This window comes from Eulemur rufifrons, chromosome 1 (assembly GCF_041146395.1).
Source record: "Eulemur rufifrons isolate Redbay chromosome 1, OSU_ERuf_1, whole genome shotgun sequence".
Classification (NCBI taxonomy): domain Eukaryota; kingdom Metazoa; phylum Chordata; class Mammalia; order Primates; family Lemuridae; genus Eulemur; species Eulemur rufifrons.
The window spans coordinates 19,400,924-19,541,718 of NC_090983.1; the positions used below are offsets into that span (position 1 = coordinate 19,400,924).

A 140,795-nucleotide genomic window follows, 5' to 3' on the forward strand; every position below is an offset into this window, starting at 1 on the left:
TATACACAGAGTTAAGCCCTCGACACAGATTTTCCTTATTTCATCCTGAAGACTCCCTGTGAATAGGTGTCATCATTGTCTCCGTATTATAGGTGAGGAAACGGAGGCTTTGCGAGGTTCCTATGGTCCCAGAGCTAGAACTGGGATTTGAATCTTTGTGTCTGAGGCTGCACTCTCGGCCACAGGACTCACCTCCTTTCCTCTGCCTCTGAGTGAGGTGATGCTCTGATAGCAACTTGCAGAAAGTGCCCGTTTGCCAAGGGACAGGTCTGGACACCATCTTCCCCAACAAATCCTGCCATGTAAATGTCTGTTAAGTCTGTAGAACCAGAGGGTTGAGCCAGATACCCTGAAACCTCTCTTCAACATCTTAAAATCCTCTGGTTTATAAAACTGAGCCATGGGCCTGGCACCAAGGACAATGCACAGGAAAACGAGTGGTCCCTCTGAGCCCAGGATTCAGAGTGCCTTTTCCTACCCAGGGTCCTCTGGTTCCAGACACCTGGAGAGACAGGGTAAATTCACTTAGGTGAGAAGGTCACGTCTAATTCACCCCTGTGTTCCCAGAGCCTCATGTTGATGTCTGAGAGAAGGCACCTGAAATCACAGTGGCCTGAGCTGAGGGCCCAGTCCTTTGAGACCCTCAAACCATTTCTGAGAGCGTCCAAGAGTGCTGCTGCACACGTGTCCAGGAGCAAGTTCAGGAGGGTGTTTTCCTCCGCCTCATCCCCAAACTGCTGCTCCTCCAATGACTGTCTTGATAGTCCTGCTGGGGATGGCTGCCCTGTGACTGCCACTGATCAGCCTGCTCTCGCCTCCAGGGAGAGGACGCTCGCTACCCGCCAGCTCCCCACCCTCGCTCTGCTGCTGGGTCCTGAGTGGGCATCAGTCCCTCCCCAGCCACTGCAGCCTCACTGAGACCAGGCTGTAAATCTGAGGGAGATTTTCTCTAAGTCTGGGATTAATGGGAAGAAGTTATAAAAACTGAGAATTATTAATACCAAAAACTCTAGCCCCATATCAGGTTCATCCTAGGATCTGTTTCCCTGCCCCGCTCCTGGCCTGCCTACACTTGCCAGAGGGTGGCCCTCCTCCTTCCCAACATGCACATGCACTGAGGACATCTCAGGCCTCTCCTGGCCTTGGGGCGCCAGCTGAAGAAATACTAGCTCTGGGGAAATGAATACTTTCTTTTTCTTTCCAATATAAGTCCCTCCTCTTTATATCCTTACAGCCAGCATCAAATCAAATCCTTGCCAGGAAGATTAAAGATGAGAGTATCGGTTTGCTTCAAGGGCAAGCCCTCTACACACCCGCCAGGGCGTGTCTGGCCCAGATAAGACAATCACAGAATGGTCTGACATTAATCAGTTCCTTCTCTTGGGTTCTCCAGTCTTATCTGCATGCACCTCGCTGATGAAGGAACAAATGATCTGACCACAATCGAGGTACCCACTCTGATTTCAAGCTATACCAAGCATCTTCTTAAGTATTCGGACAGCTTCCTCTTCACATCAGAGCTTATAAATTCTTAGCACGACTCCCAGACTGATCAACGCTATCCTCCTCTCCTCTGGCCATTGTCTGCTCCCCAAACCCAAGATCATTAATCACTCTGGCCCCACTAGGCCTTTTCTGTCATCTGCTCTACCCTCTGACCTGCCCCAGCCTCTGAGCGAGCAAAGCCAAGGCTCACACCTGTCGGAAGGGGGTGGGCAAAACCAACCTCAGGACTGTGACTCTCCCCCACTCCCCACGCTGCTCCCGCCATTGCATCCCTCTACTTCTCAGCAGCATGTCATGACCTGACACGTTGGGATTTTTAGTTGCATCTGGGATTGACCAAGGGAACATGGTGGCCAGAGGAAGTTGGGAAGAGCTTAGGGAGATGCAACAACAACAACAACAACAACAATTGGAGGGTCTTGCAGAGCTTTGGCTGCCCCATGCACATGGAAAAGTTTTCCAGTTTGGACTAAAGGTCCTATGGGGGGAAAAGCCAAACCTAAATGGGACTGCCAAGGGCAGGCAGAATGTGGTGCTTTATTTGTACGCCCACTGACTTTTTCTTTAAAGTCAGCTGCCTAATTTCTTCAGGGCCCTGGTCATATGAGCATGAATGAATTGAGTGATTGGTGTCTCAGCAGGAGGCAAAATTGTAAAGTGGGGCCCCTCCTGCCTTTTCTGAGCTTCTGGCGATTTTAGCTCTTTGCGCTAAAAGGAGCAAACTCAAGAGCCTCCCTTCCACTCCCAGGAAACCTGCTTTAATGGTGACCTGCTGGGAAAAATGCCCCATCCTTTGTCATCTAAAACCTCAGCAACTCTAATGGTAGGACTTGCAGGCTCCATGAGAAGGAGGGTGTCCTAGGCAGGTGGGTAGAGGAGATATTTTTAGGCAGGCAGAGCCTCAGAGAACCCATCAAATCACAGAGGCTCGCCCACTCCACCTGTGTGTCAGCCTTAAATTTGGATTGAATTTTTGGTGGCACAAAAGATTCTGTGCCTCCTGCCCTTGCTAGGGCCCATTCTCCCACACTGCTGTCTCTGCTGTCTCTGGTTATTTCTTCCCGCCCCCACCCCCCCAGCACCCAGCTGGCTCAATTCCGCCTGAAGGAGAGCAGGCTGCTGGACCAGCCTCTCTAGACTGGCCATCTGTCCCCGCAGAGCGTGGCAGGCTTGCCCATCCCATAGCCTCCCCGGGCTGCTGACACAGCTACTCCAGGAAGAAGATTTTAAAGCATGTGTTCATAGGGAGCCACTAACAGACAAGAGTTGGGTTCTGAGATGGTGACTTCTAGCACTTCAGGAAAACCAGGTCAATCCCTCAATCTCTGCATGGACCATTTCAGAAAGCGGGACCCACCATCAGCTAAAGGAGGTGACTGAGAACAGCCCAGGGCAGGACAGTCAAGGGATGTGGCTTCTGGTGCTGGCTCTGCCACTCAGTAACTGGGTGACCTTGGTAATCACTTCTCTCTGGGCCCCACTTTCCTCCTCTATAAAATGAGAAAGTTGGATAGGATGTGACTCTTTCCATTTAACTCTTCCCTCTTATGGATCCAATGTGATGAATATCTGTACAGAACATCTAGGCAATGCCTACAGTGATTCAGTGCAGTTTGAAATTGTGACAAGTGTCCAAACTTGAGCCCATGCTTTCCTTAATTTTATGATATTTTAAGCGCAAGTATTTTGTTATATTTAGGAAAGGTGGGGTGGGGGTGGTTGGGTAGTGAGTGCTTCCTCCTACTTTATTTGCTGGTATAGACAGAGCCGGAGGGTTCGGGTTAGTTTGAGTGCACTGGCACCCGAAGTACTTATATCTCTTGTCTGCTCCGAGGTGACTTCCTGATGCTGAGGGTCTATTCTTACTCCATCTGTATCACTTAGGTCACTTTTTGTTGCAAGGGACAGAGAACCCAACTCTAATGGACTAAAGCCAGGCAAAGAAAACATATCGTATCATGTATCTGAACCATTGTCACCAAGGTCCTCCTCTTCTCCTGAGCTCTGCATTCTCTGTGTTTTCTCAAGTCTTAAATCATATCTTTCTTTATGATTAGAAAAGAACTTCCAGAAACTCCCAGGGCTACATACATTCTTATTGAAGTCTATGTCAGTTAGGATAACTTGAGCTGCAAACAACAGAAAATCTGACTCAAAGTAGCTTAGATAATAAGGAAATTTTTCACTTCACACAACAAAAAAATCCCTAAATGTAGTGAGATCCAGGATGGTTCATTAAGGGCCTCAACACTGTCATAGAAGTGCCAAGTTTTTTCCACCCTTCATTTTCAGCGCCAATTCTTCTCTTGGTGGCTGAGTGCGGTGGCTCACGCCTGTAATCCTAGGACTCTGGGAGCCCGAGCCGGGAGGATCACTTGAGGTCAGGAGTTCGAGACAAGCCTGAGCAGGAGTGAGACTCTGTCTCTACCAAAAAAAAAAAATAGTTAGGCAGGCATAGTGCTGCTCTTGTGTCTCCCTAGCTACTTGGGAGGCTGAGGCAGGAGGATCGCTTGAGTGCAGGAGTTTGAGGTTTTAGTGAACTATGATGATGCCACTGCACTCTAGCCTGGGTGACAGAGCAAGACCCTGTCTCAAAAAAAAAAATTCTTTTGTTTGGATAGCTTTTTTCATGATCACACAATGGCTGTTGAAATTCCAAGTGTAATGTCCAGACACTACAATGTACCAGGAAAAAAAAAAAGAAAAAGAAAAAGAAACTACCTCTTCCTTTTGCTTTTCTTCAGAAGAAGGAAATGTTTCTCAGAATCTCCTGGAAGACCACTCACATCTTACAGGACAGAACTGCTTCACATTCCCATTTCTCAACCAACCACTGACAAATGGGATAAAATTTGCATGGTTAGCTTAGACCAATAGTTCTCAGTCAGGGGAGATGCTGCCCCATTGGGGCCATTTGACAATATCCAGAGTCATTTTTGGTTGAATGACTGTAGAGGCGGGTGGAGGACACAGATGCTGCTAAACATCCCATAATGCATAGGACGGCCTTCCCACAGCAAGAGCTATCTCGTCCAAAATGTGAACAGTGCTGAGATTGAGAAACTCTGGCATAGACAGTCACCTAGAGTGCAATGCCCACTGGGGAGGCAACAAGCCACAGTGTCTTCTGCAGTGTCTGACCTGGGGAAACGGTCTTGTACCAGCAGTTCTAGAAAAATCCCAGTAAACTTTATTGTCTCTGACTGCATCACATGTCTACCCCAGGACCAATGACTGTGTACAGGAAAATGGGATGCAATGATTGGCTTAAGCCTAGGTCACATCTTCCCCCTCTGAGCTAGGCTTGAGTTAACTCTGTCTGAAGCACATGAGCTGAGAGTAGGGGAAGAAAGGGTGATGCCCCAGAGAAAACAAAGAAAAGTAATCAAGATAAAGTGAATAGACATTGGGCAGCAAAACCCCAGTCCTCTCACTGAGAGCTATGGGCAAGAATTGTGCTTGCACTTGGGCTCAAAATAGCAGCAGCAGCAGGAGGTCAGTGGGACTGTCTAGGAATGCTCTGGGCTGGAGCCATGAATTGCTCATTCCACATGGAGAGTAGAAGTGGCTTTAATTAGCTCTATCTGGCAGCACTTTTCACCTAAAGAGATGCTCAGTCAACCTAGAAAAGTAAAACCAGGAGAAGCAGACAAGGAGGAGGGCCGAGAGGAGGTGGCAGCTAAGGAGTGCAGAGAGAGGGAGAGCATCTTGAGTGCTTGGCAAAGAGAGGAAGTGGTGTTATGGAGGACTGCACAGATATACTGTTTGTCCCTAACCCCTGATGACTTCTCTGTCCTGGAAGCTGATTGCTATGACCCAGAGACACAGGACCTCTTTATCTTGTGGCTTTCAGTTGTGTTCAGCCCATGGGTGCATCATCAGGGCATGAAAGGGAGGGAGGAAAGAGAGACTGGGATGTTTATTTCTCCTGCCTCCTCCCAGATTTGTCATAGTCTAACGGGGGCTGCAACCCATTATGACTAGCATGTCTGTTGAGCAGCTCCCCATAACACCACTTCCTCTCTTTGCTTCTTTAGGTCTAAAGGTGGCATTAACTCCCTGATGATACCTTCTTGGATGACTCAGTACTGTCCATTGGTTTTCTTAATTCCATATACACATTTGTAAGTAGTACCTTCATTAGAAAGTCGCTGGGGTAGGGCGTGGTGGCTCACACCTGTAATCCTAACACTCTGGGAGGCCGAGATGGGAGGGTCACTTGAGGTCAGGAGTTTGAGACCAGCCTCAGCAAGAACAAGACCCTGTCTCTACTAAAAATAGAAAGGGTATGGTGGTACTCACCTGTAGTCCCAGCTACTGGGGAGGCTGAGGCAGGAGGATCACTTGAGCCCAGGAGTTTGAGGTTGTTGTGAGCTAAGCTGACACCACGGCACTCTAGCCTAGGCAACACAACAGAAAAGACTCTGTCTCAAAAAAAAAAAAAAGAAAAGAAAAGAAAAGAAAATGTCTGAGTGTGTTGTCTGGTTCCTATAAGGATCCTGACTTATGCCACAGACAGGTGGCAGACACAAGAGTCTCTTGTGCCAACCTGTCAATGCTTGTGTACCACATGCCTTGATCATATCCAATGCCCCATGAGCCCAAAGAGTGTCTACTCACACCGGTTTTTAGGCCCTATCCTTGTTGGGAAGCCTAATAGTTAAAATGATGGATTTGAGGGTTATTCTTCCTTTTTCCTACCAAACTCTGCCAAACTGTTCTCCCTATTGTCTAAGCAAGTAGACAATATATTAACCATGGTGCATTTCATAATGATGCCTACCATTTCTTGGACACTTGTAATGGGCCAGACAGTGTGCCAAGCACTTAAGATGTTTTATCTCATTTAATCTTCAGAACAAACTTATATGTTTGATACTGTTGTTTCTCCCTTTTTATGGATGAGGGAACTGAGGCTCAGAGAATTAAGTAACTTACCCAAGATCAAACAGCTGGTAAGTGGCTATGGTAGCTAATACCAGTGGTCACCAGTGTTTTTTATTTTCTTCCCCTCCCTAGATACATGGAAAACTGTATTTCCCATCTCTCTTTACAGTTGAGTAGGGTCTTGTGACAACCCATGTGTTGTGACTTCAAGTGATACGGTATTTCTGGGCTGACACATTGCAGAGCTGGCATGTGATTTTTGATGCTTTATTCCTCTGCCATGGCACTTGTGTGTTACAATGGAGGTGCCACACGATTCAAGCAACCTGGGTGGCTGAACCACTCCATGACAGCAGCTGCCCTGCAGAGTCACCTGGGCCTGTACTAACTTGGTGTAAAGACAAAATAAACTTTTATTGTGTCAAGAAACTGAAAATTTGGTGCTATTTGTTACTTCAGCATAACCTAACCTATATTTACTGAAACAAAGGATGAGTTGGGATCAAGACCAAGTTCTTCCAAACCAAACGTTAGTGTCCTTAACCACCAGGCAATACTGCTTCTCTCTGTATCTTTATCCAAGGAGACATCTGGGAAGTTGTGGCCTTGGAAGGATGAAAGAAAGGGACAAAAGAAAGGCAAGGGATACTTATGAGGACTATTGTGAGAGGAAGAAAAGAGTTAGGAAAGGGACTAGTAAAAAATTGTGCCTGTTTTTCTTTGTTCCCCATATCAATAAAAATTTTTTAAAAAATAGGGGAATCTTTAGAAAAATGTTTATAGATAGGGCCTCCAGGAATTTTGCTCTTAGACAGGGAATTAGTTGTGGTGCTCCACACTTTTGCAGTCCATCCCTAGGGAAGTATAAACAGGAATGCATCTACTTTGAAAGAGAAGCTGCAAGCTACAGCCCTTCTGCCTGGAGGCTGGACAGCACCTCTATTCCAGGTCATTGTCTCCCTGTATGGTTTATCTCTTTCTTGGTTCAATAAAGACTTTTGTTGGTCAAAGACTTCATTAATCTTAACCATATCCTTTCAGCCCTCCATCACCTACTACTTTCAAATCCCAGGGATCGACAGGCCATGTCTTTGTATCTAAGTTTGGAAAGAACCCAGGTAATGAGGCCAGTGTCCATGGTTCCAAAGTCACTTTGTGTAATAAATCACAGTCCCCCAGAGCTACTAGAAAACCTGAATTTAAAGGGATTACATAGAAAGACAAGATGCTGAAATGACCTCTTTTTTTTGAGTGAAGAAGATAATACTTTCTATTGAAAAATAAATTTGACAGAAGAGGTGGTACCGATTGCCCCCACATTGATATACCTGTGAATGAGAACACAGAGTGCCTGATGTTATCCATACTCCTGAGCATGTGTACATGGGTTCCCAAACTGGAAACAGCTATGAGAAGATTTGTTAATTAGCATAATGTTTACACATTTATTGTCAACTATAATTACTTGTTTATTAGAACAGAGGCTTCCCTGTTTATTACAGTCATTACAGTCTGTCTGTAAGACATAATGTGGTTGAATTTCACAAGTATGTGTAAATTGCACAAATCTTGCCAGCCCTAGGGAGGAGCAACTCTCAATGATGCTGCTCAGAGAAGATAATTCTCAAAGAGGCTGCAGGATTCTACTTTGGCTAATAAGGTGTAAAACTGCAAATCTTCTCCTAACTGAGGAATTTACAGCAAATTTCTTCTTATTTAGCACCGGCTCATGTTCCTCTACAGTAGTGTTAATGACAAGCATTGTGCTAGGCACTTGCTTGGTATGTGCATTCTTGTTCCATTCTCCCAGCAACCCTTCAGTGTGAAAATGAATGGTCTCATTTTCTAGATAAGGAAACTAAGGCTCCTAGAGGTCAAGAGAGTGCTGACTGGGCCAGTTTTTCCCGTGTACACAACTGCAGGGGTGTCTATGAAGGGGAGTGGCTGGGACGAACAGGACCAGGAGGTAGAGTCTCCAGGTTAGGAAAGGCGAGCAGAGGCTGGTAACATGCTACAGTGGGGGAGCTGGTGGTGGGATGAGGTTGTGCTGTTCGCTGAGGCAGTTAGAAAACACGATGCCTCGCTGAGGAGCTGGAAGACCAAACTATTTTTTTGGCTGTTGTGGATGGAGTCGGACAATCAGGACACTAAAAATCACTAGTTAGGTCTCTGCTTACAAGTAATTCCTTTTGCTTTTACAGATGTTTGGGGGAGCAGAGTGTGTGTACCGTCCATGGTGCTGTGCACCGAGTGGCTCCCGGCTCTGCCAGCTCGAGGAGTTAGGCCTTCGTGATCCTCATAGACACAGCCCACTGTTGCTTACATCATAGAGTGCTTTACACTAATTTTCTCATTTAATCTTTATACAGCTGTATGAAGTTGGTTCTATTTGTTTTCAGATAGGAAGCAAGCACCGAGAGGTTAAGTAACATGGCCAAAGTAACAGAACCATGAATTATCAGAATCCAGACTCAGCACCCCACCCTTTCTGGACTAACAGAGTTTTGAGATATGCCCCATATACCAAGTACAGGATGATCCCGGAGATACTGCAATGAAACAAATATCACAACATAGGGAGTCACACAGAGTTTTTGCTTTCCCAGTGCACATAAAAGTTGCATTTACACTATATTGTAGTCTATTAAGTGTGCGAGAGCATTCTGTCTAAAACACAATGTACATACCTTAATTAAAACACACTTTATTGCCAAAAATGCTAATGATCATCTGAGCCTTCGGTGAGTTGTAATCTTTTTGTTAGCAGAGGGTCTTGCCTCAGTGTTGCTGACTGACCAGGGTGGTGGTTGCTGAAGGTTGGAGTGGCTGTTTCTTAAAATAAGGCAACAATGAAGTTTGTCTCATCAGTTGATTCTGTCTTTTATATGAAAGATTTCTCTGTAGCATGAGATGCTGTTTGATAGCATTTTATCCACAGAACTTCTTTCAAAATTGGAGTCAATCCTCTCAAACCCTGCTGCTGCTCTATTAACTAAGTGTATTTAATATTCTAAATCCTTTGTTGTCATTTTAACAATGTTCACAGCATCTTCACCAGCAGTAGATCCTGTCTCAAGAAACCACTTTCTTTACTCATCCATAAAAAACAACTTCTTATCCATTAAGGCTTGATCATGAGATTGCAGCAATTCAGTCACACCTTTAGGCTCCACTTCTAATTCTACTTCTCTTGTTATTTCCACCATATCTGCAGTGACTTCCACCTCTGAAATCCTGAATCCCTTACAGTCGTCCATGAGTGTTAGAATCAACTTCTTCCAAACTCCTGTTAATGTTGCTGTTTCAACCTCCTCCCATCAATCACAAATTCTCTTAATGGCATCTAGACTTATGAATCCTTTCCAGAAGGTGTTCAATTTACTGTGCCCAGATCCATCAGAGGAATCACTATGGCAGCTACAGTCTTACAAATGTATTTCTCAAATAATAAGACTTGAAAGTCAAAATTACTCTTTGATCCATGGGCTGCAGAATGGGTGTGGCGTTAGCAGGCATGAAACAACATTCACCTTTTTGTACATCTTCATCGGAGCTCTTGGGTGGCCAGGTGCATTGTCCACTAGCAGTAATATTTTGAAAGGAATCTTTTTTTTCTGAACACTAGGTCTCAACGTTGGTCTTAAAATATTTAGTAAACTGTGCTGTAAACAGATGTGTTGTCATCTAGGCTTTGTTGTTCCATTTATAGAGCACAGGTAAAGTAGATTTAGCATAATTCTTAAGGGCCCTAAGATTTTTGAAATGGTAAATGAGCATTGGTTTCAGCTGAAAATCACCAGAAGCATTAGCCCCTAAGAAGAGTCAACTTGTCCTTTGAAGCTTTGATGCCAAGCATTGACTTCTCCTCTCTAGCTATCAAAGTCCTAGATGGCATCCTCTCCCAATAGAAGGCTGTTTCATCTGCATTGAAATCTAGCTGAACCCAATGGCTCACACCTGTAATCCTAGCACTTTGGGAAGTCAGAGGATTACTTGAGGCCAGAAGTTCAAGACGAGCTTGGGCAACAGAGTGAGACCCCATCTCTAAAAAAAAAATTTGAAAAAAAAGTCAGCTAGGCATGATGGTGCATACCTGTAGTCTTAGCTACTTGGGAGACTGACCCAGGAGGATCACTCGAGCCCAGGAGTTTGAGGTTACAGGGAGCTATGATCATGCCATTGCACTCTAGCCTAGGTGACAGAGACATATCCTGTCTCAAAAAGAAAAAAGAAAAAGAAAATCTGTTGTTCAGTGTAGCCATCTTTATCAATTACCTTAGCTAGATCTTCTAGATAACTTGCTGCCACTTCTACGCCAGCACTTGCTGCTTCACCTTGCACTTTAATGTCTTTGTTTCATTTTTAACGCTCGTAAACCAATCTCTGCTAGATTCAAGCTTTTCTTCTGCAGCTTTCTCATCTCTCTCAGTCTTTATAAAATTGAAGAGAGTTAGGGCCTTGCTCTGAGCTAGGTAGGGTCCAGCATCAGGGAATGCCGTGGCTGGTTTGATCTTCTCTCCAGACCACTAAAACGTCCTCCATATTAACAATAAAGCTGTTTCTCTTTCTTGTCATTTGTGTGCTCACTAGAATAATTTAATTTCCTTCAAGAACTTTTCCTTTGCATTCACAACTTGGCTGCCCATTTGGCACGAAAGGCCTAGCTTTCAGCCCATCTCAGCTTTCAACATGCCTTCCTCACTAAGCTTAATCATTTCTAGCTTTTAATTTAAAGTGAGAGACATGCAACTCTTTCACTTGAACACTTAGAAGTCATTGTAGGATTATTAATTGGGCTAATTTCAATACTGTTGTGTCTCAGGGAATAGGGAGGCTCGAGAAGATGGAGAGAGATGGGAGAATGGCCAGTCAGTGGAGCCATCAGAACACATACGACATTTATCAATTAAATTTGCTGCCTTAAATGGGCACAGTTCATGGCACCCCAAAACAATTACAATAATAACATCACAGATCACTGATCACAGAGCACCATAACAGATACAATACTAATGAAAAAGTTTGGAAATCTGTGAGAATTACCAAAATGTGACACAGAGACACAAAATGAGCATATGCTGTTGGAAAAATGGCTCCAATAGACTTGTTCCACGTATATTATCAATTTGTAAAAAACGCAATGCCTGTGAAGCACAGAAACATGAGGTATCCCTGTACAGTTTATTATCCTGGCCCCAGTTTATGGGACTGCATCCCGGATTCCAAGAGGCAACTTTGTTTTTTCTTACCTTTTTACATTGAGATATTTACTTACATACCGTACATTGCATGAATCTTAATGGATTTTTACCCAATTACATACTCATGAACAGTGCTCTATTTCAATAACTACATCTAATCTGAAAAGGTAGAAATACTAAATGTTGCAGAAAATGCACTTATACAATTTTTTAATCTCCAGGTAATGTTATGTAGAACACAGCCATATAGCATGCACATGCATGGTATTACACACACATTCTTATTATAATTTATAGAATCCGGATCTCCCTTGTTTTGGATGGTGGGTAAATTCAGAAGCTCAGAGTGTATGAGGTGCATAAACCAAAATGTCATAGGACTTTCTTTGTGTTTGTGTTAATTCTGCTTCATATCTCATGCATAGATAAACTTTTGGGCTCTTCATATAGCGGAGATGTGATATATTCTGTGAATTCCCCAGGAGAAGGAGGTTGTATAAATTCAAGGTTTTATTATTGCTATGTATGTATCTAAAAATCAATATTTCTATCTGTCTGGCTATCGATCTACATGTGCACATTGAGTAGCCATTTAAAACAGGCTCTTTTTTTTTTTTTTTGAGACAGATTCTTGTTCTGTCGCCCCGGGTAGATTACAGTGGCATCATTGTAGCTCACTGCAACCTCAAACTCCTGGGCTCCAGTGATCCCCTGGCCTCAGCCTTCCAAGTAGCTGGGACTACAGGCACATGCCACAATGCCCAGCTAATTTAAAACAGGCTCTTTTTAAAAGCAACATTGCATTAAATGGACCCTCTGTTAAGATAGCTTATGTGTACATGGCTAAAGTTTGCAGGATGTGGATATGATTGTACACATGTGAGCTGGGAGAGTTTGAGATAAATACGGATTACTTTTCTATTTGGGCTATGTATTTATATGTACGTGTATATCTTAGATATCTATAATTCCATGCATTGTCACATGTCACTCGAACAAGATGCTATGTCACCAAGAGGGATGGTCTGTGGAGGGCTTTGTCCCCATGAAGGACAAAAGCCCTCATGTCTGGTATCACAAGTGGGATAGATAAATCAGAGAGCCCTGGAAACCACTGGCTAAGGCCACTCCTCCTTCATCCCAGCCTGATTCTGAGTAGGCAGCTGCCCTATCAGCACAATCGAGAAGCAGGTTCCGTCTATCATGTCCACTGCCTCTTTGCAGGCTTATTGAATATTTAATGATGCCATTTGCCTTCCCAGAAAAAGAGCTCAAAGAAGTCTGCATGGTTGTGGATGTAGGAGGTGGGCAGTAGGGCTGGTGCTGACACGGAGCAGGCTGGCCGGTCATTTCTTTGCAGGAACATCCCTGAGCTGGAAGCCCCTGCAGATGCTGTGGGCTGGGAGGAGACAGGAGAAGAGATCGTCTGTGTGGTCTCAGTCAGGAGCCTTGGAGAGGAAAAGCAAGTGCCTGCGCTGGTATCAAGTGACCATGGCATGCGGTGAGATGGAAACCAGAGACTTATTTTCCACTAACATATAAGAGCTTGGCTCCAATTCAGGCTACCACAGTGTATTTATGGAATGGTGAAGCTAGGAGGAATCATATTGCCCTTTTGATCCCAAGCAAACATTTTACTGATTGGGAAACTGAGGCCTCGATTGTATTCTATCTCTGGAGTCATACAGCTGATTAGTGGCCAAGCTGTCTCCACTCTTGCCTAATCCAGTCCACTCCTTACTCAGCAGCCAAAGTGATCTAGAGATCCATTATTTAAAACCTTTCAGTGGCTTCCCAGCTGGCTTAGAATTAAATGCAATCTCTTTCCTCATCATTACAGGAGTCTACATAATATGACTCTCACCCTCCTGTCTCATTTCATCTTCCACTACCCCTCCCCTCATTCCCTTGCCTCCAGCTGGCCTTCCTTCTGTTCCCTCACCATGCCACATCATTCTCACCTCGGGCTCTGTGCTTGCTGACTTCTCTGATCGGAACACTGTGCCTCAGACCTCTGCATCATTAGTTCCTTCTCCCCTTTGAGGTCTAAATTCAGGGAAGCCTTCCCCGCCCTCACCATCTATTTTCCTCCTGTCAGCAGTCATGCTAATGGGTCATTCCCTATCACATTACCTTGTTAAGTCTTCTTATAGCACTTATCATCATAGAAAATTAACTTATTTTATTTATTTGCTTGCTTATATCTGTTTTTTGCACTAGGCTGTGACCTTTGTGAGGGCAAGGACTTCATCGGTCTTACTGTGTACCTGTCACTGGGAATGGTCTAGGGCTCCAGTGGAGAAGTAATGAATCTCTGTTTGGCACATTTTTCCATTTCACTATGTTGCCTCTTTTTGATACTGATTTGGAAATTGCTCTTTCCTCATCCATGTCTAGAGAGTAATATTAACTTATGGCAGGGGAGTGCCTAGCCCCGCTCTTGTGTTGGCCGATAACTTGAGGGTGGTGTGCTGGCTCTGAGCTTTATCTTCTAAGTTGGTGTTCTCCACAATGGAGCCCAAGTATTAGAATTGCCCAAGGAACTAGTCAAAAGTGCATATCCTAAGTCCTACTTTAGACATACTAAATCAGAGTCTACCAAGGAGTCTGCTCTTTTAACAAGTGCCACAGGTGATCCTTAAGACAATCCTAGGTCATGAGTTCAAGTCAATCAATTAAGTAAACCAAAATACTTTTTCCCCTGGTGTGGTCTCACATTTATACTTACATTGCTTTAGGAATGATCAAACTCTTTGTGTGAGGTCAGGGTAGACTATCTTGAGATACAGAGAACATGAGCACAGTGGTTGGTGTTCTGAAGGCCTCCGTGTGTGAGTTATCAATCGCTGTGAACAAATTACACCAAAACTTAGTGGGCTCCTCTCATTTAGGGGCATTCTTATGCTACTAGAAACTCCTTGAGAAGGATGGGGTAGAGTGACATGAGCCAGGAGTAGAAATAGGAGAGGAAATTAAAACCCATTTCAAATGACCCCTTCTCAGTGGTTTAATGAAAGGCTTGGATAAGGAGGGGGCGGGGATACTGATTAACATGAGGCTGTAATATTGCTCTAGATTCTTATGACCCACATGTCACAGAGGACTAGGCTTGTAGTAATGGTGGGCCTAATCCATGCAAAAAATACTTATTGAGCACCTAGTATGTCCTATCACTGACACAGGCACATGGGATCAAAATAGATTCCCCCCCCCCCAAAAATACCTGTCCCATGGAGTTTAAATTCTAGAAGAGGAAATGCAAGAAAATGGTGCTAGCATTCACCTTCCCTATTTGGAGCCTTTCCTTCTGTATTCTTAGTCATGAGGGACTTAGTCTATACCATGTCCCCAAGATCAATGAGGGATTCCCAAAACTTTCTCTTTTCCAAGGCTTCTAGGCTGATATCTACTGAAAATGCTTTCATGCAGGGAAATGGACTCTGGTTGAGAGGTTGTTATGTCTGTATGTGTGCTTTGTAGGTGGGGGCTGTGATCATGTACAGAGGGTTTAGAACTACATTTATCTAATAGTTTCTGTAGTTCAAAAATTTAGGCACAGCTTGGCCAGGTCCCCTGGCTCAGGTGCTTTCATGAGGCTGCAATTAAGATGTCAGCCAAGGGTGCAGTCATCTGAAGGCTCGACCAGAGAAGGATCCACTTCCTCCTCGTGGGCTGTTGGACTAAAGGCCTTCAATCCTTGCTGGATATTGGCTAGAGTCTGTCCTCAGTTCCTCGCCCCATGGGCCTCTTTGTAGGACAGCTCAAATCATGGCGGCTGGTTTCCATCAGAGTGAGCAAGTGAGAAGAGCCAGACAGAAAGAGTGCAAAGAAGGCAAAGTCATGGCCTTTTGTACCCTGATCTCTGAAGTGACATCTCATCACTTTTGCTGTATTCTATTTATTAGAAACAAATCAGTAGGTCCAGTCACACCAAAGAGAAGGGTATTATACAATAGCATGAATTCTAGGAGGCAGGGATCATTGAGAGCCATTTTAGAAGTTCCCTACCATATCTTAGCCTGAATTTTGACCTATCTTTTGACATGACTATCTTTTGGGACACAGTGTGGCTGACAGATAACTATGTGGGGATTCCATGTAGCACCTGAAGATTTAATTAAAAGGCAGCATTGCATGGTAAGAAGAGCACAGACTTCAGGTTCAGAGAGGCCTCTGTTAGAATCTCAGCTTTGGTATTTGCCAACTGCATGAGCTTAGACATAGTTTCTACAAGACTTAATTTTCTTATCAGAAAATTGTGAAAAATAACATATACCACCTAAGGAGTTTTAAGGATCAAAAATTCGCTTGTGCACTTTGGCAAGACACTTGTCAAAATGTGGATTCCCAGGTTGCTCCCCAAGAAATTCTTATCCAGTAGACTTGGGGTGGCAACTAAGAATTTCTATTTTTAGTATGTACCCAGGTGTTTGTAGGTACATATGAAAAGTATCAGTATGTGGTAGCTGTCAATTTGCAAATTAACAGCAATTCTGCAATTATTCTTGAGGAGCTGTATGTTTGACAGGGTCAACTGTGGTATAGTGGAAAGCAAACTGTACTGAGGATCAGTAGATATATGATTTCCAGCCCTTGTCTGACACTTACTTTGCTATGGGATCTTAGGCACAGGGCTGTCCAATTTTTCTAGGCCTCTTTTTCTAAGATCCCCTCTAGCCTTGGTACTCCCTGGTTATGTAAAGAAGAAATAATGACAGCTAGGATGGGATCCTCTTAGAACTCCCTTGGTTGGAGAAACAAGTGCAAGAGCCTCCACAATGAATCTCTTCTGAATCTCTGGGTTTCCTAATATTTCTTCCTGAAGACTATTCGTTGGAGCCTCTCATTCCTCTACTCTTCATCTAATTCGTATGACCTCAGCATCTCTGTATATAATGAAATATATCTGAAAACAACCTCATTTAAAGGAATAAATCTATTAAGGAGCTAAGAACTTTCTGGCGTGAAATGAAAAATATTGATTGCTTCCCACCTGTTAGCAACGAAATCCCATTCAGTTAATTAACCTGCTCAGAGATAAAGTTTATTTTTGCCCTTCACTTTCAGCTCCAAATCTTTAAAACCATTAAAACAAGTACCTGGTTAATGAATAAATCTTCTCCCAGAGTGGCATTCAGGGCCTTCTGTACTCTGGCTCCAGCCTACCTTTTTGACTTTATTTCGTGCTACTTACCTTCAAGCACCTTCCACCCCAGCCAAATGGAAAAGCTAAAGTATTCAGTGCTCTCACTGCTGGGAATATGCTTCCCTCCTCTAAATTCTGCATATTTTAACTCAGTTCAAATACCACTTCTGGAAAAAGGCTTTCCCAGAGCCCTGGCATTTCTCTCTACCTCCCCCCACCTCTTCCCACCTCTCCTAATTGCTGCCAACCTATGAGCATTATCTCCCCACTCTGAGCACTCCCAAACTTTCATACCTTTGTAGTATTTATTATTTTATGACTTATATTATGATTGTGTACATATTTATACTGCTAGACCTTTAAGGATGCAAATCCAACCAATTTATTTTTGTGCTCCACACACCTTTCCACGTAATGCCTTACCTATGAATGGTGTTCAGTAAATATTTTTTGAATGTTTAAATGGAGATCATTGGTCTAACATGTTCTTTATGGTTGTTTTTACTCTTGGGACTCATGATTCAACACCAACATAAGAAGAATCTAATTAAATGAGGTGGTTTTCCAGATTTACATTATATTCAAAGCAGCCCTCTAAGGCCTCTCAGTCTTTGTGAAGACAATCTGTTGCTGCTTCCCGTCCTTAGCAGCTTTCTCTTTCTAGAGATCTTTTCACTTTCAGAGGAAGGGTTGGAAAAGACAGTCTTGTTATGAATATCACTCATTTCTATGACTCTGAATACAGGCTTCATATGACTTTCCTATCTCCTTCCCCATTTTACCCGTGTGACACACTTGGAACTAGCATTTTATAAGCACAAAACCCTAAAACTTAACTTAGGTAAAGCAGGTATTCAGTCTTGTATGAGAGCACTCACAGGTTTGTGTCTAGGCTGAAGGGGAGAAATATGACAGAGTCACTGAAACAAAAAGGGCATTTATTTATTTAGAGTCCATTTTCTTGATCACCTACTGAACTTCAAGTGCTGTGTTATGTGCTAATGATACAAACATAAATACCGATTCCTGCCTTCAAGGAGCTCTGACTCATATGAAGGGAGATAACTGTATGATGAGATAATTATTATAGAGTGTGATTTATGCAGTGCCAGAGGTAGATAACTGGGTGATATGGAGCACAGATTTTCTCTGAGGGGAAATGGAATTGTTTAAATGAAGAGGTTCTCTTTTGCCACATGGTGTTCATGCTGACATCAATAAATAAGTATTATTTTGTAGTTATTAAAAGCATCAGCATTACCTTCAAACCAATCACCTTGGGCCAGGTCTCAGCATCCACAGTGGGTGCTGGGACATGATTCAGACAAGCAGCCACACTGGGTTAACCAAGACAGAGACATAGGTCCTCACTCCTTAGAGCTTGTAGGAATGGATCATTCATAGAGATGACAGCAAAGTGGTAGTTTTCTTATGATTCATTGGGCTGAACTTCATGCCAATGATATTTTGGTGCAGAGATTTTGCATGCTATTGTGTCTATGCCTCCAATATTTCTAAAGGCATTACCACAGCTGCTTAGATGACTCATTGGAATGTTTTTTCCAAGTCTATGACCCTAGGAGTGTGTATATGTATATGTGTGTGCATGGGAGAGAAAGAGAAAGAGGGGTTATAAGGAAAGGCAAAAAAAAAAAAAAAAAAAAAAAAATCCTAAATTTTAAATGACCAATGTTACAGCTGCAAATACTGAGTTTTTATGCGGATCACTTTAAGTTTCCTTCTTTTTCTTGCCCTTTATATTTAGGGACCCTTTTCTGCTCACTAGAAACTCCTTGAGAAGGATAAGGTAGGGTGACATGAATCAGAAGCAGAAATAGGAGAGGAAATTAAAATCCATTTCAAATGAAGGCTTGGATAGGGAGGAAGCTGGAGATACTGGTTCAGATGAGGCTGTAATATCGCTGTGGATTTATATGATTCTCAATTGAAAGAGGAGTCTGGCTTGTGGTAATGATGACCATATATAGAGGTGATGGTGGCCACAAGCTATTAACCAAATATGGATTGAACACTTGCTACATGCCATCACTGACTTAGGCACACTGGCTCAAAATGGATTAAAAAAAATCCCTGCCCACTGGAGCTTAAGTTCCAGAAGAAGAGACTGACAAAAATGGTGCTGGCATCTTCCTCCCTGTTTGAAAGTTTGGAGCATTTTCTTCTCATGAGGTCTTAGTCATGAGGCACTTAATCTCCGTCAAGTCCCAGCTTCCTTGTGGAAGTCACAAAACTTTATCTCTTCCAAAGCTCGCAAACTGTCACCTACGGAGAAATGTTTCTATGAGCAGGCAAACGGACTCGGGTTGAGAGGTGGGTGTCTCTGTGAAGGTGCGTTGAGGGGGCCATGAGAGTGTGCAGCGGGCAGACGCTACAACGTACCGTCCACACTGACACTTTCCAGCTGGGGGGAAGGCACGAGTTCGTGCCTCTGCCAGTCGCCTTTCTCCCTCTTTCTCTTACTCTTCACTCTGCTCCCTCCTTCCTCCCTTCCTAAATCCCTCCCTCTCCGCGTTACCTCCCTTTCCCTCGGTCCCTCCCCATCTCCTTCCCTCGCACACATCTCCTCTCCTCCCTGGCTGCCTCTCCCTCTAGCCTCTTTTCCTCGCATCCCCTTTCCCTCCTCCATCCCTCCGCGCGTCTGCGTCAGGCCCCACCGGCGTGACGCGCGGTCTGGGTGGGAGCTGTCCACTCGCTCGGGTGCTGAATGCAGCAGCGGCGGCGGCGACGATCGCTGAGAGCCTCCTCTGCTCCAGGAACCTTGTTTCCAGTCCTCGGACGGTCAGCTCACCGCCCCGCCACCTCCCTTGCAGCACCACCCCTCTGGGAACTGAGCCGGGGGACAGCAGTCGCGGCGGCGGGTGCTGAGCAACGGCGGAAGACGAGACAACACCTGGCAGCAGCCTGGAATCTGATTTGCCTCCTCTCGGCTTTTATAAGAGATATATTTATATACGGTTTTGGGGAGTCGCGAGGACCAAGCTGGAGCCAAGTGCCGGCTGCCTCCCACCTCGACCACGCTGCTTCGCCCCCAACTCCCCACCTTCAGCTGGCACTGCAAACAAGCCTTACCTCGTTGCATCTGCCAGGAGAGGTAGCAACGGCGGCGAGCCCAGCCAGCTAGCCAGAGACAGCGGCGAGGAGGGAGGGGCGGGGTGGGGTGGGGGTGCAGAGAGTGGGCCGAGGCCGCCCTTGGTGGGGGTGGCGGGGGCAGAGCTGCGGAGAAGACCCGGCAGCCGCCCTTTTCCGCTCTCACCCTCCAGAAGCACTCTTTCCTGATTATTTGAGAACCCAATTATTCCACTAGTATTATTGCATTTTTTATTACCCCCCGTCAATCCCCAGCCGCCCCCACCCGCACGCCTGCCTCGCCTTTGGTTGCATGGCAGCGCTGCCCCGGCGCGGGGGCTCAGGACTGGCCCCCCGGGAAGGAGGAGGAGGAGGAGGAGGATCATGAAGCCGGGAGTCGCGACCGCGCCGGACGGCGGGCAGCAGCCAGAGGACGAGCCGGAGCAGCCCCCGCCCCGGAGACACCCGGACACCGACCAGCAGTCGCCTCCGCCGCCACAGCAGCCGAGGCGGGCGCGGGCAGACTCGGAGCCGGAGGAGGAGGGCGACAACGACCCAGAGAAGGAAGAAGAGGAGAAGGCGAGGCCACCGGGCCGCCAGGACCTGCCCTTCTCTCGGCTCTTGCCCCTGGCCCCAAGGGACCTTTGATGGAACCAAGGGGAGGGGGCCACGGATTTACCGACTGCAGCAGGGCTGGGCTGGGGGCTGAGATAATGTAACTACTCCTTTCTCCTGTCCCCTCCCACAGGCCCCTCTTCTCTACCCCTTTCTCTGTTCCACCGTCCTCTCACCCCCATACACACCCTTCCTCTAGCCAGGATCTTAATGCTCAGGAAGAAGGCGGCTCTGCAAGGGTTAAAAGATCTTTTCTTTCTCTTCTTTCCTTTCCCCTCCCTAACCCTTCGTTTTCCCACCTCCATTCTAATTGGCTTTCCCCTCTTCGGTGTAGCCCTTTGGCTGCAGAGGCAAAGCACAAACCCCTTGCCCAATTTCACCTGCAACCCCCCTCCCCACCCTCCACACACCCAACTGCTCTTTCAAAGGCAACTCTGGTGCTTCTGGGGGTTCATTGCCCCAGTTTTCTGCCGAAGAGAATTAAAACTTCTCCCAACCTCCTCTCCTCCCCCACTTTGACCCCCCCCCACTTGAGAATTTCCTGCTACCTGAGAAAAACTATCTTTTTTCTCTCACACATGCAGTCCTCAATTCTGCATTGAGCTAGTTTTCCCTGAGCCCAGCTCAATCCACTCTAACTTTGATTTATGGTAGTCCCCACCCTTTTATACAAAAGAAAGAGATTTCCTACTGCCTAGGAATTTGAGAAGAACCCAACAATCCTTTTCTGGGGAACTTTTTCACAATTAGACATTGATCTTAAGGCTCTAGTGACTATTCACAGCACTTTTTCTATCCTCTTGCTCCTACCAGTGTCCCCAGGTCAACGGCAGAAAGGAGACACCCTGAGAGCAGTCTGAGATTGGGGTGGGGAGGGGCACAAGGCCAAGAAAAACTTTTTCATTGTTGAGCTTTCCAGGTAGAGTTCAGAATCAATGACTCACAGTTCTCAGTCCTAGGAGCAATTATTTGCTACTTGGAGGGGTTGTGAGAAGAGCCAGTGAGAAAGCAGACACCCTCCATAACACAGATACACTGTGGACCCCCCAAACCCATCCTATCCTCCTCTTCAAAGACTCAGCTGTCCCTCTCGGGCTCTCTGCTTCCACTGGGCACATGCTGATGCCCCTGTGTGGGCTGCTCTGGTGCTGCTGCTGCTGTGGCTGGTACTGCTGTGGACTGTGCGCCCCAGCTCCCCAGATGTTGCGCCACCAGGGTCTCCTCAAGTGCCGCTGCCGCATGCTCTTCAATGACCTGAAGGTTTTCTTACTGCGGCGCCCTCCTCCAGTGCCCCTGCCCATGCACGGCGACCCCCAGCCCCCAGGTTTGGCGGCCAACAACAACACCCTTCCGGCTCTGGGCGCCGGGGGGTGGGCAGGCTGGAGGGGCCCTCGAGAGGTGATGGGCAGGGAGATCCCTCCTGTGCCACCTCCACCACCTTTGCCACCTTCCTCTGTGGAAGATGACTGGGGTGGCCCAGCCATAGAGCCACCTGCCTTGCTGCTCAGCAGTGCCTCCTCCGATGACTTCTGCAAGGAGAAGGCCGAGGACTGCTACTCACTGGGCAGCAGCCTGGACAGTGGTATGAGGACCCCACTCTGCCGCATCTGCTTCCAGGGGCCAGAACAGGTGAGTCCCCTTTTCCCTTCTCCTACATCCTGTGGTTTCTCCAGGTCTTGCAGATTGCTGCTGGCCTGCTTGCCCTGGGGAGCCATTATGCTGTCTCCAGTGTGAGGACTATATGTTTTAAGAGCTCCTCATTGATGTTTCCTGTGGTTAAGTTTGCCCAATTGGTGTCTGGTTCCTGATGGAGCCTGTTTGGTGGCTCAATTTTACTCTAGTTTTTGCATTTTCCTTCCAATGCTAGTGTCTTCAATTCCATACAAAAATTCCACAAACATCCTCAGAATAGAAGATGCAGAAGCAATGAAATGAAGGGAGTTGGTGGTGCATTCATGCTGGTTGCCAAGCTGTCCTTTTATCTGATCTGTGTCAGTAGCATTTTCTTCAGCCCATCTTCAGTCCCAGATTCAAATTTCTTCCTTCTCTGAAAGTGTGCTGAGATGTTGTTCTCTTTCCCTGTTCCCATAGGTTGAAATCCAGCAAGACTGTTCGTTCACTTTGAGACCGCCTTCTCCCATGGTACATTGACATTCTCAGCAATATGTTCTAGCCACTGAGGAGGAAATGGAGAGGGATTCTAGGTCACAGACTATATGGTTTGCTAAGATGCTTCTTGGCAGACTTAAGTTTTTCTGTGTTGAAAGCTGGAAGGTAAATGGGGGTGAGAGAGAATTTAAGGGAGATGACAAAGCGGGTAGGGAATCTTGTCATATCTATGCCCCTACTCAGGCCTGAACCACATTGACTTAGAATGTCTGGTAAACCCTCCCCATCCAGGATAGGGGTTGCCAAGAATCTCATGGGCCAGACTTCTCTCGAGTCTGTTGGTTTCTTCCTATCCTACCCATTCAGATTTTCACAGACACCTCTTTTTACTGCACTTGCAATCTAGCATCTGCAATTCTGGACAGCATGTGTACACTCTTCAACAGCTACAATTGGTGAACATTTTTCAAAGAATCCCAGATAGAAAAGCTCACCTGAAATCTGATCTAGTTAGTGATGCTGGAGACAGGACATTCAATTGCAACGTCGGCAATGTCATGTGTTCACATCAGCCACTTCTTCAGTAGTTTCCCATAGTGGAGGGGAGACTTCTGGGTGCTCCTCGAACAGGTGGTTGTGCAATAGGATGTAGGTTGTGCAGTAGCACCATGCTGGTGCTCCTGACTGGCTCTGGTTCTTGCTGAGGGCTTGCTCTGTGAGATGCAGGCTTAGCTGACATTTTCATTCATTTTTTTCTCTTTACTCTGAATGGACGAAGCACTTTAGGGACCAGTGACGCCCGGGGCCACAGCCCGGGCATTATGGGGAAAAGTGATAGAGCTCTCAGTATGAATAAATGTCCCTGAGAGGCTGAGGGCTGGATTCCTCCTTCTTGCTACTAGAATTACCTGAAGTACCAAAAAAAGTGTTGCTCAGAGTTGAAAACTCCTGTTAGGCGAGAAGGTCCAGGATGCCTTTTTGTCAGCCCTTCTCTCCACTTCCAGCGAGAGGCTCTGGCAGAGCTACCGGCTGAGTGTCTTGGCTAAGAGCAAGAGGGGTGCCTCATTTTGGGGTGCTCTGGGTCAGGATCTTGCCCCAATCAGGAGTCCCATCTTTTCCAAAAGAAAGAATTATTTAGCTTCCTAACCTCCTAAGCTATTTCTTTCTTCTCTCACATGGGCTGGCTCTGGTCTGCCTGTCACAGGGGCTGCTGGGAGTGTGGCTTCTGGCAAGAGTACTTGTTTGACTTGTCTCTGGAAAACAGTAGGACTTGGAGGTGTCCTGGGATAATATTTTACCTGCTGCGTGAACTTCTCCAAATAGCATTTCACCTCTGGGTCCCTTTTCTAACTTCTATGACTTAGAGATATCTTTTTCTCTCCCCCTCCTTTTTTTAGAGGTGTGTTGGGAGGATCAAGGAGACAATGAGTGTGAAAATATCTTGGAAGGGATTAATATATAACGAACATATATTTTGATAATGGAAAGGCTGTATTTTATTGCAAAAAGAAAAAGAAAAGGATCATTGGCAATATTGTGAAATGCCCTCATGTGATACAAGGTCTGGTGGGAGGTTAGGAGCTTTCCTTTCTTGTTCATTATTTTTATGATGTGTCATGAATAGAGCATGGAATAAAAAGGCTAACACCAATAAAGGAATGGGCTCCATTATGTGGGAGGACTAGGGGGCTATGTCTGCATTAAGATTGGATCAAATCGAGCCCTTCCTGCACATGATTATTGTGTTTTGGAGGTTTACTTTATCTGTGCAGGAGCTAAGAGGTTTTAATGAGATTGTGTTATAGCAGTAATAACAGTAATGTGAGTACTGCATTAGATATGGAGAACACAGTTTCCCACTTTCTTCTCATTTTTTTCCCACAGAATTTCAATGAGGAAGGGAGACAAAGGAGAGGAGATAGGGGAAACTGTAGAGAAGGAAGAGAAAGAGATAGAGACAGAGATAGAGAGGGGAAAGCAGAGGAGTGGGGAGGGAGAGCCGGAGAGAGGGAGACAGGGATAGGAAGACAGGGAAGCTGAGATTTTTGCATTTTAGTTTCTGTTAGCGGAGAGCTGTCCAGCAATTGTCTACACATGGCCCTGGAGGGAGTGTGGTCTGCAATCTTAGTAGCTGAGTGTCTTGGTCTTATCCCTGCCTAAACAAAGAAACTAAACAGCCCCCCCTGCCCCCCAACACCACATACACACTCATCACCCCAGCCATTTGCTACTGCTCTAGGGACTAAAAGGCTGCCCCAAATGAAGATTTGATCTCTTCCTGCTAAGGGCTTGCAATATATGTGGTGAGGGGCAACAGGAGGCTCCAGCTAGTTCCACCTTTGCACATACCTACAGAGGACTTTGCATCCATCTATTCATGCATGCATTTATTAAACAAATGTTTACTGGGCACCTACAGTGTGCCAGATGCTGTTCCAGGCACTGAATGTTCAGTAGTGAACAAAACAGATGAGATTTCTGCTCTCCTGAAGCTGACATTCTAGTGGAGACACAGAAATAGACAAGTTAACTAGTAGAAAAATAAGGTAATTCCAGATAGCCTTAAGTGCCATGATGAAATTTAAAAAGGAACGTGAGTTAGACAGGAATGAAAGGGAGGGGGCGGGAAAGATCCAGACACATTAGATAGGGTGATCAGGAAAAGGCTTCCAAAGACTGTGCCATCTAAGCTGACACCTAAATGGTGAGAAGGGCCCAGTGTTGCATAGGTCTAGGAGGAGAGCATTCCAGATGGAGGAAACAGCAAGTTCAAAAGCCTGAATGTGAACAAGCTTAGCATGTTTAAAAAACAAAAATGACAGGAGGAGAAGCAGGGGTAGACTGTGAACAAATGATTTGAGCACCTACTTGGCTCTTGCTGGAAGGCTGCTGAGTAGCCACCCTTTTTCTCTCAGCCGTTCGTTCATGTGGGATGGGGGCAGGACCTGTGGACATTGCCGGAGAGGAGCCCAGCTTGCGACCCCTCGCTCCCCATCTTTGGTTGGAGCTGTACTAGTCTACTTCGAGTGTGCCATGTGCTGTGTTTGGTAAGCTGAGGTGTCCGAAGCCAGATGGCCCCTGTTGGAGGCCTGAACAAGTTACACAGCGTCTTTGTGCCTTGGATTCCTCATTTGTAAAACTGGGGTAATAGTGACAGTTCCACTTCTTGAAATTATTCTGAGCATCCAATCAGTCATACCGTTACAGCAGTGCTGTGATAGTGTTCTGTTATTGTTGTTATTACTATCTAAGATGCAAAAGGGTGCCACCCCTGCCTCATTTAAAAGGAACAGTGTGCCCCAGCTCACAGGCTGGCAGGAAAGCTGCTATGATTGTGGTCTGGCTGTGCTAGTGGATTGCTTCTTGTAGACTCACAACGCTCTAGGCATTCAGTGCTGCTCATCTGTTTCCATCATCAAAGTCTTTATTAAGCACCTACCTATGCCTGTGTTCTGCTGAACAGGGTCCAGAGACACAGGATAGAAGTGGCCCTGCCCTCTGGGAGGGCTACAATCGAACCCAGACATCACAGGGGCAGATAGAGATCAAGAACACGCAGACAGTGAGCCTGAGTGAATTACAGTAATATCAGGTACAAGAAAGAGATGCATGTTTAAAAGCAGCCAGTGGGTGGGGTGCCTATTCAAAGAGATAAGTGGGGGAATTTGCTACCTTGTCCCCAATTAGTCAGGGAAGGCTTCTCTATTGCTGCTGAGGACCAAGTGAGAAAAAGAGGTTTCGGCTTCAAGGCTGAGGTTAGACTGATGGAAGCAGAATAGACGTGCCACCCCCTGAATGCCGTGGTGGATTTTGTCTTTGTACCACCTCCAGGTGCTCCACACATGGATACCTCGACAAAGGTGAACCGCCTCCCAGCTGGGCAGGTGTGGAGTGCCTGGAGGTGGGTCTGAGGATGAAATCCACCATGGTAGTCAGGAGTGGGGTGGGAGGCACCTGTTCTGGATGTAAAGGAAAGCAGGAAACCCGTCCGGAAGAGTTTAACAGGCTTGGTCGGCCTTTTTATTCTTTGTGGGGCTGGCTTCCCTTCCCCTTCTCTGTGTTCAGAAGGGGTGAGAATAGTCTGGAATGTTTTAGTCAGTGTTTTGGGTCATTGGGGAATAAGATAAGGGCTTTTCAGGGCTCAGGGGAACCTGGAGATCCTAAGATGCAATGAGAACCCTGAGAATGGAGATCCAGTGGAACGTTTTAGAAGCGACCCAAACAGTGCACTTATTCTTGTTAGCATTGTGGTTCCATTTTGCGTTTCTTTTTGTGATTATTTAATATCTGTCTGCACAAGCAATAGACCCACCCTTAGCATTTATGGGCCCTAGGGGGAGAGTACGAATGGCGGTTCACATACCATAGGTCAACATATTTAAAAGTAAAAACCCAGCTAATAAACTGTTAAACAAAATATATTCTACCCTCCTATCCTGACAAATACACCTTCAAAACAGATTGGGAGACAGGATGGAGTTTAGAACTTTTAGATTTTTCTGAATTCTGTGCCAGCTAAATGGGGGCATCTGGCCCGTGGTCGACAGGCCACTCTGATTCTCTTTTCAACACTGACTCCATCCTGCACCAAGGAGCCTTGGGCACACACGTATGGACACTCCAGCTGGCTTGCGGGAGTTCTGTCCATACCGTCCCCCAAAGAACAGCTCCCTGCCCCATTGCCTGCCCTGGGGCCTGGGAGGGAACAGTTTATGGATCTGAAGGAGGGAACCCTGCAGATCCTGGGAGCAGGCTCATGGCTGTCTGGGTAGGAATCCCAGGGTCCTACGTAATTTGAGCATGTTCCAGAAGAGGAGGGAGGCTCCTTGATCCTGCAGACTCCTCACCCTGTGAGGAGAGGTGTGGCCAAACAGGGGCCAGAGTGGGGTCCTTTAAAGCTAAGGGTGCTCTTGCCTGGGTCTAAGGGAGGCATTGCAAAGGGACTGTAAGACTCTTGAAGTGAGTGCCTACGTGTGTTTGTTCCTTGTCGGACCATCAGCTCTCAACCCAGTGCCTGGCACCTACTTCAGCTTGGTAATTATTTACTGAATGATCCTGCCCCTGGTGCATATCCAGTGGGCAGCTGCCACACTCAGGGAAACTGAGGAAAAGAGAACATGCAGTAGAAAAATATTCACTAGCGTCAAATGCTGACAGTGTGCTCTGCAGAAGAAGGGGCTCAAAGGCAGTGCCTTGGCTGGTGATGAAGTCTCCAGGGAAGTGAACTGGGGTTTTGATATTACAAAGCCCTTCCCATCAAAGCTGTTCCAGGATGGTATAGGCTGCCTCAGAAGGGAAATCATGTGGGTGGCGGGGCCCTCAAGATCCCTTCTGAGCTTGAGAGTTGGAATCATAGATGAGATTGTTTTGGGGGCCAGAGGGATTTTTAATCTAAGCTAAAAGAGATGACCCCTCATCCCTCTCCAATTCAAGGGGTCAGCTCATCCCAGGACATCTAGGCCTCATATACACAGTACATCACAATACATGGCAGGTGTGTTTTCAGCAAAGATTGCAAAGAACAGTCTGTCCCGTGTTCATAGAAATCCTAAATTGTTGGCAGTCATGTGATTGCTGCAATTGTGAATCTTCACCATGCACACACCATGATAGGCGACAAAGCCCTTCATGGCCAACAGGCAACAGGCACCATCGTGGCCCCAAGGATGCAGAGCCATTCCAGAAAAGGGGAGCCCAGTTACCCCCAAGACTCGTGAGTTTTTCCACTGTAGCCTTTCAGTTTCTACTTCTGCCCATCCTGGTCCTACTTAAATTGGAAGCTCTAAGGACCCTTTCTTCACTCAAGGCTCTTATCAATGCTCTAATTCTTTATTGGGAGATGAGGTAAGGATGTTCAAACCCCACCTTGGGTCCCTGGATATCTCACAGATTTGGCTGTCTATTACTTACATGCACATACTTGCACACACAGACACACAAAGGAAACACCCACTGCAGCTGTCTCCCTTTCACAGACAGAACTAGGGCTGGGATGAGGGGAAACATGTGGTGTCTTGACAGTTGTAGAGTTCTCAGATCAGTTGTCGGCAGATCCTCAACATGGTGAGCACTTTGGAGTGGTCCTTCACTTGCAGCCTGTGGCAGCTTGGGGTGGGCCGGCTGATGTATCGGGTGTGGCTTCTAGCTGAGCCCCCCATACAGAGAATCACTTAATAAAGCTGATAGGGCAGGAGGTTGTGTTATGTGGATTTCAAAAGAGCCTGGAAGAGGAAAGCAGAGATACTGAGAAAATCTCTCTCCCTGCCATCCCACCTTTCTGCACTCTTTTCCAGCTGGTATGTTGGGAAAGCCCAGCTGTGGCCTGAGAGTTGGGGGAAGAAGAGTAGGTTGGAGGGGAGGAGATACTCAAAGGAGTGTGGGAATGAGTGAGCTGCTGCTTGTTTGCTGGGAAGGAGGCCAAGTTGGCCGGGAGCCCGGATGTAAAGGAGCTGGCGGGCACACACTGTATGGCCCAAGCCACATACCACCCCCCTCCCAAGATGTATCATATGTAAGCTAGAGTTTACGTGTACATGTTACTTATAGTACACATTTGATACCACCCTCTGTATATGTTAAAAGCAAAAATGGGGTGCACCCAGGCCTGACTGCCTCATGACAAAATACCAAACTTAAATAAGTTGCAATTTGAGCTCCAGATAGATGTGAACTGTCAGGAAAAAAAAGGAGAGTTTGCAAATATAGGTTCTGTCCAACCTCATGATCCAAGGAATAACCTCCTGCCCCACAAGAGGAACACAAAGGTCCCAGTCTTGGACCCAGTAGATTGCGTTCGTGAGGATTTCTCCAAGGCCTGTCCACAGAGTTGTTGAGAAGGACGGATCAAATTATTTTCTTCCTTTATGGGAAGGATATGGTTGAAGAGAATCAACACAATGTCTCTAGAAGAACCCTCTTGAAGCCACCCTAGTGGCTAGCACAGGGCTCTGCATACAGTAGGGACTCACTATTTGTTAACCCTTTCCCCTCCCTCCCAGCACATGTTCATTCCAGAGTCCCAGTGCTATCTTTGGTCCCCAGCATATGCACAGTGGAGTGCGTATACATGCGTGCACGCACACATGTGTATAAATTAAAATGCCACACAAGGGGGCTATGGATGATCCCTGGCGATCCCGTCCGACCTCATTTTCTGATTCAATAATGACAAATAGTGATTCTTGTCCTAGTAATCATAATGATCATAATCCTGGCTCGAGACCACTTGGCCAGCATACATTTCCTCACTCTATTACAGAATGATGGGAAGAACACCGGCTTTGAAGCCACAAACACATGGATTTCATTCCCATTTTGGCCTCTTCCCAGCTGGGTGATCTGGGGCTAATTATTTAACCTCCCTGGACCTAGATTTCATTGTTTATAAAACAGGGACAAAATACTGAGCGTGAACACTTGTAAGGAGTTAACATGGTGCATTAAAGATCTAGGCACACAACAGCTGTTCATTAAATGGAAATGATATGTACCCTATCCCACCTGGAGAGTGGCCCTCAGATCACACTGCTCTTTTTCCTACTACCCTCTCTTACTGGAGCTTGAAAACATCAGACGTTCTAAGCCTGGCTATGCTTCCCCCACAGTAACCCCCCAGCTGGTTTGTGCCTGACAATCAGGGATGCATGTTTAGACTCAGTGTCTCAGTTCAGCAAATTTTCTGCCTCTGTATTGCCTGACTCAGCTGAACTCTGTCCTCTTCTCCTTGGATCCTTCACTCCCAACATAGTTGTCTCTATCCATCTCCATCATCACCATGTCCCTGCAAGATCTTTATTAAGCAGCACTCTCTGCTTGGCAGGAACTGTGCGGAAAGGTACTTCCCTGGACTCTGAGTCCCCAGAGGCCAGGAGCAGACCATGCATGCCGGGGAGCATGTAGAGGAAGTGGCAGAGGAAATACTTGGCAAGTGTGTGACGGCAAGTGGGTTTGCATTGAGGTCTTTCCCACACTAGTGTTTCTGAAACCCTGGGATGGAATGGACACCCTCAGACAGACATGATGCTGAGCAATGTTGATCCACAAGTGACAACGTTGTTCCCTTTTCAGTTTGCTCTCATGCCTCATGCTTATGTCCAGGAGAAAATCTCTCTGTAGTGATGATACATCTTTAACACCTTTCTAACGGTGTCAGTCTCCTTTGTAAACAAAGAGAAAAGGCATCAGATTCAGAGCCTTGGACGTATACTTATATCTAGCTAAAATTTATCTCATTTTGTTTATATTTATGCATATCTATTATTTTTGTGTGTGTGTGAATGGGCTTTATTTTTAAGAACAGTTTAAGTTTCCTAGCAAAATGGAACAGAAAGTACAAAGACTTCCCATGTACCCCCTTCTGTCCCACCATCAACATCCCCCACCAGAGTGATATTTGTTATAATTGATGAACCTAGGTTGACTCATCATTATCATCCAAAGTCCATAGTTTACATGAGGGTTCACTCTTGGTGTTGCATATTCCAAGGGTTTTGACAAATGTCTAGTGACACATATCCACCACTATAGTATGACACAGAATAGTTTCACTGCCCTCAAAATCCCAGGTGCTCCATCCACCTATGTATCCCCCACTTCCACCCCTGAACTCCTGGCAATATAGTTTGGCCTTTTCCAGAATGTCATATAGGTGGAATCATATGGTGTGTAGCCTTTTGGGATTGGCTTTGCACTTAGTAATGTGCATTTAAACTTCCTCTATGTCTTTGTGTTGCTTGATAGCACATTTCTTTTTAGTATTGAATAATAGTCTATTGCATGAACGTCCCACAGTTTGTCTATCCTTTTTATGGCAAATGATACCAGTATTTCATTTATGGTAATGACAAAAAGTCTCATTTAGAAATAAATTTATTGAAGTAAAAATGTGAGGCATTTAAAGACGAATGTGAAGCTTGAAGAAAATAATAGTGTAGATGGTGTGTGACTACATCAAAGAATATGAGTGGTTGAAGTTATTCTGACCTGGCTATGCAAATTTCAAATCATTATGAAATATTCATGGACACCAAGAAGTGCTTCAGGAAGCACATGAAATGCAGAGTCCCAGGCTATGGTCCCAGGCTAGTGCCCTGGTATCTGCATTTTCAACCACTGGCTTTGGCAATTCCTAAGTAGGTGATTGCTTCAGGAATACTGTGTATTAGGAGGCAGTCAAATGGGAGGAAGAAATGTGTCCATCGGACTTGAGGATTTCAGACATACAAAGAACATGGGTGTGGGCCCTGGAGGAGGAGGAGGAGTTGGGAGGGCACAGGACCATGTGACTAGGAAGGAAGTGCCATGGGTCACCCAGGGCAGAGACAGGAAGGGATGCCGCTTGCAGCTCTCTCTCTCCAGTCCCGTTGTTGCTGGGCAGTAGATGTGTGCCCTTGGGCAAGTCACTTACAGACTCAGAATCTTAATTCCCTTCACTGTAGAATGGCAACAGTAATCATAGTGCCTGTCCCAGAGGTTGTTGTGAGGCTAAATGATATAATACATGCAGAACTCTTAGCATTGCATGGGATGTAAACATACAATAAAATCTCAAACATGCCATAAACATTAGCTCTTGAATTAGCTCACCAGCTCTCTGTTGTCTTCTTCAAACTTTCTTTGAAGATTTCTGCCTTGGACTGTGTATGAATGTGGGCTATTGACCTCAGGAGGAGCTGCCAAGTGTCATAGGCGTGGATAGAACTAAATATACCCAAGCAGTGCCTGTAGACAATAAAAATTATCTCACAGATACACATGCTGTTTTTTGAATGTATATGGAAGCCATTGTGATCAACAAAATCAAAAGCATCCTTTAATTTAGTATGGCCTCTTGTCAGTAAGTATAGTCTGAATTAACAGACTCTTAAAGTACAACTACACTCATGTGAAACTTTTTTAATATTAAAAAGGGTCCAATTTAGAGACATTCTATAAAATAACTGGCTGTACTTTCCAAAGTCTCAAGGTCATTGAAGTGGAAGCATGATGGGAGAACTGCCTCAGATTGCAGGAATGTAAGGAGATACAACAACTAAATACAATGTGTATCTGGTTTGGATTCTGGACCAGATGAAGGACATTAGTGGGACAGTTCACGGAATTTGCATAAGGTGCATACATAAATTAATAGTCTTGTATCAATGTCAAGTTCCTGGTTAGGGTCATTGTACTATGGTTATATAAGATGTTAACCTTCGGGGAAGTTGGCTGACGGGTATATGAGGACTCTACAATTTTTATAAATTTTTTGTATTTGAAATTATTTCAAAATGAAAAGTTAAAAAATGAAAATAATTTAAAACGAGAGTGGTTTCTCAGACTTGGAATATTGGGAATTACTAGTATAGCAAAAAGAGCATTAGTTTGGTGATTAGAAAAACCTTGGTTGGAATCCAGGCTCTAGCCTTTACCAGCCGTGTGGGTTTGAGCAAATGAAATGAATCCTCTGAACTTCAGTGTCCTCTATACAGGGAGCTAATAAAAATAAATACTTCATAGAACTGTTTTAGAGTTTAAGAACACAGCACTTAGCACAGTGCATGAAGGAGGAGGGGTTCCGAGAAATGTTAGTTCTCTTTCTGGTCTCTCCTTCCTCCTCTTGTCCAAAGTGGATAATCAAAGTGCTTCACCCACTTCCCCACGTATAAGAACTACATGCTAAGTGCTTTGAGACTGAGGGGGGTGACACCTGAGCAGTGAAAAGTGTTGCGTGGGCAGGAAAGTTTTCCCAATATAGGATCTTAAGCATATAAACAGAGCTAATAACCATCAGCCTAAACAGCACTGGCCATTATGCAGTGTCCTTTAACATTTCTCAACCTGATACCCCAAAAGGAACTCACTGGCATGTCAAGTGAGCGTAGGTTGTATATTTTGATTCATCCTGTGGCGATCCCTCCAGGAGCCAAAGACTTAAGCCTCAGTGGGGCTAGAAAAGCTTTCTAGTCCTGGGGCTCTCAATTCCCCAACATGTTTGGAAAACAACTGCCAAAACCAGGCAGCCGCAGGTGAATGAGAGCAGGCAGCGAGTGGGTGTGCAGGGGTGTCGCTTCTATTGTGTGCGTGCTTGTGGGCGGGAGCACGTGAGCAGCTTGCGGTGGGTGGGGAGTGGGCTGAGTCTAGGCGAGGAGCACCGCTCTTTAATGCAGAAGAGAAGGGCGCTTGAGGGGGTTGGTGCATTTGGCTGCTTCTGCCTTTTGAGTGTCTTTGTTCCGGGGAGAACCCAGAGGGTCTGGTCTTTGCAAACTCAATCCTGACGCTCTGTGCATCACTTGCTCTCTTGTTTCTGGCTTCTGACACCCATTCCTTGTTTGCCTGCAAATTAATAATAATAATAAATTTGGGGCTTTGAAGGAGTATGTGATGTGATTTCAAGAGTATCCCACTCCCTACCCAAAATAAACCCACTTATTGGGAAGTGACCCTAGAGAGAGGTTCCTCGTGATTTAAATTGATTTTCATTCTTCCTATGAATGTAATTCAAGTCAAAAAGTGTGTATTTGATATGATGGCTGGAATTCGCTTCAGAATAATCCAGTGACTATAGACAAAAGAAGACTGGCCATGTGTGCCATTGCTGGAGCTGGATTATGGGTACATGGCAGGTTCATTCTGCTTTTCTCTCCATTTTTATATGTATTTGAAATTTTCCGTAATAAAAAAGGTGTGGTCTATTGTTTGGTTAATAAACTATTGTAAAAAGACAATTCTTAAACAGGTCTTACAAAGCTAGCTGAGGGCAGACAAGATAACCCTGGGCACAAATGTGCTAAGGACCAGAGTCAAAGGCAGACAGGACCTGAGCGAGTCCCACAGGTATTCCATCAGTTTTACTAAATGAGGTGAATAAATTCGATGACCTCTTAAGAGATCCTCCATCCCCAAAGGTCATGATTTAAAGATGAAAATGTCCTGTTGTCCATTTCCTTTCTGATCCACCTGGTCTGGTGGCAGCAAAAAGATCAGTGTGACGGTTCACTCTGCAGACACGGAGCGGACACAACTGGGTGCCAGGCCCCGGGAACACGAGATCAGATGGGGAGCTCAGAGTCCAGTGCAAGAGGCTGGTGTGCTCAGAAGCAGCCTCGAGTCAACGCGATGGGCGCCTCGGATCAGGGTTGCACGCGTGGTGCTGAAGGACCACGCAGGAGGGTGACTAATGATGTCTGGGGGAGCTGTAGCAGGGGCCCAGGGGGGCTAAGCGTTGCGTGGTTGTGCAGGGACAAGTAGGTGGAGCTAAGGGAATTCTCCAGGTGGAAGTGTGTGTCAAGGTATGGCGAGAAGATATGACAGGGAGGAAAGAGTGGACATTATTTTCCTGGTCTTTGGAAGTGAGAAACCAGGACCCAGAGAGGTGAGGTGGCATGCTCGAGATGGAACGCAAATCTCTGAGCTGGCATTTCCTGTTCTCAGGATGGAAAATATTAATATCAGCGAATACAGCTGCACCTTATAGGAGGAAGAAATTCTTCCTTCTTTCGCCCCTTTTCCAGCCTGAGAACTATTCATCCATTCACTTCCTAAGGCATTAATATATTGTAGTAAAGCGTTAATTTTCCAGAATGTTTAGCGAACAGAAGAGATCAGGAAGAATGGGTGAGAATTTATGGTTAATTTGATTTTCTAGTGAATTTGGGGCTAACCCAATAACTTTTATGTCAATGTTTATTACTGAAAATCTTTATAAAATGTGACTCATCACCCCAAATTCCTTTGATGTGGAAGGCTTGTTGTGTAAAGTTAGGCTTTAGAGAAGGCACAGGAAATGAAGCTCCAACTTCACAGACCACAGGATGTCTGGTAGAAGCTGGTGGGCGGGTTTTATTTAAACAGTGATATCAACTTGTTTTATCGTCCTCCCACACAAGGAGAATAAAATTTCTAGTTTGTTCACTTGGCAAATATCTATCGAGCGGCTACTGTGTGCCAGAACCGTGCTGAGGCTGTTGGATACCGTGGTGAACACGGCTCCTGTCCTCTTGGAGCACTGCCAGTCTTGTGATCGGGTGGGGCAATAAGATACAGTCAGGTAAGGACTAAGGCCCGTGCCAAGTGCTCTGGGAGTGCAGGCCTGAGGACTAGGGAGGGCTTCTCACAAGAGGGGATCTCTATGGGGCACCTGAAGTTGGCCAGGATAAGAGAGCAGAGGGCACTCCAGGCAGAAGGAGGAGCTCTTCCAAAAGCGCGGAGGGAGGAAAGGATGCTGCCCCTAGGAGGAGTGGAAAGGCCCACCTTGATTCCATACAAGAGCACTTGCTCATTCTCCTTTCTCTGCACACTCCGGTTGGTAGAGTTGTGTCCGCCTCCCTGGAGCCTCAGCTGCAGCAGCTGTGAGTGTCCCTTAACTTGGGGCTTCATCTGTGCGTCCCCTGGCCTGGCCCAGCCCGACTTCCACCAGGAGGCTGCCTGACTCAGCCCACTTGAGGAAGGGGGGCACAGGGATCCCTCCACTTGGGACGATCACTATGGTAACAACCAGCTCAGGTTGCTGGGGGATGCAATAGGGTGACAAAGAAGCCCCCAAACTGTACACATGCCAAAATGCCTCCAGTGTGGTTGGTAAACTGTGTCTCCTTCAAGACCCAGGTACACTTTTATTTCAGGTCTCTTACTTAGAGGCCATTTTCTGGATAGAGAGCCAAAAAAAAAAAAAATGCCAGAAATGTGGCACATGCCGCATAGTTTTCCCAGACCTTTGGCTCATCCAGCTCTCCTCATCTCTCTGAACTTGCTCATACCTGTGGAGATGTGGTAGATACAGAACCAAAGTATCCCGTTTGCCTTTTTTTCCTTTTTAAATTCTCATTCTCCAGTTGTCATTGGCATTATTACCACCTACTCTCATGCTAGAAAGTGTTAACAGGTTTTGTTACTGATAGAAGAGAAAGGGACCTTCCTTCATTTTTGAGATAAGGGAATTAAGGCCCAAAGCCAGTGAGTGATGTGTCCACGTGACTGTCACGCACAGATACTGGCCTAGCCACAGGCTATATAGTCATAAAAACAGACAAGGCCTCCGCTCTCATGGAGCTTGCAGTCTAGAAGTGAAGTCTGGCAGGATTATGGGTCCTTAGGTCACGACAGTGGTCCTAGCAGCCTTGGCCCCCACGGTGAACTGCTCCAGGGTCTTGGCACAGTTCGGCTTGTAGCTCTTGCTATCCCTCTGCTGACAGGCCTTCATCCTCTTGAATAATGTTGAAATTTCTCAGTCAACTTTCAAGTCCTTTCTCCACTGCAATTCTGTTTCAAATATTCAAATACACCCTTTTCGTTGCACTTGGTGATGCCCGGCATGCAGCGGAACTCCCGGAGGTGGTAATGTCTGCTCTGTGTGTGCTGCTACTCAATAAACTGTACTGACTCTGAATAAATAATTACGGGTGGGGTAAGTGCAATGGGCAGCCGTACAGCTACAATGCTTCAGGAATGTGATAGCGTCTGTCGGGACAGAACTATGGAATGGAGATTACCATCCCTTACCCTGCATATGGATAAGAGGCAGACTTGGGAAAGTCAGGGAACTTGTTTGTCAGTTGTAGGGTTGGGGTTTGGATCCTGGTCTCCTGGCTCCAAGTCAAATGCTCTTTCTACTATTTAATTAAACATAATTCAATTCAGCAGCTTCTTTCAGGTTCAAAGGAGACATGCTCTCTTTTGCCCCAGCCTGTGGACCCCCATTCCCTCTGTTTAGAAGCTCTCTGTCCCCCAGATATGCCCTTTGCCCCTCACATGGTTAATTTCTCCCATCCTTCGGAAGTTCCCAGCCCCTGTGTATGGGCTGGGTGCTCCTCCTACGAACTCCTGCAGATTCCTACACTCGTTCCACGGGTCACAATTCTCACCTCACTGCATGTCATCATCTCTGTACTCCTCTCCAGACTACAATCCCCATGAGGACAGGTGTTGTGTCTACTTTGGTACTGCACAGAGGCTGGTACGCCGAGGACACTCAATGAATTTTTGTTGAATAAATGAACCAACATTTGAAAGCATTAACTAGATGCACAAAAACACCAATGTTTTTAGATATGTGTGTTCATGAGAGCGTGGTGGGTTCCAAAGAAACAGATCTTACCTTGGATGGGGTGTGCTTGTGTTTGCACGTGCGTGTGCAGGGGTGCACATGCATGAGGGGGTGTGGGAGGGGCTTAAAATCAGTTCACAATGTTACTTGACACAGAGTGAACAAGTATTCCAATTTGCCCCAGACTGACAAATTCCCCAACATGTGGGACTTACAGTGCTAAAACCGGGACAGTCCCAGAAAACCTGGATGGTAGGTTACTCTACAAGAACGCTCCAACTACACTGTAGACTGTTAAACTCAAGAGACAACACTCAGATACTGTGTGTCTGCTTGCCCATATGTCAAGAAGCACTTGTTGTTGATTGGTTGATAGGTGCCTGTTTTCACACCCTAGGGGAAAGCAGGCATCGGCTCTTTGCCAGGCTGCTTAGAGCTAGGAGGTGTGATCTCTGAGACTCTCCTGTTTGATCTTACAAGGGGTAGGAGGATTGAAGGGGTTAGATCTCTAGCATAGAGCTTCTCAGACCTCAATGTGCATATAAATTGCCTGGAGTCCTTGTTGAACTGCAGATTCTAATGTCCCAGATCTGGAGCAGAGCCTGAAATTCTGCATTTTTATAAGGACCTAGGTCCATGCAGGTACTTCTAATTCACAGATCACACTTTGAGCAGCAAAGGGGCCAGTGGCATCCTTAGCTGGCATATTAGAATTATCTGGGGGAATTTTTACCAATGCCTAGCCACAAAACCAGATCAGTTAAGTCCATCTCTAGGGTGGGACCAGACATCAGTATTTTTAACTTTCCCCAGGCGATTCCAATGTGCAGACAGGGTTGCAAATCCCAGGAAGGGGAAGTGGAGAAAAATAACGCTTGATGATAAAGGCTGATTGATTGGTCCAGATGGGCTAGGCTGTGCTGTCAAGAGATTTATTGGAAGTAGAATCAGAAATCTAAAAGAAGAAGCTTATTTTGGAAAGCCTAGAGGCAAGATTCTTTAAAAAACAAAAATCAGGGTATAATAGTTTGTGTTCCTTGGCCTTTTAGCAGGGAATCAACAACATTAACATTCCCTGAGCCCTTTGATGATGGAGCCTGATGTGCAACCTTGGAGAAAGGTGGGGTAGTGCTTGACAGTGTCTAGTGGGAGAGCACAGAGGCCCTCCAAGCCCAGCGAACCACAGGCTCCACAGGCCAAGGCATCCACACTGGTCCTCGACCAGTCGGCATTTCTTTTATTTCCTTGCTTGTTGGTGCTTCCTAGCAGTTGTTCCAAACATTTCTCATTCATATCAGCTTGCCAACCTTGTTCTCAGCAGATGACCTTGCCTCCTACTTTACTGAGAAAACTGGGGTCAACTGTTCATGTTCCATCATCTCCCCTCTTCTGCTTGTCATCATTCCCTCTTCACTTCTGCCAAGGTCTGTCTTTTCCTAATCTGTCCCCTTCCCTATCTGAAAAGAAGCAGCACCTGCCTCCTTCCAAAATGCTCTTTGTCCCGGCTCATTGCAGGATTTTCCATCTCCATGTGGACTTGGCTCCATCTGTCACCAGCCCCTCCTCCACCCACACACCTTGCTTTCCAGCACCTGGTATCCCTTCCTCTTTGCTGGCTCCCTCCCCTCTGCACACAGGCATGTCTTTAGTACCCCCCTCTTTAATCTCTCCATGCCCACTCCAGTCTGGTTTCCACCTCCACCACTGATGGAGGGTCCCTGATGACCTAATTGTAAAAATAAGTGGCCTTGTAGAAGCCCTGCCCTCCTTGGTTCCTGTGCACATTAGGTAGGATGGGTTTCCCCTTCTTGCCAATGTGAATCCCTCTCTTGGTTCTGTCTTTCATAACGCCCATGTGCAGTGACTACCAAGACTGGCTGTTCCACTCCACCCTGCTTCTGGTGAAGTCTTGTCCAAATTTTGGGCCATTCCCCATTTGTGGGTCATGAAATCAATTGCATGATTGAATCACAACCAGCATTCTCCTTCTTCTCCCTCCAACCTACCAGGAATAGGTAGAATAGGATAGGAAAAATAAGAATACATCACATGTAGGAAGGGTAAGTATTGCTAAATGTATGATTTTTGCTGTGGATGAGTTAGGAAGTTGGGGAGTTTCTGTTCTAGTTTGCTTTTCTGTATTGCCAAGCTGGGAAGTAAAAATGACACTTTCCATTCCTCTGTAACCAACACAACATTTCTAAAATCACAGTCAGACTATCTCTTCTGAGAACTGAGCCTGCTCCCAAATTCCCCATATTGCTGATGGTTTCACCAGGGTTCCCAGCCTCCTGGGTCCCTGTGACTTCTCACTCTGGTGCCGTCCACACCGGATCACTAGGTCCCACTCCAAGGACTCTAATATCCATTCCCTCTCTCATTTCTCCTGCTTCAATTGCAGTTACAGATATTACTATTTGTACCCAGATAATACTTCTAGCTACTCTTGCAACTTCTAGTTTCATAAAGTCTTTCTGACTTCAGTTACAGTCCTGAACCCTCATTTTACAGCTGGTATATGACCTCAGGAATATTGCTGGACATTTCTGAGCCTCGGTGTCCTTACACACAAAGTGAAAATATTTAATACTTCTTTCATAGGGCTGTTCTCAGAATTAGAGATATATGAAGAGGTATAAAGAGCATATAGATGGATATATAGACAGATAGAGAATACATAAAGATGCTGGCACAGGTTAGGAACTCAGATACTAGCTTCCAGGCAGGGCGCAGTGGCTCACGCCTGTAATCTCAGCAATCTGGGGGAGGCTGAGGTGGGAGGATCGCTTGAGGCCAAGAGTTGGAAACCAGCCTGAGCAACAAAATGATATTAGTTTCCAGCCTCATAATTCATCAGTTATGGACTGAACATTTGTGCATACCCCACACTCCATTCCTGTGTTGAAATCCTGACCTCCAGCATGGTGGTACTAGGAGAGGGGGTCTTCGAGCGGCAATTGGGTTTAGATGAGGTCGTGAGGGTGGAGCCTCTATGATGGGATTAGTGTCCTTATAAGAAGAGGAGCTCTCACTAGAGCTCTCTCTCTCAGCGGTATAAGAATACAGCAAGAAGGCTGCTATCTGCAAGCCAGGAAGAGAGGCCTTACCAGAACCCGACCTTGCTGGCACCCTGATCTTGGATTTCTCAGCCTCCAGAACTGTGAGAAATAAATGTCTGTTGTTTAAGCCATCAGTCTATGATACTTTGCTATAGCAGCCCGAACTAAGACAGACACCCTAGTGCCAAACCTTCTGTGGCTCTGTATTGCCTACTGAGTAAAACATCTCAGCTCTGGTCCTAGTCCATGAAGGGTCCTTCAACTTGGCCGCAGCCTTCCATTTAAGCCCTCACTTTCTACTAATCCCTGTCCTTCTGGACAGTGGGCAATTTGCCCTTCCTCCCACAGATTTGTACATTCCCATCTCCAAGCTTTTCTCCCTGCCCGTCAGTTCTTTTTGCCTTCCCTGCCCTGCCCTCGGCCCCACCTCTCTCCTAAAATGGCCATTACAGTGTGGTCTTGCGGAGGTGAAGAGCCCACCTACCAGCTGGTGGCCCCACCAGGAACCTGGCAGGAAACTGGGCTGGAACTCAGGCCCAACAAACATCTTGAGAGGGAGGGTGTACTGCCACATTGGTAATCGGCTTCCCGGAGCCAGTGTAGGGAAGACGTGGCACGTGGACCTTCCCCTACAGGAGTGTGGAAAACAAACCTCAGCCCGGCTTCTCATTCTCTTAAGGGGTCCCTGACTCCTCCACCATGAGCCAAGTTCACACATTCCTCTGGCTGGAATAAACTCCAGGATCTCACTAGCACACCTGCCTCATTCCCACTTCAGCATACAGATTTATACCCCCATTCCCGTATCTATCCTGGGCCAGCTGCAGCCACACCCAGCAACCTTGCCAGTCCCTCTGCAGCTCTGCCCTCTGCCCAGCCCATCCTTCAACAGGACAGGTGCCGATTGGAGCACAGGAGCATATTTGCACCCAAGAGGGTTCTTTCTCCTCTTTGGAGACAGGTAGATTTGGGTTCAACCAGTTGCCTTCTCTTGTACCACATGGATACCCTTGTGGGCTCCCATCATCCCAAAGAAAACTGATTCTTGGTTTTCTCACCTTTTAAGTGGAGAGAATAACCTGAGAGGTGGTTGTAGGGATGATGGCAGTTATACCCTGCAAAGTTCAGCACAAATCCTGGTATCCTAAGGCCAGAGGGCTCAAACTGGGGGCTCTCAGGGGGAGTGTGGGCAAAGATACATTTTCTTTGGCCTAGGCTGGGTATGTACATTTTTTAAAAAACCAAAAGTTCTTATACACACACACACACTCCAGATGTGACTCCTTTTGAAAAATTGGAAGATCTGGAATCAATGGGTCTCTTCTGCTCATGGAATGATTATGGGCTGTTGCTGAGTAGTGGGTGCCCCTAACTGTGAGCAGTTTGCCTTAGTCATTCCATCCCCCTATCTGACCTGCTATGTGCATGGCTGGTATTTGCTTTTGCTGTATGTTGCAATTCTTCCATGCTGGTTGGTGAGCAGCTGCTGTCTGGGGCTCCCCCATCCTGGCTGCCCCCGGCCCCTCTCTGAGCTTGCCAGGATCCAGCAGCTAAAGGGTTAGTGCCAGCCCCAGTAGGGGCCTCTGGGACCTTGCTCAGGGCTGGTGTGTCTGTGCAGGTCCAGGTGTTAAATATTTTGAGGAACACTCCTGCCCAGATGTACTGGAGTTGCCTACCTGTGGTCACGGCTGGGCCCCCAGCTCTGGGAGCAGGCCTACTGTGGCTTTGACTATTGGCTGGCTGACTGAGTCCCGTCTCATGCCCTGAACAATGTTGGATTCCTCTCCTTCGCCTGGTCCTGCCCTTCCACTGAAGCTAACCAAAGGCAACGTACCCAGATTCTACCCTTCCCAGCTCTCCCTCTCTCCAGGCTCAGTCTACACCCAGCAGCTGGAGTAGGGCAGGGCGGGGCTGGGTCCCTGCTGGTGCAGTCCCTCAGCTGGGCTCAAGGTCCTCTGTAGGCGGCAAGCAGGCCTCTTCCAGAAGCCGGTGACTGAGGGCTGCAGATGGTGCCTTCTGCCTGTGGGTAGCCGAAGTACAGTCATTCACGAGAGACCGTGGGTGTAATCAAAACCATTTTATTTCTCAGACAATGGAAACAAACAGAACAGCCATCTCAGTGAGGACGCGGAAGGACCAGCGGGGAGCAGGCAGATCGGAGGAGCTGCGAAATGGTATAAAGTGATGGAAATGGTTCCCCTGTCTCACGCCTGCCTGCCCCCTCGGAACGGTGCAAGCTACTGCTTCCTGGGGCCAGCACTCAGGGAGGGCAAAGGCTTGAGGATCAGCAGAGTGAGGGGGAGGGGGAGGAACAGACTGACAACGGGGAGTAGTCCACAACCTGGACATTGAATCGTGAAGCCAGGAGGCTTCCGTGTGAGTTCTGTGCTGCCTCCCCCCCGCCTCCCACCCCCGCCGCAGTGTGACCTTGGCCACGGCGCCCCACCTCTCTGGGCCTCAGTTTTCATATCACTGAGTACACTGGGCTGGTGGAGCCTCCCAGTCCCGGCCAGCCCGGGTGCTCCGTGGCCCCCACAAACTCCTTCATACACGGCACTTCCCTCCTCCCCTTCCCCAACACTTTCTTTCCCCCCTTGAAACATTTGGCTTGTAAGTCGCTCCTCCTCAAGGGCAAGGGTCACTTCCTTTCCCTTTTTGTCCTTGAGGTCCTAGGGCAGGGAAGATGCTGGGTCCGCCCTGGAATGCTGGCCAGAGGGACGGCCGAGGGGCGTGGCTAAGCGGTGCAGGGGACAGCCCCGTGGGGCTATGTTCAAAGGAAGGGCGAAGGCAGGGGAATTAGTCGAAATCGCTGGCTGGACCGGATTGGGCGGGTTCATTATGTTCACGCCCAGACTCCAGCCGAGAAGACTCCAGGGCCTCTGCCCCTCCCGCCTCCAAAGGTAGACGCGGGTGAAGGCTGCCAGGGGACAAGCCCGGGCAAGTTCAGGTTGACACTGAACTGCCAGCCCTTCGAAATCATCTTGGGGTTTATATTCACCTGTCACCCTAAATTAAACAAACAACAACAATTAACAACTCAGATGGGAAAACTCCCCTCTAGCCCACTCGGAGGTCCCTCATTTCCCCGGAGAGAGCTAAGCGTGTCCCTAGAGCGCAGGCTGCGCCACCAGCCAGGCCACAGGCGCGGGGGACAGGCCCCAGGCATTGCCTGGTCTCAGCCACCGGCTTCCTCCCGACTTCCGGTTTCTTTTGTTAGGCGCGAGGTCGGGAGCGAGGCTGCAGAGGTTTGGGAAGGAGCGAGGCAGCTCGGGCTGCAATTCCCGGTCCCCACCCCGGCAGCCTCCCTGGGAAAGGGGGCGGTGCTGGGGAGGGAGCCCAGCGGGGAGGCGAGCCAGCAGCTGCGAGATTTAAGGAGTTGTTTTCGAATCACCCCAGCAGGAGGCCCGGGGAGATGGTGGAAATTAAGTGTTTAACTCCCCTGAGGCCCCGTGGTACCCTGTTACCCTGGCTGAGTCGTGGGTGATAATGGGGTTTCCTGCAGGGTCTCTCTGGGACCCCTGGCGCTGCCAGCCTTCTACTTCAGAGACCCCAATAAAACCCAAAGCCCTAAATCAGTGCCTGCCCCATAGCGCGCAAATGAATGAAGGGAGGAACAGATGGATGAATGACCAGGAGGGCAGATGAGGATTTGAAAAGGATTGTAACACTGCCAGGCTCCCTGCGTTAATGCCACTTTCACTCTCGCTGAAGAAAAACATTTCTCGGCTGAGCAGCCAGGAGAGAAAATCGTGTTTTACAAGAGGAGGGGAAGGGTAGGGGAGAGGAAAGAATGAATGGATTTTGTGTTTTGACATATTTACTAAGAAATGAGGAAACTGCTTAGCACCTGCTAATTAGAGTCAGAGCAACCTGCATTCCCTGCGATGTGCAAATGCCAAGGGAGCTGTCGTCTGAAGGATGGGTGGGTTTTCCAGAGGGGATTATGGGCTTTTCCCAGTTGAGGATGGAGGACCCTGGGAAGCGGGAGGGTGGACATGAGGGAGGAGCTGAGAAAGGTAGGGCCATTGAACGCTGCACCTTAGGTTTCTTGGCATCTTTTCTTCTGTCGGAGAGCAAGCACTTTCTTCTCTCACAGAGACCCAGCATGATGGGATAGCTGCTGGGGGCACCAGGAGGGGGTGGGGGTTGGCGACCAGTTCTGTCCTCTCAAACTGATAGGTCAGGAACTGCAATACTGAGGTCAAAGGACTGACTGGTCCAAGTCCCCCCCTTGTGTGTTTTCCTAACTCTCACCTCTCCTATGAATCTCTCCCACCTCCCTGCTCCCTCCTGTCCAACCTGGGGACAGCTGGGTGGTTAGAAACACAGGCCCGGATACAGCCTGCCTGGGTCCACCTCTTCCTTCCCCCACTTGCTTACTGTGTCTTTTGTGAAAGTTTCTGGGCCTTCGTGTCTTCTCTTGTAAATAGGAGATGATAACAGCACTCACTTCATAGGGCTGTTGTGAGAATTGAATGAGAGGATGCATTTGAAGACCTTGGCACTTAGTAAGTGTTCGTGAGTGTAGGTATCATCTTTGAAGACTTTGGAGTCCAAGAGCTGTGAGTATCTTAGCTCAGGCAATGACAGCTGTGTGCCTATATGGGTCAGGGTCTGTGCATGAAAACAGGCCATGCTAGATAGTTCATGGAGGGATTTTAATACAGGGAACAAAGGTATTGGTGGATCACTAAGTCCAAACAGGAAATGTTGAGGCAGAGCAGAGATGCAATGTAGGAAGGCGGTACTGTGCCTAAGCTGGAGGGACAAAAAGGAGGAGGTAGGTTACTAGAGCCTGGGAATCCAGGCTTCCTGGTGGAAGCTGGGACCACTGAGCTGGGACTGTCAAGGTTTGGGGTGCTGGAACCAAGGAGGCAAACAGCCACAGCTGAAGCTGCTACTGCAGGTGGGAGAAACTACTCCCATCCTCCACCTGGCAATGGCGTCTAGGAAGTGTAGATTTCAAGAGTCCATGCCTTGGCATAGACAGCAGAAGAGGGCAAGACAAAGAGTGACTGCACAGAACCTAGGCAAATTACTTACCCTCTTGTGCTTTAGTGTTCTAAACTGCTTAAGAAAAAGTAGGGAAAGGGAGCGGATGCCTGGTATGATTGTTGAGAGGATTATATAAGGCACAAAGTCCACAGCACAGTCCCCGGTCATGGTCAATAACTGCAAGCCCACCATGTTCCTCTTTCCAGGATCCAACTCCAACGTTACCTCTTCGAGAAGTCACCACTGACCTCTGTGACCTTGTACCACTTTGCTCATTCGTTTATGGGACTGTTTCTCACATTGCAGTGCCATTTCTGATCAAGTATCTGTCTCTTCCACTGGAGTACAAGCTCCCAGGAGTGTCTTGCTCCTCTTGGTATCCCTTGCTCCTTGAGCGTCTGCCACTCATAGTTACCGATGCAAGACCTGTATGTCAGCATCCAACAAAACAGTCTGCACGCAATGCTGAGGTTTGTGGGATATAGATTTCTAGAAGTAGTGAGTCACTACCAGAATTTTAAAAGAGGGAAGGGAAAGACCAGGGAAGAGGTGTGAGGTTCAAGGAAGATGAGAAATAGGAAGGCTTGGAGAGAGGCATAGGGGCTAAGGTCACGTACATTGGGAAGGTCTCCTGGCTTCTACGCTAACAGGTGATTAAAAGCTTTTTTTTCCTCTTTATAAAGGATAACACATATTCAGTGTAGAAATTTTAGAAAATTCAGGTAAACAAAAAGAAGAAAATAAGAATTACCTTTAATGCCAACCTCAAAATAACAGTGAATATTTTGAAATTTATCCACTCAGTCATACACATATGGCATTTTTTTTCTTACTAAAGTAGTATCAGTTTGTTTCACAGCCTGTTTTTTTTTGAAGAAAACAACAATGCTTGAACAACTTTCTAAGACATTAAATATTCTTTCACAGCACCAATTTTAAAGCTTCATAACAGTCCTCTGTACAGTGCCACTTGGTTTATTTAATTAACCCCGTTATTGAAATTTTAACTTGTCTTTAATATTTTACTGTATTAGATAATTCCATTGAGAAATCTATATAGCCTAATCTTTCTGCACATTGTCATTATTTCTTTAGGATAATTTCCTAAAAGTGGAATTGTTGGTCAGTGAACATGCACATTTGTATAGCTTCCAGCAAAGATTGCAAAATTGCCTTCCAGAAAGCTTTTTTTTTAATTTTTTTTTTTTTTTTTTAACTATTTGCCTTTCCCATTTGCATGGAGGAAATGGGGAAATGGTGGTTCTGGGTAAATTTACCAACATTGAATTAATCTAAAGCCATTTTGCCAAAAATCAATTCCTCAAATAACGAATTCACAAAATAGCCCATTAAGAAGACAGACAGACAGACAGACAGAGCAAGCCAAAGCCAGTTCATTAAATAACCACTTAATAGAATAAATAATTTAACAAGTGTACTGATTAACATAGTTGTAAAGCAATTTCCATTGTGTAGGAAGGTTTTCATGTGGCCTTTGGGGATTGCCATCAAGCTCAAGTGGACTGGTTTTCCTCGTGTTCTTAGAGCAGCAGTTTAAGGATTGCTCAGTTTGTTGAAATGATGGGGTTTCATGGGTATCTTTAAAATTCCAAAGTGCATTTCCTCATTAGAAACCAGGATGTTGTCCTTTTAAATGGGAATCTTTCGGTTTTTACTGATTTCTTTTCAATTCTCTCTTACGTTATTTCCTATTGCCACATTTATAATTTTCAAATTTTCGGCTAATTTCTCAATAGTTTCTCAGTTTCTTTCTAACAATTGGTAAACAAAATTTAATATGAGAGATGGGTGCGACTGTCACTTCTTAGTTCCCCTCTTAGCTCACCAGTTGTCCAGCACTGTAAGGGTCAGTAACAAACTTACTTGCTCTCTTTCCTCAATACTTTTCTATTGACGATTAACATCCATCGTATTTGAGGCACTCATCCTACTCTTCATTATAATTATCTCTTCTGGCTTCCTGTGCTGCTTTTCTGCTGCCCAGAACAGCTTACTCATTCATGTCAACTTTTCTACAAACTGCTACTAAGTCCTCATATCCTAATTACTCCTTGCTAGACACCAAAATGTCAGAATTTCATATAAGATGGGACTGTTTCTTCCCATTTCTTTAGCATGCTGGTGAATGTCTTTTAAATTTTTTCAATTATGTGCATTTTGAGCACTCATTTGCTAATTCTTCAAATTGCATATCGGCCTTAATGCATTCCTAGCAATTCCTTTTTTAAATTTTAGCATTTCCCCAGTAAAGGAATTGTCTCAGGTACTCCTGCATGCCATTTTCTATTATTCTAACCTTTAGTCATTTAGGGCATTCTTTCATCAGCTCCTCAAATGGCATATCAGCTTTCATTTGAGCTTCTGGAATTAAATTCATGTGGTTGTTTCTGCCTTTTTCTTGCTTAGCCCACCTTCTGGTGTTTGTAAGATATGGGGCCAATTAACATTCAGCTCCTTTCTCAAGTATTTCATATTTATGGTGAACCTATATTCAAATTTGGTGATTCTGTTTTGTCACTGATGCATTCTTTTCAATGTTTTGACCAGTTTTTTTTTGTTTTGTTTTTTGGGTTTTCTTTTTTTTTCTTTTTTTTTTTGAGATGGAGTCTTGCTCTGTCGCCCTGGCTACAGTGTGGTGGCGTGATCATAGCTCATCACAACCTTGAACTCCTGGGCTCAAGTGATTCTCTTGCCTTAGCCTCCCGAGTAGCTGGGATTACAGGCATGCACCACCGAGCCCAGCTAATGTTTTCTAGTTTTAGTAGAGACGGGGTCTCACTCTTGCTCAGGCTGGTCTCGAACTCCTGAGCTCAAGCAATCCTCCCATCTTGGCTTCCCAGAGTGCTAGGATTACAGGTGTAAGCCACCATGCCCAGTCTCTGTTTTGACCCAGTTTTGTTCTGAATTGTGAGCTATAGATTTTCTGGAAATTGCTGCCAAGTTGATATTGTCGTCTTTTGTTTTTGTTTTTTGAGACAGGATCTTGCTCTGTTACCCTGGATAGAGTGCAGTGGTGTTATTATAACTCATTACAACTCCAAACTTCTGGACTGAAGCCATCCTCCTACCTCAGCTTCCCAAGTAGCTGAGACTAGAGGATTGCTTGTGCCCACTGTAAGATGTTTTAAATCTCTTCAACTTTGGCTGCCTAAAAATAGTCTACTGGATATTGGCAAAGATGTTGAGAGAGAGACATTCTCAACAAACTTCCTAGAAATCATATTGATAATATATATCAAAAACTTTTAAAATGTCATATGGTTTGAAACTCTAATTCTGCTCTCAGGAATTTATCCTATGGAAATAATTATCAGCGTGCACAAAGATTCAGGAACAAAGATAATCACTGCCATATTGTAAAAAGTGAACAACAAAATCAGAAGAAATCTAACAATAAGGAATTCCTTAAATAAATTACGATATATTCACATAGTGTAATTCTATGCAGCCATTAAAAATGAGGAAAATATGTTTCTTGACATAGGAAAATTTTTACAATGTATCATTAAGGGAAAGTTATGTAGTGTGATTCCATTCTTGCAAGAAAAACATATGTTTACGTAGGAAACAACCTTGGTGCCAGACATGTCATTTCTTCCTCTACTCAGAGCCACTTGAAAGTGCAAATCTATTGACTACAGACATTCCCAACTTATGATGGTTTCACTTACGACTTTTTGACTTTATGATGGTGGGAAACCGTTTTCACTTTCAGTACAGGATTCAATAAATTGCATGAAATATGCACCACTTTATTATAAAACAGGTTTTGTGTTAGATGATTTTGCCCAACTGTAGGCTAATGCAAGTGTTCTGAGCACGTTTAAGGCAGGCTAGGCTAAGCTACGATGTTTGGTACTTTAGGTGTATCAAATGCATTTTCGATTTATAACATTTTCAACTTACTATGGGTTTATCAGGACATAACCTCATCGTAAGATAAGGAGCATGTGCATTTCAATGTGACTGTCATGAGGTGAACTGTGTCCCCCAAAGGATGGTGGAGTCCTAGTGGCCAGTTCCTGTGAACGTGACCCATTTGGAAATAGAGTCTTTGCAGATGCTTAAGTTAAGAAGAGGTCATTAGGGTGGGCCCTAATCCGATCTGACTGGTGTCCTTATAAAAGGGGGATATTTGGAAACAAAGACAAGGGGAATGTCCTGTGAAGATGAGGGCAGAGGTTGGGGCAGAGATTGCAGCAACCCCCCAGGAGCTTGAAGGGAGGCAGGGAACAGATTCTCCGTCCCAGCCCTCAGGAGGAACAAACCCACCAACACCTTGATCTCAGCTTTCCGACTCCAGAACCGGCAGATAATAAATTCCTATCGCTTGAGCCACTCAGTGTGTGGCACCTTATTACGACGGCCCTGGCACATTAACACTGATTTATGACGCTGTCCACGAGCCGAGGATGCCTGGCCCAAGATGGTGTCATCAGAGTGTTCTTGGAACTTGGAACTGGGACAATGAGAGACCGGGCCAGCAGGACTGAAAGATCACGGAGGTCCCAGGGCAGACAGGAGGACCACACGTGCACTAACGAGTGAGCAGACTGGAGCAGGCGAAGAGGGGAAGCAGAGATGCCACAGGAGGGAGGGCCGGGGCGCCACCAGCCAGAGAGCAGCCTCAGCATCAGTTGGAGTTTTAGTTCCCTCAACCCCTAGGGGCCCTTTGTGCCTTGTCCCTTTCCCTGGAGTCCACTGCAGCCTTTGACAACCAGTCCTTTATCTGGGTCAGCCAGAGAGGACGTCCACTCCTTGCAATTCAAAGGGCACGGATGAGAGCAGGCAGGAAGAATATAGAGAAAAACGACAGTATTGGATATTTCCAGACAGCGGTTCTTATTTCATTCCTAAGGCTTATTATAATTTCTAAGTTTCCTACAAGGAACCCATATAATGTGTTTAATTTTTTAAGCTAACTAGACTAATTCATTTATTCATTCACTTACCAAATAACTATTGAAAGCTTCCTGTGTGCGAGGCACTGTCCTGGACCCTGAGGAGGCCATGAACAAAACCCACACACGTCCGTGCCCTCGTGGCACTAATGATAATGAAGATGGACAAGTGAACTATACATTGGCTCAGTGGTGATCGGGTAATGGAGAGAACAAAGCAGGGGGAGGATTTTCACTGTAAATGTGGTGACCAGGGAGGGCTTCATTTAGGAGATGAGATTTGAACCAGGACTTGAAGGAGGTGAGGGGTGCACGTCATTTGGCATCTGAGAGAGAGCAGTTTGGGCAGAGAGACCCCAGATGCAGTGTGTGAGGCAGACGTGTGCCTGGCAAGTTCTAAGGAGGCGGGTGACCAGTGTGTCTGAAGCAGAATGGAAGAGAGAGAAGACCAGGAGATGAGTCAAAGACAGAGGGCAGACGACCAGGGACATAGGACACCCAGTGGTTGCTTTAGCACCGTGTTATATAAAGGCTTTCCCCACAATCCCAGGCAAGAGTGGCTCCAGGATGTAGTCTGTTCTATGGGTGTTGAGGAGATGTGTCCTAGAGACAGGGGGCTCTCAGGGGGCTGCTGAAATAGGAGAATGGAAACTGCCATCATGACCTTGAGGGAGAACAGGTGAGAGGAAACCTGGAGGATTTTAGAGCAAATGGGATCAAGAGAAGTTATTTTAGAGCAGAGAGACACAAATAAGCAGGAGCAAGCGAGAGCTGGTGTTATGGTGCACGTACCCGGCAACTGGGACATGAGGTGCATGTTCGGCATCAGTGGAGCCTGCCAAACAGGTGTCCGTACTTGTCGTGCCAACTTACACTCGCGCCACATGAAGATGCTCCACAGCTTCCGCGGCACTGGGCATTTTACATTGTTTTAATTTTAGCCAATCTGGTGGGGTTACATGGTATCTCATTATAGTTTTAAATTCATTTTCTTTTCTTTCTTTTTTTTTTTTGAGACAGGCAGGGTCTTGCTCTGTCGCCTGGGCTAGAGTGCAGTGGTGTCATCATAGGTCACTGCACCTTGGCCTTGTGGGCTCAAACCATCCTCCTGCCTCAGCCTCCTGAGTAGCTGGAACTACATGTGTGTGCCACCACGCCCACCTAATTTTTAATTTTTTTGTAGAGATGGGGCCCAGGATGGTCTTAAACTCCTGGTCTGAAGCAATCCTCCCACCTCCACCTCCAAAAGTGCTGGAATTACAGGCATGAGCCACTGCACCTGGCCCTTAAATTCATTTTCTTGATGACCAATAAAGCTCAGCTCAATAAAATTCATAAAATTTTTGGCCCTTGGGCCATCTTCTTTTGTGAAGTACCTGTTCAAGCCTTTTGCCTGTGTTCTAGCAGGGTTATCAATGCCTTTCTTTTTGGTTTGTAAGATTCTTTGTATGTTCTGAATTTCAGTTCTTTGTCATATATGTGTTTTGCAAGTATCTTCTATTCTAAGGTTTGCCACTTTACTCTCTAAATTAAATATTTGAATGAACTAAAGTTCTTAATTTTACGAAATTTTTTCCCCTATAGAATATATATATAGAAAATGAAAATATTCTTCTTTGTTTTCTTCTAGAAGCTTTACAGATTTTCCTTTCACATTTAATTCATCTAGAATTGATTTCTGTGTGGGGGACAAGGTGGGTTCAAGGTTTAATTTTTTTATATGGGTGCACAATTGACACAGCACTGTTTATCGAGAAGACTAGCTTTTTCCCACTGCCCTACAATTTCATATTTGTCAGAAATCAAGTAATTGTGTATCCACGTGTGTGGCTCTGTGTCCGGACACTACTCTGTTCTATTAATCTCTTTCAGTTCAATGCACTACCACACTGACTTAATTACAATGGCTTTATCTTGATATCTGGTAGTGCAATAACTTTGTTCTTCTTTTTCAAAATTGTGTTGGTTATTCTTGTCCCTTTGCATGTCCACATAAATTTTAGAATCAATATGTCAATTTCCACAGGAAAGATGGGATTTTGATTAGGATTGTATTGAATTCACAGATGCATTTGGGGGAAATGAACAGCTTTATATTTTGTTAAATTTCTGTTAGTAAAGTTTTGTAGTATTTCAGTATAAAGGTCTTGAACATCTTTTATAAGACTTATTTTTAAGTATTTGAAATTTTTTTTTTTTTGAGACAGAGTCTCACTCTGTTGCCCGGGCTAGAGTGAGTGCCGTGGCGTCAGCCTAGCTCACAGCAACCTCAAACTCCTGGGCTTAAGCGATCCTACTGCCTCAGCCTCCCGAGTAGCTGGGACTACAGGCATGAGCCACCATGCCCGGCTAATTTTTTTGTATATATATATTTTAGTTGTCCATATAATTTCTTTCTATTTTTTAGTAGAGACGGGGTCTCACTCTTGCTCAGGCTGGTCTCGAACTCCTGACCTCGAGCGATCCACCCGCCTCGGCCTCCCAGAGTGCTAGGATTACAGGCGTGAGCCACCGCGCCCGGCCAAGTATTTGAAATTTTTGATACTATCATAAATGAAATCATTTTAAAAATTTTACCTTCTATTTGCCACTGATAAAATAGATTTTTATATTGGACTTAAAATCAAGAAATTTTGCCAGATTCACTTTTTAACCACAATTTAGAGATTATTTTGGTTTTTTTCTATGTACACAACATATTGATTACAAATAATGTAAGTTTTATTCCTTTCTTTCCAATTCTTATAGCAATTTACATCTGTATTTTTATTGTTTTATTGAGGTGGCTAAGATTTCTAGTGTAGTATGAATAGAAATGGTGATAGTGAACAACTTTGTCTCATTTCTGATTTCAGGGGGAATATTTCACTATTTCTCAAGTATTATTTTTGTTTTGGGACTTTTGTAGATATTCTTTAAAAGATTTAGAAATTCTCTTTTACTTCTAGTTCATTAAGAACTTTTATCATGAATGGGTGTTAAATCATTAAATCTATTGAGATGGTCATATGATCCTTTATTCTGCTTATGACATGAACTACAGTGATGAGTTTTCATCTGTTAATCCCTGCATATCTGAACAAACCCTCTTGGTCCTGATGTATTGTCTGTTTTATGTATCACTGGATTGAATTTACTAATATTTTGTTTGGGATTTTTGTGTCACATTCTTTGAAAAGATTTGCCAGAAATTTTCTTTTACTGTTCATGTCAGGTTTTGATGTCAAAGTTATACTGGCTATATAGCATGTAATACTCTCTACTTTTCCAAGTTTGCATAATATTGATAAAATTTTTTCATAAATATTTGGGATAAATCACCAGTGAAGCCACTTGAGCCTGGAGTTTTCTTTATGTGGAGATTATTAATTACAGATTTAATTTATCTTATAGATACAAAGATATTTGGATTTTTATTTCTTTTTTATTGTTTTTTTTATAAGTTGTGTTCTTCTAGAAATTTGTCCATTTGCCTAAATTTTCTGAAACTTTTGGCATAAGGATTTAGATATTATCTATTATTAACTTTTTAATGTCTGAAGTGGTGTGGTGAACTTAATTTTTGAGATAGGTTAATTTTTTCTTTTTCTCTTTTTGTCTTGGCAAGTCTTGCTAGAGATCTATTCATTTTTATTAGTCTTTTCAAAGACCCAACTTTTGGTTTTATTGCTTTTTTTCTAATATGAATTTTTCTATTTTATTAATTTCTGATCTTATTTTAATGATTTACTTCCTTCTACTTACTTTGGGTTTAATTTCCTGTTCTTTTTAAAAATTATTCAATGAATACTTAGATTCTTGAGTTTCAGTCTTTTTTCTTTTCTAATATAAATGTATAAAGATATAAGTAAAGCTTTAACTGTATCACACATTTTTGATACATCATATTTTTATTAAGGATAGCAGTTTCCACTGTGATTTCTTCTTTGACCCATGGATTATTTAGTTCATTACTTAATCTCCAAATATTTGGTGATATGCTAGTCATTGTTTTGTTATTGATTTCTAGTGTAATTTGACATGGTCAGAGAAAATTCTGACTGATTTCAGTTCTTGGAGTTTTCTTAGAACTTTCTTTCTGGCACAATATATGTCCAAATCTGGGAAATGTTTCATGTGCACTTGGAAAGAATGAACATTTTATCATCATTATGTACAGGGTTTTATTTTGTTTTGTTTTATAGAGATGGGGTCTTGCTATGTTGCCCAGGCTGGAGTGCAGCGGCACAGTCATAGCTCACTGCAATCTCCAATGTCTGGGCTCAGGTGATCCTCCTGCCTCAGCCTCCCACATAGCTGGGGCTACACGTGCTCACCACTACACCCGGCTAATTTTTAAAAATATTTTGTACAGATGGGGGTCTCCTTATGTTGCCCAAGCTGGCCTCTAACTCTTGGCCTCAAGCGATCCTCCCGCCTCAGCCTGCCAAAGTGCTGGGATTACAGGCATGAGCCCCTGTGCCAGACGACAGACTGTGTTTATATATATGTCTGGAGGTCAAGTTGGTTTGTCAATTTTGTTTTTCAGATCTCTCCTGTCCTTCCTGGCTTGTTTTGTCTGATTATTCTATCAGTTATCAAGGGAGATGTGTTGAAGTTTCCCTCTGTGATTGTGGCTTTGTCTATTTCTTCTTTTAGTTCTGTCAATCTTTGCTTTATATATTTTTAATTATATGAAAGTTATAAATAAATTAGAATAGTCATATTTTCCTGATATAGTGACCATATTATCATTATAAAACCATTATCAATGAAAAAATTGGTCATACTATCATTATAAAATGAATGACCATATTGAGTCATTACAGCATGAATCTCTAGCAGTGCTTCATGCTGTAAATCTACTTCGTCTGGTATCAGTATAGTGACATAGTGTTCTTTTGGTTAGTGTTTCCAAGGCATATCTTTTTTCATCCTTTACTTTCAATCTTTGTGTCCTTATACTTAAGGAACATACAACTGGGTGTTGTTTTTTTTAATCTAATCTAATCATATTTACATTTTAATTGAAGTAGTCCATTTACATTTAATGTAATTACTGATATAGTTGGGTTTATATTCACTATCTTTCTATTTGTTTTCTGGGTTTTTTAATTTGTCCTACCTGTTTTATATTTTTCCCCCTCTCCTTTCTTGCTTTCTTTTGTATTAATTCAGTATTTTTCCACTGTATTAGCTTTTTATTTACATATTCTTTTATTCTTCTTCTAGTGGCCACCCTCGCTTACTACAGTCTAACATAAGTTGGTGCTTTTCCTATTTCTGAAACAATACAAAGACCTTAGAACGTTTAAATCTGTCAGATACCTCCGGCAGTTATTATTAGTATCATATATTTTAATTCTGCAAATATTTAAAAGCTCATGAGATGTCATTGTTATTGTTTTGTGCAGTCAATATTTGGTTGTATTTATCCACATATTTACTCTTTGAGTTGCTCCTCATTTCCTTCTACATCATCCATAAACAACAGATAAACTCCGGTGGTGTCCCCATTCACAGAGAAATGAACCAGGGCTCTAAGGGCCCCTGCAGGGCCAAGCTGGAACGTATTATGACAGGGGCCACGGTGAGACAGAACCGTAAGGCCTGGGCTCTCCAGCCGTGCAGCTTGAACACTAATGCCTCAGTTCCTTCATCTGTTAAAATCAGGATCGTACACCTGCTTGCCTTATCTGTCTTACATATACAGTCAAGATTAAATGAGATAATAGATGTGGAAACACTGTATAAACCACAGCAGGGATTAGAAACCAACCCATGAGCTGCATGCAGGTAGCATATGTGTTTTTTTGACCTACAGAGCTTTCTTTTTTGTAACCAAGCCAATGTTAAAAAATCATATTTCACATAAAAATACAGATTCATGCCTTTCCCCCTGGGAAAAAAATTGACAATCTAGTGCCTGTAGACCTGGCTTCTCACCTGTGACCAATGGGCTGGAGCTGAATAGCGCTCACCCTTGGCCTGGGCACAATCTCAAAGTCCACCCTTCTCAAACGCACACACATATGCACTCGTGGCCAGGTTTACTCTGCTCTGCCTGCCTTGTCTCAGTTCATGGCTCTTGTTTTCTGGAGCATTATATCAATATTAGCTGTTATTACTCATTTAAAAGCCAGGGACACACAGGGACAGAGCTTTCTAGTGTTAAGTGTTGCTAAGCGCTGAAACAGGTGACTGAGAGAGGTTGTAGAGACGCTTTCCCTGGAGACCTAAACATAAAATAGATTTATCCACAACCTCTCCAGGAAGCAGGGGAAGGGCAAGATGACTGTGCCAAGTTCTTTCCAGGTTTTAAATTGGGCTGGGAGTGGGGAGGAGCTATTTTAGAATCTGTTTGCTGGAGGGAGAAAGAGTGGAGATTTTTCATAGGTAGATTATGTATTGTAATATAATTCAGCATTTGGAAAACAAAAAAGTTTCAGAATATAAATAACAGAAAAGGCATGAGGCTTTCATCAAAAAGAGGCATGGGTTTGTCAAAACTTATTGAAATGTCTACTTAAAATCTGTGAATTTCACTATATGTAAATTATAACTCAATTTTTAAAAAGCACAAAATTTGAAAAGGGAGGTACGGAGTAAATTATCGTTTTAACCTGTATCAGGCACTAACTATATGCTAAATCCCTTATATGGACTAATTGGATTATTTTATCCTCTCCATACCTTACAAGGTAGATACTATTATTGTCCCCATTTTACCAGGTGTTGAAACTAAAGTTCAGGGTGATGAAATAATATACCAGTATCTTCAGCTGGTGACCGGAAGAGCCAAGTCTTGAACTCTAAATTGAAGGACTCTAGTGCCAGGAGTCTCACTCACTCATTTGGATGATTGCAAAGAAGGAGAAAATTAATAATTATGAGCTTGAGGAGGGAGAGATAATGTAAATGCAACTTACAGAAATATCAGTTTGAATGTTTACTGACAAACACACTTTGCTTATTCAATATTAGGCACACTCATTCGGAAGACCCAAGCCACTCAAAGAGTTACCACTGGGTTCTCATGGGCAGGGTGATCAAACACCACACAAGAGAGAAAAAGTTCTTCTGAGGCAGTGGTGGCTCCTTTTCAAGGCAAGTTGCAACTTCCTTGGCCTTAACAGTAAATAGTTTTGTTTTCCTGTCATGAGACAGGACATCTCATGACAAGATGTCTCCATCTTCTCAGAATGCACTGTTACCCACCCAGCCAGGTCATCTGTGTACCTTGAGACCAGTTCTTAATTTGAGAATCTTATGACTGCTAAGAACCTTCCCACAGAAGTATGCATGTACACATACGTGCAAAATAATACTACAGCTTCAGGAGGTTTGGAGATCACCTGAAGGTCATTGATGGACTCCAAGTTAAAAACCTTTGCTCTAAACCAGAATTAGACTAGATTCCTGGGACCCCCAGCCAGCCTTCATATTCCTGACTATACCAGGCACCTCATCACCAGGCCAGTCAGCTTGTTTTAGTTTTCTTCTCTCCTAATGGCTTGATGTCCACCTCTTGCTTTCTCCTTGTGTCCTGGAAAGTTGAACCCGGTAAACACATTTCACGAGACACTGGCTTTGCTGGTTCTCATTCTTGTTATTTACCTTGGACTTCTCTAGCTATCTTTGGCAATTCACATTTATTCACGAGGACACACACACACGTATGTTCACATCATTGTGCACAATGCTTGTGGTCAGCCTAGTCCTAATTTCACAGCCCTCTTAGTCACAGAGACTAATCCAACAGAGGTCTATTCACAGTTCCACCATGTACGGATGTGCAGGTTGTTCACTGAACAAGAATAGCTGGTTTGGGTTGGGGGAGCTAGTCACTGGGGTAGGAATCGAGCCTATGCTTTCCTCCTCCATCTGGTGTCCTGGCCCAAAGCTGGTTCTTCCTGGAGGAATAGGCATCTTTTTCTGACTCATACAAACGCAGCATGTGGAATGGTGACATCCTGCCTAGATAACAGTGTCATCAAGGAGTCCAGAAAAGTGACATATCACAGGATAAAATGCTAATGCCCCTCTTCTGGTTTTGTATCACCAGTCATCAGTCTCTTGTTTCTCCTCAATGAATAAAACCTTCAGTGTTCCCAAGGCTATGTTTGCTTGGATGAATGAGACCTAAATGATCCATTGCCTGTACTTCCCCATGTCCATTCCACAGGATTTAGGTTTCTGCTATGGCGAGCTGAGAGGGAGAGAGGCTGGCTGGATAATTCTACTAGCATTTTCTCTCCCCTCTTTGCCTACTTAATTTCTAGCCATCATGCGTATCTCAGCTCAAGTGTCACCTCTTCAAGGACAGACCAATCCCCTTTTACATGCTCTTATACCACCATATTTCTCTCTCTCGTTAGACTTAACGACTATTGCAACTTAACATTTAATTTGGATATATTGTATGCATATATCAACTACATGTATATATATACACATACACATATATGTCTCCCTATACCCCAAACCATAAGCTTCATGAGAGTGGAGACCATTCAATTTGTATTTACCATTGAGTCCCTATCACTTGGCTCTTGGTACATATTTAACTAAATATTTGTTTGAATGAATGAATGGATGGGAGGTAATTAGTCCAGATTGTGGGAAGTCTTAGAGTTTTGACTGAGGGGTTAAGGCCTCCTACGTACAGTAGGAAGCCCATTTCCTATGCTAAATGAACTTCTTGTCTCACTTCAATGTTCTAATTTTGAACTGCTTATTACAACTCTGACATTTCAACATTATCATTCCTCTTCACTCTTACCTAACTTCAGAGAAGTTTTCCAAAATCTTACTGAAAGGGAAGGAGGCTGCTACTATGCATCCTTACCTGCCCTGAGAGGCTGGATAACGCGGTGGCTTAAAACATGAGCTCTGGAATCAGACAGACCTGTGTTGCCCACTTACTGGCTGAGCGATTTTAAGCAAATGTTTGTCTCTAAGTCTCAGTTGCTTCAATCTGTAGAATGGATGTAATAATACCTTCCTGACAAGATTGAATGAGTTAAGCTACGTGAAATGCTTATCAGAGAAACTGATCCATAGTAATTGCTTGATCAGTAGAAGTTTTTATTATCAACTAAATTGGTTTTTATTATCAACTAAATTGGATCCTTATAAGACAGGTGGAAAACTAAAGAACCCATAGGAACTGGGCCAAAAAGAGAGAATGTGTGACATCCCCCTTTCTTCTTTGTTTCCTGGAAAATATGGAAGGAAGAGCACCTACACAGCTGATATAACATACAGGTTTGTTGCATACGGAGTCCTTTGTGTTCCCTGGAAGTATCTTTGCATCTTACAGTGGTCCCAGTTCTTGAGCAGATTTTTCACCCTCCCTTTGACACTGCCCAGCACACTGGCAAGAGGAAGAAAACCTTAACCGAGGCATTGACTGATGAGAGGAAGAAAACCTTAACCGAGGTGTTGACTGATGATGCGTCTTACGAACTCATGGGGCTTCCCGACTGGAGGAGTGTGCCAAGGCCCAGCCAGGCAGCAAGCACAGGCGCTGGTGGGGAATGTGCCTCTCTAGGTGACAACGGCGAGTGGTGTTTGTGAGGTTAGGCCAAGCAGTTCGGGGTATTGGTTCCATGACCCTGCGAGAGGTGAGCCTGGGAGGGCTGGTGTCTCAGTCCCCGGGGAAGGAGGCGGTGCGAAGAGCTGGGGAGTTAAATCCCAGCATCTAGGGGAGCTTTCCTAATCCAGTTCTGGTTCTCCCATTATCAGCCTAAGCAGAAAGTCCAGCAGCCTAAGGCATGGAGGAGGCTTGTTGTGTTTCCCAAAAGGCCAATAAAAGGTCTCTGCTCAAAATCATAGTGTTTTCCTAATCATAAAACTCTCTACAGGGTATGGATAATTTAAAAATCACAGAACTCTGAGGATGAGGTGTATCCACCTGCTTCAGGTGGAGCCCGGAGAGTTCCTTACTCTTCTGCTCCAGGCAGAGAGGGTGAGCTGTCTCCAGAGGTGCACCCCGCTGACCCCGTGAGCATGTACGGGTGTCTGCCGTGCGCTGGGTACAGCTCCAGGCATGGGGATACACGAGCACTCACCTTGCCTCTGTGCTGGTGCCTTTGTTTGAAGATATATATATTTCACATTCTACAAGCATTGTAGCAATGACAAATCCATATTTTGAAAAAAGGAAAATAAATTCTGTAATCCCATCTCCCCAGCATAGGAGGCAGGGTTTGTTTTTGTGTGTCCCTTTGCTGACGTTTTTGTCTTTAAAAATCCCTAAAGAAGTAGTTTTGATGATTTTCCTTAGTTATATCATTAAAGTTTAGGGGAGAAAAATCCCTTAAGCTGTAAATGCTTCCCATTGGCTAATCCAAAGTTCCCCATGACTAACAAGGCTCCGGGCGGTGGAGCCCCTGGCTTCTCTCTGATGTCATTTCCTGCCATTCTCCTGGCAGCCTTAGGAGGTTCTTTGCTCCCAGCACCTGCTGCTACCTCAGGGCCTGTGAACCTGCGCTCCTCTGTCTCGGGCCACCTCCGCCTGGCATTCACACAGCTCACTCCCTCGCTGCCAGTTTCTGCTCAAATGTCATCTCCTCACAGAGGCTTTCTCTGATACCCCATCCCATCTTCTATTGTTCTCCTTCCTTTATCCAGATTTAATTATCTCCATAGCACCTATGACCCCCTGACATATATAATTTGAAATACTTGTTTATGAAAGTCTACCTCCTCCCGCTGGGATGAGTTGCCCCAGAGCAAGGGCTCCGTGTGATTTGTTCGGTGCTGTAGCCCATCCCCTAGGGCCGTGGCTGCCCAGGGGCGGCACTCACCTGCCCGCTGAAGGATGCTTTCTGCTTCGGCTCCCTCGCCCTTACATTTTGCTCAACCGAGGCGGCGTCGAGGAACTGCCTGCCTCCCTGGTGTAACATTCATTCAGGGAAGTGCTGTGCCAAGGGGAGGCCAGACGTAGGCACTGACTCGCACAGCTTTGAGGGTAAAGGCAGGAGGCCACTCTTCTTTTTGCAGGTGAGCTTCCTGCTGCAAGAAGGGAAGATTCCCCAATGAGCAACACGCTATCATTTCCGAAGCTTTCATCTAAGATCACCTGGGAAGGGCTGGTAGCATTTGCTCGGCAGAATCCTTCTTTTTCCTAGTAATCCTAACAGGTACTCCCTTTGCCTGCTCCGTGTCAGACAACTGACTCAGGGGCTGAGATCTTTTTGCTGTTTACCATCAGCACAAACTGCCCTGGAATTGCAGAATTCTCTGGATAGTGGCTGTGTCCATTGTTTATCATCCATTCATATCCCTTGCACCATCACGTGATTTGGTTATATCCTTCTCTGCTTTACCTGCTTATGGCCAAGTGTAAAAAGAGTTTGCTCTAAAAGGAACAGGAATCTGGTGTTGCACATGGGCACCTAAATTGGCTCCTCGTGGGTGGGGAGGGTGTTTAGTGACTACAAAACGTGGATTTGATGTTTTAGAGCCCTACCTCCCTGTTGCACTTCCCTGATAAGACATCAAAGCCAAACAAAATATTCCCATTACCCTAGAAACTTCTTTGATGTTAGGAAAATAATACAAGAGTTATAGGGTAACTGTCCAGCCAATGCATCACTGGAGAGCAGGTCCTCTGTAAAGACATCAATGAAAGATTATTGCTTGGGGTGGGGGGCGCTCACATCAGCCTTGCACTCGACAGGCTCGCATGCCCCTTCCGTGCCAGCCTGGGCTCAAGAAGCTAGAAGGTTGGAAGCTATCATCGCTTCCCTCCTTTTCAGAGGTTCTCCTCTCCCACATCAGCACACCATGGTCACTCTGTGATCCGTTGGGTGTTCCTAGCCACCTCTGTTGAGCAAAATATAAGGGATTCCCACTTGGATTCCTCTGATGTGCCTAGCCACTAGTCTCGCCTCATCCCTTAGGCTGGGATTCCCAAAGAAGGGTGCACAGATCACCTGGGTGCTTTTTTAAAATGCAGATTTCTGGAAAGCACCGCTGACCTGCAGAATGAGAATTTTTGGGGATGATAGTAGGAGCACATAGCGATTTGAGAGTCTCTGTCTCCAGAGTCTGTACTTAGCCGCACGACACACTGCTCTTAGTCCCTTGCTCCATCCACCATATGGTTTTGGAATTTGGGGCTGCGCCTATTCTCTTTGCCTGTTCTTCTGACCTCGACCTCCCTCCACTGTGTGCATATTTCTTGTTTCCAAGGATGCAGTTTCCTTCTCCTACCATGCCATACCCATTCCTAGAAATTCACCTTTCACTTCTTTTTTGAATCAGAGAGCTGCCCCATTTTTGCAAGATTTTGCAATGCTTGGCATTTTTTCCTCCATGTTCAGGAATTCACAAAGGACTAGGAGGGAGATGGGGCCACGATTAAATAAGGGAGTGAGCAGGCAGGGATCCCACCACAGGAAGAACAATTAAGAGTGTTCCCAGCAGGAAGGCTGCTCTCCGGGAAGCACAGAGAGCTGTCAGGACAAGTGACCTTTCTAATCACGCCTGACATTTCACGGCCTCGAAGGCTGAAGGACTGCCCTTATTCCAGAGGCACGGTGTCACGCTGTGTCACCCCAGACACCTGCGTCTGAGGCTGTGGTGACTCGGCCTCCAGCCGTGTGATGAATCAGAGCACGCAAAGGGCCTTGTTTCCCAGGAAAAGGGAAAATATTGAGCAGGGGGATTATATGGATGGTGACTGTGTCTAAAACAGAGACGACAAGGCCCTGGAGGAGGATGTGGCCTCCCCGGGGATTAGCCCTGCTCCCGTGATGCGGATCAAACAGCCCTGATCCCAGGAAGCGAAACAGACGGGATCATCTTCCAGTCCATTCTGACCTAAGGGGACCGTGATGACTCACATTTTCCCATCTCAGTAGGAAAACTGCTTTTTTTAAAAAAATATAAAAAGTAATGCATGTCCATTCTAAAAAGGTCATACAACATATAAAGATATAAAGAAGAAAGTAAAAATTACATGTAATCCCATCACTTAGAGATAACCATTGTTAACATTGTAAGGACATTACTTTGCATATATGCAATATTTTAAAACAAAATACAATTCTATTAAAAGTACTGTTTTGTAAGCTGCATTTTCTGTTTGTTTAGAGACAGGATCTTGCTCTGTCACCAGTATGCAATGGTGAGATCATAGATCACTGTAACCTTGAACTCCTGAGCTCAAGCCATTACTCCTGCCTCAGCCTCCCCAGTAGCTAGTACTACAGGCACCTGTCACCACACCTGGCTAATTTTTAAAAGAGTGTTTGTAAAGACAGGGTCTCGCTATGTTGCCCAGCCTGGTCTCAAACTCCTCGGCTCAAGCAATCCTCCTGCCTTGGCTTTCCTAGTCACTGGGATTATATGCGTGCAACATTATGCCCAGCTAGACTGCATTTTTTACCTCAACATCTTGAGCACATTTCCTTGTCAATAAAATATAAATTTAACAAAATTATTCTTAATGATTTCCCTGTATTCCACTGTATGAATATAGCCTCCTGAGGTTGTCTCTGAATTTAATCATGATAGAATATACCATAATGCACATAATTAAATCTTCATGGTTAAATCTTTCTGCAGAACTGAGAATACTTCCTTATGACAGATTCCTAGTAGTGAATTTGCTGAGTTGAAGAATGTGTATATTTTTAAGGCATTTGCTGTCTGTCCTCCAGAAAGGTTATGCCAGCATCCATTCCCACCAGCAGGGAGTAGAGTAACTGCTTCTATATATTCTTCTCGATGCTGGGAATTACCACTCTTTAAATCTTTGCCCATCTCAGAAGTACAAACTAATATATCATAGTTGATTAAATGTGCATTTCTCTATTTATTACAGTTAAGAAATTCTTCCTCTATTTATTAACCATTTGTGTTTCTTGTTTTGTGAATTCACTTGGCCTTCTCTCCTCTCTTTGGGAGTGTTAACCTTTCTGACATTTAGTTTTAAGTACTTTCTATGTAGTAAGGATAATTTGTAGTCACTCAAGTTATAATCATTTTGCCTAGTTTATCATTCGTGTTTAGCTTTGTTTATGTGGTTTCTGCCATGAATAAGTTAACGATTCTGATGTCGCCTGATTTCTGTGGTTTCAGATATGGAATCACATTTAGAAAGCCCTCCTCTATTCCATGGTTATAAAACTATTTATCTGTGTTTTCTTTCTAGCTCTCTCAACTTCCATGGTCTTTCGACCGCTGTTCCCTGTTCCTCTGCCTAGCATGATCTTCCTTCACTCTTCAGCTGGGTGATTCTTTCTCATTCCTTGTCTCGGATTCAATTCCATCTTCTCAGAGAAATCTTTCCTGGTTATATAACCTAAAGAAGGTTCCCCCAACCCCTGGTCTTCTTTCCCTTGGCACCATATTGTTTTCTTTCATAAACTGTACCAGGAATTGTAGTTATGTAATTCACTTGTCTACTTATTCAATATCTGCATCCCCGCTGGACTGCAAACTCTAGGCGGGGCAGAAACCATACCTGTTTCTCATTCCAAACACCTACCCCAGCATCAGGCACATAGTAGGTATACAGGACATTTGTTAAAAATCATTGAATGTTAAATCCATCTAGAATTTATTTTGGTATAAGGTGTGAGCTGGAGATCTAATTTAAACATTTCCCAGTAGTATCTTGCGATTGCAACACACCACTGCAGTGCAGACGAGTTCTCTCACAATCCCCATTTCACCTGGCACGGAGAAATGAAGCCCAGGATGTGGGAGGGGGTCGGATCGATGGCTCTTGCTATTGCTGGTCTCCAGCCTCGTAGTCTCCTCTCTCTGCAGCGACTTTCCTCTCTCCGTTATTGCCTTAGCTCTAAGTGCTTCCCATAATGCTTATTTCAGAGCTTAGCCTAGAGTGGGTCCTTAATTAATGGTATTTACTGGCTGATTCAAATCACTTAAATGACAAGGGAATCAGATATCTTTGATGTGTTTCATACAATATGCACATCAGCCTTTGGAAGCCCTGAAAAAAATCTATGCTCCCTCCACAGCCCTGAGAAACTGGATTTCTCGGCACCTTTTCCTCATCTAGGAATCACGTCTAGAATCAAGGATGAACAAGGATGAAAGAGATGGAGGCAGAAGGAGGATGGTGACACTTGCTTACATGTGATTTTACAGTTTCAAGTGCCACCTCATGTCCCATGCCATTTGCGCATGAAGTAGCTGTGGGAACGTCACGATCAGGCCAATGGAGGCCATAACTTTTAGTCTGTGGCCGGGCGTGGTGGCTCACGCCTGTAATCCTAGCACTCTGGGAGGCCGAGGCGGGTGGATCGCTCGAGGTCAGGAGTTCGAGACCAGCCTGAGCAAGAGCGAGACCCCGTCTCTACTAAAAATAGAAAGAAATTATACGGCCAACTAAAAATCTATATAGAAAAAATTAGCCGGGAATGGTGGCGCATGCCTGTAGTCCCAGCTACTCAGGAGGCTGAGGCAGTAGGATCGCTTAAGCCCAGGAGTCTGAGGTTGCTGTGAGCTGAGCTGATGCCACGGCACTCACTCTAGCCAGGGCAACAAAGCGACACTCTGTCTCAACAAAAAAAAAACAAACAAACAAAAAAAAAACTTTTAGTCTGTAAAATTTAATACCAATAATTTTTTTCCATTTATGAAAGAAATACACTAGGCATAAAATAATGGAAGAAGTCACAAAAGAATCGATGTTACTCCATTTCAACACTGTTTTAATGAATCTAGAAATGTTCAGCTTTACTAAGAATAAAAAAAAATGCAACTGAAAAGAAATTAGATTCTATTTACCTCTAAAAACTACTTGGAGGTCACAAAAGAGGAACCAATTTTACTCTATTTAAAAATTGTTTTATCAAGCCTAAAAAAATTCAATTTCACAAGTAATCAATGGATACAACTTAAAACAGCAAATAGAGACCATTTGCTCCTAATAAATTCATTACAATATAAGAAGTTATTCCTCTTTCCTGTTGGCTGCCGACATGCCATCCAGACTGGGGAAGATCTGGAAGCTTCAGGGCATGTGAGCCACGGCCACGGCCTCATCGGCAAGCACCGGAGGTACCCAGGAGGCCGGGTGATGCTGGTGGCGTGCATCACCTGTGGTGACAGGATCGACTTTGACAAATACCACTCAGGTTACTTGGGGGAAGTTGGTATGAGGCATTACCACTTAAAGAAGAACCAGAGATTTTGCCCAACTGTCAACCTGGGTAAATTGTGAACATTGGTCAGAGAGCAGAAATGAGCAAATGCCGCCAAAAACAAGGCTGGAGCTGCTTCTGTCACTGATGTGTTGTGGTCGGGCTACTGCAAAGTTCTGGAAATCTATAAGTGTCCAGAATTTGATTCTAAATTTTATTTTTAAATTATATTTATATTTTCATAGAGAAAAGATTAGAAGGGAGATAATAAAGTGTTAACCATGTTCATCTCTAGCTGGTAGGACTTGGTAATATTTGGTTTCCTTAACATTTTCCAAATTCTTTATAATCCAATATATTACTTTTTATTTAGAAAATCCTCGCCCCTCTCCTCCCTTCCCATCCTTTGGTGATGTAAATGTGTTCCTGGGCAATATTCACTGAAGTATGGAATCCAGCAAAGGGAGGTAAGAGACCTCCTCTACGCCTCTCTTGTTAGTCTAACACCTGACATGAGCAGGATGAAGCCCTTACGGGCATGTAACTCCATTTTATTTTAATAAAATGGAGACCAAACATGTGACATGAAGAGTAGTTGGAATACACAGGCAGGACCAGGAAGCCAGATTGGCTGCACACAAATACTTGAAGGTTATCAAGAAGCAGAGAGCACACTTACTCCGTGTAACCCCAGAAGACAGGACCAATGGCTGGAAGTAACAGACAACTAGATTTTGGTTCAGTATAAGGCAGAACTGCCTAATAATTGGAACTGCCTCAAAGGGAAGGGGCAGCCTCAGCGAGGAGTGATGCTCGTCACTGAGGCCAAGGCCGCATGACCACTGGGTGGCCGAGTCGAGAGGGGCCATTTGAATGGTCGGACTGGGCAGGTGCCCTCTGGGGTCTCACCTAGGCCAGTGGTTCTGTGCTTTCCCTGTCATAAAACGGGGAGGAGAGTCCTGGAGACAGCACTTCCTCATTTTCTCCTCTTCCTGCCAGCTCCTCCGCTTTGAGCAGGAAGGTGCCAAAGCCATCGGAGACAGGTGGTGTGTGTTTGGGGATGGGATGAGATGGGGCTTTGGGATTGGGGAAATGGAGCTATATCAGCTAGAGCTCTTTGGCTTGCAAGTGACAGAAAGCCAACTGAAACTATATCATGCAAAACAAAAAGTGAATTAGCCAAAACCAGGGAGCTGAAGTGAAGGGAACTGGGTGCGGCATGGTTAGAGCCAAAGGCTCTGTTTCTACCCCCCACCCCCTGGTTTGTGCAGCTGAGTCTGGCTCCATCGGGAGACAGGCCTCTTCCTGCGGAAGCAAGACAGGCTCTGAGTTTGTGTTGTATTTACAGCTCATGAACTCAGCTCAGACTAGGATGGTGTCTTCCAATAAAGCTTAACTAAAATCCTTGGAAAGACTGCCTTAGATGGAGGTCATGTGACCCATTCCTAAACTCACCGCTGTGTTCCAGGTTAGGCGTCATGGATTAGTTAGGCTGGGCTATTGTACAGCTTGGAACCTGGGTATGGTGGGGGCAAGTTAGCCTCAAGTGGACCACATGGGTTGAGAAAGGTACGGAAAGGAAAGTGTCCTATGTCCATTATAGGGAGATCTTGCCTGCGTTAAGATGTTTGGAAAAAGAGATGTACCAACTGCCATAGTAATCTATTTCATGTCCAAACCATCTGGCAATTCTACCTCTCTTCTAGCTTGAATTTCTCTTGCTATGACTCCACCCATCTTATTCTGTTCCATCTTCAAGGTAGATTTGGATCAAAACCTTCCCTCGTAGACACACTGTGAGGATTAATTAGGTTTTTTAGAAACCATCTGTAAAGTGCCATGGGATCTTCAGAACCAGATGCTTTGTAAAGACGTGTTGCCATTGGAATCAACTCTTCATTTTGTATTCTTATTGCAGATGAGGAGGTGAGGATGGGTCAAAAGACAAGAAGATGGAAATCTATACGGGGTCCCACAACTTCATTTTGACCCTGATAACCACTCCCTTCTCTCCTAGTGCTTGGCCTCTGCCACGCAGGAGGAACAACCGTGAAAACCATGGATGGGTTTCACTGTCCTCACCCTTCTCCGAAAGGAACAGGAAAAGTTGGGAACAGGAGTCAGGAGTGGCTACACAGGCTGTATAACAGGGACTAAACCAGGATCAGCCCTGGGGAATTAGCAGCTAGTGATGCTGGGCAGCTTGCTTTTTTTAGCTCAAGTTAATGAGCTATGAATGTTGTATGACTGTCTGGGCGGTGTGCGAACGTCACAGTCTGGGTTCCTCTGCTGGCCAGCGAGATCCCTTTCTGGGGACTGTCAGGACAGATGCTGGGAAACACAGTGGGTTAGTGGAAGGGTTACAGCTCAGGGTTCAGGAAGCAAAGCGCAGGCCAGGCTCACAAGCCACTTCTAGGCGGGGCCAGGCTCACTGCAGGGCTCTTCCGTGCAGTCTGTGGGTTACCGGGGCCCACCGCCAGCACTCAGGGTGGGTGGTCCAGGGAACAGGTTTCCACGGCTGCTGTAGGGAGCATGGCCTAGAGTCCAGGATAGAGCTCCGCATGCCTGACTTTTGTTTTCCCTTGTAAAAACATATTTTCCCCAACTTTTAGTTTTAAAAATATTCCAACACAGGAAAGTCAAAAGAATAGCACAATGAGCACCCATATGCTCTTTACCCAGATTCATCATGTTGACACACTGTGCTGTGTCTCACTCTGTCTCTCTTCATCTCTGTCTCTGTCTCTCTCTTTATGTATGTATGTATACATATGTCTGTGTGCATATATATACATACATATATTGTTTGCCCTGAAAATTGTTTGCTCTGACCAGCATCGTCATTGTCATCACCACCCAGCGTCTGGTAGAGCCTGTTTCCAACAGGTTTTCATCTTCCTGGGAAACTTGGAGAGTCCCTAACCCCATTCTCCTCGTGGGAAAATGGGGAATAACCCGACCCTGAATAGCTCACTGAGCTATTGTGAGAGTAAAGCAAGAAAAGGGACCCACAGCACAGTGAAATGAGAACATAGTAAAAATGCAAGGAAGCATTGTTACTGCTCTCTGTGTTCGCATACTTTTAAGTTTCCCTCTTATGTAACAGAAAAACCCAAAGTGGGCGTTGAAATGAAATCAGCATCTAACAAAAATCTTGTTGCTAACTGTGTGTAACTAATGCAATAGTTCTCAGACAATTTTTTTTTTTATCAGCAGAACCTAATTTTCAGATGTAATTCATGGAACCCCAAAATATCAAGCAGATTAAAATAAAGCTACTCTGAGAGAAGTTTGGGGTGGAAGTGGAGTACCCTGGGACCTTGGGTCACCCCTGCAGAACCCCTAGGCCAGACCCCAGACACCTGGTGCTGCCTCAGCCTCCCCCGGGCATCTGCTTGCAGAGCCACACCATCATTTGTCTTCTCCCTCTCATTCCTGGCCCGTTTCTTCTGAGGAATGGTAATAACTGTGAACCCCAATGATGATTTGTTCAGCTTATTATTAATCATCATTAATTACTTACAAGCAGCCTTCCCTGGAAACAGCACTACATGCTTGGCACTCGGCATTGACAGATCCCATAATGGAGCCCGTGATGTCTCTGACAGAGCAGCTCATGCCACAGCCTCCCAGCGTGTCACTTGCACCTGCTGGGCACACGTCCCGAGCTGGAGGCCGAATGCTCCTGAGGCCCCACCTGAGTCTGCAAACCACCTAACCTTACTTTTAAGGAGTAGGACCCTTCTCACAACTTGAGCAGGCTTTGTTTACACCAGAGCAGGGTCACATGTTGGGACAGAAAAGTGACATGAGCCCAGTTCCTACTCTGTGCCACACAGTCACCTACTTCTCACTTAATATTCCCAATCAACCCCACCAGGCATACAATAAAATCCTCACATGGGAAACCCATTCAAGGTCACCCAGCCGTGGCAGAGTGGACAAGGTCCTATAGAACCTAAAGACTGTCCACTCCTATCCTAGGGGTCATGGACCAACCTGTTTCCTTAGGACTTTTAATGTCACTGTGTGTGCCACATGGCATCAATGGCTCCCTGCCACGGTCTTGTCCTTTCATCTTTCCAGCAGCCAGAGTATTAATACTATTAGCTAAGGCTTCTCTTACCTACCACGTGCCAAATGCCATCTGTATATTAACCCATGTCACCCTCACCACGACCACATGAGGTGGATACTGTTCACTTTACTGATAAGGACAATGAAGAACTGAGGGGTTCAGTGACACGTACAGAAGAATGTTGCATAGCTACTCAGTGAGCTGGGATTGGAACCCAGTGAGTCTAGCTCCAAGCTAGACTCAATAATTGTTTTAAAGTTGAACAAGGCTTCATTGGTAGCACCAATTTATGGACTAGGGAGCTGAGAGGTTCAGAGGGTTGGGTGACCTGCCCAGGGTCACACGGTATTCTTCACAGGACAAAACGCTGGGGGTTGCAGGATAGTGTGGTCTGGAGTCCAAAACCTGGTCTACAAAATAAAAATGAAATTCTCTTCTACTATTTGGAGTCAGGGATGGATTAACGTAACAGGAGCTGCCAAAATGGAGCAGGTTACGCCCAAGGGTTAAATTCTGGAGGCAAATCTGTAGTTGAAACTGGGAGCAGTTGACAAGAGAACAAACCATGGTAACGAGGGCCAGACATATTTATTCCAGGTAAACTCATGGGGTAGGTGAAGGGGGAAATCCTGGTGGGCCCCTTTGAGGGCCTGTGATCCCACCTTTAGGTTAGTCTAAAAGCCTCAGTCCTATCAAGATCCAGAATCGCACAGTCGACCAGTAAGAGCCGGGCTGCACTTGCATCTGGAATGCAGCCTCCTGACTCCGTCTGAGCCTGAAGCCACACGGGAAGGACTGCATGTGGGTGTTGGGGGACTTCTGGAGGATGAGGGTCAGCTGGGCTGACAGGGTGGCTGCTGGGAGGTCCCGGACTTTCATCTGGCCAGTGGGGAAGACCTTGCTGCCTTTGGTCCCTCTTCCTCTGGTGGCCACATTTCTTATCCAAATGTGTACAAGAGTGTTCATAGTAACCCCACACTAGAAACCATCCAAATTTTCATAGACAGTTGAGTGGACAAAACACTATGATATAGTCATATAACACAGCATTCTACAATGAACATGTCCTAATTATACAACAACCTGCACTCATTGGTAACCCCTTTCTCAGTCCCCGTCCAAGGCTGGGGTTGAGGGTGCGGGCAGACCTCAGCTGCATGGTGGGGAGTTCACCAGGCTGACGCTGAGCCGGCCTGGAGTTGGGACAGAAGAACAGATGGAATCACTGAGCCCAGGAGGGAAGGTGGTTAGGAGGAGTCTGAGTGGATATGAAAGTAGACACGTGGGGACAGACAAGAAAGGCCTTGGCACCTGAGGGGCAGAGCAGAACAGGGGGGGGCAGGTTGCCTTTGCCATTGGCCAGATAGGGTGGTTCAGACACGACATCCCCCTTTGCCCAGAGTGCCTTGGAGTCAGGCTTGGGGAGAAGGGAGGAACATATTTGCTTTTAAAAGGGAGCAAATGTGACCTTTGACTGTATCTCTATGTAAAGCTTGCACCTTGTGAAGACCTACACTCTAAACTTTAAACCAATTACTGTTTAAGTTCCAAGCTGCTTGCATTCCTCACTACGGGACAGAGAAGCTCTGGGAATCTATGAATAAAATCTTTTGATGGTCTCTCACGGTTTCTGGGGTCAATGTGGCCGCACAGGTTGTGCACTGTGTAACTTTAAAGGCCCTAAGCACTTACCCTGCAATGGGGATGGCGCCCCCTGGAGATGTGCTATCCACAACCCACACGAATAGATGCGGAGGCTCAGCCTGGGTAAGAAAGCTCTCCTTGTGGTGGCACACTGCCCTCTGCCACTCTGCACTCCAGCCATACCGGCCACCTTTCAATGAGGGGAGGGGGTTTAAAGACGCCTACAAATGGATTCCATGTTCCCTCTTGAATCCACGTGGGCTTCCTGAACTCTTTGTGCAATAGACTCCAATAGAAGTGATGCAGTACTAGTTTCTTGGTCCAGGCCTTAAGAAATTAGTAGCTTCCCCTTCCTGACTCTTGGAATATTCTCTCTGGGAGCCTTGAGCCACCATGGAAGAGGTCCAATTTCTCTGAGGCCGCTGTGCTGGAGTAGCTATGTGCAGGCTGACAGTCTCAGCTAATCCTAGCCTGCCAGCCATCCCCACCGAGACACCAGATGCATGAATGGGGCCATCTTGGACCCTGAAGACCAGCTCATCTGCCAACCAAACACCACTGAGTGACCTCAGTCAATGCCACGTGGAAAGGAAGCCATGCCCGGCCCAGCACTGCCCACATTTCTGACCCACAAAATCATGAGATTAATACAATGGCTGTTGTTTCAAGCCACTGAGTTTGGGGATGGGTTTCTGGGCAGGAATTGATACCAGGAACCCTAGCAGTGCTCTCTCCTGCCACGGGATGCTGGGATTTGCTGTTCGCTCTTTCCAGAATGCCCTTCCCTTTCCTCTTCTAGTTGGCGCCTGTCTTTCAACTCAGCCCCCTCATGGCTCCCTCAGGGCAGACTCTGTTGGGGGTCGGGGGTGGGGGGGGCCCTCCTAGCGCCAGGTCCTGTTTTTATAGCACTTGTCAGAGCTGTAATTTTACATTTGTTTGTGTGATTATTTGAAGAATGTCTATCTCCCCTACTAGACCTTTAGCAGGCAGGGACCAGTGTCTGCTTCAATCACCCCGACATCCCCAGCATCTAACACGGCACCTGACACATAATATGCAAGAAGTATTTCATGAATGAATGGATGAACACGTGGAAATGTGATCTTCTTCCTATATCCTGCTCGGCAAATGGTTTCAGCCTGTTTTCAGTAGAGCTATGGAGGTGCCCCTGCGTGTTCAGGGGAGAAGATGGGTGGGTGGGGCTCTGAAAGCTGCCCACCTTCATGGCAATAAACAGCTCCCCTTTGATTTGTTTTATATATTGGCATTCCTCATAGGATACATCTGGGGAAAAGATTCCAGCTACTCAAAAATGTATATTTGAAAATCGCTACCCTAGATCTTACCCCTCCCACCAGCTACCCCTCGCTCACTCCCATCTTTTCTTCTTTCTTCCTTCTTCACAGAAACTTCCACAGAACTAATGCCTGCCAAGGGTTTAAAAATAGAAACCCCTCTCTCTCCCTCCATTTCCTCTCCTTCCCACCCTCCTGTAATTTGTTGTAAAAAAAGAAATCGTCTAGATGTGCTGCACTGGAAAAACACGCTCTTCCTGACTAATAAAAACACTCTGGTGCTCACCCCCCGCCAGTGGTCTGGGCCCTCGTGAGTCCCTGTGGGGCCTCGGGCCTGGGCTTCTGGGCAGCAGCCTGCTCCTCGACCCCGGGTGGGGCCCACTTGTGTGCACGACACACACAAACACACACACACACACACACACATACACACGCACGCACACATGCCACGTGGCCACCTCATTCAGGTTTCCCAGCTGGAATTTGGAGGCACATGTCCGTGTGAACCTGTGAGACCACCTAAAGTGCTGGCAGCAGGAGCCCCTCCCAGGTGGTCCCCTGGGGTGGCTGTGGGGCTTAGCACCAGGCAGGGAGGGGAGAGGAGTCTTGCTGGTCACCCTGCTCCTGGGCGTGAGGCCTGGAGTCGGTGGCAGTCTGGTGTGCTCTGTGAGAGGCACAAGGGGCGAGTGCGTGTGTGTGTGTGTGAGAGAGAGAGAGAGAGAGAACAGGAGGCAGGCAAGAACAAGGCAAAATGTGTTGAGATGTGTGTGCAGCCAGTGAACGTAGTATATTTATGAATGAAGTGAGAGACACTAGAAAAAAACAGTACAGTAGAAAAAAACCAAGAGTTTTTAACCCCCAAAGGCCTGGTTTTCAATTCCCAGGTCTATCACATTGTCTCTGTATGACACTGGGCAAGTGACCTTACTCCTCCTGGCCTCAGTTTGCTTATCTATAAAATGGGGATGATAATATCCACCCCTCACACTGCGGTAGGATTAAAGGAGATGTTTGCTTGAGGTTCACATATACTAAGCAGTTAATAAAACTGCCCTTGCTATTTTGTGGCAGGATATCTTCACTCTGATGATGTTTAGAAACATTCACTGCAAGATAAAACTGATAGTGGCTCAAAGTGCCCCCACTAAAATTTATGATTTATTAAAATCTGGCAGCAGATTACAGCTTTTTGAAAAAAAAAATCAGATCTGCAAACTTTGGTTTAAAAGAAATTAGATTTGGAAGGATTATAAAGCCACACAATAAGATGTTCACTGATAGAGCTATAATTAGTAAGCTTCGAAATGGACCAAAAACTGATCAACTAATCAAATAGCTAAGGCCTATTTTACTTATAAAATGATTTATCTCAATGACAAGTTTCAATAACATTAAATTAGAAATGGGGGAAAATGGAAACAGTTTAACTGTACTATATTAAAAAAGATTGATCAAAAATTAAATTGGCTTAAAGAAACTCTTTGGAAAATACATTCTCAATGAGAGGTTATCAATGCAGATATCATTTGTATTAAAATTTTGCATGTGTAAATACAGAATCAAAATGTCCTTGAGGTCCAAATGGTGAAATCAAATGATCTCTACAATGATGATGATGATGGCAATAATGATGATGATGATGATGATGATGATGGCAATGATGATGATGATGATGATGGCTATCATGAAAAATGATTTGGTGAAGGAAGGGAGGGGTGTGGTTAGGTAGATGTGATGGAACTACTTGATGAGAAAGGAGGCTGTTTAGATACGTGGGATGCCAAAATAAGAAGTGTTCAGTCCCTCTGTCTTCTTATTCTTTAGGATTTACACTGTGTCATTACTCTGAGGGGCTCAGGCAGAAGGGACAGCGTGAGTACGGGGAGACGGAAAGCAACCACAGCCAGTCTTTGATTCCTTTCGTAAGACCAGGACCACCCAGGACAGCTCCCAGCACAACTCTGGGCCGAGAGGGGGTGGGTCAAAGTTCACGGATTCAGAGCTCTTTGCCCTGGAGTCTGCGTCTGTGGGTGTGTGCGGGCATGGCTGGGGCAATGAGGTCCTGCCCACCCATCTGACGCTTTTCTTGGTGAGTCTTTTGGCAGCTCCTAAGCACCCCAGGCTGGCTCTTTCATCCCATGTGCTCCTCCTCTTCCCTGCCTCTCCTCCACTCTTCTTGACTCTGGCACTTTTGTCTGAGGGTTAGAGTCAGAGCAAGAAAGATGATTTATCCCAGAAGACAGAGGTGGGACAGGTGATGGGGGAAACTGTTGCAGCAGTGATGGGAAAGGGCACTCAGGACATGTGCCATGACCGCATGAGCATTCAGACAGACCCGATGTACAACCTGGAACTTCTACCTGCCTTTCTCCTTTCCTGGTTTCGCATGCAAACCACCTCACCAACACAGACACACGTTACCAAATACCCTGATCATCTTCAAATCTTTGGTAATGCCTCTCTTTTTACCATGCCTTACACATAGCCCTGTGTGTAATATTTTATTCATTCCTCCAGCAAGCATTTGTTGATTGGAACTATTTTTAAAAATGCAGTGGGTACCCTTCTGAGGTAGAAAGCTCCCCATCCCTAGTGAATGATTAGAAACAGCATGCATGGGATGCTTGCATGCTGAGCTGAATGACTTACATGGAGTCATTGAATGTTTTCTGCACTGCCCTAGGGTCTCAGACAGATTCGGCTGATGGGAATTGACAGAGAAAAATCAAAGATGGAATAAAAACAAAAATACATGACATTGGCCTTACATCATAGACATGTCAGAAGTAATGCACGTTGTTTGTTGGATGAGAGTACAAGAGGAATTAGGAGGAGAAGGGACGAGGCAATCAATCTTAAGAGGAATTTTGCCCCCCACTTCCCTGCAATGTTAGGTTGGCGGAAGCCATTGTATTTGCCCTCAGTCATTACAAACAGCTTCTCTTTCCTCCACTAAGGGATCCAGGTATCAGTTTTGCAAGTCCAGAAGCTTGATTTAAGGACCTTTTACTCTGGGTGGGAATATTCTGTAAAGTCATAATTCAGGCCAAGAAAATGCTTGAGAACCTGAGACAGAGACAAGAAAGCTGATTTCTCTTTATAGTGGAAGACGCTCCTAGAATGGCTGCGTCTCTCTCTCTGCTGTGTTGCAGAAGCACAACCCTAAATCACACTTCCCAGGTTCCCTATTTCAGGGTTCTGTGCTGGGCAGGGGTTTCCAGTGGTTACTGGTGCTATTTCCAGGTGACCTCTTGACCTGCTCATGGAGTGTGTTCACTCCCATTACAAAGAGCTGCTTCTGTGCCTTTGGCCTAGTTCACCTGAGAGCAATTCCTGGAATCTGGTGTTGAGTTGCTTTTCATCTACAGAGACTTTGTATAATTTATAGACTCTTAGAAATTCAGAAACTGTCAGAGAATGGAGACTAGTAGAGATAATTTACCCACCATCTCATTTAACCAACGAGAAAACAGAAGCCCAAGAAAGAGAAACAGACTGGCCCCTGAAGCCAGGCATTTGCCCAACCTGCTCCCAGGTCTGCTTCTTCACCCCTTGCGCCATCAGAGATGCACCCACTTGGGCAATGGCACTCTCTGGGGCACCAGTGTTGCCACCTGTAGCCTCACGCCCCGTCAAGAGGCCCAGCCATGCTTTGTTTCAGTACCTCGGACAACAGGGAAAGAGTGTGTTCACTGACCCCCTGAAAATAGAACCAGAAAATGTGAGAAAAATCCCTTGAAGGAGCGAGCTGATTTGTGCAACCAATTGCTTCTTTAAATGGCTGTCCTGCTCACTTCCCCAGCATTGATGGTCTGGTTCAGAGAGATTAAGCACAGGAGCCTGGGCACCCAAGCGTGATCTGAGCACCAGGTTTGAAGGGGAACCGGCTGTTTCCAATAGTGGGAGGCCCGTTTTGTCTTCTAAGGCCATGAACCAAAGCCATCTTCCTCAAACTCTTTTTCCCAAAGGTCAAGGAATTCTGTCTGCTTTTTTAGGAGATGAAGTTTTTAACACTTCAGAGAGAATGGTATGCGTTGGTCACTTCTTTTATTCTGACTATTTTCGTTCCTGTGCTCTGAACTTAAATCAGAAGGATGTTCCTTATTCCTCAATGAAGAGCAGGAAGTATGAATGGGGGAGGGAACAGTGAGAGGAGAAATGGAACTGAGTTGTGCTTTTTTTTTGAGGGGTTTACAAATTAAAAGCTTCTCTTGGTACCTTTATAAATTATAAAATGCCATTTTCAAAGGCCCCTTCAATGCACTGCCTGCCTTCCTTACTGAATTTGTGATGAACTTTCAATAAAAATTTGATAATAAAAATCAAAATTCACAATGAAAATAAAACTGCTTAGTTGTTATAAATGATGGCTTATTGCTTTGAGTTTTGAAGTATTAATGAAGTAGGGTTTCTTTGAAAATTCTGAGTTTTTATCAAGCTTTTATTTTATTTTTATTCTAAAGGGATTGATTTTGCTTGCATTTTTGTTGTCATGCTTTGCTTTTTTTTGTTTTTGTTTTTGTTTTTTTTTTGAGACAGGGTCTTGCTCTGTTGCCCAGGCTACAGTGGCATCATCATAGCTCGCTGCAGCCTCAAACACCTGGGCTCAAGCCATCCTCCTGCTTCAGCCTCCTGTGCCACCATACCTGGTTAATTTTTCTACCTTTTGTAGAGATGAGGTCTCACTATGTTGCTCAGACTAGTCTTGAGTTTCTGGCCTCAGGCGATCCTCCTGCCTGGGCCTCCCAAAGTGCTGGGATTATAGGCGTGAGCCACTGCACCCGGCCTGCCTTGCTCTTTGCCAACAGGTTCATTACACCATGAGGCCGACAGAGCAATGGGTGGGTCAATGACCAGTTCTGCTCCCTCCACCTCCCACCCTGCTTCACTAGAATTAATCATGAAAACACATTTATTGAGTCTCTGCACTATTTTAAGCTCTTTATATCCCATTATGCTTTCTGAAAGTCCTATTACATAAGTACTACTATTGCCCTCATTTTATTGATGAGGAAACTAAGACACAAGGAGGTTAAATAACTTGCCCAACAGTTTCCAAAGATCATATGCATCATTTTACATTTATGCTAAAAAGCTTACATTGTATTGTTTTTCATAGTCATATCTATGGACCTTCACATGTCATCCTTTGTTACACATGTGTTCCAGAAATTACCATGGCAGAAAGAATATGCACATTGCCATGAGAACAAGTTTTCCCTAAACATTACCACACTAATTTATTTGAGTGAAACAATATTAACAACACTCTGAAACAACAGTATAAGAATGTTGGGCCATTGCTTCAAACCACACAAATAAACAAATGAACACACACACACACACATGCATGGGAGAATATATTTGGAGAGCTCTCTGAAGCAGAAGATTGGCTATACAAGTGACAGTAACTGTGTAGTGCTTCTCTCACGGAAGTCGGGGGGAGCACAGAAGTGAGCATGTTCAAGGCTTGGTGCTCTTGTGATGACCACCCAAGTGCACTGTGTGAGGGGGTCCTTGGCTCTGGCTGGAGTTCAGCCCTGTAATTGGAACTGTGGTTTGGGAAATGGCACTCTCTCGGGCACTGGTGTTGCCACCCATAGCCTCATGCCCAGTCCAAAGACCCAGCCATGCTTTGTTTCAGTACGTTGGACAGCAGAGAAAGCACTGTTGAGCATGGACCCTGAAGATGGCGGAGTCCTTGCTACCATGCGCCTCCTTGGGGCCTTTCCCTTGAAGCTTTTCTCACCTGCTCTGGGGGAAAGGACCAACTAGTCCCTGCACCTCCTGCCATGATGCTTTCACAGCCAATTAAAATTCTATTCCATTCCCAGCAAGCGAGCTGGCAGCCTTGGGCCTCCCCAGCAGGATGAGCTGGCTGAAATTAATGTCCCTTCTGGAGTCTGATTGGCTAGGGAGAGGCCAGAACACTTATCCTACCCCAAGGCCACAATTAAACTAGGAAATGGGGGTTTCCCATCTCAGCGCCTCTATTCAGGATCATCAGGTAATGCAAACGTGTTAACCCTCTCTATTTCACTCTTGGTGGTGGAGCTGGATCAGAGAGCCAAGAGGTCATCTCTTGACTGGACAGTCCCAGGAATAAAGGGAGGGGAGAATCCTTGATTCTTTTAGTCTCTAAAGTCCAAACCATTGGAATGAATTGAGGACATACTTTATTAGGCCCTGATTGGTAGCTAAGGATTCATCAGAAGCCACAAGCATAATGTTTAGTGTCATGATATTGGAGCTTTGAATGTGGAAGGTAACACATAGAAATGATGTACTTAAGAAAAAAGAGCCAGCATGGTGGCTCATGCCTGTAGTCCCAGCACTTTGGGAAGCCAAGGTGCGAGGACAGCTTGAAGCCAGGCGTTTGAGGCTGCAGTGAGCTATGATGATGCCACTGAACTCCAGCCCGGGTGACAGAACAAGATCTTGTCTCTAAAAAAAAGGAAATAAAAAAGACAGAGTTCAAATGATGGAAAAGGAGGAGAAAAGGAAATTAATAGATATAGAATATTTACTATGTGGCAGACATTTTACACATTTTATAGCAAAGAATCCTCCAAAAACTCTGCCCTTTTATAGATGATAGAACTAAAGCCCAGAGAAGCTAAGGACATTGTTCAAGATCACAAAGCGAATATGGTAGATTGATTGTACTAATGGCTCTAGATCTTCATGCTTCCTTGTAGCCACCTTCTTTTGGTAATGCTCTCTCACACTGATGCTGAAGTAAGCCATGCGACTTGCTTTGGCCAAGGGGACATTAGCAAGCTTGATGCAAACAAAGGCTTGAAAAGTGCTTTTGCACTGGGCCTTGCCTTCTCCTACTGGTGGGAACTCTTCCACCATCATGCAAGCAAGCCCAGGAAATCCTGCTGGATGTTTAGAAACATGTGGAGCAGAGGTGGGTCATCCTTTCCTGGATCAACCAGCCTCTTGTCCACTCACAGATGCCTGAGCGAGTCCAGCCAAGATCAACCAAACCAGATCAGCAGAACCACTGAACCAACTTGTAGACTTGTGAAAAATACTAAGTGGTTGTTACTTTAAGTCACTAGTTTTGGGGTGCATATGTAGAAGCATAGTGAGCAGCTGGTGTTTATTGATATAGCTAGTAAATGGCAGAGCCAGAAGTTGTCTGATCTTAAAGCCTGTGCCTTTTTCATTCATCATGAAAAGATAGGAAAAGGCTGAAATTGCAGCAGGGAAAATACAGGTTACATTTAAGATGACATTTTTAACCACAAACTCTCCCAGTCACACAAGGGTTTTACTGGGGAAGAGTGGGGTTCCCATGTCTAGATATCTTAAAGGGCAGTGGTGGGCAATTATCTGGCTCATGGGTCTTAAATGTGGGACCTTTTAGCCCTAGGAGTCTTAGCCCTGTGGTTTGCCATCTCAGAGACTATGCTGAGACTCTTAACAAGAATGTCCGAGGTATCCCTACCGTCCTCAGTTCCCTGGAGAAGGAGAAGCAGCCGGGCTAAGATCCTGCAGCCTCCAGCTGGTTCCCTTTCATGGCTGAGACCCTCCTCTGAGTCTTCCACAGTTGCATTGCTGCTCATTTCCAACTTAACTCTGCCCCAATCCTGCAGCCACATCCTGCTCCTTTCCTATAGTGCAAAGAAAGATATAAAACAACTAGACCGTGTACACTTTCTGAGCCTTTCTTCTCAGGGTCCCACCCAGGGTACCACTGACAGCTGCCCATGAGACTGTGGAAAAACAAGACCTTGACAGTGGGGCAATAGCAGCAGACACCGATACACTCCAACAATGTGCATGGAAATCGGCAACATCTTTCTGAAGGCCAATTTAGCAACATGTATCAACAGCCTTAAAAATGTCCACTTCCTTTGAATTAGTAACTCCAACCCAGAGCTGTCTTCTAAGGAAACTCATGGATATGATCTGTGAAATCATGGATCACCATGAGAATTTTTTCATGACATAGTGTGAATGGAAACATACAAGTTAAAAACAGGCTATATCTTATGTTCCTGATTTGGGGGGAATTATGTGTGTGGGAGGGGGCTGTAGTTATGAAGAAAAATTTGATTTATAACAAATCTATATATTGTTTTAAGATCTAGCCTTTTCCCCCCAGCCTCTGGGCATGGGCATCTTTGGCTGTCTTAGATATAACAGGAAAACTTACCTTAAAAACCTAAAAGACGGATAAAGGTCTAGAAACAAAGTAGCTGAAATGATCAATGACAGGAGAGTAGGATTTAAAAATAGGACTTTTCAGTGTGGATGGATGATGGCTGAGGAGAAGATGAATGAAGTTTTAATTAATAGTGGAGCATACGACGAGGGGAACAAGGATTTGAGTCACCAAAGCCTAGAACATGACTGAAAACAGCGAGTCTTGATTGCTTGCTCAACTCCCTACTCCCTGGTCATCTGAAATAAAAGGAAGTAATATTTTATATACCAGCTACTAATTAAGTGAGATGCAGGCCTAAAAACCATAGCAAAAGCTGAGCACCTGGATGGGTCCTGAGAAAGTGGCTCCTTGTGTCACTGTCTCGGGCAGATGCTGTCTTGAGTCCTGGACTCCAGGCTGACCTCACTGCCCAACCGATGCTCCTGAGGGTGGCACCCAAGAGAAGACTGCGGGCTGTGGCCTCAGTCCTTTGGAGGGAAACAGTGCTGATCCATAAATATGCCCCTGACCCTGAGTGTAGAGGAGTGGGCTGTCCTGTGAGCTCTGGACTTGCTCCACATTGGTTTTCATCCGTGGATCCTAAAGGGAACCTGGGAGGCACTGGCGAGCGAGGGGGACTCCCAGGCTCCCTGCCATCTGTCAGGGTTGGGGGCAGGCAGTCTGACCAGAGGCTGGGGCATGGGAGGAAGACCTTTGAAGACCTCCACCTGGCCCTTCTCTGCTCCAGAAGTAAGAAATGATTCTTTAAAACAGAAAATAAAATTGCCAAGATGACAGAAGCTACAGCCACTTGGAGCAGCTTAGCAGAAGCCTGGAGTCAACAGACCGGAGTCTATTCACGTGCCATAGTAATTCAGATTCTGCTTAGCATGCTTATTCCTGACGGGGAACCGGAGCCAACATTTCAGGAATAGTACGCTTCCTTGAGAGGTGTGAAAAGAACTGGGCTGGGTTTGCAGCAGACACTGGCGTGGCTATCACCCGGGGAGAAAGGCAGGCCATCAGTCTTGCAGGGACTATGGGACCCACCCCCTGGCACTCTGAACCTAGCGGCTGTTGGGGGGTGGGGAGTCTGGTCTGAATTTTCTCCTATTTCAGTGCTTCCCCATTGCACCACCCTCGCAAAGGCCAGTGCCCTCCCTGGGGATCAGGTTTTTCAGTCTAAATGGAGTCTGGTGATAAAGAAGCCGATAAGAAGAAATACAGTCCCATATAGGGAAAAAAATTGAAAAACAATTTATATGTTTACAGCAATTGCTTTACAAAGCAGACAGAGGACATCATAGGGTGACAATCTTTTCCCCTTTTGGCTTCCCTTCCCTTGCTAAGCTCTATCATGCAGCTCATTTTGTCCTCTGAGCCCTGCTTGCACTTCCCCTCCTTTCCTGCAGGCCAGCGGTCCCCAACCTTTTTGGCACCAGGGACTGGTTTCATGGAAGACAATTTTTCCATGGACTGGAGCTATTGGGTGGCCTTGGGTGGGGAGGGGTGCGTGGTGCGGAGCTCTGGTGGCCATACATAGCCCATTTCCTAGCAGGCCACAGACTGGTACCAGGCAGCGGCCGGGGGGTTGAGGACCACAGTGTAGGCAACACTAAGTCCTCAGCTGGCCCCATGAACACACAAGTCCACAGCCCTACCTGAGAGGGGAGAAGGGAAGAGGACAGATGGCTATAAACACTCTTAATTTAATGCCCTTTCATTTCTCCCTGTCACAGGAAACAGAAACACATGCATGTGAGGGAAGAAGGCTTGGGGCGGCACAGGTCCCAAGGAAGAGACACAGAGGCAGGTGGATGAATGAAGCCTGGTTATCTGTTTTGTTCTGCCCTCCCCCAGGAATAATACAGCAGTTAGCAGCACCTGGAGGCTGACTCCTGGCTTTGACCGCAGCTATTACCTAGACACACGACCCAGGCTCCCAGGCAGCTTACATCCTCACAGGTTTCAGAATGATGAACTTCATTTACAAGGCAGCGAAGTGAGGTGCTTGGTAAGGCAACATGCTGGAGGGACCCCTCGGCCACAGTATGAGAGCAGCATCTTCTCCCTACCTCCTTTTGTTGGGGTGCCAAGAGATTCAGTGAGGATAGGGGGGTACACGGGAGACAACAAATAATGATGCTCCAATGAGCACTACCTGTGTGTCAGACTGGGGCTCAGAGCAGGTAAGTCCCTTGCACAGTGTCCCTCACCTAGCAAGTGGAAGAACTGAGATTTGAACCCAGCTGTCAACATTTACACAAAGGGGTTGGCACCCAGTAAGTGCTCAGTTAAGTTTTAGCTTTTGGCATTTATTTTTATCTTTGTATACATAAGGGTCTTAAAGTGATGTAGGAGACAGAAGGTTTGCTGAAAAGTATCTGGTCCAGAGCCTCACAAAATGAGTCTTAGCCAACCTTGCTTCAAGAGAAAAAGAGCGGGTCTGCATGGAATCGGAATCTCTGGAGGGAAGCCTGGGCATGTGAATTCTTAACAAGCCTCCCGGGTGATTCTTATGCATGAAAAATTCTGAGAACCAAGGAATCAAGGCTTATATTGATTAAACCCAGGGTCACCAGACAGAAGGTGGCAGAGCTGGGATTGGCACCTAGGAAAGATCTTGCTTTTTTATTTTGTAACAGTCAGCCATACATAGCGGTGGTTCTAAATGTCTAGGGCCATGATCTGGAACATCTGTGAAGCATAACTTGTTATCACAACTCGTTTGCATTTGCAACATCTGCTGTCTCCCCTAAATACACTGAATGATATATTAATTACAGTGACTGAAAATTAATTTTTGGAGAATTTCACCACAATCCCTTAAAACAACACCATGAGCGTTTTGCACAGCTGAGGCTGGGCATCTCTCTGCCAGTGTATAGGCACGTGGAGGGCTGCCCCTAGCGGACGATTGCCTCGGTTTGACTTCTGGGAAAGAAAAAGAATGTGGTGACCTGGCATCCCTGAAATTTCAACGTGGTGGCCTGGAACCTCGGAAACAGGCCCAGCCCACTGTATGCAAATAGCCCAATTCCAGCTATTCAAGGTTTATCTAAATTATATTTTTCTATTGAGCCAGTTAGAAGACTCAGGGCAGATTAGTCTTTAATTTTAGCTCTTTGGTAACGATGGTGATGGTAATGATGAGTTATACAGAAAGACAAATGGACAGTATACTGCACATTTAGGTCATTAGAAATACGGATGTGATTACGGATATACACATTAAATATGACCTTCTTTTTTTCCGCCAGCCCTCGTATAGCTTGGTTTGTTTATTATGCAGATCATGTTTGACTTCATAGAATTGGATGTTATTTAAATTCAATTATTGTGAGGTTAAGTTCTTCTTTCTAGTACCAGTTCAGTAAATTTAGAGGCAGTTAGAGGGAATAGGTACATTTGTCTTATCCCAGTTAAATTATAGGGAGAAAAGCACTGCAGGGATAAACTAATTATCATGAAAATGAAAATGAAAATGAAAAACACAGTTTGGAGAGTTTGGTTTGGGTCTGTTTTTTTTCCCTGTCTCTTTCTGCATTCCTTATTCTTTGAAATGATAGGCAGAAAGGCTGGAAAATTTTCTATGAAGACGGAAGCAGATTACACGTGCGTGTGTGTGTGTGTGTGTGTGTGTGCACACGCGTGATAGTAAGCTGCTGGTATGAGTAAAACTAGAAATAATTACGTGGTTAATTGGATTTAGTGTAGATAACTACAGCTCATTAAGGCCTTAAATATTTTTTTTCTTCTTAGTAATACAGTTCTTTCTTTTTTTAATCAAATTATCTTGCAACAATTTGTTGTTTCCTTCTTCCAGTGTCAACACACTGTTAGTCTCTTGAAGCCAACATTTGGCCTTGGTGCCACTGAAAGGAGACTCGTAGCCTGGCCTGGCTGGGAAGGGAGCATGTGAAATGCCTCTCGGATGGGTGGTGGAGCCGAGAGATTGTCTGGAAAGGACTCCAGCCAGAAAGCAGACAGCAGCCCACACAGTGTCTGACACAATATGCACAGAATGCAGAATGGCTTGTTTGTGAACAATAATGGATTCTAGGGCCATGGGGGATCTTTGAAGGTCATCTTGCCAACCAGCCTGCCTCCCACAGATAAGGGGGAAACTCACTTCATCATCCCCTATGGCAGCAGGAGTCACACCTTCCCCAATTCATCTCTCCTCCACAATCTTTGCTGGAAAGAAGGTCTTCATGATAGGTCATTTTTCTTGATCCTGATAACAGGAGAGGTTGACCTCCCACAGGTCTGTAGAATCGAGAAATCATTTCCTGGTGTCCTGAAGGAAAAAGACACTGGAATCTTCTAGATTCTCTGAGCTTCTTCCTTCTGTTCACTGGCCCCGTTTGTGTTCTCCCTTTTTCTCTTCCCTCCTCAACCCCCTCCACCAACCCAGATCACAGCCGTGCAGATAGTTGGTCAATATCATGGACCAGTTTGCTTGTGCCCATAAAGTTGGAAGGGGAGAGCGTGTTGTTAGTAAGTCTCACTGTTAGCTAGTTCCCCAAATACGGGCAGTCCAAGGAGTGATACAAACAGTTCTTTACTTTCTCTATCAAATCCATTATCCATCATCATAGAGACAACCTAACATGGACGTTGGGGAGGCCCTACTTTCTTTGGCCTCCCTCTTTATTCTCTCCACAAACCCAGTGAACCTTTCCTACTATACTCATTCCTCCTAACCCCAACACACACAGGACCCAGCTCCACCCTGGAGGGGAAATTCTGATTTTAAAGTTTTAAATCCTCTGACTCTTCACGGTGGGACATCTACAAGGTAACTGAAATGTTCCTTGCTAATATCGACTGCATCTCAGAGAAAATGTCAATGGGTTACTATGTTTACAAAACTGTCTCTTAATTTTTTCTCTTCCTCCCAAGGGTGTGGGTGTGAGGAAGGAATGAGGGGGAAGTAAAACCCCATCCTGTGCCCCTGAACACATCATTAATACACAATGAGCACTGCCGGGAACTGGCTCAGAGGAGAGGGGCACAGGGGCAGCACAGTAGGCTTTCTGCCTTGGTGTTCGTATCCTGACGGGGCAGCCAGCAAGGCCATCTGTCATATCAGAACTGGAAAGGCAAGGAGCTGATGGACAGCTGCTGTGCCTGGGAAGAGAGACAAAAGGCAGGTGACACCGGAGTTGGCAGAGATGATGTGGGTGGATTTGAGGCAGCGCGACAGACAGACTGGTTCCAGAGCCCTCCTCTTCCATTTTCTTGAGCGAGTAACAGCCTCTCTGAGTGCCTTCATCTGTAAAACGGGGAATGGGAGTCACTGTTATTAGCTTCATTTGGTTATGAGGTAGGTGGTGTTAATATAATGTCTGTGAAAAGTGTTCTGTAGACCTGTGAAATTGCATTACAATTTGTGACAGCAAGAAAATTTTACAGAAAGGGGGAAAAAAGGAAGAAAAGAAATCAATCAACATTTGAGTAGGTAAGAAAGTGGGCTTAGAGAGGAGGAGGTCTGCTGAAATCCCTGGTATAACCCCTGACATACTGGCCACCATTTACTGAGCACTTACTGTGTGCCGAGAATGGATCTCAGTAGAATCTCTTCCTACCCTCCTGCCCCAATGTGGAAACCCAATGGAACCTTTAGTGCACTATCATCACACTTTATTTCTATAGTCTAACCACTCTAGCCCCCCCCTCCCCCAGGTGACTATTTTATACCAATCCTCAGGCCGCCAATACCTCCTCCCCCATCTTCACTTTCAGCCCATGCCTTTACTTCATATGCCACCTAGAAAACAGAAAAAAATCAGAAGGAAAACCCACCAGATCCATAGTTAATTGCTGGTTGTCATCCAAATGCACCATCAGCAGCATTTGACAAGGTGGGTTGATCCCTCTTTTCTTAAAACACGTTGCCGCCTCTTAGAATACCATGTTGTCTTCCCATCTCACCAATCTTCCTTTCCCAGTCCCTTCTGCTGGTGCCTCCACGTCTCCTGACCCCTAAACATTGGCATCCTCTAAGGATCAGCCCTGAAACCCTTCCTTTTCCTGCTTACACTCACTGCTTTATCTCATTGAGACTCCCAGCTTTGAACACCTTCTGTACGCCAATGACTCAATGTATATCTTGAGCCTGGACCTCTCCCCTCAGCCCCAGACTAACATGTATTGCAGTACTTATTTGATGTCTCCACTTGGATAGCTAACAGGTGTCTTGAAAGTTGACACTTCCAAAACTGAGCTCCCAATCTTTCCTCCAAAACCTGCCTTCTCTTCTGTCTTTCCCATCTCAGTTAAAGGCAGCTCCTCATCCTCCTTAATGCGTAGGGCAAACTTCTGCTTCTCTCCCATATCACATCCAACTCATTGGCCAAACTTAACATCTATGTCTTAAAAATATACCCCCAAACTGACCATTTCTCAAGATGTCCACTGCTACCATAATGGTCCGGAACACCATCATCACTCATCTGGGTTATTAGAACTGCCTCCTGTCTCCCTTCTTTTTTTGTTTGTTCTATTCTGTTTACAGTAGGGCAGCCATAGTGATCCTGTGGAACATGGTCAGATCATGCCACTCTCCTCTGCTCAAAACACTCATGATTTCCCATCTCATTCATAAATGCCAGGTCCTTAACATGGTCCACAAGCCTTGCCGGATCTGTCTACCCCCGTTCTTAATCCTGTTATATCTCTGACTTCATCTCGTACTTACTACTCTCCCTCTCACTCACTCTACCCCAGATACACCAGCTTCTTTGGTGTCCCTAGAACATGCCAGGCATGCTTGTGCCAGGTCCTTTGCACTGCCCAGAATGCTCAGCCCCCAGATAACGGCATGGGTGGCTCCCTTACATTCCTCAGGTCTTCACGCCAATATCCCCATTTGGTGAAGTCTTCCATAGCCACACTGTTTGGAATTTCAACCTGCTCTGTCCCTTGTACTCCAATTTCCTTTCCCATGGTTCTTTTTCTCCATCACATGTGACAGTATCTTAGGTACTTATAGTTTACTTGTCCTTCTTTTTTTCTTTTTTAATAGAGATGAAGTCTCACTCTTGTTCAGGCTGGTCTCAAACTCCTGAGCTCAAGCGATCCTCCCGCCTCAGCCTCCCAGAGTGCTAGGATTACAGGTGTGAGCCACCGCACCTGGCCTTATCTTTATTGTCTTTCTCAACTAGAGAATTTTAGTTAGTTCCATTCACTGCTGTGTCCCTATCACCTAGAACAGAACCTGGAACAGAGTAAACATTTAGTGAATAATGAGTGAGTGACAAGGCCCAGAGAGGTTAAGCAACTTGCCCAGGGTCATGTAGATTGTAAGAGCCTAAATATACCCAAGTCTGTCTGGGATTAGTGCCCAAGCTCCTAACCATCATATTAGTCTTAATAAATGAACATGTCCCTAAACTGCATGGTAAGGCTGGTGTTCCCATCATCTCCCTGGTTCTGATCTCCCAGAGCTGCAAACTGCGCCATGGTCCAGGGCTGTCTCTGCTACACTATGCTGTATTTATTTCTTTCCTTTCTGTGGCAGGGATGCCTGGCACCTGTGTGGGTGGAAAGGGAAGTCTTTGGCTTACCTGCCATTGCCATGGCGACCAGGTAACCCAAGGACTCCAGAAGTGAGACTTTCAGATTGAAAGAGGCAAAAAAATGAAGCAAGCCTGAAATAAACAAAGAAATCTATGAATGGAGAAACAACTGGAGTCTTGTGCCTGCGGCTTGCTGTGTCACTGGCAGTGCTGGAAAAGAAATATAATGTCTCCCCAACCCTCCTAAGTTTGTAGTTGGGACAAAGCCCTGTAATAAAAGACAGATTAGCAAGAGAAAAACAAGCACGTTTATTAACGTGTGCAGTGCACATCACGTGGGAGAAACCTCAATGAAAGGTACTTCATTCAGTGGCTTAGAACTCTGGCTTATGTAGCATCTTCAACAAAGAACAATACATGTTTAGAGAAGTGACAAGACAAAGAAACAGGATGTTGAGTCTCTACAGGCAGCAACTTGGGAGGGAAGGCAAACAAATGGCAGAGAAAGTTTAGTTAGTGGAGCTTGTTAATATAAATCCCTCCAGCATCACCTCAAGGCCGAGGAGGGTGTAAAGCTGTCTTCAGTGGTTCACGTTTGTTCTCCTGGTGGAGATGGGGAGGCAGGATACCTTTTGTCTTTGCGAATAAATCTCTGTCCTGCTTTTAGCCAGAGGGAGGGCAGAGAGCTCTCCTGCACCTGCTGCTTCTTAATTGTCTTAGCTCAACGCTCCTTCCTATCTGGGGGAGGCAGAGCCTCGTCTCCCACAGCAGCCAGAATATGTCCTGTTCTCTTCTCCCGCCTGCCAGATCAGTCACAACCGAGATCTAGAGGGTCACTTTGTCCCGCTTCCAGCCTCTAGTGTGACCCCACTTAACCCATCCAGGAGACCTGTGCTCTTCTGTTCAGCGTACCCCGAAGAGAAGGTCCCCCAAACGCTCTCAGTGTCCCCCTGGTAACAAGGGAGCAAGCCAGGACTAGACGTCAGGAGAACTGTGTTCTGGTCCCTTGTCCCAGAAGAGCAGGCTCTCCTAGAAAGTTCTTCAATCTCTACTGCTCTCTGTGGCCCAGTTGACCCTTTTCTTAAGGCACATGCTCCCTTCCTTACCTATTGGACCTATCTTAGCGTGACAGTAGGCAAACAAAATAGAGCTGTCGTAGAAAAAAACCTGTGAAATTAAAGTTCTTACAGAAATGAGTCAGAATTGTGTGTTTTCACAAGAGGACTTACTTGTGCCGGCACTGCGCCAAGCATCTGTGTGCATGATCTCGTGTAATCCTGAGAACTACCCTTCGAGGAGGAAGCCACTTGCAGTGGAACATGAAGAAACGGGCCGTGAGAGAGGTTGAGAGGCTTGCCCAAGTCTGCTCCTAGCCACGCCCCCACACTGTGCCCCTTGGGGGTCAGGGGATTAGAGAAGACCCCATTTCTCTTGTTTTAGTCATTCCCGGGACAGTCTCTGGCCCCAAAGCTCTGAGAAGATCATTGAGGAAGTGTCTGGTGCTCTTCGTTTTAATGAGCCCCTTTGATCTGTGAGTTTGCTGAGCTCTGCAGACAAGATCTTGTTAATCCTCCCAGCCCAAATGCTGGGGCCTCAGGAGCTGGGCCAGGGGGCCTGTCCTTTCCCATGCCCTGGTGCCTGTCCCCGTGTGTCTCCCGTGCGCTCAGTTCTACGGGTGTGCAGGCGCAGCCCGGCCCCCGGAGGATTTGAGAAAGACTAAGTGCTGAACTGTGGGCATGATGGGAGACCCGGCTGAGGGGCCTCAGCTGGGCCAGGAGGTGGGTGGGGTCTGGAGAAGGGGGAGACAGAGAAGAGATTGTGGGCACAGGTGTAGGTGGGACAGCAGGAACTGGGGGCAGAAGGGGTCGGGCAGAGAGGTGTGGTGAGGCTTGAAGTCTGACGGCTAAGTGACCTTGAGTTAGTCATTTAACCTTTCTCTTCAATAGAGAGCTCTCTCACGGTGAGAGATTTTTACTCGGGCAGAGCGGGTGAGGATCTAGCTCAGTTTCCACGTTGCACATTTTTAGCTTTTTTGTGGGGGGGGGGCAGAGTCTCACTCTGTCACCCAGGCTGGAGTGCAGTGGCTTCATCATAGCTCACTGCAACTTCAAACCCTTGGGTTCCAGCCATCCTCCTGCCTCAGCTTCCTGAGTAGCTGAGACTACATATAGGCACAGGCCACCATGCACAGCTAATTTATATATGTATATATAAACTTTTTTTTTTTTTTTTTGAGACAGAGTCTTGCTCTGTCACCCAGGCTAGAATGCTGTGGCATCAGCCTAGCTCACAACAACCTCAAACTCCTGGGCTCAAGCAATCCTCCTGCCTCAGCCTCCTGAGTAGCTGGGACTACAGGCACACACCACTGTGCCCAGCTTATTTTTTTCGGTAGACTCGGGGTCTCACTCTTGCTCAGGCTGGTCTTGAACTTCAGAGCTCAGGCAATCCTCAAGCATGATTAAATGAGATCATGCACACAAAATGCAGCCTTCTGGAGTGCTAGGATTACAGGTATAAGCCACTGCACCCAGCCTAATTTTTCTCTTTTTTTGTGGAGTTGGGGTATTGCTTTTGCTCAGGCTGGTCTTGAACTCCTGGCCTCAAGTGATCCTCCCACCTTGGCCTCCCAGAGTGCTAGGATTACAGGCATGAGCCACCGTGCCCAGCCCATTTTAGCTTTTAACAGAGTTTACTGCAAGGAACGTCTTCATAAGTCTAACTTAAGTCCACCTGGCTCATTTCCATTTCTGTTGTTCTTGAAGACATACAGAGCTGACCAGCAGAAGGTGGCGAAGGGTCCAGGGTAGGGCCTTTTAGCAGTCCTAAACCCTAAAAAGATTATGGCCCTCCTCCCAAATGTACATAAAAATACATTAAATCATAAAATACAAAACTTGCCTGAATGCCTGCGTTAAAATAGCTTATTTCTGTTTTTCTTCCCCCTAAAATCCTGGATAGCTTCCTTTATCAAAGTTAAACTTTTCTAACAGTTTTGGTGTCCTTGCTTTCTAATATTTGCAGTGCCAGAAGCAACTCTCTATTCTGCCTTTTGGTTTGTCCAGCCCCAAAGGAAAATGAGGGGAACTTAACAAGTCACTGTGGGGGAACGAGCATACGCCTGGCCTCTTGGCCCCTTAGCCAGGCACAGGGACCAGGCCAGGTGAGCCTGTTGAGGGGCCTGAGCTGGGCTCCAGTGGACCCCAAGGGTCCCACATCCAGAGCCGGGTCCTGTTACTGGAGGTGCCCCAGACAGCAGCTCCTCCTGCCTTGTCTCGTGGCTGCTGCTTGGGAAGCGAGATGCAGGGACTTTACTGTCGCTGGGCACCGTTGCCAGGGACCAGAAGTAATGTCTCTCACCTGATCGGCAATGTGACATGGCTGCTTAACAACCCGATTAATCAAACCCAGCTCACCCTGTTAGAATTAATGAGCGTAGGAAACGCTGCCATGAATAATGAGGGCTCTTGCCACTCCCCCAGCACCTCTCTTCACTCACCCCTCCTATTCCCTCCTCAGAGCCATTCGGCAGCTACTTAACCCCAAGAGCGCTCAGGCCTTGGTGGGTACGGTGAGTGCCCGGCAATGTGGGCACCTCCCGCCTCTTCTTCTCCTCTCCCAGGCACCACAGCTGCCCACCTGGAGCTCGAAGCTGGCCATACCCTAGAGAAGCAAAACCTCTGGTTCATCAAATAGATATGCAAGCGTTCAGCTGTCAAAGTCAGATTGAGCAGCTAACGGTACCAGGCCCTGTACTAAGTGCTGGGCATGCCAAGGTGGATAAGGCATTGTCCCTGTGAGGGGTCACAGTGTAGTGACCCATGACAAATGGAGAATGCAAAACAGAGGGTACAGGGAGGACCTGGAGCCACAGCGAAGGGGGCCTGTGGATAATGGAGGAGCAGAGGGCAGAGCCAGGGAGGGTGTTGTGGGGATGAGCACCTGAGCATTTCTGCCACCAAGTTCACTCTCTGCACAAATACACACAGAGTGCCAGGCAGTGGGCAGGATGCTGGGTGCCAGAGTCAGCAAGAGGGGCGTGGGTCCCATTCTCATGGAGTGGACATTCTCATTCTTGCTCCTCAGGGCAGTGCAGGAAAGTCACTTGATTTATTTTTTATCTACTTGTTCAAAGTAGATAGGACTCTGCTGCTGTGGAAAAAGGTGCAAGATGAACACCTTGCTCCTGCCTTCCAGGGCCACTCTGGAGGTGGACAGGCCTACACAGAGATCCTCATAATGGTGTGCTGAGTGGTCTAGCAGGAAATGGCCAAGCTGCTCAGCAGAGAGATCAAAGCTTGAGCTCAAGCTGGGGAAGTCAGGGATGACTCTCTGTAGGAGCTGGCATTAGAGCCTTCTAGGAGACAGAGTAGCAGTTTTACAGGTGGGCCAGGTGCAACAGGATATTCTAGACTTCATGTAGGCCAAAGTGAGGTTTTTGAGTGATAGAAGTTGAAGTGGAGGAGAAAGATGATTTCAGGAATATTGGAAGGAAATGGCTAATTCTATAGTCTGCGGCAAAGAACACGATTAAATGCTCAGGTAGAGATCTGTGACGTAGAAGCCGGGACCTCCGATGCTTCTTATTTACAGTTGAGAACAGGGTGTGGTTTTATGAATGGTGAAATCCCCAAGTTAGCAGGGACTTGGCTCAAGTGGCTATATCCCAAACCCATCAGAGGGGGGCTTAGGGATCGCAAGTGGGCAATCTTGTGGGTCGTTTGATAGGAGGGAGGCAGAGGGGCTGGGTAACTGCGGGGGGGGGGGGGGGGGGCGTTGGAGGCACAAGGGATAAGGAAGGAGAGGCCGTAGGCAAGGCCAGAGGGACACAGGCCGGGAAGGGGGCTGGGCCGAACGGCAAAGGTCTCTGGGAAAGTAAACAGAAGACATGGGTGGATGGGGACCTAGTGAGCAAAAGTGGTGGACCCTGGGCTAGGAGGGTGATGAGACAAGAGAACAGACAAGTGGGGCATGAAAGAGAGAGGAGAGGGAGGGAGGGGGAGTGAGTGAGGCTCATGGAGGCACTTTGGGGCCCCCGTGGCAGGGGACACAGAGACACAGGCTTCAGTCATGGTCATCTGATATGTTCAGAGGGAGTTCTGGAGAATGAATCTAACTCTGCAGTCCACTCACTGCAGGGGGGGGGGGGTTCAAATCCTGACACCATGCAGCTTGGCCAGGTCCTTTGCCTTCTGGCTTCCAGTTCCCCCAGGCTATGCTACCCAGCCACTCCCAGCCAGGCTGAGGGCGTGGGAGGGACCTGGGCCTTCAGGGAGGGCATCTGCCCAACCTCCTAGGTCCCCGGGGGTTCAGGCCTGTCCCCATGTGTTCCTCCCTCGGGGATCAGGGGTGGGAGGCTGCACAGAGAGTTCCTGGGTCTCTATGCCTCAGCCTGCAGGAGAGTGCAGAGACGCAAGACCAGAGCTCTGAACCCAGGCAAAATGACCCTCACAGTCTACTTTGAAAACCACCACTCATTGTTAATATTTGACGTTTGGGAGATTTTACATAAAAATACTCACTAGATCTCTGCATCTACAGCTGGCTGGAGCTGATGGTGGCTGTCCCTTTAACCTGGGTCTGGGCTTTCCAATTCACCCCAGTCTTCCTCAGCTAGCTTTTGTCACTTGTGTTGCCTGTCCCGAGGGCATTTGAGTTTGCAACCCTTGGCTGAGTCTTTACAGAGAAGTCTGACACCGGTTTGGACAGCTGGACAGCTAAGGCTTTGTCTCATTTGTCTCGGAAACCAGCCCGCCTCATCCTCACAGAGCCCCAGGACCTGAGCAGTGGTCAGAGGGCTCAGAACTGTTGGCAGAGCAGACTGAAGTGGCTTGGCTCCCATGGTGGGGGTGCTGGAGCCCAGGCTGAAATTGTCTATATTAAAATAATGTAAGGCCATCAGGCAGGAATAGTGATAAAAGTCTGACTTCCACAGAAGTACCGCTATAGCCGAAAGTTAACTAGCCTTTGTTCTCTAACTTCCCTACTGCTGTAACTGCTTAAGTGTCACTTATTCTGGATAGGTGTAAGATTTGTGACTCCCCAAGCGGCTTCTGTAGATAAATCTCTATGGCTAACACCCTATTGTAAAATCTAAGTCCGGTCTTTGAGGTATCTTCCACACTCCGCACTGGGTCAGCCGGACCAGTGGCCGGGCGTGGGAACCAGTCCAACAATCCTGTGACCCCTACCCAGGACTCCTGTTCACCAAGAAGACAATTTCTGCTTCCCAACCCTATGAGCTCACCTCCAGCCAATTAGCCGACTCAGTTCCCAAGCCCTCTGTTCACCGAACTACCTTTAAAAATCTTAGCCCCAAGTTCTTGAGATGGATTTGAGAAACTTCTCCCATCTCCTCACCTGGAGCCTAAACTTTCTCTGCAGCAAGTCCTGCCATCTCAGCATATTGGCCTTTTGTCTCCCCTCCTGGGTGGAGTCTGGTGCCTCCAGACAAAGCCTATGGCCTGGTTGTGGGGGGCGTGGTCCCCCCTGACTGGGGGGCCCAATCCACCTCGGTACCGGACTCCCTGCTCGGCCTCACTCCTGCACCTCTCTCCCTGCAGGGGGAGCTGCTGAGCCCCTGCCGCTGCGACGGCTCCGTCAAATGCACGCACCAACCCTGCCTCATCAAGTGGATCAGCGAGCGGGGCTGCTGGAGCTGCGAGCTTTGCTACTACAAGTACCACGTCGTCGCCATGAGCACAAAGAATCCCCTGCAGGTACTGCGGGGCCTGGGCCTGGGGACCACACACTGCCCGGGCTGGGGGCGGGCGGGAGAGGGGATGCAAGGACGTCTGTGTTTGCTCTTCCGCCTCAGCAAGAGGAAGGGATGGGTCAACGAGAGAAATAGACACGGAAGGAATGAAGTGCAGAGACCCAGGTGGAAGAGGGAGAGTAAGTAAGCCTATGGATGAATGAAGGAATGAGGAAAGGAAAGGAAGAAGGAAGGAAGGAAAGGAAAAAACAAAGAAAAAAAGGAAGGAAGGAAGGATGGATGGAGCAAGAAAAAGAAAAGAAGGGAGGAAAAGACCAGAGGGCAGAAGAGAACAGGACACCAAAAAAGACAGAGGTGGGCTAAGCTGAGGACTGTAGAAGACGTAAGGGGAGGGGACGCAGAGGCGCCTCTCAAACTTTAACGCCTGTGTAATTCACCTGGAGTCTTGGCCAATGCAGACTATGGTCAGTGGGTCCCGGGCGGGGCCTAAGACGCCACATGCCTACCAGCTATCAGGTGATCTGCTGCGGCTGCACCACAGACCATACTTCCAGTGACAGAAGGCAGAGAGAAAATTGGAGAACAGACAGGTCAGGGAGGCAGAGAATAAAGGGGAAAACAGGCGAGAAGGAAGAGAGAAGGAGAGGAGAGAATGTGAAAAGGCTACCATGAAAAGGCCAGGGCCGGGTGAGGTCTGCTACACAGATTCAGACAGGACTCAGAGCTCCCTCTGCCCCCACCCCAGCCTGCCCTGACACATCCGTCATTCCCTCGCAAATGCCCCCAAATTCAACAGCTCTCCCTGCAAGGTGTGCACACATACACAGAGCATTTTGCTTCTGAAAATAGCGCCACATAAGCATCATCAGCCCGTTAAGCTGCCACATAATCACTTAGCCACTATCGAAGTGAAGATGGGACTTCAGCTGCCTGGCACAGTTTCCTTCCTCCCCGCTGAGGCGGAGGGGGAGAGTCCACCCTGCAAGCCCAGGAGGGTGGGTGGTTGGTGGTGACCGTGGGGTGGGGTCTTTGCATGGTGGGGCAGCGGGAAACACCTGCAGCTGCAGTGTGCAGGGTGTTTTATTTTAGACCCTACGGAGTTTTACACGGGGCACTCCCAGGAATGAGTGTGTGTGTTTGTGCGTGTGCCAGTGGGCTGGGGGTGGGGGGCACTCCAGGAAGGTGGCACCAAAAGCCCCAGGCAATTAGCCATCTTGATAGTGTACAAAAGGACAGAATAAGAAGTGCCTTTCCCCGCTGCTGGTTCCATCTTCAAGTTGCTTCAAAATCTTGAAGTGTCTTAAAATAGCAGTGTCACGAGACAGCTGATTCGACGTCCTCTGGGCTGGAGCAGAGGTCTGAATGCATTAACCCTCCCCTTCCGTTTCAGCAGGCGCAAGCCTCAAAAAGGGTCAGATTCCAAACCCACGAGCCCACCCCAAAGTACCCTTCCTTGGCTACACCCTTGGCTCATAAAGTGAAAAACCATTTAGGGATAACTTTTTCCTGAGGATAAGAAAAAAAAGTTTATTCTAACCTTGTAAGTCAGGTAAGTAAGTGGCAGTGTTGGCAATACAGGTCTACTGGTCTATTCTTAAGTGTCTACCCTGTCTTCAGCTGTGAGTTTCTAGACACTGGGACTCCCTCCAATTCCGTTGCTCCTGGAAATGCAGTGGTGTGTGCTCAGGAAATGCCATTTCACTTCTGGACAGGACCAGAAGAAGGAAGTAGTTGGGACCAGAAGCAGCGTTGTGCGGTTGTGACCCACATTGTCCCAATTGTATGTCTGGAGCTCTTTGGGCCCAGCCAAGTGTCAGACAGCTGCCTGCCCATCCCCTGTGGGCAGCTCCTGCTCCCACAGCCCAGCCAGCCAGACCGTCTGCGGCACGGGATGGCATGGCCGGTGCTACCGCAAGTGGGTGGAGCGATGGATGGGGACCCCAGCGCTGCGTCCTCTGTCAGAGAGGGGCGGTTCCTTCCAGGTCCTCTGGGTCCCTCACCTCCTGGGTCAGGCCCCATACAAAGTTGTGAGACATCACACAGTTGTCTACTATGGGACGTCATCTCAGTGACGCTCTGGAAGCAGAGTTTCTAGCCAGAAGAACCACTGAGAAAGGAGTGACAGCGCGGCCCTGTGGGGCTCAAGGCTGCATGGCTGCTTCCTGCCCTCTCTTTGCTGCCTCTGAACTGCAATTACATTAATGAACATTTAGTCACTGATTACTGGCTGCCAGACAGTGTTCTAAATAGTCACACATATTATCTGATTTAATCTTGAAAACAACCTGATGGCGTGGGCACCATTGTTATTCTTAATTTACAGACGAGACAGTGGAGGTGCAGAGGGTTCAGCCATGTGCCACGGTCACACAGCTCTTCAGTGTCACACACGGCGTTTGACTCCTGGGTCCAGGCTCTTACCCTCTACCTGCGGTGCACAGGCACGTTTGGGAAGACGCCGCCTTGGCATGCTTATCTCTATTTTTACTGAAACAGAGTCAAGAAATCCCTTCAAAGCACTGGTTTAAGAGTTATGTCATGAAACCCTCTCAACACTAGGAAGTAGGAAGGACCAATTATTTTCATTTTCATGGAAGGAAAAATGGAGGGTGCTCCTGACTTGTTGGCTTCCGTAGGGTCACACTCAACACGTAGGAGCAGAGCTCAACCAGACTCGGTCATCTGACCCCTTGCTCGGCGCCCCTTCCTGTTACAAGGAAGGAAACATCCAGTCTTGTGCTCATCTGCCTTTGTCCGATCCTCAGTGCTGCAGGACAGGAGTTCAGAGGACGGAGGCATCTAACGCTACTGAGATCAGGATCTCGCTTGGAATGAGGTTCCGACCTTCTGGGTGGCCGGTGGCAGCGCAGCCCGGCACCACGGTGTGCTTCTCCCCTTCCCGCCCTCCTCTGCGACTTCAGAGCTCGCTCGTTCTCTGCTTCGTCCTCAGCTCTTCCCCCCCATCTCTGTGGAGCCCCACACGACACAGATAGGAGGAAAGGGGCTCGTCTACAGCCCCCCACGCTGATCCTTCGTCATCATGCCTCACGTTGGGTCAGGAGCCCCATTTGCCTTCCACAGATGGCTTGGGGGATGGTAGCAGGGGCTTCAGGGATGAAGGGGACCTTTCTGTGCCTCTGCCCTTGGGATTTTTGAAGTCCAGCGGAGCAGGAGAAGGTGAGGGTTACTGATGTCTCAAGGGTAGAAACAAAAAGCTCAGTCAGAAGCTCTCCTTCCAGGCAGCGCTTTCCTGGGAAAAGCATTTCTTGTACATGAGAGAAGCCTTGTGGTCAGGCCACCTTCTGGAAAATTTCTTTGTTATGTGTAACCCTAGGCTGGGACAAGCAATGGAAAATGTTAAGACCCAATTACCTGCAATGGGATCTATCTGAACACTTACATGCAAAGGCTGATGTCCTATATCTGGACCAACAAGTGACTTGCTTTCCAATGGTTACAATTCCTTGGGGGCCACTGGCTGGTCCCAGCTGGAGCCAGAATCAGTGCTTCCATGCAGCGAACACAAAGTGAGGGGCTCCCTGCTGGCAGGTGGGAGGTAGCCTGCCTTTGCTCCAAGTTCAGGCTGAAATGCTTTCTGGAGGTGTTCTCTGCAGAGTGTCATGCACACCTCTCCAATCAGAGGATGTCCTTCCCCCCACCTTCCCAAATCTGATCCTGTCAGTTCCCTGCTTGAAACCATTCATGGCATCATGTTTACTCTTAGGACAAAGTCCAAAATGTGTGCCTATTCTACAAGATTCAGGGTGGTCTCCCCTCCCTACTTTTTCGGTAGTTTCATCCCACAACTCCTTTGCTCTCTGCACTCCACCCACTCGGACCTTCTTCCGGGTTTTCATACTCACCATGCTTTCTTCTGGCACAGGGCCTTTGCACATGCTCTTCCTGCTGCTGGAGCCCTCTTTCCTGCTTTCTTTGCCTAGTAAATGCCTACTCAGCTCAAGATTCCCTTCCTCTGGAAAGTCAGATCCCAATATCATAGGCTCTCACTGTGCCATGTTCCTTCCTTTCTTACCCTGATGAATTGTAGTTGTAAATAATTATTTGGTTATCTAAGTTCCTTAGACTGTAAGTACCATAAGGGCAAGAACCTTGTCTGTCTTTGCCTCATGCCTAATATCCAGCCCCTGGCATAGCGGGCAGCACGTAGACAATACTCAAGACATGAGTAAGTGTGTGCATAAGGCCCAAGTTAAAATCCAGCTCCTGGCTCATTTAGGCCCATGCTGCCCAGACCAGCCATAGAATCAGAATTACAAATGACAGAGTTGAAACTCACCCACACCCCAGCCTTTAACCCATCCATCAATACTGCCATAAGTACAGTGCTTTTCCTGTTCAAAAAAATGAAATATCAGTGTTGGTATACATTCAGTAAATTCTAAACTGTTTTTCTTATCCTGTGTCCTCTCTTTGTCTGTTGAACTGGCAATCTCCAGCATATATAAATTACGTTGCATGCAAGGTGGTATCACAGAAAATACGCCAAAGGAAAAAAAAGGGGGGGCCCGTGCTCTCTCAGAACCTATTAGTGAGAAAATAGAACATATTGTTCTGAAAAGAATATTCTGGGGCCCTGAAACGCCACCACACTAGCTCTGCATTTTCATGTCTCCCTCCATTTCTCTGTCTATATCATTATCCTCCTTCCCAGCCATGCCTGCCCACAACCCCCTCCTTACAATGAATAGCAATCACTTGGTGTGGGTGAACCTCAGAAACCCACAAAAATGTCCATTGCACTACAAGTTGGAATGCCCTTGGTTTAAATGCCAAATCGGAGGTGAGTGGTTGGAGCAGCATAAGAAAGAGGGGTGGGGACGGGGTGAGGGTGTTCGAGCAACAGCTGACCTGTCCCCTGTCTTCCCAGTGGCAGGCCATCTCTCTGACGGTCATCGAGAAGGTTCAGATTGCCGCCGCCATCCTGGGTTCCCTCTTCCTCATCGCCAGCATCTCTTGGCTCATCTGGTCGACCTTCAGTCCCTCGGCAAAATGGCAGCGTCAAGATCTTCTCTTCCAGATCTGCTACGGGATGTACGGCTTCATGGACGTGGTGTGCATAGGTGGGTCTGGGGCGTGTCTCCTTGGGGTGTGGCGAGCCACACAGCAGTGTGATGCGCAGATCCCTCGGGATCCCTCTGTGTGGGAGGCCAAAGCAGGTGTGGCACCCAGCTTCAGACCTGTGAGCTGGGGAGAGGCCAGTGGCTTAGACTGGAGGGGTGCGTGGGAAAGTGGAGGAGGCAGGGCAAAGAAGGAACATCTAAATCTTTCCCGAGCAAATCTGTCTTGTCCAGCTGAAGGTAACAGCAAGGAGGCTTGGCTCTGGGGAGATTTGGGGAGGGTCAGTTGACAGGTCTATATGCCTCCAGCAGGTGTGCAAGGCCTCTTCTCCACTGTGTACCCCACGCTGCCAAGCATGACACCGAATGCCTATACACTCAGTTCCGTTCTCTTCACAGCAAAATGCCTAGAAACAGCCACAATGGCATCTGCCCTCCCTTTTTTCTGGCTTTCTATAAGCCTATGCCAAGGCCCAGGTTTCTCTAGTGGTTTTCCGGCTGGGTGTGGTGCTGGGGCCCCATGCACAGCTCCAGGGGCCCCTTTGGGAGTGGGAAGTGGAATGCTCCCCCTGCTTCACCCTGGACTTCTGTACTCTCATGGCGTCAGTGTTTTAGAAACAAGTTTAGTTCCTGCTTCTTCTCTGACTCCATTCGCAAGTTTATATGCCTCCTCTGTACTACCATGTTGGGGTGGGTGGTAGAGGGCTGGGTCTTTTTTTCCCCCAGCATATGATTGTGGTTGAAGGTTTGATCAAAGCAACTGAGGGGCGAGGAGTGGCCTGGGTTCTCCGAGTGAGATGAAGTGTGCTTAAGCACTGGCCACACGTCCTAACCTGGGACTTGCATCTTGTCCTCTAGGTCACAGAATGGGAGCATGAGAGTTCCAAGCTGTCTTCTCTGGGCATTAGTGTGTGTATTGTATTAAACATGTGACACTGCTCTGTTTGGCAGGAAAATATCTATTAGCTAGAATTTGGCTGGGATAATGTCGATGTGAATTTCTCTGGGGTCCTTTAATATTAGGAATTAGAAGGGCCTGGAGACTTGCATACTGGTCGCAGCAGCCAGAGACCAGGGATGCTGGAGCTCATAAACGTGTCTAAGCCATCTTGCTGCCTCTCCATGCTAGCAAAACCAATATATCAACTCCAAGTTCAAGAGCCTTTTAATTATGGCACCTAGGCAGTGAGAGGAACAGACAGCCCAGATTTGGAAGACTGTGAGTGGGGAAGAACTTGACATTGATGCATTCTAATTTACCTTCCCCTCCCACCAAACCCTCCCCCTACCCTGCCGAGCACTAGATTGTTGATGCCAAAAGCCAGGTGCGTCTCCATATGGAGGTTTGCAGCAGCTCTGGCATGGAGAGGAAATCAGAGGAGGGCCTTCCTGTAGGGGCCCCTCCAGCTGCCCTTCATTCTCCTTCAGGCAGGCTTTAGCTCAGTCCCTGACGTGTGCTTCTCTGAGATAATGCTTTCCCATCACATGGCGTATTAGTCAGTGTTGGCTGCAATAACAAACAATTCCAAAATCGCAGTGTCTTACGACAAACATTTATTTCCCACTGGGAGTTTGTGAGATGGCTGTGGTTCTGCTGGACATGGCTGGGCTTAGCTTCTGGCTATGCCCTGGGTCCACACCTGCTCCGAGTGTCTCCTCATGCTGGGACCCAAGCTAAAGGAGCAGGGACTACTGGGGCAGGCTCTTCTCCTAGCCAAGTGCAGGAGCACAGGTGGGCTGGTGGAAACTTGCAATGCTTTTCAAAGCTCTGCTCAGAACTGGTGCACTGTCCCTTCTGCCCACAGCCCACTGGCCAATGCAAGTCACCAGTAAGCCCAACATCAATTGGGTGGTGGGATGGGGAGGTTTATTCCTCCTTCCTGGGAGGGAGTGTGAGCAAGAGAGAGGAGCACAAACACCATCCACTGCTGATAACTCCACAGATGTGAAGACTGAGTTGAACACAGAAGAGATCATGTGACTGACCAGTACAACCCCCTTTTTTGCAGCTGAGGGAACAAGGGCTCAGAGAAGGGAAGGAGTTTGCTCAGGGTTCTTGGCTGATTAGAAGCAAGGTCTCCTGATTCAGAGTCCAGTACTCTGTCCATTAGCCCTGTTACATCAGATAGCGGGAGTCCCATGGTGTGACTTATGGGATATCTAATGATGCCACCTGTGACTGTGAGTGCATCTGGGCCCACTTCCAGGGCCTCCCTATGGCTCTGAGCCACCAGCGCTCCTGCCCTGGCCGGCCTGCTGCACTGGTCTCTCCTGCTCATGGAGCCTCCTCTGAGCAGGGCTTGGTGCCACTCTCCTCCTTCGTCTCTTATTTGGCTCTTTCTGTCTATCTTCTCCCCGGCCCACTTCTGTCTCTCTCATTCTTTTTCTTGTACACACGGGGCACTCAGTGCTTCAATTTGTGGTAGAAGAAGAGTGAACTGAATATTGAGAGTTTTCACATTGTTTTCCTTTCTTCCCTGCTTTTAGGAAAACATAATAACCCAGGATGCAAAGCCACACCACAGTCTGTCCATTCTGCTATGACAAGCCAGCGACTGCTTGGAGACAGCCGTTGGACGGGAGGGGAATGCATAGGGACCCTAATTGCTTTTGGTGCCATCTAGAAGTGGTCAGATATATTGACAGTTGGATCATCTCACCTTCAAGGAGCTTGGACTGCTCTATCATTCTAGTGATTATGTTAATAATAGGAGCTAATTCCGTTTCAGAGCATGTCCCTGGGGACAAGGATTATTCTTCTCATTTTCCAGATTGTGAAACTAAAACTGAAGGATCTGTCTCAGGCTGTCTCAGGCGGCAGAGTAGGACTCTCAGTTCAGAGTTTTTCTAGGAGAGGCTGTCCATAGGGGAAAATGCTGGGAGAAGAAAAAAAAAAGGGAGTGATATGGGATCTAGACAAGAGAGTGGGAGGTGACAGGCAATAGTGAGAATCCACAAGCAGATTCTTGTGGGTGCAGTCATGGGGCTTTGGTGATGGCAATGATCATCAGTAGGGATGATGGCGGTTTTTAAGGGTGAAATTCAAGTATCGGTCATTTCTCCTCTGCAGTGTTCTGGCCAGTAGGGGGAAAACGCATAGCACTGGCAAATGGGTGTAAAAGTATCTGCGTTTCAGGGGGTCTCTGGAGGGATAATCAGGTGGAGCCCACAATGCCGGGTCACCTTTATTTTTAGGCTCAACTGGACATTCTGCCTCAAGGGGACTACCGGAGAGCACACGTGGCATCAGATTCACTTAGGGGGATGTAGGGCGGCAGCCACAGCCCCTGGCACGGCAAGTCGGGCTCACCTCTGCAGGGGGGTTCTCACCATATGCCACATTCTAGCCCAGGGCTGGTCTCTCAGCTCCCAAACAATAGCTCAGGGGCAAGGAGATGAGATCCACAACACTGGGTGCAGGGGCCACCTGGGCTTAGCTTCCAGGGTCCCCACAGAGGTCAAGTCCATTCAAGTCACTGTACTCAGGGCAGCCCAAGGCCACAGCCTCCCACAGTGAAGCCCCCACCAAGCAAGGGTGACCCCCACTCCAGGCAATACTGTAACACAGCTGACACTCCCCCTTCATCAGACTTCCAGGGGAAAAGAGCGAGAATGCCAACCCAGAGTCCAGTTTGTTCTGCGAGAAGGAGACAGTATCCCATCACCCCTCTCCTACTGCCTCCCGCCCCTGTAGGTGAACCCGGACCTCTGGCCACCCACACCTGACTTACTGCTGAACCAGTGAGAGGCAGAGAAGTTAGAACAGGGGGCAGAGACCTGGCTGGTTCTGCCAGAAGGAGCCACGAGGTGGTCTTCTTGCCCCCTGAAGACAGAAAAATAGGCAAGAGAGCCACAGGGGGATAATTATCTACTTTTCAGGCACTCCCCAGTTTCAAAACCTGATAAGTGAGTTTACTCCAGTGGAAAAAGGAAAGCCTCCCTTCCAAAAGTCCTGAGAGAGTGGATGAAGGTGATTTGTTGGGAGTGGGAAGAGGAGGAAGAGGCTCCCTCGCAGAGGGTGGGTGGAAGGATGCTGGGAGAGGTGTGTGTTCTCAGGAAATGTTGGCTGAAAACCAATGCTGAGTGGAAGAATCCATATCCACATACCCAAGCTCCGTGGATGGATGGGGCAGTTCAGCCCCTGGATAAAAAGAAAACAAGTATAGCCCTGTGTTAGCTCAGAAGGCTGAGTAAGAGGAGAGGAACAAGACCATCTGCTGCTATGAGTCTCTGGACTTTCCTCAGTTTTCAGATACCAGGAACAATTTATCTATTCCCTCCCCAAGACTGTTAAATGGCCACAGCTAGTAACGAATATGAGTAAATATAAAATGGGTAGTTTTAATGAATCCCTAAAAGCATATTTTCCTTCCCAATTGGAGCGGCATGCTGAGGGAGAGCTCATGAGAGTGGGAGGGACGCTGAGGAGAAACTCCATGGCGCCGACCGTGGCTCTGAAGATACCCCCTGCCGTGGAGCTACATCAGCCCCACGCCCGGCTGAGGCCACCCGGCTGGCTTCCGGGACGATCAGTGGTCAGTGAGAAGACTCCAGTGCATGACTCAGAGAATGGCCTTCGGTGCCCACTGAAGGCTTCTGCTGGAGATAATTACCAGGAGGGTCTGAGTTCCCCGTTTGCTGTGGCACAGCTCCAGAGTTAAGGACAATGAATGGCATTGGACTTGGTCATAGCAGCGGGCTGTGCATGTAGTGACACAAGCTGCCTCTACAGACAAAGCATGTCTTGGCTTAGAGCCCTAACTTTCTAGACCAGTGCATGCCACTGTGAAAGAGCAAACCATCACATCCCTGCAAGGACAGTGAGGAACTGATTAAGGGCACAACAACCCTAAAAGATAGCAGGGTGGGTATTATGACCCATATTTAGCAGGTGAGGAAAGGCTGAAAGCAACTGTGCTCCAGGTCACACAGCTCAGCAAATGGTGGAGCTGAGGGTTAGACCAAGAACCTCTGGCTCCAACTGCAGGGTGCTCTCTACTGCCTATTTCATCCCCGAACGCTCTGTGAAATGGCAAGTGCAGAGCTTGGGTGGGGAAACCGCTGGTAAGAATCAGACAAGTGGTGAGTCCCGGCGGGTCCTGTCCTGTGTTCAGGGTTTGGGAGGTTGGCCAGTGTTGCATCTCCTTTGTGATCAGCAACTTAGAGGGAAGCTTGAGAAGTCAAGATGGAATTTGACGGTTTGTCTCCCTGTGAGACACTCTGGTGGAAGGTACTTGGGGTGGGGGAAGCTAAATCTACTAGTTAACATGAACTTGGGGAAGCCACCCATTTATTCATTCAAAAATATTTACCGAGAGGGTGCTGGGTATACACACTCAAACAGGAGAGTCGTCTGCTCTCAAGGATCTTACGTCTCCTGGGGGAGGCAGACAAGGTGATCGCTGATCCCCATGTAATGAGAGCCGGCACGAGGTCTGGACAAGGGGTGCAGGAGGGAGAAGAAACCTGAGTCAGAGGGGGCTGGGGATGGTCATGGCCATTCATCCAGTTGCACGTATTGGCTGCTTTGTTCCCCAAACTAGGGAGCATGAACAAAGAGATGAATGAGACACAGTTCCTCGTCCTCAAGGAGCTCCCAGTCTACAAATCCATCACAACACAGCGGGGGGCTGTGGAGGGTGCAGAGGAAGGTAGAGCGGGGAGCAGTGTGCTCTCTCTCTTGGGAAGAGTCTTCTCAGGAAGGCTTGCTGAGGGAAGGAACTCTGTACTTGAGCTAGTTTCAAAAGACAAATCAAAGTTTGTGCAGAAGAAGGGGGAAGAACATTCCAGGTAGAGGAACTAGCATGTGTAGAGGCACAGAGCCATGAGTGAACGAGGTGTGCTTAGGCAGCTTTGGAGGGTTGGTACAGCTCAACACAAACAGCCAGGCTGGGAGGTAGGTGATGGGCAGTGGGGCTGGAATGGCTGGTGGGGGCCAAAGCCAACAGGGTCTTGAGTCATGAGCTGAGCCACTCATTGACCTTGCTGGCGATGGCGAGGTGTTGATAAAATTTTAAACAGGAAAGAAATATGATCAGATGTGTCTTCTAAACTGATAACTCTAGCACCTGTGGGGAGAATGGGTCAGAGCTGGACAGGCTGGAGGTAGGGAGAGACCAGCTGGAAAATGCTCATAATGGTCTAAGCAGGAAGCAAAGAGATGCAATGCAGTGGGGAAGAAGTATAGGGATGACCTTGAGAGGTATTTAGGATGTAGACTCGATGGGACTGTCTGGGGCCCTTCCAGGAGACTGGGAGCCCCCAGCTCTGGCTTGAGCACGGACTGGGCACCACAGCTGAGCATGAGAATGGGATGGTCAATGGGTGGAACAAGGACAACCAAAGGGTATGTCTGTGGCAAGGGCACCAAAATAAAAGGACCATCTTAAGCCTAAAATCCAGGCAGAGAGGCAAGAGCCAGTTCCTAAGCCAAGAGTTTGCAGTAGAAGAAAAAGACACATGGAGTATGTTATGGACTGCAGGGAGGAGAAGGCAGTGCCAGGACTCGATCCCTTGGTCAGGGTAGAAGGAGGGAGAGGGCGTTTTATAGCACACAAGTGCCCCCCTCCTGGGATGCAGAGGAAGATATTGGGGGCATCGGGCCTGTTCTGACAAGGGCTGGTGACTTATGGGACAGGGGGTGGTGAAAAGGGCGGGTTAAGAATCTCTGTTGTGTTCCTAGTTTTCTGCAGGCAGTTGGATAATAAGATTTGAAGACAGATTTGGAGGTCAACGTAAGAGGCAGGTGAAGCTGTGGGTTTTGATGAGATAACGTAGGAGGATTGTTTAGAGAGTAGGTGGCTAAAGACAGAGGACTGGAGGGACAGTAAACATTTAAGGGATGGATGAAGACAGAGAAGCAGAGAAAACAGGAGAGACTGAGTCACAAGTGCCAGAGTGGTGGGTTTGCAGAGTGCAGTAGCAGAGCCACAGAATGGCCTGACGCTTGGGGCCACGGCTCGCTCAGTTTCTTACTAACCTTGAGGGATTTGTACGACTTCTCTGTACTTCCCTCTCCTCATCTGTGAAATGGGATGATAATCCCATCCTCGATTTGAATGAGATGGCACAGGCAAAGGTGGCCCATAACTGCCACCATAACTGTCAGTGACCTGGGTAGGGGCACGGGGGCAGGGTAGATGCCCTCGGGGTGGGCACTCAGTCAGGGTTTGCAGAAACTGTTCGAGTCTGAATCCAGCCACAGCCTAGATACAGAGAGAGCCAGACAGAATTAAAAGTCTGCTCTTATTTGGAGCAGCGCCTTTTATGGAAGGGTCAGGCTCCCTCCCCCGTGTCCCCTCAATGAGAAGATCTGATTACACCTAATGTCCTCCTTCCACCTGCCTCCTCTTCCGTCATCGCTAATGACGCTGTCTTCTGCAGCAGAGAAGCTGACAGAGCCTCCCAGCAAACAAATGGGGCATTCTCTGCTCCAGTGGGTCAAGTTATTTGGATTTAACAAGAGCAAATTAATTAAGGGCTTTGGCACCAAAAAAACATTTTTTTTTTTTTTTTTACTCCACAGACCTAAGAGATGGGCTGTCAAAAAATCAACTGCAAAAATGAGGACCTCATCCTCATCCTGTTTGTTTTTTACTTGTGAGTGGAATGGGGTCAGAGGAAGGAAGGAGAGGGATGTCTGAAATTACTTCCAAAGCTTTAAAACAGTGCAATATGGTAATTAACAAAATTATAGAAAAACCCTGTGTTAAATCTTCTTCTGTGTGTGGTCCCCTGAGGTTCTTTCCAGTGCTGTAGAGACGCCTGGCCCCTGTCCTCTGAGATAAAGGGATTTAAATCTCATTTTATAGCAAACGGTGGGGGTGGGGGGGGGGCAGCAGGATTGTTGAAACATTTTCTTTTCCAAACCTAATTTTAATTCACATGAACTACAAAACACATATATGGCACAGAAATTCCTTCCTTTCTTCTCTCCTTCTGGATAGAAATGACCCCGCCTGTCAAACCTTTTAATTCTCTGACTAGGAAACTCTGAACGTTCGGTGGAGGCAGCGGGTGCAGCAGAGACGCTAGGAAGAGAGGATCCGGGTCTGAGGACCCGAGTAGCCACTGCCCACCTATGTGACCTTGGGCAGTTACTTCCTCCCTGCACAGCTAGTTGCGTCATCTATAAAACGGGAGGGTTGAGCCTGATAACCTCCAAGGTCCTCCCAGGGCCCACATCCTAGGACTGTGAAGTTGCTTCTGTTGTGAGAAGACGTCCGGGCTCCGGGAGGCTGATGACAGTGACCGCAGGGGATCCCTAGTGGCGCCAGCTGGGCCAAGCAGCTGACGTGAGAAGCATCAGCCACAGAAGTGGGCAAGAGGACGCCCACCTGCGTTCTGCTGTCTGCATGTGGCTTGTCCAGTTTTCTGGATTGCCTGACAGCTCACTCCCTCCCACCCGGGGCTTCCTGGGCATGGCCGCCTCTCTCCATAGCTGAGCTGCCGGATGCTCAGACATGGAAATGACTGATTTAGAAGCAGATATGCCAAATGAGCACTGTCCCCTGCAAAGGAGACCCCTCGGGAGGCACTTCGCTTATTCCAGTTGTGCTGACAAAGCTCAAAATATTTTAGGAACATCTCGTGGGAACTGTCTTTGGCATAGAACAGATTCAGGAGTGGCATGTCTGTTGGCAGGGGGTTTGTGGCTAGAAATAGCGCTGATCTGATAAATAAGGTGGATGCTCAAGCCAGCTAATACATTTCGGGGACGACATGAAACAGGCCATCAAGCCACAAACTTTTCTTTTTTGGCCCCTAACCTAGCACTGAAGATATATTAGTTAGGGTAACTTCAGGAGATAGTAAAAAAAAAAAAATAAATCCCACATGTCACCGGTTTAACTCAACAGAAGTTTCTGAGCAGTGGAAGATTCTGTTCTACACAGTAATTCACCGGCCCCTCAAGCTTCTGACCTTTTGCCTCCAACTAGTAGAAAATACGAGAGATGGCTGGGCTTGGGGGCTCACACCTGTAATCTTAGCACTTTTGGAGGCCAAGGCAGGAGGATCCCTTGAGGTCGGGAGTTTGAGACCAAACTGAGCAAGAGTGAGACCCTGTCTTTAGTAAAAATAGAAAAAATTAGCCAGGTGTGGTAGTGCACGCCTGCAGTTCCAGCTACTCAGGAGGCTGAGGCAGGAGGATCACTTGATCCCAGGAGTTGAGGTTGCAGTGAGCTATGATGAAGCCATTGCACTCTAGCCTGTGTGACAGAGTGAGACCCTGTCTCAGGGAAAAAAAAAAAAGGCAATATGAGAGAGTGTGAATGAGTCATCCTCCTACCTCACCCCACCCATTTTTTTCCTCCATACCCATTTCTTAAATTTTGGTCTGACTCATGTTCACAATCAGCACTTGTCACCTGGTCCCACTTGGGTACAAAAAGCTGGAAAATGTATCCTCCTCAGTGGCAACTCTATACTAAGGAAGAGGAGTGTGGATTTTTGGGGAACAATTAGCCATCTCTGCCACAGAAAGCCAATCTCATTGAGAAATTTCCAGAAATGTTCTGTACTGGGATAGCCCACTAGGAGAAACTACCCCAGTTCCTAAGAGTAAACTTTTAAAAGATACAACTCTTATTAGATATAGAAATTTTGGGCATGTTTGCTTAAATAAACTACTTTTGTAACTTGGTGATAACTTACATGAAATACAGGCTGGCCACACCTACGAGAAGCATGAAGATGTACCTGTGGAGAATGCTGGGCAGGTGGAGGCATTGCCAGTCTGGCATCTCCCAGCAGCACCCCCTGAACCCACCAAAAATTGCTAGTTATATTTCTTCCTTTCTCCTGCTTGCCTGATAACGTTCTTTAGTCCAGGTTCTGAACAGGGCTGGGTCCTCAAGGGGTCGAGTCTGGAAGACGAGTGTTTGGCAGGGTAAGACACCAGGTCTCGCCCCCAGCTGTCTGACAGTGGGGAACGCTGTGGGGGAGGGGAGCACCCCTCTATGTCACTACTGAAGATTCCTGGTGGTGGGAGGGAGGCACAGGTGTGAGGCCTTGTTTCCACGTCTGCAGAATCAGTTGGTCTCTAGACTGCTTTTCAGCTCTAGCATGCTATTTGTCTATAAACAATGGCTCAGTCTGAGGACTGGGAAGGGAAACAGGAGATGAAAGAGCAGGTGCTTGCCTTGGGGATGAGGTTGGCAATGAAGGAGGAAGAGATATGAGTGGGCTTTTTCTGTGTCCTGTAATCTCCCCACAACAATCGCTGCCACGTGACCTTGCGTGTTGGATGTGTGCCAGGCGGTGCCCGGCCTCTGCACACAGCACGTGCTCCCCCACTTAAACTCGTAACAGCCCTCTGAGGAAAGAAACATTTGCCCCAATTTCCTGATGAGAAAACTGAGTCTCAGAAGGGGGAAGTCACTTACCTATAGCCACAAGGCTTGTAGGTGGCAGACACTCTGAACGCTCAATGCACACTCACTGGCGAGTTAACTGAACTGCGGGGCCCAAAGGCGTCTGGGGCCAGGACAGAAAGCATCCATTTCTTCACTTGCTTTACATTTTCACGTGTAGCACATCTGGAAGTAGATTGTTTTTCAAAATTACCTATAGCTCTATTTTGATCAAAATTTAGAGCCTTCCGTGAGGCAGTGAACAGGGATAGAGAGCGTATTCTAGGCAGTAGTGCTCAAGTGCGGCCCACAGGCAGGTGGATCAGCTTCACCTGAGGCTTCTCAGAAATGCAAATTCTCAGGCCTACGGAGAGTCTGACCTACTGATTCTGTTGCAACAAGCTCTCTGGTGCACATTAAAGTTGGAAAAGCACTTTTCTAGAGCTGTCTGCTACTTTTCTGCCACTTAAACCAGGATACTGGCAGGAGTTGGGGGCGGGGTGGAGAGGGGGCTTCTGACACCCTGTGGCGCCTGCAGGTATACGAGGAAGGGGAGCCCCGAACATTAGGAAGAGGAAGGTGGCAATTCTTCTGGAATTGGATTTTCCACAGACACAGCCCAGGGGTGGGTGCAATGTAGCTGGTTACTAGAAAACTGTTAAATTAAATTTTAAAAACCCAGAAAAGGACTTAATGAAACCCTACTGGATTTCTGATTTTACCATTTCATCCTAATTCCCCATTTTCTCCTCTTCCTGGTTCTCTGTCTCCCTTTACCACCAGTCTCCTAATCTAATTCAATCTCTTCCTCTATTCTCTGCCATTGCCCAGCCCTCTTCCTTCTTTCCCGCCATACCGGGTCACCTGCCCCTATCAGATGAGCCCCACCCATGTCCCCCGCTGTTTTGGTATCGCTGCCCCAGGAATCAATATGTAATTTGTAGAGCAGGAGGCAGCGAGGGCTGAGGGGAGTGGATCTGAATGAGGTAGTTCTTGCTTTTCCCATTTTTGCCAAACAACCATTATCTGGAAAAACAGGTGCACCTTCCTCCCCTTCAGCCATCTATCCATTAAAATGCTTTAATTACTTCCCGAACATGAGACGGCTAATTGGAAGGTGGCATTCAGATCAAAAATTTAAGCCACTCTCTTCACTCAGGGTAAAACTGTCTGATGGAGAAGCTAATTAAGAATCAAGCGCAGTGGGTCCTACCAGAAAGAGTGAGTCTGGGGCTCCGAAAGACCCTGCCTCTCTCCCCCAAGGCCCTAGGTGCCCCATCGTCACCTGGCCTCATTACACTCCTGGTGCTGCCTTAGCTGCCGGAGACCCGAGCAGACCTGGCCCCTGCCCTCAAGGGGCTGACGCTCTGGAGAGACGAGCGAGCGTATCAATGTTCACACAGGCTTGTGGGATCAATGGACAAGTGGGTGGCTTCCGTGCCAAGGGTGCTCTGGTGCATAGTCAACAGGATGACAGACATGATGGGCGTGGGGGCATTTGGGAGAGGGTGGGCGAGTGGGACAGAGAGGACGTTTCCTTGTCCAGAATCTATCAGACCAGATCAGGGTGTCCACAGGTGGTCTTCAGGAGATTTATGAGCCCCGGAAAATTATAAGGACAAAAGTGTGTTTTGTTGTTGTTTTTCAGGGAGATGGTTCTTCCCTTTCTTTCGATCCTCAAAGGGGTGAGACCCAAAGGGCTGGGAACCCCTGAGACTCTGTCTCTTTTCCAGTGTCTGCTCGGACACTCGCTGAGCAAAGTGCGATTTCAGAAACTCTTGGGGTCCCGGAGGACGAAGCCACATGAGTGGCTTCTGGGAGCTCCTAGAATCAGTGTGCTGCAGCCGGAGAGGCCTTGGTTCCACGTGGCAGAGGCTGGGGCCACTCATCCGTGTGTGCTCCTCCCCTGGATGTCAATTGCTGCAGGACAAACCCCACTGGGCTTCTCATCCCCAGTCACCTCCCTCTCCACCTCCCGGCCTCCCGACACCTCACTGTACAGACAGTCATCCCTTCCCTGGCCTGCTCACCCCTTCCTCTGACCCCCGATTGCCAGCCCCTCCACACTGTCCTCTGGACCTCACGGTCCATCACTGGCAACCTCTTCTCTGTGTGTCCCTTTCATCCTCCCTAACTGAAGCTGTCCCCTGAGGACATCGTCTCCCTCATACTCTCTCTTGTGGGGCTGTTCTCCCACACGCCATAGATACGTAATAAACTGGGTGCCATGGATACGTAACAAAGGGAGCAAAAGCTTCCATGCCTCAGTGAGGCATTATAATATGCCTCATGTTATGCCTCGGTGGGTGAGTTTGGATTTTGTGAAGCCACGAAGGGGGCGAGGTGGAGTAGAAGAATTAGGCAAAGGCATTGCATGTAGGTGCTCAACTATGTCATGCACTCAGTGTGACGGTCCTTCCGCCTTCTGCCTCCCGGAGACTAGGTGAGTCCAGGAAGCCGGGCTGGTGATCACATGGCTCCGAGCTGGAGCCTGTGCCTGTGTCCATTTGCAAATCCAGGGAGAGCGTGGTCCTCTCCTGGCGGTGAGCTGCTGCCTCTTACGTGGCCTTTGTGTTCTCCTCTCCCTGCTGCCTCAGGTCTCATCATCCACGAGGGACCCTCTGTGTATCGCATCTTCAAACGGTGGCAGGCCGTCAACCAGCAGTGGAAAGTGCTGAACTATGACAAGACAAAAGACCTGGAGGATCAAAAGTCAGGGGGCAGGACCAACCCCCGGACCTCCTCGTCCACGCAGGCCAATATCCCCCCCTCGGAAGAGGAGGCGGCAGGCACCCCTGCCCCCGAGCAAGGCCCTGCCCGGGCGGCCAGCCACCCCTCAGGCCCTCCGTCCCATCACCACTGTGCTTACACCATCCTGCACATCCTGAGTCACTTGAGACCTCATGAACAGCGGAGCCCCCAGGGCAGCAGCCGAGAGCTCGTCATGAGAGTCACGACCGTGTGAGAGGAGAGACCCGGAGGAAGGCCATGACCACGCCCGCAGGGGCTGGGGGCCGGTGTGGGGGGCCCGGTAGTGCCCAGGGGCTGGCGCGCTGGGAGCAGACAGAGGGTGGGGGCCCGGAGGGAGCTCTGGGGAGCAAGAATGAGGCTGGTGCCAGCAGTGGCTTTGTGATTTCCTATCAGTCAATGCCATTCTCCAGACAACAGCAACGAAAACCAACACAAACACAACGAGGAAGTGCAATACAGGCTGAGCCTCGCCTAACAGAACAAGACCACCCCCTGCGCCCACAGGCAAGGCGCCCAGGAGAAGCAGAGGCTGTGGGAGGGCAAAGCCCTGAGACTGGTGGTGGTATTGGAGGCAAAGGGGGCTGAGAGCAAAAGCGTCTGTGGCCCTCTGAGTTCTGACCTTGAGTTTGTTTTTGTTTCTTCCTGGGCTTTGTTCAGCAGGCAGTTGGGGTGGGGGAGGGACGGGTGAGGGCTGGCGGGACTCGCAGACTTGGGGGCTTCTGGGCTCACCTGGGTGGGCAGGATGCTGACTCCCAGCTGATAGCTGTAGGGGCCTGGGGGGATGGTGCAGGGGGGGATGGTGCAGGGAGGGGACATCGGTGGGAGCCGCTGGAGCCTTCCAATGTCAGGTGGGCTCAAAAAGGGCTTAAGTTTGGACATGGGTGTTTTTCTGTACCCTTGTTACTTTATTTTATGGTGATTTGGCTCAAAGATGTTTACAGGAAACACATGCACACACACACACACACACACACATGCGCACTTGCCTAGAGAAAAGTACAGATCTCCAGTGGGTATCGCAAGCACAGTTCTGCTGCTGTGGCTTCAGCCTTGGAAGCTGTCAATCCAGGAGCGAGATTCTCAACTACCCAACCCCACTCTACGGCCGGGACACGCTCAGTGCCATGCCCCTCCTGCCTTGGCACATGCACAGACTCCCCCGCTGCAGGGCATCCCCCACCCAGGGTCTCCCAGGAGAGCAGCTGCAGTGGTTGGGAGGAGGTTGGCCAGTGTGCCCCACGGTGTGGAGTGGAGACCAATCTAAGTATTCCTTGCTGCTTGGGACCCTCCCAAAGAGGCAGTTTGGCTAATGCTCTGTGCTTAGTGTGCCCTGGTCCTTCCCAGGCAACCAGGTGGGCCCAGGGGCCTAGCAGGGAGCATGTCCCTGGAGCCCACCTGCTTGTTCCTGGGACCCCGCCAAGGAAGGCCCCTGGGTGGTCACCTGCAGAGTTTCTCCTTGTCATTGCACAATGGCCGCGTCATCCATGGGTATTAAAGGGACACTGTCAAGTACTTTTTTAAACTAGTTTTTAGGGTTTTTTAAAGCTCTCTGTTGTTTGTAATATTCTCTTAAAAGCTTGAAAATAAAATTTCTTTCCCTACCACTAGTGTCCCTTATTCCATATGTGAGTTTTTCTTTCCTCTTTCCTACCTTCCCTGTGATGTAACCTCCCTTTTCTCTCCCTGTGTCTGCCCTACTCCTACAGTCTCCTCCACTGCAAGAAATCAAGTGTGTTTTCAGTTCTCCTTAAAGGGTGGAGATGGGGCAGGACAGGCAAGGATGTTCTCTTCAGCTCGTGTGCATGTGTGCATGTGTGTGCATGTGTGTGCGTGTGTGCAGGTGTGTATGGATCTGCGGGGAAGCACTGGGTCTCCCAGCAGACAAAGTCCTTCCAGTCAAAAAGAGGAAGAACTCTCAAACTCTCCCAAGGGTTCTGCCCAGGAACCCTAGAAGCAGAGACCACTGGTGCTGGGAGGAGGTTTGGGGAGCTGCACCCCATCGGGTCATTTCACAGAAGCTGTGAGAGCCTCAAAAGAGGGGTGCTAGAACCTCATTTCCCTGCCAGTTTTCTTTTGAATATCAGACAGCAGCCCCCAAGCTAAGGCCCCATGAGAGGGCTGGGACATATCAGAGAAGACCCTTCCTCCCTTCCACCTGGCCTGGCCCCCCTGCCTCCCTGGGGCTGACAGGCATCAGGCAACGTCATCAGTGTGATGTGCCTGGGCTCGGGAAGCTTCCGCCCCGATAAGGTTCACAGTCCATAGGGTTGGACAAGACATAATAATTGGTGAGAGACCAAAGGACACATACCAGGAGAACATACAAACAAGTGAAAACCAACAATGCTACATAAATAGGCCAGGTAGAGTAGGGTGTCTACTTCAGTGTGGTCTAGGGAAAGGCCATTCAGTTCAGTTTCATATTTATGCAGGCTGTAGGTGTCTTGCATGGACTATTTATTTTCAAAAATGTATTAGAATACAAAAAAATATGCATATCATCAAAACTATAGTGGCCATCATGTTGTCTGTCTTTGGTGGTTCACAGGACGCTTTAGAACAGTGATTCCCGACCTTTTTGGCACATGGGACCGATTTCATGGAAGACAATTTTTCCACAGACCAGGGGTGGCGTAGAGGGATGATTTCAGGATGATTCAAGCACATTACATTTTTTGTGCAGTCAGACCTCTCTGCTAATGATAATCTGTATTTGCAGCTGCTTCCCAGTGCTAGAATCACCGCCTCAGCTCCACCTCAGATCATCAGGCATGAGATTCTCCTAAGGAAAGCACAACCCAGATCCCTCGAGCGCACAGTTTACAGTATGATTCCTGCTCCTATGAGAATCTAATACCACCGCTGATCTGACAAGAGGCAGAGCTCAGGCAGTGATGCGCGTGATGCGGAGCAACTGTAAATACAGATGAAAATTCACTCATTCTCCTGCTGCTCTCCTCCTGCTGTGTGGCCCAGTTCCTAACAGGTCATGGACTGGTACCAGTCAGTGGCCCAGGGGTTGGGGACTGCAGCTTTAGAATCTTACAGTCATTCAATGTCATCATTCTGAATATGTTGTACTGAAGAAGAGAGGCAATTACTAACAAATTCTCATAGAATGCTGGAATTTCTTGGATCTTGGTAATGCAAGATCCCGGACAGCAGGGACCTCATCTGTCTTGCTTACTGCTATATTTCCAGGACCTGCAGCAGTGCCTGGAACATAGTAGGTACTCAATAAATATTTTTGAATGAATAAGACACTCTTGGAAGAGTACAGGAGCACCTTCACCATCCAGGAGACATTCCTCCTCTGCCTTCAACTGACACTCTAATGCTCAATGTCAAGAATAGAAAAGAAAAGTCAAGTTTTGACTTCTCCACTCAACAGGATGGTAAATTCCCTGAGCCTTTGGTAATGGAGTTTATGGGTACAGAAATGAATGCATTAGGGTTTTATATTTTATATACATCTGTGGGGAGCAAAAAAGGTACAACCTGATGACCAGAGACCACTGTCCCCTTCCAGATGTGCAAGTCATCTATCATAGCACCAGGCAAAATGTCTAGATTTCCTTTGGAGTTATTTAATACAGAGCAATGAGAAGTACCCCAGAGAATTTACTTGTACGTCATCTGCAAGTATGGCCCATGGATAGAACAAGATGCTCCCTGACACCTAAAGTTCTTACTATGTGCAAGGCACCAAATTAAATGTTTTACATGTACTAACTCACTTAATATTTCAGCAACCTGATGACATAGATACCACTGTTATCTTCACTTTGCAGATGTGGACACTGAGGCAAAGACCTTAAGAAGCCTGCCCGTAGTCACCAGCCGGGATCCCATCCCAGGCCATCCGGCTTTGATCATAACCATCCCATCACACTTCCTCTGGACAGCCAGCGCCAATTTAGGGGAATCTGGGCCAGGTCAACCAGGGAGGCTAGCATGGCAGAGATCTATAGGAAAGTTTTGGAGGTTGGGGAAATTGGGGCTAAATAAAAATAAACTATTTCTGTCCCCTGCAGAAAAAAAGCTGAGTTTATCTATCTAGTTTAATCAATTCTTGCTGTTATCCAGATAATATCCTGGTTGGATAAAACCTTTATAATAGAGTTGGCTATATCTGGGAACAAGGGAATTCTGTAAGAGCAACAGAAATAGTTCAGCCACATTGTTATGGGCAAAGGGCCAGGTTCCATAAGGATTCACAGAGGCTTTTCCTCCTGCAAAAGAAAAAAAAAATGTAAAAAATGGTCCTATTTGTGGACTAGATGTTTGGCCTTGGTTCCAAGTGGGGGGTGCAGAGTGGCAGGTCAGGGTCTAGTCACAGTCCACAGCATTTAGATTTACAAGGACCCCACAAATATGAGGCCTTGTCCCTATCTCTTGAGAAAATCAGATCTGTCACTATCTTAGATCACAGGAATTAAAAAAATCATAGAATTTTTTAGTCCCTATGAGATAATTCACTGCTATTCCTTTGTTTTGCCCACGAGATCTGGATGTATGGCAGAGTGGAGGGGCATGGTTTGATACGACAATAACCAATTTCTAGGGGTAATGATGTGCTTTGTAAGCAGAATTCATAATATTGTGGCGATGAGAGGGTGGAGGTGGGGGGAGAAACACATTTTGCGTGGTCCCTCATCACCTTGTCTCAAATTATCCTGCTTATTGGTAATAAGCAGTTACGGATGACTTTCCCCATAAGGGTCTGATGCTATAGAAGTGATGCCAGGGTCCCAACACCTTCTCCCCACACCTGCTCACCCCCCTTTACGGTAGAATGGAACGCAGGAACTGGGAAGTGCTCGGGGTGTCAAGGACAATGGGATGAAAATCCAGGTTGGCCCCAGGTGGTGAGGGTCCGGGACTGGCTTCACCCCAGCTCCGAGCCCAGGGTCTGGGCTGCACTGGGTTGATGGCCGGCTGGTCCTACTTGTCTCACCCCAGGTCCTTCCTCACGCTGCCTCTTCCCTGCTCCACATATCCCACCTCCTGACCCCGCCCATCACAGGAACAAGGATCCACGGGCTTTCTTCCTGCCCAAGCCCACCAGGTGGGAACTACAGACTGCAGCGTCCTCCTGCTCCCGACCGCTGGTGGCTCAGGTGAGTCCCTCCTCTTTACATGCGTTACCCGTCACCACGTATCCGAACACCTCACCCTCACACTCAGCTCCCACCGAGGGGCAAGGCAGATGTTTAGGGAAAAGGAGGGGCTGTGGCCAAGGGGACTCGGGGCTATGGAAGACAGCAGAAGCAGGCTCTCTCTGTGCCCATGTCCTCTTAATTTTTGAGAGGGAAAAGTCTTAAACACAGAGCACCCTCAGTGCCCTTGGTGTTGGCCCCAGTCTGGTGCTCTGCTGTCCAGGTAGGGCCCAGCTCGCCAGGAAGGTGCGGCGCCCAGTGCACAGAGCACCGCCGGGTTGCCACGGCCCTGAGGGCCCCTCTCCGCACGGAGGGGACAGTGTGTCCACGCATCTGTTAAACAAGAAGGCAAGACGCTCAGGCTCTGCATCCAATAATACTGCTTCCCGCCTCCCAACCACTTTGGGGAAATAATAAAAACAGCTAAACGTCCAGTGCTTTATGTATGCTGAGCTCTGTCTCAAAGCTTTCACCACATAGTAAACCATTTAATTCTCAGAAACGACCTCATGAGTTGGCAACTATTATTCCCATTTTCAGGTGGTGAAACTGAGGCATGGGGAGGTTAAGGCTGATGCCTGAAGTCACACAGCTATATTCGGCAGTGCTGGAATTTATACCTCAACAGTTTGTGCCACACGTTGGGCTGGGAGCCACTGCATCAGTCTCCCTCCGGGAAAGTGGGGCTGCATTTAAAAGGTTTACCCTGGTTCGAGAGGAGATGGAGAAAGATGACTGAGGCGTATCCCAGCTGGGTATAACCATCTACATCACGTGCCCCTCAAGGTCAGCTAAGGTCCGCTCCAACTTCCCCATCCCTCAACCTATGGGAAGGGTGATACCCTCAGCAGGATTTGTAAAAATTCAGACCCTAAAATTTCTCCCAGTTGCCTCCTGCTCCAATATCCAGAATCTCTTGAACTCAGGGTTCCCATTCTGTCATCTTATAGCAATCCCTTTATTTCAATCCTATGCTAAGCCCAAATGTTGGACGTTGATTCTCGACCCCACCTTAAATAGTGCCGCTTACATTTGTATATAACAGTTTCACTGGAAATTCAGAGGTAACGTGAAGCTTATTCATATAAGAACCTGGGATTTTTATATGAATATTGAAACCATTATGTGGAAGGTTCTTATGAGGTGGGTATCTCCAATATACATTAGGTATAACCACCTTCAAGGATCTCATCGCCTAGTTACTAGACGCTAGTAAGAAGCTAAGCCTTTCCATGAAACTTTTCTCATGAAAGAACCTGGCAAGCTTATTCTTACTAACTGTAAATAAGCAAGCCAGCAGTGTTCCCTCTCCTGGGGAATTTGCATTTTTAAGAGGAGATAATTCTCAGGTAGGAGGGGTAACTCCATAAGCGGTGGGATTTCAATCATTACCAAGCTGTTGAGAGCTGTGCTGTATTCTTCTAGCCAGGACCACAGCCATGTGTGTGCATTTGTCATGCAGATCTACACAGAGAAAGACAGAAACACGCGGGGGGATAACAAATGCAGTCCCCAAAACGTGGCAGCGGGTCTGGGCCTGTTGACTTAGCAGCTCTTTGGCTTTCCTCAGGAGGATCACGACACCCAGGTAACAGGTAGAGGGGGCAGGAGGGGTCTGTCTCTTTCAGGCCCTCTGAGCTCCGTAATGTCACTTGGTTTGAGCAGCCTCTTTGTCTAGAGGTTGGAGTTGGGATGTCACTTCTGTCCCAGCCATTGGCCATTCCAAAGGGGTGACTTGTTGAGAGGGGAACCCTCTGCATCTTCCAATGCGGGCAGCTGTATCTCTTCCAAGGAGAGGTGTAGACATTATGGAGCTTCCACTGCCCTGAGCTTGCTAGGAGTGTACACCTGCCTAGTGAATTATGGTGACATCATTGTAAGCCCCAGTCTCTCCCTCAAACACCTCAAGGCTGAGGCATTAGCTCATGTTGTCCATAACTCCTGAAGTCATTTCGATGGACACCTGGTGCTTGTGTCTGTCCAGCACACAAAGACTCCCTTTCCCGTGGGAAACCCATATCACGTGGTTTGGGTAGGGCTGAACCCCTGAAACCACTCCAGCCATAGAAGAGGGACTGTGATGCAGGCTTGGATAATCAACGTATCTTATTTCCTGTCCACGGGGACTGACTTAGAAATGGGCACGTGACCGAAGCCAATCCACACTTCCCTGTGACTTATCCGTCACAGCTAGTGGGAGACATGTCTCCCTCCCTCCAGTTGCCAGCTGGGACTCTGTGAGTCGGGGAAAATCAAAGACTCCACTTTCTACCACATGAAAAGTGTCTATTCTCAGAATAAGGTCAAGCACAGACGTGCAAAGCAAGAGTGGGAGAGAAAGGGTCCTGCCTCTCCCGGACCCACACATGACTGAGCCAGTTCCTCCACGAGACTTCCCGGGACATAAATCCCATTTTTGCTTACATCAGCCTGAGCTGGATTTATGTTGCCTGCAACCAGAAAAAAAAAAAATCTATTATGAATACAAAGCTTTCCATATATCCCCATGACACAGCTTTGGGTTAAATCCATGGTGTATTGGTTGGGAGACCAAAGAAACTACAGTGGGCTGCCTCCCTCTCCCGTTGAGCAGGGCTCAGGGGTGGCACAGTGGCCGCATTCACAAGTGTGGGTCTCCCTTCATTCTCTTATGCATCTGTTCAAAGTTATCAAGTGATTAAATAGAAAGATAACATGCACAAACACACACGCAGAGGGTGTTCTTTTAAGCAGTAGCTTTTACATTTTTCTTTAGATTATATCTGGGGAGACAGTGAGGGGGCCTAAAGTGAAAGGCAGGCAGACCTATGACCAGAACTCGATGTGCAGGCTTAGGAAGGGGCAGGCTCCAGGTAGGAGGCTTTCGGGATGCCGGGATTCAGAGCAGAAAGTGAGATGCAAAGCTGGGAGCAAGACCTTGATCTGCTGACCACAGCCGAAGGGGTCCTGCATCATTCCTGACATTGACCACGGCATGGCCCCCCAACACATGCCACCTTACTGCAACCATTATTGCTCTTCCCGGATTAAGTAAGCCACCATGGGCTCCTGACTTCAAGAATGGGGCCCTGTGGAAGCAGCTAAAACTAGCTCAGAATCCTTTGTGAATGTGGGCAAGAAACTTAGCTTTTCTGGTCTCTGGTTTCCTCGTCTTTAAAATAAAGATAACCAGTCTGCCTCCCAGGACTTTTGTATTAATACTACCAGAAATAATGCATATAAAGTAGGCAGTAAATAAATTATTGCTATTATCATGTTTATTGTTCAAAAGAGTAGTACGAAAGTTGTACCACTACCATGCCATATAAAAAGCAAGGTTAAATCAAAGCAAAAATGTGTGTCTGGCACCAATACTCTCTGTCTCATTTCAGTTTTTCTTCAGCTACAAGTAAGAGATACCCAACTAGCAAGAGCTTAAACAATTAAGCATTTGTCTTTTATAATGAGACGTCCAGAGTAGGTGGCTACTGGCATTGGTCCAGCTACTTGGCAAGGCCACCAGCAACCCAGGCTCTTTCTGTCTGTCTGTTCTGGCATCCTTAGCGTGTTGATTTGTCACTTGTGTCTGTAACCTCATAGTCTCAAGTGGGTACTTTAGCTCAAAGCAGGAAAGAAAGGGATGGGGCGACCCCAGCCACGTCCCTCCTGAATATCACAAATAGCTGAAGCTTTCCCAGAACCATGTACCTACTCCTAGGTGCATACCCATGTAGCATTGTGGCCACAAATGTGCCACTTAGCCACCCTTAGCTGCAGGAGAAGCTGGGGAAGTGATTATTTACCTTTTTCAGCTCCTACTGTGGAATGCACCAGGGGAAAAGGATATGGGATTGGAAGCCAAGTGAGCCAGCCAGGGGCATCTGCCCCACCCTGAGGGTAGGAGGATAAACTAGTGTGCTGGTTTTGGTAGTATTTTACTGAATTTTAAATGCGCATCCCCTTCAACCCAGGGATTCCATTTCCGTGGAGCTCTCCCAGAGAGACAGTAGCAGATGTTGCATTCACAAAGAGCTCGAGAAATGAGGGTCAGAGCAGCACGATGGTAATAATGAAACAAATTGAAAAGAACCTAAACGTCTGTCGACACGGGAGTGATGAAGTATGAGATGTTGAGACCAGGGGATGCTATCGGTGTCAGAGAGAATGTCAGACTCGGAAGGACTGATGGGGAAAGATTTCAAAATCACACTGTAACTGAAAAATATAATCTATAGGACAATATGCACAAGGACCACATATTTGTAGAAGACCCAAACAAAGCCTGCCACACCCATATTTTATATCTCAAAAACGCCATATTCCAAAAGAATACGGAAAGATACCACCAGACTGAGTAGAGCTATTTGTTAAGATTTCTGGGAGAGGACAAGATTGGGGAATGTGAAGGGGGAACTTTCTCTCTGTTTATGTTGTTTGCATTTTAATAATGAGTTCATGTAATATTTGTGTATGTTTTCAATTGTGGTACACATATACAGTGGATATTAGGTAACCATTAAAAATGATGATTCAATCTCCTTAGAAAATAGGTACCTTGTACTGCGAAGTCCTGGGTCATTTTCCTGAGAGCTTGGCTTTGCAGAATGGGCCGTCCTGAGGAGTGTGGGGTAGAGAGCTCCTGGGGCTTCTAGGTCTCTGTTTCTGTGATAAGGAAAGTTTGAGAGCGAGGAAATTTGCAGCTGAGGCTTTCTTTGCTGATCTAATGGACCGCAGGGGCCCAGGGGGAGGAGCTCAAGTTGGGTCACAGGAGTGGCCTCCCCGCCTTCAGCTGGGCCTTGGGCTTCCAGACCAGAGGTTTTCTAGAACAGCCTCTGGAGTAAGCAGGGATCTGGAGTCTCTGCTGCCAGCACACACTCGGGAGAAGAGTCTGCCTGGCTGGGAGGCACGGGGCGCGTCGCAGCCAGGCGTGCTGGGGCGCGGCTGCCTGCTAGCCCCGCTCTGTCTGTGCCCAGACGGAGCTGCGGTTGACGCTGGCGAGACCGAGGCAGGACCATCCAGGCTCAGGCAGCTGGCTGTTTTCCCTTCTCTCTCCTGCTTCTCTCCTCCCACCTTCCAAATCCCCCCTAGACCAGGGTTTTCCTGCCAACAGCAGATGATGGCAGACAGGCTGTGTGATGCCAGCGCGCCCACCCCGTGTCCGCTCCAGGCTCCTGTGCTCGGGAGCCACTGGGCTCTGATGACGGGAGCCAGCCAGTCCTCTGCCCGGGGACACGTCAGCTGGGGATACTCACCAAAGGCTCCTGCAGACAAACGCCTGCAGCCTCTCGGACACCGGTCCCGGCCTCGGAGCCGGCCAGATGTGACTTGGGAAAGACAGTCAAGGAGACGACAACGTGGGCCACTGAGAACAAATGCAGCGAAGCCTGTGTCTGGGTTCCAAGGCAGACGAGACCCTAGGGAGTCGGGCAGAGAAAACGAACGTCAAATAAATAAAGCCTTCCTCAGCTACAGCAACAAAAGGGGAAGGTAAAACAAACGAGGCACCTTCTTTTTTGTGTGTATACTTGAAAATTTTCATATTAGAAATGAACAGAATGGCCCTCATCACATCACCCTTTTGGGCCCTTGTTCATGCAGTCTCTGTGTTCTTCTCCTGCACCCCTCGTACAAATCCTGCGGATCCCACATGGCCCCATCCAGATACTACTTTCTCCAGGAAGCCTTCCCTGGTTGCTCCTGCCTCCCCCGTCACCCAGGGAGAACAATCATGCCTTCCTCTGCGTTCTTATGTCATTTTGCTTGTACCATTTTGATAGACACTATTTCATTCTCACTTACAAAGCAGTTTTCTGCTAATCCCACTGGTCAGCCTAAGACTGTATTAAAGGTAGGGATTCTGATTCATTAATCTCCCTATTCTCGGTTTCTCTAGGTGTTTTTTATGGCTTTTTTTGTTTGTTTGTTTGTTTTTAAGACAGAGTCTCACTCTGTTCCCTGGGTTAGAGTGCCGTGGCATCAGCCTAGCTCACGGCAACCTCAAACTCCTGGGCTCAAGTGATACTCAGCCTCCCGAGTACCTGGGACTACAGGTGTGCACCACCATGCCGGGCTAATTTTTTCTAATTTTAATAGAGGCAGGGTGGCTGGGCAGAGGCTCTAGCGGCCATGTGGAGGAGGGCTGCGAGGCTCAAGTGGGCTGGAGTGGGGGTGGGAAAGGAGAGGAAGAGTGGGATGGATGCATGGAAGGATGGATGTGTGCAGGTACCAACGTGTAAATGCAAGTGGTCAGGTGCAAACCATTGGTACCCCTCTTGTGGGCAGCTCCATTGTATTCAAATCCCTGAATTCTGCCCTGTGCAGAGATGGCAATGAAACAGCTACTATACCTCCTTCCTGTTAAAGAATTCCATTAGGTGAAAATATGCCTTCATATATTATTAAGGGAAAAATTTCTGTCCCTAATGTCCTGCTCTGCACAGGTCAACACTTGTCCCTGTCCCCACCCCAGCCTGGTCTCAGGCAGGCTGAATGTGACCTGCCCAGTGGGAGTGGGGACCCTGGTAGGCCAGGCCTCCTGCGCTCCATTCATTCCCAGGCCCGGATGTTGCTCGCCTCATTGCCTGCATTGCCTGTCGCTGCTGACTTAGTCTTGTTTGCGGGTTTTTTACAGGTTGCTTCGTTTCCTATGTTTCAATTCATTCTTCCACTTGCCCCACTTTTGTGCTCTGCACCACGTTTATCACGATGGCAGGGAGACAAGCAGAACTCCTAGCAGGTGGAAGCTTCCAGGGAGCTGGCCAAACCCAGTTCCACAGCTCAGCACCCCCAGCTCTGGGAAAACTCTGCAATGAGAACCCTGAGAATGAACAGTAAACACAGTTCCACTGCTTTCTGGTCCAAACTACTTCCTTCTTCCAGCCTCTCTGTTACCAGCTTGCATAAGGATGCAGGCTAAAGAGCAAGTTCAAGGGTGCTTGCCATCAGGTGCTCTCTGGTACCCTAGCGTCCTGGTTTGGTCACCAGCAAGGACAATCATCTGCTCATACCGTGCCTCCAGGCCTCAAGGGCTGACCCCACATCAAAAGCTCCATCCTTCCTTTCCACTCAAATGACATCCCCTTCCACCTTTAAAATTCAGCTGTACTTCCTGTTAGAACCAATGCTTCCAGCATTCTCTGTTACTTACACGTACAGCCCTATCCAATGGTGGCTAGTTGTTGGCTTGCTTTGGTTTGAGTTCTCGTGAACATGAGGTGTTTTGTTCTGTCTTCTTCACCAGACTCTTTGATCCTCAACAGTGAGAATGATGCCTCCTCCCTCCTTTTGGGCCTCCAAGCCTCTGGGGAATGGCCTGTCATCACTGTGCAGTTGAACAATGTCAGTGTCTGTGCCCCACAAGCCCTGGCTTCTAGCTCCGCTCTAGCTATGTGGCGTCTCAGGCCAGCACCCGCCCCGTCCACTCGACGTGAAGACCAGTTCTGCTCACCCATTGCGCTGTCAGGGTTTGGGTACAATGAGTGTGACCTGGAAAGTGCTCTGAGATCCTAGGAAGATACAGGACAGAGAGACTCATAGCTGTTTGTTTCCAGAAAGCGGAAAAAAATATCCAGCTTGACATTTTCCTTAAGTTTTCACCACTCTCGTGTGCCCCTGTCCTCATTTGGCTCCGTCACTCGCCTTTCTCATCCTTCCTCCTTGTGTGTATTTATGACGTTATATAACTGTCTCACATTTGGATTTAATTGACTCTTAAGTGTATCATTCCAAAATCTTTTACTGACTAGCACATGGTTCCCTGGGCACTGACTCTGCACTTGTGCGGTGGTGGTGACGGTGGGGCGTGTGTGCGTGTGTGTGTGTGTGTGTGTGTGTTAGTGGAACCGAGCGAAGGAAAGCAACCCAGCGTGTGCCAACTGGCAGCCTCTCTAGATCAATAATATTAATGATTTCAGAGACTTCCACAGAGCTATTGCCAACTCTTTTGGCTTTTTTCAATACTATTATCACAATTACAAGGGCACCCCAAGGCCCTTTTACTTAAAGACGTGACAGAATGCCCTGAATGAGAGTCCTGTTGGTTTTTTGTCTTCAAGGGCTGCAACCTCAATGCCTCCTACAGGGATGGGGTGGTTGGGGTTAGGCCATTTTTTTTTAAAGAGAGACTGGGTCTTTCTGTGTTGCCCAGGCTAGTCCTGGCCTCAAGTGATCCTTCTGCCTCGGCCTCCCAAAGTGCTGGGATTATAGGCATGAGCCACCAGCCCTGGGGTTAGGCTTGATCTTAATTTTGAGGTCAAGGTGTCAGAGGGAGGGATGGTGTGATCTCCTGAGAGCTCATTTTGCAACTAGTACCTGCGCTACCGCTTACTCTGCCTTACCCTGAGAATCCTTTATGAAGACGTGTTTGTAAAAATCTAGGGCTTTACTGGCAAAACAAGATAGTGCTTCAGTGCCTGGGCTTTGAAATAGATGCTCTGGTTGGACCCTCTGCTCTGGCATTTACTGGGTGTGTGATCTCGGGGCTCTCGTCTCTCTGGGCCTCCATCCCCTGCCATGTGGACTGCGGGAGGCTGTCTAAGGGTAAATGACAGCTGAGATTCTGTGGTGGGCAGTCACTGTAGGGGTAGGGGAGCCATAGACGGGGCGTATAGCTCAAGTCAGAAGACACAGGCCTGAGAAATCCATAGAAGTTGTTTATTCATTCATGTATTCAACATGTTTCCTGAGGGCCTACTCTGTGTCAGGCAATGCTCTAGGTCCATTTTACCTTTGCTGAGGCTTAGGGAAACATTGCCACAGCCCCTGACGGGAGGTGGTGGAATGAAGTGGCTAAGAGCACAGAATCCGAATCCAGGCTAAATGCCCACCCGGCTTCTAGCATTCACCACTTGTGTGAGCTTGGAAACCTTACTTGCTCTCCCTGTGTGCTGCATTTCCTCAAATGAGAATACTAAGGTACACAGCTATACCTTGGACTACGTGGGTTTGCACTGTGTGGGTCCACTTATATGTAGATTTTTTCAACCAAATGCAGATGGAAAATACAGTATTTGCGGGATGTGAAACCCGTGTATGCAGAAAACCAACTTTTTGTATGTGAGGGTTCTGCAGGGCTGACTGCAGGACTTCTGTGTGCACAGATCTGGGCACCCGTGGGGGTCCTGCAGCCGATCCCCCGCATATACCAAGGAACGGCTGAATAAGGTGCTTGGATCAGTACTCGGCTACCTAAGTGATGGTTGCCATTCTTACAAAAAGACCACGTTTCAGCAGGTCCCCCCACTATGCTATTGAATCTGACTGACACACAGTAGGCACAGAAAAATTTTAGCTGCCTTCTCTCTTAGTAGCATTGCTACAGAGTGCCAACTGCAGGAAAGGCTTACTGCTTCTCTCAGAGAGTTTCTGATTTCATAGCAGGGAATAGGGGACCTTGTCGCTTTTCTATACCAGTAAATATCCGTGGCGATATGTCACCAGGAGGCAGGCCCAACACAACAGTCCCTGTTTACCCTGTTACTGCTCAACAAGGGGAGAGATGTGTCTTCAGAGTCCCGCAGACACCCAGACCTTTCCCAAATGTGGAGGCCCAGGCCTGCTCCCCTGTGCCAACACTCTTCAAGTGGGCGGCCTGGCGACAGGCCCAGTTACACCCTCGCGGCTCAAGCTACAGCAGATGGGGCTGCTGGGCAAAGATGTTCCGCCCAGCCCCGCCCCTCCAGGCTATAGGAGAAAAGAGGGATTCTGCTCCACAGAAGAAAACCCAAACGCCAGCCCAAAGGGCAGGATTAGCACAGTAGGGGACGAAGGTCAACTGGACACAGGGGAGGCTGCCTTGAGTGACCTCAGTGAGCAGGTGGTGGACGGGGTTTTAGGCAGCGTGGAGACATGGAGAGGACAGCTGAGTGGCCTTAGGCAAGCCCTTCGCCCTGCTGGTCCTTAGAATCCTCAGTCAGGGGGTGCTGGGCTGGACTTTCTCCACAGTCCCTTCCAGCCGCGATGCTCTGGGGCCATTCCCTGGCCCAAGGGTGGGGAACCTGCGACCTTAAGGCCACATGTGGCCTTCTAGGTCCTTAAGTGTGGCCTTCTGACTGAATCCAAATTTTACAAAACAAATCCTTTTATTTGAATTAATACATTTTTGTTTGTCTTTTATATTTTTATTTTATTTTTTAAATGAATGTATTTAAAATACCAAAGTATAAAATAATTTCAATGAAATAATCCTCCCAGATTGACGAGCACAATTAGAACATTAGTAAGGGCTGGACGCGGTGGCTCACACCTGTAATCCTAGCACTCTGGGAGGCTGAGGCAGGAGGATCACTCGAGATCAGGAGTTTGAGACCAGCCTGAGCAAGAGCGAGACCCTGTCTCTACTAAAAATAGAAAGAAATGATTTGTACAGCTAAAAATATATATAGAAAAATCAGCTGGGCATGTGGGCACATGCCTGTAGTCCCAGCTACTCGGGAGGCTGAGGCAGGAGGATTGCTTAAGCCCAGGAGTTTGAGGTTGCTGTGAGCTAGGCTGATACCACGGTACTCTAGCCCGGGCAACAGAGCGAGACTCTTGACTCAAAAAAAAAAAAAAAAAAAATTAGTAAGCCATAAGGGCAAAATTGATGTCTGCTGTGCTATGTCTAACTGCTATGTCTAACTTCCCCTGCCTAACTGGTGCCACTACCATATGAGGCTGGTTATGGGGGTCAAGTACACCAGTCTGTTATCAGCTTTTGACAACAGTGCACTGTGTTTCTGTTTGAAGTGGAATTTGTGAATAGTCACACAGCTCAACAGTATTTTTCTAATTCTGTCTGCTTAACAGTCCATCATGTCAAAGAAGACCAAGAGAACACTAAAGGAAGAAAACAGATTTTTTAATGAGGATTGGGAATTGAAATATTATCTTCTTTCTGCTAAGGAAGGATAAGATGATTTGCTTGCTTTGTGATACTGTAATATCAACATTAAAGAAATTCAATGTTCATCAGCATCATTACACTCATAAGGGTCACAAATATCTTAAATTAGAGGGAGAGGTGTGAAAGGTTGTATTGCAAAAATTAAAAGATGAAAAGCAAAAGCAAAGACAATTCTTTCAAGCAGCAATAAGACCTGGAAATAATGCCACTTATAAAATAGCTTATATGCCCGGGAAAAAAGGGAAGCCATTCAGTGATGTAGAAATTGTGAAAGAATGCATTGTCAAAGTTGTAGAATGCTTAGACTCCAATAACGTTTCAAAGTATAATACAAACAACTGCCTCTTTCACGGAGAACCAATACTGATCGGCAGTATGAATTAGGCTTCAACTTAACAGAACAACTTCATGTAATACTTCAAAAGGAAAATATATACTATTCAATTACTTTGGATGAGTCAAGGGATACTACTGACTGGGTGCAAGTTTTATACTTTATTTGGGTCATAACAGAAGATTTTCTTTGCTACAAAGTTACTCACTTTGGGCATTCTTACAAACAGAACACGGCGAATAGATATCTTCAACAACTTTCAAGATAAATGTCATGAGTTTGGACTGAATTTGGTAAATTTAGTGAGTGTATGCACAGATGGTGCACCTTCCATGAAAGGAAAACATGAAGGGTTTATTGTATAGATAAAAAAAAAAGTATTAATAGATCCAGATACTCTCATTTCTTTTCATTGTATCTTGCATCAGCAAAATCTCTGTGCTAAAGCTACTATTTTAAGTGACACTTTGCAACAAGTTATAAGTATTGTTAACTATATTCATGCAAATACAACACAGCATTGTCAGTTTTGTAACATGCTAAAGTTGAAGGATGAGGTATTCAGTGTGGATTTGCCATATCATTCTAAAGTGCATCTATTGCAGGGACAGGTATTAACCAAAATTTTATCTCAGTGAGAAGAGGTAGTTAAACTTTATGAAGAACAGAGTTAGCAATGTGACTTATTGAAAGAAGATTTCTATAGCAATGTAGCATGATTGTGTGATATCATGTCAAATCAAAACATCTTGAATATTTCTTTGCAAGGTAAAATTAAGTCTGTATATAATATGTGGCCAAAAATCCAAGCATTTCGAAAAAAGCTATCTCTTTTCAAAACACTTTCTTCAGAAGGAAATTTTGGATGAACATTTTCCCCAGTTAGCAAAAGTCACTGATGAGCAGGATGATATATGTGAATCATCTAAAGAATATGCAGCTGTTATAGACCTATTATTCATAATTGGAGAATACAATGAAAGGTTCACTGACTTTGAGAATAATGACATCACACTCAAATTAGCATTTCAGCCTCACCTAGTTGATATCACCAAGGCACTTAAAGAACTACAGATGGAATTGATTGAGCTCTTAGTAGATGACATTTTAAATATTTGATGCTAAGAAAGATCCAGTTGAAATATGGAAAAATGCAGTAGAATACCCATGCCTTCGGCAACATGCCTGAAAAATACTTTCTTGCTTTTCAACCATTTATTGCTGTGAATATACATTCTCCTACCTAACCTAAATCAAGATGCCCTTAAGGTCACAAACGACTGATACACATCTAGAGGATCAAATGAAACTGCGGACCTCCATGCCTTCCAACAAAAAGCAGACATAACAGTTATTAAAAGGTTAGTTAACTTTAAAATTAACAAATAGTTTTCATTTTTTGAAATTATTAAGTACATAGTAATTATATTTTTGCAAATAATGTACATTTTTAAGCATATCTAAAATTGAAGTTTCTTGAATGCGGCCTTATTTGATTACAGTTAAATTAATGCGGCCTTCCAACATGAGCATGTTCCCCACCCCCACCCTGGCCTCTCTTACATGAGTGGCCAGGTTTGTTACATGTTCTGTCTGCTCCGGAGCTGTCGATTCTGCAATCCCCCTACACAAGAACTATGTTTATGATAAGACCCACGTTTCTCTATCAGGTGCTGCTTACCTGAATTGGGCTCAATGAAAGCTTCTTGATTCATACTGGTGGCTTCCACACTGGGCATTCCACACATAAGCATTTATTTGTCCATTCCTTCATTAACTCAACAACACTTACAAAACACTTGTCATACATAACATGGTGATGGCACTGGGGAGAATGAATGAGACAACTCAGGAGCATAAAGTCCAGCAACTTGACCACAGGGCCTGACTCATGACCTCTGAGGAGTGGGGGGTCAAAGCATCTGGTCATGCACCCGCTTAGGAACAGATGCCACGGCATACCCTGTGATACCTTGACACATGAGTCAGGTGGGTGCAAGGAGTACCAGGGGGCCAGGCCATCACTAGCACCATCTAAGCCACTGTGCTATCAAGACCTCTTCCTCCAGCCTGAACCCCAATCTCCTTCCACACCACATCTTCTCTCCCTTCTTCAGGACCAATGGAAGGTATGAGGCCAAGTATTTCCAGAGATTTTTCCCCAAACTGCACATACCCTGGGCTCTGGCATCAGGAGTCTCTCTTCTTTTCCCAGAAGCCTGGATGGCCTCCCACTGACGGAGTCTGATAATAAATGAGTCCATTACCCAGGCTGCTGGGGCCCATGACAGCCCATCTGCTGGCGTGATTAATTAAAACTTTGACTGGCGATGGAGGTGCCATCTCAGGGCTGGAAAGCAATTAATCGGAACTTCTTCCAGACTATCATTTCTGATGGATCCTAGAGAGACTGATGCTGGAAAGAACAGGGTCTTTGTGTCCTGGTCCCATTGCCTAATTCTACTTTATATTCCAGTCTCCTTCTCCAGGCAAGGGGAGGCAGGGTGATGAGAGCCGGGTCCTCTACGTGGGGCAGGGGATCACCTCCTTGGAGGAGCAGGGAGTGTTGGGATCATTTCTTATCCCTGTGCTCAGGCACAGTGAACTCCCCACTTTTCGTCTCTGTATTTGTCAGGTTTCTCCAGGGGAACAGAAGCAGCAAGAGATACTTACTATAGCAATTGGCTCACACAATTAGGGAGGCTGAGAAGTCCCACAATCTGCCATCTGATAGCTGGAGAACCAGGAAAGCCAGCGGTGTCATTCTGCGAAGGCCTGAGAACCAGGGGTGCCGATGTCCGAGGGCACATGAAGATGTCCCAGCTCCAACAGGAGAGAGAACAAACTCACCCTTCCTCTGCCTTTTTGTTCTATCTGGGCCCTCCATGGATTGGATGATGCCCACCCACACTGGTGGGGGAGATCTTCTATACTTAGTCTACCGGTTCAAATGCTAATTGCTTGCAGAAATATGCACAGATACACTGAGAAATGTTTTACCAGCTGTCTGGACATTCCTAAGCCCGGTCATGTTCACGTGTAATTAATCATCACCGTCTCCATGTGGGCATGTTCCCATCACTCTCTCTCTGTCCTGCCAGCAAGCTGCAAGGTTCCTAGGGAAGGCCTCAGGTGCAAGCAGTGCTCTTCAGCCCGTGGCACCAGAAGCCTTGCATTTGGGAGATAGTGGATGCTTTCCTGGCCATAAATAAGGTTGTGACTTTGGTCCCCAACTAGCTTTGATCACAGTGTGCTTATCTCTGTGGGGAAAACCCAGGGGGAAAACCCAGAGGGAAAAGAAGGCCTCGGACTCTGAGAATGAACCCCCCACCCCTGGGAAGGCAGGAGAGGCACCACACTTCTGTCATTTTGTGCAGCCCACGGATCCTGGGACATCAGAGTGAGGCCCAACGTGGGCTTCTCACTTGAATGAAGCCACAGTAAGTGATTAGGAGCTTCTTTGTGCCCTCATAACCTAGAAAAGCTGTCAAGTTTGCCTTTGGTCTACAGAGAGACTGTTTCTCTTTCACCTCTTCCCCCACGTCTCGGCCCCCGGATGCTCTTCTACAACTCCCAACACAAGACTTAATCTGGATCCATCATTCACGGCAAGCTATAAATAGCTGACAACAGTTAAACTATTACCTTATTTAGGAGCATCTTCATCTTAACAGGGACCAAAGGCTTGAGCTGTGGAATGAGCTAGCGCACTGTTAGAACAGTGAGTGGGGGAGGGAGGGTGGATCTTTGGGACCTCCTAGCAATGACCTTTTATTCTAACACTTTACCAGCCCCTCTTTTCTGCATCCCCAACAACACCCTGTACTGGAGCTGGCATCATTTCACCACATTGTCACCAGGAGGAGAGTGGGGTGCAGTGTTCTCTTCTGGCGGGGCTTGTCACGAGACTCACATACTCACAGGAATGAAGACGGAGATGTCCTAGCTTGACTAGAACCTTGAATTGGCCCATGTGTATACTCCAGTGGGCCTTTGTGCTTTATGAAGGCAAGAGGAGACGGCTGGGAGACAAGAGCAGGAGGGGTCGGGCTGTAGGAGTACGGAACAAGTACAGCTGAGAGAGGAGCGGGTGGGCAGGAAATTGTGGGCATCCTGTGTGGCACTTTGACTCGCACTTTGACTCGCAAGAGATGGCTGAAGAGTTCGAGTTCAAGTTCAAGGGAGAGACTAAAGGAAGAATCCTGCCTTGCCCACTCTATCCCTGAGATGCAGAGTCTAGAGGCCTCCAAGCTATCCAGGAAGGAGCCACCAGACAGCCTCTCTGCTGGTCGCATTCCACACAGATATTTGGAGCCACATATTGTCAAAAGCAGAAGGAAAACCCCAGGACGTTGTTCCCAAACTTGGCCATACCTTGGAATTAGCTGGGGATCTTTAAGTACTATGGCTGCCTGGCTCCTGCCTTCTCATTTAATTAGGAGGGGAGGTGACCCAGGCAGGTGACGTGAACGTGCAGTAGATTGGGAACCATTGCACCCGGAGCAGGACCACAGCCCTGCCTGACGCCCCCAGAGGCCAGGTGCCGTGATTCTCACCCCAGTTCTCACTAAGTGCGGGTTCCGGGCAGGGGACAGAGGTGTGGGATGCTCGGCGTGGCTCCTTGAGTGCATGAAATTGGGGCTCAGCACCCCTGCAGCCCCGGGGAGACAGCAGCTTGTTTTGGTTTCTTCTTGCCCAGGGCACACAGGCAGAGGTGACACAGGCGAGAGCTCTGCAGGAGGCTGAGAGAATGAGAGGTGGCACCACGCAAGCTTTCCTGAAGAGGGAAAAGGTCAGACAGGGACGTGGCTGACGCAAGAGGGAGAACAGATGTGTCAAGGTGGGGCAGTGAGCAGGGCAGGGGGCTTGCTCTGAGAGGAGGGGCGGGGGAGGTTGGGGACCAGCTAGCCCAGCCTGACAAGTGTGCTGAGGGGGCTTATGGACACATGCTGTTGACACTGGGCCACCTTTCCCCCAGACTTCCAGGACCCAAGGGGGAGAGGAGACAGTCCTGCCACGTGGCTGTCGGTGTGGTCAGGCTCCCCACTCCCTCGGGGCCTGGACCTTCGTGGTCTCTGCCCAAGGCTGTTGCAGCAGCCATGGCCCGGCTCTCCCCGCCCCTGCCTCTTCAGAGCTCCCCATCCTCTCTGCACGTTGTCGCCAGAAAGCCACGTTACCGAAGTGCCCATCTGATTGCATCTCTCCCCTCAAAACCAGGGTTTCTCCCACAGTAACTGCCCTACCTTTGTAGTCTAACTGCTCACCATTTTCCATCATGCACCTCACCTCTCGGCAAACCAAACCACTTACCCTTCTGGAACCTGGCCTGAACTCTGCTGTGTCTTCTGTTTGAACATCCTGTCCCTCTCCTCTGTTAAATTCTTGTTCCACTTGTGGCCCATCTTAAATGCCACCAACTCCAGAAAGCTTCCCCCATTACCAAGGGTAAAATTAGCCTCTTCTTCAGTGCCTCTGGGACTCGTCTCCTCTCTCTTTCACAGCCCTTCTCCCCTGTGGCTTCTTCTATCTGTGAACTTCTCTCCCTACCTAGTGGACCATGAACTTCTGGAGGACAAGCAATGCGTGTGCCCCAAACCCTAATCTTGCACAGTGCACAGGAGAGTTTTGGATATAGCAGGTGCTCAACACATGTTTATTAAATTGAATTTTGTAGACAAGGAACCCAGGACATGTGTGTGTGTCCAGCTCATCCCCTCCCCCTTCACTCCCCCCAACCACCCCATACCATATTGATCTTTAACTCCACATATTTATTCTCTGTAGACATAAGTCTCAGTGGCTGCTATGGGTTGAACTGTGTCCTCCCCCTCCTCCCGCAAAAGCTATGTTGAAGTCCTAACCCCCAGTGCCTCAGAATGTGATCTTACCACAAAATAGGGTCTTTGCTGATGTAATTAGTTAAGGTCAGACTGGAGTAGGGTGGGCTCCTAATCCAATATGACTGGTGTCCTTATAAGAAGATGCCCTAGGAAACCAATACAGTGGCCCAGGAAGGGAATGTGTGCATGTGTGCGTGTGTGCATACACCCTGGGCACACGGCTGCGCCTTTGTGTGTGGAATGACAGCAAACATGTATATGTGTGTGTTAGAGGGTTTGAGTCTGTGTGTATACATGTATTATGCATGTGAAGCCACCTCTACCATTACACACACACACACTCCATCCTTCAGTCCTGAAACCCTGAGTGTCCTCTCTGCTTGGACTACTAATTAGAATCCTGCCTTTCCCCTGCTTCCCTTTGCCAGTGGGTGGATGGCAGTTTAGGAGTGGTGATTAAGCCTCTATCAGGACACTAATGAAAGTGGCCCATAAGATGCATCTAACCCTGACACTATTGGAGGATCCATGGCCCAGGGAGTTGGGAAGAGGGGAGAGAAATCTTTAAACAAAGGAGCCAGGTGAAGTGACACATTGTGATGTGAATGACCTGCTGAGGTTCTAAGATTCGAAACTCACATACACACATGCACATGTGCACGCATGCACACAGCTCCTCCCATCTAAAACGCAAGCTCTGAGATCTTGTAGAGAGCTTCCCATTTCTCTCCTGCCCCCAGCATCCCCTGAGAGGCAGCTGTCTGTTTTGTAGCAGAAAACAGATGGCCTGTTTGAGTGATGCACACTGGTTCACAGTACAGGTTAAGGACAAAGATAGAGCTTAGTGTCATCACTTATTTGCTAATCCACACACGGCTAGTGGTATCCATTTGTAGAAGGCATAGAGGGGCACTTTAAAGCCAGACAGATGCACATGCAGAGGAGGAAGAAATGTAGAATTGGAGAGGCTGGTAATAATGGGAAATATTACAGTGCAGTTGCTATATGCCAACCATTTTATGTGGCTCATCCTCATTTCATCCTGACAACCCCAGAAGTTAGGTTAATATAAACCCTGTTTGACAGTTGCAGAAACCGAGACTGAGAATGTCTAAGTACCCTGGCCAAGATCCCACAGCCAGGATATGGTAGAGGCAGGATTTGAAATGTAGGCAGTTTGATTGCAGACTGGGCTCTTATTCATGATATTTGGGGGACATTAAAAAGCAGGCTGCTAGGGGAGGAGAGAGATGGAAAAGGAGTTGTGGAATCACCAAATAGCACGGATGCTGCAGATGACTGCATCCCTGCATTACAGAATTAAAATTCCACGTACACACTCCTCCCTGCTCCTCCAGTTCCCACAGTTGCCAAGCATGGGCCAGTCCAAGGCCACTGGCGATGGGGGGAGGGACAGCTCCACCTCCTCAAGGCACTCACCCAGATCCTGGTGCACGGAGAGCTGAGAGGCTGTGGAGGGATCTGGCATGTCTTTCCAAGTAGGTCCTGGGTTATGCAGATCCGGGAGGCCTGTGTTACGACAGACGGTAGGAATTGGTCCAGCTCCATTTCTGCATCATCTCTGGCAACAACACAGGATGATGAAAGACGGGTGGATCAGAGGGCTGGGGGGGACTGAAGTTTTCTCCACTGGGAGTGTTACTTCAATGAACTGATTTCAACAACCTCAAACAAACCTACCAATTACCATACATACAGCCAAATTGAGGTCTAGATGGATGAGGCAACTTCCCTGCGTTTCCATAGTAAATAAAGAACTGGGTATCAGAAACTGCCAGTTGGCTAACCCCACATCCATCGTCTCCCCACTTCTCCCTGAACTGTCTCAGCTAGAATGGCTGGGCTAATACAGGTCTCACTTTCCCAGCCTCCCTTGCAGCTAGGGTCAAATGTGACAAATTTCTGCCCAAAGAATTCTACTGTATTAGGACCATGACTGTTTTTCCTCATGAAGGAGGCAGTCCTTTCAACCTTCTTTCCTGCTTTGAAAGGGAATAAGATGAGGGAAAGAAAGGCCAAATGAATAGTAAAGTCTTCATTCATGACATGACTGAGCCAAAGAATCACTAGCAGCTGCCTATGCCAGACTTCACGGAATGTGGAGAAAATAAGGCCTTATTTTATTTAAGCCAATGTTAGTTGGTGTCCCCACTATTTACAGCCTGACCAATCTCTCTGACTGCAAAGTGCACATCTATGGCACGACACCCGTGAGGACAGCAAGATATAAGCTCTTTATTTCATCCCTTCTAAGAACATATTTTGTAGCATTTTAACATTTTAAAAATTAGGATGCAAACTGAAATGCCACCAGCTTTATTCTTAATGTAATTAATGGCATTTTGCATTTAAAGAAATGCTATATTTGAAAAGACCCTATGAAATGGACTTCCAGACCCATCAGCTTTCTGAGTTCTTTGAAGATCACGTTGTCCTTCCCACTGCCCCTTGTTTTCCAAATGGAAAGATAAGGAGGACGAGCCTTCATCTCCAGGGTCAGGGTCCAGAGATATGTTTAAATAAACACAAGCCCTAGGAAGCCCCCTGCTGCTAGAAAAAAGGTCCCTTTGAAATGGAAACATGCCATTTTTGTCCAAATATATTTATGCTACTATTGAACAAAACTTTCTTTTAAATTGTCTTTGGTGGCCGTGATACATCATTTTGGATATCTGCAGTGGTCTCCAATTTTTGAGAGTATATTTGATGTTTGAAAACAGTGAAGTCACTCCTGGTCAAATCTTATGAATAATGCATGTGGTTTGCTTTAAAAGGATGACTAAACAAGTATATTGCTTCCCAAGAATACTCTGAAGAACATCAAGAACTCCAGGCCCTTTTATCTTTCCTAAGTGCCCTCCCGCCCCCAGTTCTGGATGACCTGCGAGGGCAGACAGAGTTCCCGAAGTCCAAGCTCTCCTCTCTCCCGCTGAGGGCTCCACCTCCCTCAGGCAGAGGCAGGCGGAGACTCTGCTGGGGTCACTCCTGTCCATTTGAGACACTGGTTTTGGATTAGTTCTCCTTTTCACAAACAAACATCTGGTATGTTTCTCTATGACTTTGCATAGATCTCATTCCTCAGCTTTTTGTCTCTAATCTCGGAGGTGAGTACATTCTCTTCTATTCATCTCTGGCAAACGCTGGGACAACACAGGCCACGGGAACTCAGTGTTGATGAAGGTGGTTCTTGGGTGTGGCTAAAGCTGCAGAAATGACAGGACAGACTCAGAAGAAAGCGTTTCTGCTGTTTTTTTCGACTCCTATCTGACAGTCCGAGGTGGGGCTGGGGTATTGCACCATCTGGCTTCAGAAATGCCCTGTGACTCCCTTTTACCCCCACCCTCTGCCAACTTTCATCACACAAAGTGGTAAGAAATGGAACATATTTTTCAACCTTTATTCTTACTAGCACAGAGACAGAGAAAAGCCATGCATTTAGATGCATCATTATATATGATTGTCTAGATTTGCCAAAGATTCACCATGCCTGTTCCTCTGCCTCTGCACAGGACTGTTTCCACCCAGAGCAGGAAGACTCCCAGAGAAGGGAGAGGGGAATCTTTCCTGTTTTCAAAATTTCTGGAGGAAATCCTTTAGCAGGGCATGAAGCGTCTCAACACTAGCGACAGAAACAGCATTTGGAATAAACAACAAAAGCCATGTTGCCGCGTGGAATGGATGTGATTCTTTGACTGCGGGTTTGATCTTGCCCCAGTTTGCCCTCACTTAAATTCAAACCCAATAGCTTTGGAATGCAATTTTAAAATTCTGAGCAATGACAAATGTCTCACATGCGTTACCTTTTGTGTTTTCCTGGCCAAGCTGTTGTCTGCAGTTATTTTCAAATATAAGAATTCATTTTTGATCTTCTTCATAATGGGGAGTTATCCAGAGGCTTGATTTTGGCCATAGGTGGAGGCGTGGGGGCTCCATTTCTACCTAAGGACAACAGGGTTCCCTGGCACCTACATTTGGCCAATTTCAGGGTTAAATAGCAGGTATGCACGTCATCCAGAAATGGCCAGACTCCCTTTGGACAGCCTGTTCTCACTCTTGCCCTCCTTGAAACAGGTCACAGGTCACAGTTCACAGGCCTTACATGCATCCCCTGAAATAACCAACTCCAAGCACATTTGTGAGAAACAGATGTTGCACTGAATACTCGGTGGGGAGATGAAGACTCCCTCCCACCGCACACAGGATGACTGAAGACCAGGATGCCCATGGACACCTGTGTGTCCCCACACCCCACAAGCTGCCCTCCCCAGCAGCTTCTTTCTCTTCACCTGCCCCCATCTCTCAATCGCTGCCCTCATTTATAAGATGAACTC

The 140,795-nt window shown here is 46.9% G+C and overlaps 1 protein-coding gene across 1 annotated transcript; it reads left to right on the forward strand.

The window, feature by feature from the left end:
* Positions 1-21,558: 21,558 nt before the first annotated feature.
* MARCHF4 (membrane associated ring-CH-type finger 4) lies at positions 21,559-114,463 on the forward strand. Its single transcript, XM_069467367.1, has 4 exons — positions 21,559-22,071; positions 95,917-96,072; positions 100,957-101,149; positions 114,096-114,463. Exons 1-4 carry the CDS (start codon positions 21,559-21,561, stop codon positions 114,461-114,463), a joined length of 1,230 nt encoding a protein of 409 aa, XP_069323468.1.
* Positions 114,464-140,795: the final 26,332 nt, after the last annotated feature.

Excerpts from the sequence above, each read along its gene's own strand:
- MARCHF4 (XM_069467367.1), top strand. The coding sequence starts at position 21,559 with ATGCTGATGCCCCTGTGTGGGCTGCTCTGGTGCTGCTGCTGCTGTGGC. Across the intron at positions 22,072-95,916 it reads GCTTCCAGGGGCCAGAACAG|GGGGAGCTGCTGAGCCCCTG; the intron begins GTGAGTCCCCTT and ends CTCTCCCTGCAG. Across the intron at positions 96,073-100,956 it reads GCACAAAGAATCCCCTGCAG|TGGCAGGCCATCTCTCTGAC; the intron begins GTACTGCGGGGC and ends CTGTCTTCCCAG.